Source organism: Pyrgilauda ruficollis, unplaced genomic scaffold (assembly GCF_017590135.1).
Source record: "Pyrgilauda ruficollis isolate IOZ18807 unplaced genomic scaffold, ASM1759013v1 scaffold51, whole genome shotgun sequence".
NCBI classification, from domain to species: domain Eukaryota; kingdom Metazoa; phylum Chordata; class Aves; order Passeriformes; family Passeridae; genus Pyrgilauda; species Pyrgilauda ruficollis.
Genome location: NW_024526711.1, coordinates 4,498,183 through 4,642,361, shown reverse-complemented (window position 1 = coordinate 4,642,361; position 144,179 = coordinate 4,498,183). Strand labels below are relative to the sequence as shown.

Here is a 144,179-nt window from a genome sequence, read left to right as displayed (position 1 = left end):
GCTCCCACGGCTGTGGATAGTGATGATAGTCCATAAAGCATTCAAGCTGCACAAAAGAGCACCAGGAGAAATTAAAGCTCTTCAGGCTGGAGCTGCTGTTACAGAATATAACTGACCCATCCAACCCTGGCTGCTGCTTTCCAGCCTTTGGAGATTTCCGCATGTGTAGTGGGACAGGGATTTCAGAAATTGAAGTAGACTGTAGGTATGAACTGAACCAGCACATTCTCAATCCAGTCTTAGCTCAGTTTAAACTGGGACTAAAATCCTTCCAGCTTGGATCCAAGTTCAAGCCCATAAGTAAAATGATTGGGCCCAACAATCTCTCAGAGCATTTAACAGTGAAAAATGCTGCATTAAAAAAATAGGAATGTGACAAAGGCATGTGGCAAAGGTCAAAAAAAAAAGCATCCAGGCCAAGCACAGCCACAGGGATAACCCCTGCTCCCCCAGCAGCACAGACACTCTTCACACTTGTAGCACAATGCCACAGGGTCCTCTTACTACTCACATCTGACTTGAGAGGATGGAGAGGTGCTGAAGAGCTGTGTGGGTGATGCTGCACTGTAGAAATCAAGAAGATTGAGAAAAAATATAAGCTCTCTGATACCTATACACACACCCCAGATGTACAGAAACTCATATATATTTCTACAGTGATGAACCCCACTGGACTTCCAAGGTTCAAAAGATATATAAAGGGCTCTGCTGTATAAAAGTATGTTGTTCCCTGTTGTAAAACAAAGAAGACCAAAAGAATAGAGCCAAGTGGGCACAAGAAGTCCCTGAATTGATAAGTACCCAACTACCAAGCATAATGTCCTTGACTTATGGTGCTGAAATGAGGGCTTTTTCTGCCCACAACAGGGCTGGGGAGAGGCAGAGGAGGGTTAAGAGTAGGAGAGGCTCTACATGATGCGGCCTTATATACCCCTAGAAAGTTTAGAGAGCTCCTGTGCTCAATAGCACCCCAGCAGGGATGTTCCTTTATGGTCAACTCAGCATTTTGAAGTGGTAACTGTTTTCTGGTTCATTCCCAAACTGACTATAATGATTTTAAAGTTTTGTGTCTGCCTCTGTCTCAGAAAAAAAACAAAAAAAAAAAAAACCAAGATTTGAACCAGTTATATGCTTAGAATTAGTGCTAGGTTTAGTTGATTGTGAAGAAATGAGGGGATAAATGCACCCACATATGGAAAATTGCATTTTTCTTCAGAATTAACAAATTATACCTGATTGTCTTTGTCCAGAGACAGAAAAAATAACTGGGTCTTCAAAAGTACTGGTGTTGCTGCTACTATCAGAAAGGCTGTTGGTGAGCACACTTCATCAAAGGACATTTCATGTCTGCTTCCACACCCTTCACATTCTGCTGGCAAAGCAATGTCAGCCTGGGTCATATGCCTTCAAGGCAACTTTAACTTGGGAACATTTCTTCAAAAGACACTAAAAATGATTTACATTTTTCCTTACTAAATCAGCATTTTTTGTATTATTTGTGTCAGTGCCAACTTCCTCTCATTCTTCACCTGTGTTCTGGTCTCCCTTTCCCCTCCCTTGTGTGCTCCTGAACACCACTTGCATGCCAAGAAGCCCATACTGATGAATGCAAACTTTTTTGGCTTATTAGAGAAAACTATATTATGCAGCCTCCTATGCAACCTACACTACATTGGCTTACATCTTTCATGAATAGGAATAATTTTTCTGAATATGATACTTCCTTTACAAAAGGCAAATACCACAAAATTGGACTTTTTTTTCGTTACATTTTTTGACTTAAGCAGTTAATGCCAAGACGACAGAAAGTGGCACACTGTGACCTCTATCCTGCCAGGAGGAGGCTGAGACTTGATGCAGAATTTTGGGCTTGGAACAAGCATTCAGATACTGTGGTGATCATTTCACACTGATTACTGTTCTTTACTGCTGATATTTTCCCTGACTGGTTGACTTTTCCCATCCATATAAACTTTTCCTCTTCCATCAAGGTAAATTATTAAAGAATTAATTTAGTTTTCATGAGGGCTGTTGGTTTGGTTTGGGGTTGTTTTCCCTTTCCTAGAAACACATTTAAGTTACCTTGCAGGAGTGTGCAGCAGAAATCACTGTGCAATTTCAGGAGGAATTAATGGCAAGAATTGCGCACTATTCATATCTCACAGAACTTGATAATAAGTTATTATTCCTCACCCTCAAAGGGAAAACTGAGCCATGAGAAGTGATTGCTGAGATATCCCAGTGCTTTTGCAGGCACAATGGTGTGAATGTTTTCCAGTCTGGCTCAGCATACTGTCTTCACTTACATTTACTGCCAATGCCAAGCACACAACATGAGGGCACTGAAGTCCTTTCAGATGTTGATGACTCACACTATTTAAATACGTCACATGCCCCGACAAATCCACCTTCCCATAGAAGGCACCAAATGCCATTAGATGAAGCAGATGTTTCTAGGCAACCTGACCATGACCGTGAAATGACCCTCATCTATTTTGGACTTATCAAATCATCAAAGACTCCTGCTCCTGCCAATAAGACTTGGGACAGGCAACTCAAAGAGGTCATTATATAATGACCAGCTGCCTGAGCCAAGTGAGGCAGAAAATACTGACTACAGGGGATTGGGGCTCTTCCTGAGGGAAGAGGAGCCCCCAGGAGCCAAGGGGACACAGAACAGCCAGTGTCTTCTTCTACCAGGGTGCTGACCCACCACATCTGAGACGAGGGAGCCTGGTGACTGTGGCAGCTATCAACCAGCCAGGGACCACCATCAGGCAAAGTGAATGAGTCAGACCTGGAGTCTGTGCAGGAAGACCTTTCTGGGAGCAGGCAGAGATCTGACTGCAGCACAGATCTGAGATCCCTCCAGAAAATCCCATCAGGAAGTCAAGACAGAAAGACTCTGAGCAACCTTCAACATTTCTGGGTCAGAAGTGGGGACCTGTTCTGAAATGGAACTCCTTATCCATAGGCAGGGCATGCATGGGTGATAATGGCAACAGAGGCATTTGGGTGCTCTTGTGGCCCTGAGAGCATCCTTCCCCTTTTAAAGGGCAGTAAGGTTAACCATAGCCAGCTTCCACAACACTTTCTTATTGTACACACACCAGAACACAGATAATCACAAACATCTGGAGGGCAGCAGCTCCAGTCAGCCACCTAACACATCATACTAAGTCAGATACCAGGTCTCAACCACAGTGTCAAAAACAGACATTAAAGGACAAAAAGCACTCAGCCTTTGCAATTTCATTCCCCAAAAATCTTGGATCTCCAAGATCTAGAAAATACAGCATTTTACCATATAAAATCCATAGCTCACTTACTAAGCAAAGATCCCCGAGCTGCAACCATGTAAGTACTGATAATGTCAAAATGGCAATGAGGAATACAGAATGGGTAGAACTCCCAGACATTTACTTAGTATTCTACCAGGAGTGTTATGTATGAATTATGTTGTGAAACAAGAGGTTGCCGGTGAAACAAACTAGCTGATAAAGAAGCATTGTAGCAGGTTATTAGAAATGTGGGCTGCATCAAGCCCCTTATTGTAATTACAAATGGATTGGCTTCTATAGCTATAAGGGAGAAATGAAAGCAGATGACTGAACAAGAAAGACTCTTTATGGAGTGCTCAGGCACTAAGAACTTCTCAGCTAACAGTCTTTTTCTGCTTGAATGCTATTTTCAAGTCCTTTATATTTTGTTCTCAGAGACTTACACAATCAAAACCTGGAGTTAAGATGATGGTTCCACATCAGGCAAGCAGCTAAAAGCAGTTTTCAATGCCTGTATTAGGCACATTCTTTTTCAAAATGTATTAAGCTTCTTGTTTACCAGATATCCACCACAAACAACTCCAAACTATCAGTAGGGAGGAAAATCTTTTGATAGCTAACATATCTTCTTGCCTTTGAGAATTTTATAGTGCTATGGTACCTTACCAATTCTGGTGTATACAGGGACAGCACGAAAAAAAAAAGGTGCAAAATCAGCAATTAACTTGGGCAACAGATGCTGAAAAGTGTAAATTTCCTATAAAATGAGGACTGCTACTGTCACTGTGGAGGAAGAGTGAGGCTGCCTGGAGCCTCCACAGGCTCAGCTGCTCCCCAGGCTCTGGTCTGTATCTCTCCCTGCTTCCTTGCCCTCCCTTCCCCATCCTCCCTCTCTCTCTCTCTCTCTCTCTCTCTCTCTCTCTCTCTCTCTTCAGAAGCCACGTGTCCTCCCAGGGGCAAATCCTGCTGTGGCTGATGCTGCCCAGAAGACCAGAGCAGGTTCTTGGAGTGACAGGCAAGAACCACTATGCTGAGTTTGGTGGAAATCTGCTGATGCAAAAGCAGCCTTCAGTGATGCCATGCAGCATGCTGCTGTAGCCCCAGTAATAACTGACTTGGCAAAATTCTTTTCCAGACAATCTAGCTCAAAAATGGCAAACAGACTCTCTTTCTGTGTTGTTTACCTGCTAGGGAGCAGGGAATAAATGAAGCATGCATGTGCATGTGCACAACTTTTGTATATTGGGAAAGTTACCTGTCCTTCACTTTCTCATTTATTAAACTCTTACTTTGACAGGTTCTTCCACACATGCTTGGACAATTTTTAGAAGTATCATCAATCTAAGTACAGCTGAGTTGCTCTCTCACCTCCCTATCCAGACTTTGACTGAACAGTTTCTTTTAATAAATGAGTGATATGGCTGGGTGTTATCAACCTACTGTAACATTTAATAGATATTCATAACATATATTAATCATGAGCAAGTTTACAAAGGATTCAATCCTGAAAGGTGTGCAGAACACTCGATTCTCCTTGAAGTCAGTGAAAGCAGAAAGGTTGAGATTTTTGTCCTTCCAGGTTCTGCATTAAAAATGCCAGTCCTCCTTCTGGACATTAAAAACGTAAGCACAGATTTCTGAAGAAAAGCATGTGCCATTCAGTTTTTTTACAAGTACCCTGTTCATTGTGGACAGAAAATCTATTTTTGTTTTTAAATATTTTACTACAAAAAAAAAAAAAAGCCTTCCATCAAATTTATCCCAGGTACAGAAGTCAGCTCTTTAGCAGAACTTTCTGCATTTTCCCTGCTTGCTTTGAATCATAGAAATCCTGCTTGGCCTATAAACACCCATATAGAAAGTGGTAGTGTTCACATTACTTTCCACATGCAGAACTCAGAAAAACGTCATCAATTAAAAACCAATCAAGTACATAAGAACAATAACACAGCTTCCTAAAGTCTAGCAACCTATTAAAGTGAAATACAGAATTACAATTAAGATTAATGGGAGACAACCAGAATGAATTTCAATCAGTTCTATTTCAAATGCATACGGGATCCTGTTCATCATTTATAAGAAATTATCAAATCTAACCTCATTACTGTTATTTCTTCCCTACATTGGAACTTTAAAAATAAAGTTCCAATTCCTAACATAAAATAGTAGGGAAAGATAATAAGAATGTTTAATTCTAATAAAATACTCTTTGTTGAGATTGTTATTCATAACAGGAAGATGGCACAGCTGCAATACACATAACTCTGTTCACCAGATATCCACCAATTTGTCTGGTTTGTTTACAGACATATTCTTGCCCTGACAGCTGTTCGACCACTTCTTGACGTTGTATTATAATGTTAGATATTCCACAAAAGATTACAAAATATGCCACCCAAATTATTTATACCACAAGAGATTATGTTCTTTTCCCCCAAACAGTATCCCAGTTCTGTAGTTCATTTCCATATTGAAAAATGTGATTTTCAGTACCATCTGCAGACTTGTGGCTTGGGTGTGGTACTCTGCTTCTTCACTTTCAAACTGAAGAGGTTACAGGTAAGGTCTTATATATCTGCAGATCATATTGATCAACAAACCTTTTATTTGAGAGGATGTCTTGACTAGTGAGCACCTTCATCATAAGCAGTACTGAGTCATAAGCAGTCAGAAAATCTAAGTTATTTTCCAGTGACTTCATTCTCCTGAAAATTTCTGAAATAATTTAAACATAATAAGAAGTATATACTTTCTCTTACATCACCAGAGTTAGTGAAAAATCACTGGAAAGCAATTGTTGTGTCTTAGGAACAGCGTTCCCAAATTTAGTACCTTCCCCATCCCCCAGACAAGAATTTCTCAATGCAGACACCACTTGCTTGCTCCCCACCCCATGCCCTCCCCCTTCCCACTCAGGGGATGGAGTTCAGAACTGGAGGCACAAAAGGGTGAAATTTACAGGCTGAGATAGGAACAATTTACAGGAAACAGCAATGAGATAAGATAATGAACAGTACCACCAACAACATTCATAATGAAAGGTATATGACAAAGAAACAATTTACACAGAAAAATCTCAACAAAATACCAACCTTCCCCCCCCAAAATGCTGGTCCCTTACTTCTGCCCCTCGCAAGTACAAGATAGTATCATATAATATTATGCCCCTCCTGGTTACTACTAAATTATTAACCCTGTCCTGCCCAAAACTAATTCACCAACACAGCTGTTTACTTTTCCAGACAGCATAAGGCTGAACTTCAAACTAGGGACAAGCCTAGGAATGGAATACTTGGGCAGCTGAAGGAGGTTACACTGCAGCCCCTGACCAGTGTGACTAATTATATTAAAAAATATTTTACTTTTGCTTTTTCTGAAGTTATGCTTTGGGCTCATTTGTTTGCAATGTTCTATGTTATAATTATGTTTTGCCTCCACAGCACATGATGAAATGTCAAATTAGATGATACTGTAAACCAGCAGAAAATTTAACAGCCATAAAGAAGATTTTCTTCACCCTCTTCTGGCTTCTATATGTAAATGTCTCCTTGTCTCCTTCAACACAATCTAGGCTATTTTAGGGGTTCTTTACCTCTGGACATGCTTTCAAATCTCATTATGTAAATCCAGTGTGTGACATATAAGCAAATATATATATATATATATATATATATATATATATATTCAAGTTATTAAATGCAAAACCTGAATTCTTTTCAAATAGGAGTTAGATACCCAGTAACAGAAATTAGATCTGTTAACTGAGAATCAATTTTCCAGCCATCAGTTTAGCAAACAATGAAAGTTTTTTAATCAACTCAGTTGGCTACCTGATGTTTCTTTCAACAAGAGGCATTCTTCCCATGACAGGTTATTGGGAGGAGGCATGACAAACCCCATATACATGAGTAGAATGCCTGTAACGGGAGACATCCTGCTAGCAACAGCCTCTGGAAGATCCCAGCTCTGACGCCCTGCAAAGAGGTCAAGCAGGAAGTAGAAGGTATCCAGTGCTGAGTGAGAAGAGAAAATGAGGGAACTGTAGTCACAGTGAGCAGAAAAAAACAGATGGTGCCAGTAGGCTGTAGGATTGTTGATTTTGGTTTGTAATTACAACTGGCAATCATTTTGAACCACTGCTGCTTTTTTTAATTATTCCACTTTGATTGCAATTACCAGCCAAAATCAACAATCCTAGTAATAGAGCTCAGAGTTTTCTGATGAAATGGTTAAACACCCAAGATTTTGCACCTAGACCTTACAAACCTGCAATTTAACAGGAAAACATATTAACAAGAAAACTTTTTGGATCATAAGTTGTATGCCAATGTATTCATAGCCTAGAACCATGAGAGTAAGAAGATTACAGTGAGGACAGTTCAAACTTTCTTTTGGAAGTTGAATTACAGTCAGCAAAGGCAACACTGACCAAAGTGCAAACAATTTCATGCACTGTTTTGCTGTAGAACATAGTTTAAGGCAAATGAGTGTCTCAAGATGAACCAAAGCCTGAGGTTTTCCAAAGCAGTAACATTTTTTTGAAAATACCATGTTGACTTCTATCTCATTGGAAACTGTGCTGTGTATACAATAAAACTCATCAAATTTCTTAAGCATTTGCAAGCAGGGCAGGGGTATTTTGAAGTCTACATGCTAGGCTCAGCCAGCACCACAGGCTCACACAGGATGCAAAAAATCCATTTTGAGCACATGAGAGGTGATCAAGAGCATGTAAGTGGAAATCAAGTCAAATTATTCTCTTTTTTCTGCTAAATAATATCTTTCACCTCACAGTTGCTCTTGAGAAGGAATCTCATCTTGAAAGGAAAACAAGAACAGACTCAGAAAAAAGTTATAGAAAACCATACTGAAATGACCTCAAGAGTACATCTAATCCTTCTCCTCACTGAACTATACTCAAGCCATGCCTGACAGACAAGCTCTTCACGTGGAGATTCCACAATCTTTCACAGATTGTGCTAAAGCTTTCCTGTCTTTGTTCCCATTATATTATTCCTAACTTTCAGCAGGAATCCTCATTACACCAGTTAAAGCCTGTTATTTCTCATTCTATCAGTAGAATGTGAAAGGAACAGTTTTCCTCCCTCCTTTGAGTTGTGCAAAGACTGTTATTTTTCCTGCTAGTGTTTTTCTTTCTTTACTTAACCATCACAATTTCTTAACCCTTTCTTCATAAATCACATTTTCTGCTCCTACAATTGTTGTTTTCAGCAATCTCTCCAGTTGAGCCAGGTATTTGTTAAAAGTTAGTGCTCAAAACTGGAAATAATATTCTAAATAAACTTTTACCAAAACTTTATAGACCAGAAGATTATTTCAAATACCCTACAGGTAATACTCCTGTGTAACTAACCTATTAACTAACAACAAAATTATTTTTTTCTTATCCTGTTCAGTAGGTGATTCACTGTGATGGGAGATTCAGCCTAACCTCTTATTCTCCAGTGAGGAGGATACTCAATTATCCAGCTTCTTATTCTCTCTCACTGTGGGTGTAAGAAGATTATTCCTGTCCAAGCATAATATTTTGAAATTCTTCTTGTTGAACTGCTGCCTTAGACTGCATCTTTAATGTGTAAAACTCTTTCTCAAGACTAATCCTGTCCTACAGTATGCTCCTTAAATGTTGATATCTTATGAAAGTTCACAAAAAAATACTGAAAAGTGATAGTGAGCTTTTAAAAACTTTTATAAATGCAGTTTTCCAAAGAGAGCGCAACTAGTCTTATTATAATCTGTAGAGTGCTTTCTCAGCTAGTTTATGAAATGTCATGAGAGATAAAATCAGAATTTGTCAGGAGAAAGCAGCATGACATAGCCTGTTTCTTTCTTATCTATAAGGGTAGTTATTATTTAGTTCCAGAAGGAAATTAGACAACTGACATAACCTGATTTCGGAAAATCTATAATGGCTGTTAATTCATCTCCTCATCATCCTCCAGATCTTTAAAGATATTTTGAATATTTCTTCCAGTATTACTGCAGAAACTAAAGCCTAGCAGACTAAAGCATTGATTCAAACAGCTGGTGTAAGAAGTACATGGTACATCATGGTACAATTCTGGTCAGCTGGAGTGAGTATGTGCACAGCAGTCTGACTTGCAGCAGCCACTGGCATTTCGGGGTTGTAGTGGAACTCGTGGCTGTAAGTATTCACAAGTGGAATGAGAGCTGGGATCATGTTACATGCCAAGAAGAGCCACCATCAAAGACATCAGAAGAGCAGACAGCACTCCAGTGTATGTCACAGCATCTCCCTTCTTCTCTTCATGTGCACATTGGAGGTCAAATGTAGACTGAAAAGTGGGGTAATGATGCATTTGGTGGCACTCTGCACCTTGTGGGACATCCCACCCTGTGGTGCCTACCTACAGCTGCCCTTGCTGCACCAGCTGATGGCTGTCAGCCTGCCTTTGCCCAAAGCCCCAGGCAGACCTAAAGGTGGACCAAATGGCTCCTTTGCTCTCTATTTTCTTCTCAGTTCCTCGTTCTGTAAATAATGAAATCTCTCTCTCCAATATGCCTCTCCCCTTCTCTGAGCAATGCAATTGGAGCTGTGTCAGGGCAACTAGTCCTTTCTTTGCTCTGACTGAATAATAATGAAAGGATGGGAAACAAAGACTAGCAGCTTTTGAGATTAATCCGCCTTCTGTTCTCAGCTGTCAGACTTACTTATTTTTTCCTTTTTTCAGCTAAATCAGGTCATTATACTACAAATCTTTACTCTGAATGAAAGATTAAACTCAGGTATTTTATTTTCATCAGGGCACAATATTCAGCACAGAATAATTGGCTAGAGTTTCATCTGGATATTTGTATGGGGCCTCCTATCAAATTCCACTAAAACCTTACTGACTCTTTCCATTTTTTTTAAATTCCTTAGGATCTTACTGTAGTAGACTCCTGGCAAATGAAATCTTTCACTCAATTATACCTATCTCTACATCTGAGATGTCATGTTTTCATGAAGCCTCTTTAAAAAATCAAGAAAATGAAAAGGTCTTCAGGGTTACCTTGTAATAAAAACAGTAATAGAAAAAAAAAATCTATAAACTGTTTGTCCTTGACATAGTTTTTTGGAGTTTTTTTTTACAATGAGAATGAAAAAAAGAGGAAGAGGAAAAAAAAGAAGCCGTAAAGAAGAAAAGGCTTTCAGACTACATTTAACTGCTTTGAAGCCAACAATAAACTTACCACAGTTAAACAAGAAGGCCAACAAGGCATAAGGTCATCAAAACCAAGGCTGATTGAGCCAGTGCATTTGGATAGATTCCATTTCCACTTTGTCAGTATGAAGAGTGCTATATTGAACAGAGAGAACAGAGCTCATGCTGTCATAAAATTAGAACCAAAAAACATCAGGTCTATTGTGGTGATCTCATGAGGAGCAGGCAAGTTTGCTATGCATTAGTAAACTCTCTGGTGTGACTATTGAATCTACCTTGATGTTTTTTAGTTTACTGATTACTTTATTGATAATGTCTTTTTAAAAAAGACATTATCACACAGGGAATGTATTTTCTCAACTGAGAAAAACTGGTTTTATGCCACTTCTGCTCTACCCAAAATCGACCCAACAGTAGCTTTGGGATTTAATTTAAACAGAGAGAGACAAAGCATGACAAAAGCATAGGGCATAACATGAGCCTCTGCTAACAGACAAATTTTTGCTGCTGCAACAAATCAGAATATTTCTAGACTTTGTCTTAGACTTAGTCTTTCTGTTCATGTTTTGCTTTTTTTTTCTCTTAAAAAAACATTCTCAACTTTGAAGTAAAATACTACTATAACATTTTCCTCCAAAGTTAATAAAAGACAACAGGACTGACTGATGTTTGGAGCCCTTGAAAAGTTATGCCTTATATTAATGCCTAAAAATATTTATGAAGCATTTCAGGTTATTTCTCCCAGAGGTATCAGATTTTCATGATATACAGGTCATGAGAAGAGTTCATATCAGAATAGGTCCTGCAAAGGCTATTTTGTTGATTCCTTTGCTCTTACGAATGCATAGCATTTTAGACTCATTTTTAGTATATGTAGTGCAAAGCTAAGTTTAGTCCTTGTGCTCTGTGATACAGGCAGTCCATTGACTTTGGGCAGGAGAATCCTAATGAGAATTTCCAGAAATACTGCTTGGATCAGCAGTGGCACTAACAAGTTTGAAAGGTACAAGGCAAGCAGTGTCCTCTGAACGTGGAAATTTATAACTCACCTCTTCTTCAGGTTACTCATGTCTTGTCTGATTAATATCCTTCTGGGGTGTTTTTCAGTTTCCTCCTTTGTTTGAGCTTAGTTTCTCTTGCTTGTATCACTGCTGGGAAACAAAACATTCTATCACGAGAAACATGCAACTAGGAAATACAACAAGTATGATGTTCCAGTGACAGCTGTGGCAAAGGTTTGCTCAAAGGATGATGCTGAGCAGGGGCTGGAGAGTCAACCATGGTCCCTCAAAGCCACTGCTCAGGTAGGACTGGGGAAAGCCTTCCACACAGTCTACCAGCAGGCATGATCCTAAAAAGACAAAACAGATTTTACATCCAAAGAAATGGAGGCCTTTATCACCAGTGAGTGAGTGAACCACAGAGGGGAATAAGTGAGGAAGCCAGGATGGGTTCCTGAGCAACAGAGTCTAGTGAAAGGTGTCCCTGCCCGTGGCAAGGGGATTGGAACAAGACGATCTTTAAGGTCCCTTTCAAGGCAAATTATTCTATGATTTTGTATTACTTCGAGCAGGCTAAAAGCCACCCAAGATATCCTGAACCTGAATAAGCCCTCTTTGGTTAGAGCTAGAGCAGGTTGCCCTGTTTACATCCTGTAGGCATGTCTAGGGACAGTTCTGACACATCTCAATGCAATTGCAATTTCAAATGTACCCTAGAGAGCACTAGATTGCAGTGATATTAACAAACAGCCCACCAAGCTCTGAAATCTTATAGAAACCTGTGGGATGTGTGGATCTAACAAACTTCCTTGTCTTTGAACATCTCAGGCAGGCAGGCAAACACCATGCCACTATCAAAAATGCCGAATCAAATTTAAACACTACTGAAAACTTCATAAAAGTCAGTGAAGAAATCTTTCTTCTGTTTACTATTAATGATTGCAAGATAACCTTTATTTATAGTGCCTTGGGGACTTATTCAATAGGATGTAGTGACACTGATGAGAAGGATTATTTATTGTTTATACAGTCGCTTAAAGATGAAGGCTCTGCATAAATACTCTGGAAAGTATAATTCTATGAAAAAAGCTTTTCATAATGCATCAAAATACTTCCTGCATTAAAGTTATTCTGGACTCACTCTTTGCATCACAAGCCACATTTGCAATGCTCAGAAGGCCTGACTTCCTTTATCACACAGCATCTAATATGCAGTCAGTGTAAGAAAATCATAGTTTCTATCTGATATTCATGTAGTGCCAATAATCTGCAAGGCATATTGACATCTTTTGAAAAACCAAGGAAACTGTGGGCTTGTTTGAAAGAATTTAAAAGAGAAAGTTTCAAAAAATACATTAATGGGCCATAGAACTTGCATTCAGAAGTGATAAAATGGTATTATAAGGACTACATGAGCAACAAAAACCTTCCCATTTTGTGTAAGCACATTAAAATATACCATGTTATTATTAGGTTGTGCATAAGCTCAGAAATATCTTAAGTAATGAAAGACACATTTTTGTTCATAATTTCCAAAACAAATGTAAAAAGAAATTTTATGCACCCAAGAGGCAGGTCAGACAATACAAAACACAGTACAAAACCTCTGATTATCACCTTCAGCTCTTACTCTTTCATTCTTGTCACTAGCACCCCAAACAAATACATTGATCACAGAATAGTTTCCACCACTTCTGTCCTCACTTTACACCAAGACCACCAACAATAATGATTTAGTGATCAGTTAGACTCATATGACCTGTAACACAACAATTCACACCAGAAACCACTCACATTGGAAGGACCTGCTGTTTGGTCCATGAGCCCTTTTGTCTTGTGTTCTGTGAATGGAGCTTCTGTGAAAATATGACTTATTTAATTCCTTTATGTCTACTGAATATGAATTTTTATACATTTGAAGACTGTTATACCAAACACAACTGAAATAATTCTCCATCATGTTTCTTTTTCCTCTAAGCTCCAGGTCCCATAGTCCAACTTTTCCCAGAGGTAATGTGCTGTCTAAGCTAGTTTTCAATTAATCAGTAACCTCTAATCAATAGAGCATCTCTAGGAGTTGATTTTAAGCACTTAAAATAAATCTAAATGGGTGTCTCAGGTGGCACCCATTCCTCTGTGTACACTGTAGAGCTGACCACTCAGACCAGGCACTGACTTCTGGTGTCCAGCATGAGGGAAACTGTGTCACCATCTCTGGGCTCAGCTGAACTAAGCTACAGCAGTACTTAGCCCATAACCTATTACCATTGCAGAAACTAAAATTTTGTGAAGGTGAAATGCTATCTTTCTGAAGCCAGTAAATTAATCATAAAATCATGGAATGTTTAGGAGTTGCTACGGTTTTAAAGATCATCTAGTCCCAACCTCGCTGCCATGTGCAGGGACATTTCCCACTTGATCAGGTTGCTTAAGGCTTTATCCAACCTGGCTTTGAACACCACCAGGGCTGGGGCATCTGCAACCTCTCTGGGTTCAGAGAGGTTTAGACCTGTTCCACTGTCTGAACACACCTCACAGTGAAAATTTTTATCTTGTTTTTAATGGAGGATTGGGAGAAAAAATGTCTTTATCTTGTGGGAGTCATGGGAACAGAACAAAGAGCCTTTTTGGCTTTTTCTGCAGAAAGAAATCCTCAGTGATATAACTCCTCAGAAATTTTTTGTATTCTGAAAAGGATTTTCCTTTAAACTTTTCTGGGCAAATCCATCTGGGGTGTATTAAGACAAATCTAGTTATACTGATCTATTACTTCTGTCTGAGCACTTAGTTTTCTTCAATTTAAAAACAACATAAGGGAGTAGGAAAATCTTTGAGCAATGAGACATGACATACTATACCATGCTGTACTGTTGATTAATGTGTATCCCAGGTGGATGGGGAGTAAGATAAGTGCTTATACCATATGTGGTGAGTGCATTAATCAATATTTACGTGCATTAACAGGTACAGAGAGAGGGTACTGAAGAAGAGCTGGTTTTGGAGCACAATCCTGCTGTGATGGCAATGGGGGATTGAATCTTGTTGACACGAGGAGTCAGCCTGACCTCTGAGACTGTGATCTTAGAAAAGCACGTGCATTTGACGGACTCCACACCACAGGATGTTGCAGAAGCTGAAAGCTTACATGGATCCAAGGAGAGGCACGGCAAGTTCATGGATCAGAAATTTTTTCAGGCTGTAAATTCAAAGAAATATCTCCAGTTCAGGAAGCCTCTGAGCTGTAAATGATTGGAAGCAGAGGGAGTGCTTAAGGAAGTATCACATACTGTTCACCCTGGTTTTATCCTCTTTCCTAGATACCTCCTTATGATGGCCATCAGGGACTGGGCAAAGAGCTAGAGAGCCATGTGATACAACCTTATTCAGTGCTCTTATAGCCTGGTGGTTTATGTCCTAAATTTACAGCATACAGTGAGTTCTCATTAAATCTGTGCAAGCTGTTGGATGTTCAGATCGGAGCAGTGTGTGCAGCTGCATGCACACCTCCACTGATCCACTGAACAGCATCAAGACTCAGGTAACTGCCTCACTGCAAGCACTGGCAGGAATTCAGCATGGTCTTCTACTGCAGAGACCTGGAGCCACCAAATATGTGCTGCCAGTGATGCAGCATCTCCAGCGTCAAAGCTCTAGTGAGGCACCAAGCCTTGAGAGATACTGCCTGCCTGAAGGTAGAAAATCAGCCAAGAGACAGAAGTCAGTGCAGTACAGGACACTTTAGGAACCCCACAGCACCACTGCTCCACACACAGGAGAGGACTGGGATTTTCAGGAACGAGGCAATATCTCTTGCTCTCTGTTAAGTTCAGAAACATCCCTATTTTCCACCCTGCCAGACAGAGACCTTAAAACACAACTGCCGCATTAGGGAAACCAAAGAAATAGCAATAATATATTGCTTATTGGAGCATATTAACATGCCCCACAGCAGTCTCATTATGACTGTTAAACTTTTACCTAAGATACTGAATTAAAAGCCTTTTTTATTTATGGCCTCCTCTCTAGACTCTCTGTTACTTCCAGCTCTTCCTACCAGCACAGGAACCAGAGTGGTTCAACAGCACAACAGCCAAACAGTGCTGTCAACTCCCTGCTTTCAAATTAAATTAAGCTTCTCTAATGTTTCTAATTTAATGTATTAATGTACATGACAAAAGCAAAGATTTTAGGTTGGTTTTTGTCTGATTCGTGTAGTCCTGTGTTTCAAAATCTTTTTTGAGATGCTGAAGTGGTATTTAAATTATAATTTCAACTCATCAGTTAGCTAACATATGTGAATGCTGATCCTTTTCCATCACTATAATTTTGAATTTAAAGAACCTTCTATTTTAAAGGTGAAGAACTCTAAAAATTGCACATGGCAGTTAAACATCTCAGCTATGTTTCATCCTTTGTCCCCTTTCTAGGCAATATGAGGGAGCATCTGTAGCTTGTATCCAGCTATTAGGATCTGTCCCTGTGTTGATCAATAAAGACCTCACGACTTTACTCTACACTTCAGTTCCAAGCCTCAACTACTCAGTAGACAGGCTGTAATTTCAGAAAGGGAAGAGAGCGCCTGCAGGTGTTGAATTAATGCACCATGAAAGCAGAACTCTGCTGTGTTGCAATGGAGTTAAAATCAGGCTTCTCTGCTATTGCTGGCAGTATTCATCTCCCAGTATATTTCTGACTTTGGATACATAGGCTACCCAGTAATTTTGTCACATCTTGAAAATAGAGCAGAGATAAAAATCCATTAGAGTCTTACAGCCATAAGTCATATTTACCATTTGCTAACAGGCTATTGTGTCGTGAGAGGAAACTGCTTCTCCAGTCCCACCACAGAAAGTTTCTTTTGTCTCACTAAAACTCTCAGAAAGAAACTCAAACCAAAAAAAAATCACCGATTTCTTAGGAAAATAATGTAAATTGTGATGTTAACCAGAAAAAGATCCTCAATAAAAGTCAAATTTTGGAAAAAAATGTATTTTGAAAGAAAGGTGTTTTAATTATAATTTTTTGTTAATTTTAAAATCAAAGCTGAAACATTGTACCAAGTGTTTTCAATGCCACTGCTCCCACTAACTTTGGATGAGAAAATTAACACAGGCAGTGAAGAAAAGCCATCATCAACGCAGCTGTTTTTGAAGCAGACACCTGCTCAGCTATGCCTCTGTGGGTCACATCTAGTTGCCAGTCCATATGTGTGACATTTCTGAGGCCAGATTGCAGCTTCATCTCCCAGTACCTCAGTAAAGCTGAGGAAATTTAGATGTCTCACTAAGGCCATGTTGACACCTGTCTCTGCTCCTAACCTGTACCACTGAGCCACCCCATGGGGAGAAAGAGGAAAACCTTCAGTACTGAGGTGGAGATGAAGACGTCTGCTCAGTATTTTGAGTACAGCTGCTCTGTTCCCCAGAGCAAGTTTCCAAGTCCTGAGTAGTGCCAGTCATCAAGGTGAGGCGATGTAGGCAGCTGCCTCAGGCAGCAGGCTGCCAGGTGGAAATCAGCCTTTGCTGTGACTAAAGCTGGAAACATGAAGGGCAGTAGCTACTTCTGGGTGGAATGAGGAGACTTATTCAAGAAACAACTACCATTCCCCTCTTCCTCTCATTAATGATAAATCAGGCTCCCCAAGGGTCTCCCTCTATTTTCTCCATCTTAGTTTTACTTCTCTCAATGCTAAGAAATCTTAAATACAAAGAAACAGACTCTCCCCAGGTAACTGCTACAGATTTTGATGTCCCAGTGAGTGATTCAGCTTATGCTACTTGTGACCTTCTGCAAAGCCAGGCCAGGCCAAATGTTCTAGTTAACAAATCTACTCATTGTGTCAGTCCCCTAATATGCACTGGATTTCACAGCCTTCTACAGTCAGAACAGTGCAGATTGGAAGGGATCTCCCAAGGTCACCTTGTTCAACAACCCACTTGAAGCAGGGCCACCACAAGCGCTAGTCCAGCTTTGCACACTTCAGGCAAATATCCAACACCAGAGATCACACAATCTTTCTAAGCAACCTGTTCCAGTGTGGCACATATGGCACAAGCTTTTTCCTGATGGCAAACACTAACGCAGTCTCTCCCTGCTGCCCCTGGTTGTATGACCTGCCACCATTGTCAAGCACTGCAGTTGTATCGTCCTTGTGACTGGCCTCCAACCAATCTACCTTGGTCTAGGTGCAACATCACCAGCATGGACTGGGGAGGAGTTATTTTCCTTAGTCTACCCACCACATTCCTCCCAACATACTCTGCATGATGTGCCTCCCTTCCAGTGAGGCTGCATTGTCACCTCCTATTCATTTTGCTATCCACCCAGTCCTTTTCAGCAATTACCACTTGGCCAGTCAGCTCAGTATTATTGGTGAGCTTATTTTAAGCAGAGGAGCAGATCAGGAATAAAAATATGCAAAACACTTCCATAGGAGTTCAAAAATAACATGTTCAGTTCCCATTATCCACTTGTTCTCCCTTCTGTACTCACACTGCCCACACTAGGCTCTGCCCCATGTTATTATTAAATTCAGCTGTCGGAACTGCCAGTACCAAAGCATTCACAGACACTTTTAAAAACAGGCTTAAAATCATGATGTTCCAAATGTAAATGGAACAACTACTATTGGTTTGATCATTATTTATACATGTTCATATGGCCAGAATATATGTAGGCAGGACAGGGTAAAGAGTCCTCAGTATATTTCTCTGCTATGTCCACACAACCAAGAAGTGCAGCCCAATAAAGAGGGATTTTTTGAGTGAAACAGTGCTGAAGACTCAGTCTACAGTTTACCAGAATTTCAGGGCATTTTATTTCTGACTAGCTCCAGTCTATTCCTATGGATTTGATCAGCCATGAACCAAGTGAATTAGATATGAAGTGAGAGCACATCTTTCATTTTACTTTCATGTACTCCAAGATGTCTCTATAATGTGAACCTTTATTGTAAACTGTAAAGATTATGATTTGTGCTCCAGAGGTACTCTCTTGATTTCAACTAAAATGCTAATACAGAGATACATGAGTTTCTTCTTTGTGCACTTCCTGACCCTACTCCTTGTGTCTCAATAGCAAGAAAAATACAATCATTTAGACTGGAAAACACCTTAAGATCACAGAGTCCAACCTTTAACCTATCACTACCAAGTCCACCACTAAACCATGTCCTGAAGTGCCACATCTACACATCTTTTAAATTCTTCCAGGGATGGTTACTCCACCACAGGGCAGCCTGTTAAGGGAAAGGAGAAGGGCAGGTATTGCATGAAAAATACTTGTGGTAGAAAACAGGCATTCTGACTGAAAATAATATCTCGTTTCTATCAATGTGTGTTTCATTTTACTTTTTCTGATGAGCTTTTTTTGAGCTCAATTATTAATTTTGCATCATTCAAACAGAAACAAAACAGATAAGAATGTTAAATATTATATAAAATCCCTTACTCTGAAGTCCTAAAAATCACTGTTATTACAAGAAAATTTCAGATGTTCAATACCATTTTCTTTACCTCATGCCTTCAGTTGAAGAAGGACCATTATTTCCTTCTCTGCCTCACATCTTTCATTGTCCCTTTTTTGCAGCGTGTATCAGTGCCAAGTTATATCCTTGAAGCATTTGAAGGTTGCTCAGTTTATTTACATCCAGTAGTACATTAATACTTTCCACTGTGCAATATGAGGTCTTAGCTAATCCTTGGACACTAATTTAGTTGAATAGGATAGTTATAACCCTCTGTCATTGCTAAAGTTAATGATCTGATACTTTACAAGACAAGAGACATTTCAAATGAAATTGATTGTATTAATAGTTTTATTGAGCAATATTAACAGAAGTGTGTTGTTCCATAGTGTCCCCAAGCAAAGCCTTTATTGGCACATTAATGGTGACATAATGCCCAAATCCGTAGTAAGAGACACATTTTATTTCTATAAAATACAATTATGGATAGCCTAAAATTCTACATTAGAAACAGAACCATCCCACTCTGCTTGAAAGCCCTGTCTTCTGTGGGAATGTATGGATAACTGCTGCATGCAAATCACCCCATTGTACTGACAGATTCTCTGTGTTTCCAGCTGTCTGTGCAAAAGAAGAAGAATATCTGGTGGAAATGGATGAATTAATTTGCTCCTGAGGTACTGAAGTATCTGGGATCCCATTCGATATTAGGAAGAGGGGAAGGTAGCCAGCATGTTGAAAAATAAGAGTTTTTCAAAGCAGTGATATTAGAGCATTTCAGGTCCATGTGATGTGTGTTGAAGAACACCTGGTGAGGAAGGTAAGAGGGAAGGGAACTGAGAAGAGCAGGTATACTCTACTTGAGAGAGTCAAAATAGGCCAGTTTCACAGTCATAATCTAAAGCTGTTGAAAAGCAACTCACACTTTACTTACTATTTCAGTCTCTGGACCTAAAAGAACTTATTCAAGCCAAAGGTTTTCTCAGCTAGAGGAATGCTGCACTGGCCCTCATGCATATCAAAGGATCAGTTTCTCATACAGGTCATAGCCCAAATTCAAAACCAATGAATTGGTTTCTTTTCTTTTCTTCTCACAATGGCCATATCATTTAGGTCAAGTTGAATGCCAAGCATCATTGTAAAATTACAGAATTTTCAATTTTAAAATTTTGTCCATGTCAAACTGCCAAGTGATCCAACCTGTGTTTCCAACTCATATATACAGGCACCCTTTGTGAAGCCGCATATCATTATAAACAGCTATGGTCAATTAACTAATGCCATATAATTTGCAGCACATGCAATAGGGTTGTCTGGCGCAGTTAAAGGTGTACTGACAATGAGAGAGCATTTTTGCTACATTACTTTAACAACCCAAACAACAGAAAGCAGAAGACAGTACAGTTCAACAAAATTTTTCATCTCCATCTGCCCTCAGCATTGGGTGTATTTTCCTATGGTGACACATCCAGGGAAGAAAACTAAGGTCATGTATGATGTAATAAAATAATGAATTCTGCCTGCAAAGTGCTATGCCACACCAGCACTCAGAGGGTTCTGCCTAAGGTGCTGTGATTGTTTTTCTCTGCCAATGGCATTAGTTTATCTCTACTGACAGCAACCTGAATTGCACATCACTCCCTCAGTGTTAGACACCATAGTAGTCACAAGTTGTGTAAGAGGCAAACACGCCAAGCAGTCTGATTACCACAGAAGCATAGTGTTGGGCTTGGGTTGGAAGGTAATATTGAACTTCATCTATGTCCAATCTCCTTGCCATGGGACACTTTCCAGTTGACCAGGTTGCTCAAAGTCCCATCCAGTCTGGTCTTGAACACTTTGGGAAGGGGGTTTCCACAAATCTGGGCAACATGTTCCAGTGTCTCTCTACCCTCACAATAAAGAATCTCTTCCTAACATCTAATATACATTTACTCTATCACTCCAAAGAGATATTTTAGATGAGCTTTGAACCTTGTGGCAATGGTCAAAACTGTGGCTTGCAAGGGCTTGAAATGTTCAGCTTGTCGTCTTTTATATTTTTTTTCAAACAAAAGTGTCAGCCAGTCTGTGGGATGTGGAGAGTGTGCCCATAACCCACTGAAGCAAAAGGCTTGTGGGGCATTGCCTTGGAGGAGTAGGACTCCATGAGATCATCTCAGCAGCCTTTAGTTACATAGAGTTCTGGCACCCTGCTAGATCAACAAATAGAAAAGGCAATAAAGACCAACCCAACTAACAGAGTAAAGAAGCCTACATGGCAAACACTTCTGCCGTTTTGCTGCTTTCTCCCCAGGTACAAATGATTTCCTGTGCCTACAATTTTCAAGAGAGAGCATTGGAAACTGTGTATGATGCAGCAAAGCTTGACAGCAATCCAGCAAGGTGGGCAGCTAGAAAAGGAGGCAGAGGCAATCAGGGGAGAACTGCAGACAATTGTTCCACAGCAGAATTGTAAGCCTGCGCCTGTGAACTAAAAAAATCTATCTCAGATAATTGACATTTATTTGATTGAAACAGCAGGGTGCCCTCCATCAGAAAGGGAGGAGACCATATGGAACAACAGTATGAGTGGAGATAATGTTTGTCTGCTGAGTGTGTCAATGTGTTTAGAGATTATTCATCGGGCTCTAGGGATTCCAGTATGGTAATGTTTCAGCTAAATTAGAATCAGATTAATTGCTCTAATCTAATGGAAAGACAATGTTTATCAAATTATTGCTTCTTCACCACATGATATTGTGGTGTCATTACTCTTTGAGTTAAAAAAAAAAATAAAATAAAAAGGCTCTCTTGTATCACATCTGCTCATGAGCTCCTTAACAGTGTTGATTACTGCACAAGAGAGACAGAGGCTGTTTATAACTCTATAAAGAAATTAATGAATTAGAGTGAAAGTTTGGTAGAAAACAAATTCTCCATACTGTGGGTAGACCTGAAACAACATTAATTGGAATGACTTTGCTTTGTTTGGGACTTGGGCTTTTTTTGGAGGGACTTAATTTTTTTTTTTAATTTTGATACATTTTTGCCTCTTTTAAATTTTATTTTAGTGGAATGACCTTGGTTTTTTCATAGTAAGTAGCAATAAACTGAACCATACAGTAAAAAAGTTAATGTTTTCCTCATTTTCTTTCATCTTCTTTAAGTGGCATCTGAAAATTGCAATGAAATTATTTAAAAAATTGAGTGTGCAGATAGGATGACTAAAACCCTTCAGATATACTTGCTATTATTTAATGCTTAGGGTCATTTTAGATCGCCTGTCAAATGCCAACCCAGAGGAGACACAGAGCTTTTCAGCTACTTTAAAACAAAATGGAAATCTGCAGTTCTGGTAGCACTACACTGCAAGTGCTGAGTACCTCATAAAGTAAGATACCCCTTTAGTCTTTCTGCAGCCTGAATGGTGCAATAGCCTCCAAAGATGTCTTTTAAAAGCTGGTTCCAGGCTTTTTACCCTTGGCATTTTAGAACACTTTCAGTATATGTTATACATGCTAAAACACAACGTTAAAATATTAGCCCTTTTAAAACTTTATCTACTAAGCACAATCCTCAAAAGGGGTAGAAGCATGACCTCTTCTCAAAAGTGCTAATAAACCCACCAGGAATACCCCCCTCCACTTTGATTTTCCACTGTTGCCCATGACTTGATGCCACTGAAAAGTGCTGGGACTTTTTCACAGGACTTCGTGTATCACACCAGAACAATAGAAGACAGTCAGGCACTTTGTCTCAGCTTAATTTATAATGGTGACATGGTGTTTGTGAGGCATTCAGGCTACATGCTTAAGAGAGCACTGAACAAATATTTTGTAGGCTTCTATAGTAACTAATAGTTTTTCCTGCCTTAAAAGGGTCATATATCCTCTCAAAACATATTTCACTGAAATTCTATTTAAATAAAAGTGAATACCTTTGTTAGTCAAGTGTTCATAATGCTTATTAAAACACATAGTTTATAAAAGTGGGCTAAACGCAACTGCAAAAGTGATTGAACACTGAGCAGAAAGCATTGCTTATTCATTCTCTCCCTGGTAACTTTCTCTCCCAGGTACAATTTGGCACAAAGATGCCAAGTTTTTAAGGCCAGGACCTGTGCTGGCAGGATATTTGTTGTGCTTGTATTCTAGGATTCAGTATTTCCATAACACATTTCCCTCCACATGCATTTTTCTCAGACATATGCAGCTAAGTTTTCTGGCCTTCTGGAGAGACAAACTCTCCTTCAATCTTTTTTATTTGTGAGACACTAGAAGTTCATGGCACTCTCCCACATAAAGCTTTGAGTTTTAAGCCTTATTTTATAAAACATAGATCAAAGGTGTAATGACATATGCAACGCAAATTGGGCTGCATAAACCAGATTCACTCCGAAGCCATGATGACAAAGCCCTAGGCACTTGCTCTTTTCCGAGTTTCAATACAAAGCTGGTTTTAAACCCTTTTGGATACCCAGTTTTTATATATCTGTTTGAAACTAACAGAGAATCTGCCCTCTTTCCCAGAGTCTTCCAACTACTTTTGAAGTGAGTAAGGCTCCAGAACGAGCCATGGTGGATGGCAGACAGACACTTACTCTGTCATCAGTTGGTGCTTGGATCTCACTTCATCCCTTTTGTTCTGAGAGCTCCAGCAATAGCTTCCCCATTGTTTGCCCTGCTGTAAGAGCTGTGAACTTCCAGCCCAGCCACTCCCTGCTGGGCTCCTGAGCTCTGTACAGCATAAAGATCCACAGTCACGTCGTGCTGGGCATGGAAACACACTTCTCACAGATATATATAACTTAAGGATGATGCAGCTTGCTGAGGAATACAGTGACTCACTGAATAACCCACATCATGAAAACACTATTCAGGAACAATATACTAGTTTAGTATGGATCTATAAGCTTTGAAATACAGATGGCTAATCTAAATGCTTAATTTAAATAAATGACTTATTCATGATCTTTAAATTATCAACTACCGTTATTTGGAAATGATTTAAAGTAGCTGTAGTCCCTCATGGGAGAAATGGTGACATGCTGTCGGGAAACCTTTGTTGGTAAAATATATGGATTTATCTGTTTTGAAGCAAAAAAATGTTGTACACATAGGACACTCCATGTGGTAATGAATTAGAAGATTTGCAAACTAGCAGCAGGGGATAGTGTTTCTGAAGAAAAGTCCTTTACTAGAATCGGCAGGGTACTTCAAAATTGCTATTATTACTATCTATTAAAAATCGCAGTGTTAAAAATGCATAGAATGCTCTACAAAAAGATTAATGTTATGGTTTATTCCTTGCTCCAAAGAATTTAAAACACAGTTCTGCCTCTGGAGACATTGTTGCCATACTCACAGAAGCCTGAAGGACCAAACAAAGTCAACAGAAGTTGCAGCCTATGATAAAGTGCATGGCTGGGCATTGATTTAATATAGGCAAAACAAGAAAAAAATGCAAGAAAAGCAAGATATTCAGATCTGAGAATTTTGACCCCGACTCTTCTTATAGTCTGGTTTAATTGCACGGTATGAAATTATGCTTTCACTGGGAGTCAATAAAAGTTTTATCATCTATTTAAATGCAAATTCAATTTCAAATTCAAATTCAAATGCAACTTCAAGGAGGTTTCCCCAGTTTAGTTTGCGTGTGCATATATATATATATATATGCATATATTTTAAACAAAAAACATGAGCAATTTTGGAAAACAGAATTGTTTACTTTTTTGATTTTGGCAGTAACGTTTTCCTGCACCCAATCTTTGCCCAAACAGGTATGCACTAAGAAATTACACAACTTATACCTCTTTGGTTTATATACCCAAGCAACAATATAGGAGGAAGATTCCCAGATAACTAATTTTGATTACAGTTTTTTCCAAGTTGTCATTCACACATGCATAAATATAATGCATAAAAATACACGATCATCTCTATAGAAAGTCAGAGATAGCTTTAGACCTAAGAATGACTGCAGTGAGAGAAGAATGAGGACTACCATCCTACTTACTTTCCTTTAGTATTTCTTTAGTACCAGCAGAGAAGCCTGTGCTGGCATGACTTGGTAAATATCTCACAACTTCAGTATTCAACCATAGCATCTGCAGAGCCATCACAAACTGTTGCATCAACATATATGAGGACATACATTTTCAATTACATACAATTTTTTTCATATCTGACATAGATATGTAAAGTACTAAGGGAACTGATTATATTTATGCTATACAGGCAGCAGAGTAGTTTTAAAGCACAAGGGCAACTATTCACTGTTCAATAACTCAATTTTCATCTAATTATTTCAAATTATAACACAATTTCTGAGCCAACAACTTTGTTGTAACTGATTTTCTGCATGAGCTGTACAAACACTAAAATACACCTGAAACTGGCAAGCTCATGTGTATAATTGGAAAAAAAAAAAACCAGTTTCTGGTAAACAAAATGTGCCAAGGTTTTTCACCTGGAGCAAATTATTACAGGTGTTAATAAAACCTATTTAAATAGCTTTCCTAATACACGAGAAACTTCTTATAAAGCTCTGGATACGGCTCTTTAGTTTTGTTTTATGGGAGCCTAGTAATTGCAGTAGAAATAAAGTGACCATAGAATTCAGTATTGCAGGATTGATGGCTCCTGTAAAGGGATAAACATTGCTGTTTGTCACAGTAGCAGACTTTAAAGACTCACTTGTACTTCTCATCTATGTCTCAAAAAAAACCCAAAAACCAAAAACTAAAAAGAGCCCACAACACTTCTTCAATTGATTTGCCCTTTGTCACTGTCACAGACATGTTTTCCCTATTTTGACATGTAGTTGTAATTCTATTAGCAGCTCATTGACTGCCTTGTGAAATCGATCTGTGTTGGGCTAGCTGGGTCTTCTTAAACTAGGTGATTTATTGCTTCTGCCTGCTAAAAAAAAAATAAAATTAAAAATAAGAATAAGGAAAAAAAAGAAGAAGGTCTTTTGCCTCCATGGTGAACCAAGTATCAAAATAGTGTCTGAAAATGAATAATTATTAGTTTGGCTGCTGGCTGTCCCAGTGGCCAGACAAGCTCTAGGCTCTTGCCAGCAGCTTTACTGAGATGCCTCCTGTTGCTGGCATGTAAAAATGATTGTCAATTTCCCTTTTTCATTTACCTCAGCGCCTCATATATAAACTAGATCTCATTCACCCGAAATGTCCTCAGCATCAATCTATCGTGTTTACCTAATTTTGTGATTTCTCACTGGGCTGCCCCACTGCCTGACACTGGAGAACCACTTGAAACCTATTCAATGCCTATTCAGTGCTGCAGACAGAAAACTGGGGCACACAGGTGCATTTACCACTGTTGCCATTCTAGTTTAGGTCTGAGAAAGAGGTTAGCATCATACTCAGCATATGCAGTGGCATCTGATCTACAATTTATCAGGGTCTAAAATGATGTCCTGGAACTTTAGATTATGTCCTGATATCTGCCTTGATTGTACTAATTCTTTCCTCTAGATCAGAAAAATATATTACTTTTCTACTGTCCAAAAAGCAAATTTATGTTGTTTCAGGCTGTTTTGTGGAGCTTTTGTATTATCTGAAAATGTGAATTTTGATTGTGGATACAAAGAGATGAATACTTTAATGCACTTGGTTATCTTAACCAAAAGTCAGTTTCTAGCTGCGTTTTCTCATAGGCTGTGTAACCAAGCAGAGATTTAAAGAGAAGTACCTTTTTTTCCAAATTTAGTACCCCTGCTTTTAACATCTTGATAGTCATTCCTTTTTTCATCAGCATGTGCAATTTGTTAATGAATACTGAACTGTTTTTATCGAGTACTAGAAAGGGTTACAAAAATACAGCTGTATTGCAGGTGGTCATCCGGAAGAAAGGTGACCCACCCAAAATGTTGCAGTAGTGAATTTTTTTTGTCTCAGTCTTTTTTCCTTCTGACTCATTTTAAGATCCATTATGGATCTAAGAGAGCATCTTAATGCTGACTCAAAAGGCTCAAGGGGTAAAAAAAAAAGTAACCCAGCAGCTGTGTGACTTCAAAAAAGAAGAAAGATGCCTAGAAGAAAGTACACAAGTATGTACTGAAGATAAAGGAAGAAAATTCAATAATATCCACTTGAAATGGTGCTAAATAATACTGCTGGAGGTGGTTATTGTAGTTGATACACTACATTTAGTAAAGAAAGAATATACCAAATAAAAGATTGAGATGAGTAGGGAAAGAAGAAGCTATCTTGCAACATCTACATCAGAAAAAAGATCTTGGACATCTGGGCTTTATTTAGTCCTTTCAAATATTAAAGCCTGAAGAAAAACACAGACCATTGCTCAACATAACACACTTCAGAAAGATACTGGCAGAAAGAATTTGAACAAACTAGCAGAAATTTCTCAGGTAAGATTCCAGTGAAAGATCTCAGGACACAGTGATTGTAGTAATCATAGGTAAAAGAAACTTTACATTTCATTTTCAAAGAAACATTACTTGAAAAAAGCAGAGCCTGAAAGCCAGCAATAGGTACAAAGGGGTACATTCAGGGCAGGTTTTGGACAGGACCACATCATGGACCTTCATGCCACAGACACAAAGCTCCCTGTTGGCAAAACACCCCCAAAGGCCTCAGACTGCATGGTAAAGCAAACCCCTGAATAGAGATGACTATGGGATCAAGACTAGATGACCTCCCACTTTTCTGGTCTATTCACTCCTGCCATAGTTCTCTGTGGGTGTGACCCAGGCTTTTGTCAAAAGACATTTCCCAGCAGGACCTGGGGCTGAGGTGAGGGCCCTCAAAAAGTCTTCAAAACCCTACTTATTTTAAAACTAAGCATTGACTTTCTTCCTTGAATTTTATATTGCCAGATGTAGCAGTAATTTTGTTACAGAACATGTTGACTGCCAGAGAACAGTTAGTGAGATGTTCTGGATGAAAATGAATTATCACAGGAGAAGCTGTCCTTTTGAGAATCTATGGAATCCATTATTACTTGCAGAGCAGACCTTCTGTAGTACTGATAAATGTCAACCATGCATGGAAGTCTCCACAGAAAACAAGGACTTGCTAGCCCTGGCAGTTGCCCAGTATGGCATTTTACACTGACTTTGGCTGAGTATAAATATAGAATAGTGTATAAAGGACATTGGCCTCTCACACAAGGAGACTTTGAGTTTAATTTAGTTATACAAAAAACAGGTTCTAAGGGAGACTGTGTAGCACAAAAAATTCTCCTTCCTTCGTTCTCTTTTCCCAAAAGATGGCACCATCAAGCAAAACCGTGTTTTTTCCTGTCTTGGAGGTGTATGTAAAGATGGTAGACTGGAGAAATGTAGTGAAGAAAACACAAATGTGAAGATACCAGCAGGGTTTGTCGGCCTAAGGGATGGAAGAAAACCATAAAGTATCAACTTTACAGAACTAAAAGAGGCAGCAGGTTCAAAATGAGTAAAAGGGTGGGTGAAAAGAGCAGAAAATTCTACCAATACTTGAGACACATGAGGCAGTTACACATATCCCTGAATGACAGGCTCCTCTTGTAATGGTGAAGTTTAAAGAGCAATTCTACCTAACTTGTGTATCTGACTTTCACCTATATTTTCCACACCAAAATGGCATTCATGTCATACACAGGTCTACATAGCAGACATGAGTACATCTGAGTTTATCAGAGGAGTTCAGAAAGCAACTTTTTTGGCCTGCTTTTGGTCAGATGAATGAACTCCACTGATGATCCTGATTAGACCATCAGTGACCACAGCAGCAAACTTGACACCTACTCAGTGGTGGACATTCCCACCTAAAATCAGACAAATTAGTCATGCAGTTCTCTGAAATAAAGTTTCTCTGAAATAAAGCTCACCAAGTAGGGGAGACATGTCCTCTTAAGGGATTTTAAATTTAATTTAGGAGTCCTAGAGAAAAAAACTTGTTAGGATTGGTAAGGAAAAAATGCAGAAAGTGATTAATGGGGAGCTTGATTTGTTTTGCAAGACAGAACAAATCCTCAAGTTAGAACTGCAGTAAACCTCATCCAGCTTTTGAAGGGAATACAGTCTGTTTGTCTTCAGTGAACTGAATCCTCAACATACAACAGCTAATTAAAGACTCCAAAAGTCTGTGAATACTTTGACAAATATTGATATATAAGCCTGCAGTGCTCACTTGGCTAGTTGGCCAAGTCCTGCCTCATTTACTTCAGTGATGCTGCAAATGACTGTGATGATCTCATCATCTGAAACTCCTAATAAAACAGCTACTCCAACATGTATGAAGAGGATCTTTCTGATATAAAAACTAAAGACATTACTTTGATAAACAAGAAAAAATGGAATCACAATACATGCCTACTGCTGCTAGGTATCTGGGAAGAATATTTCTCAAAAACCTTTTCATTAAAATGAACAATAAAAAAAATTATCCAATTCAGAGCTGAGTTACAGCAGAGAAATGTTATCAAAAATTGGACTCTGCCAGAGTCAAACTATTTACACCACTTAGACCAATCTGGCCTAAAATACTTAAAACATGGTTAGTTGGATGCTTACAGTCTCATGCCTCACATTATAATGTAAGATTTACATCCTGAGGAATATTTTTTTCTATGTCTTTTCCTAATTCACAGTGCCACTGGCAGCAAATATCTAGATAACAATTTTTCAAATTACACCTTAAGTCTAACAATGGTATCAATTTTTATTATTTTCCTATCCACCTGTTAGGTTTACACAAAGGTTATAAACATAACACAAGTCAGCAAGCAAAGGTACATAATTAAGATGCATCCAAAATACCCCATGCAGCAAGTAAATATTTTCTTTTTAATTATATTATTACCTGGGTTTATGTTACTAAATTGCTACACAATTTCATATATAATTGATTATCCAAGAAAAGTATTACTGAAGTGATTCTGTAGTTCAAAACAGCATGAACCTAATAATATACAAACAACTTCTATCTCACAGCCTATAGCGGTGCATGGTATTTGTCTGCTGAAAAAAAAACATTCCTTCATATTAACAGTAATTTTGAATGCAACATAAAAACTCAATTACTTTTTTTCTCATTTTTTATGTTAAGAAAAATATTAACAGTGCCTCATGTGAGGATATATTCTGTAGGTTCTTTTACAGATTATGAAAATAGTTGTGAGGAAATATTTGGATAAAGGAAGACAAAGCTCCATGTAGCAATAGATTTCATACTGAGTTGATAAATGCAATTAGGGATCAGAAGGATGAACAATTACTTCAGGGGACTTTTGATACCAGAATACAATATCAGATGATTAGAAAACTGGAAAAATATCATCTTTTCCCTATTGCAGATACATCCAGCAGCCTCAGCACAAGTGAGAAAACCATTGTGCTATAGCAGTGGATATTGCAGGCCCTGAAGTGTTCACAGGCCCAGTAATCAAATATGAGCCTAAAGGAATACCTGCCAGATCTTGAGAAACTAAAAAGCTAACATTACCCCAGCACAATGCAAGGAGTACTGTGAAGAGTTAAAAGGAAGAAAATTTGAGGGATACCCTCCTCAGCTCAGAGAGTTTGAGATGGGTGAAAACATTTCCCCCCATGCAGGAGAAGAGTGCGAATGCAGATGACACCACTACAGTTCTGATGAAAGGTAGATGCACTTCACAGCCACTTTTAATGAAGGAACTATGAATGAACCAATGTTAATATCTTGCCAAACCAATTACAGCAATATCACAGGGTTTATGTTACTAATTGCCAATATTTCTTGTCTAATTGATTCTCTGAGAGCAATATTGCCGGCAGCATTCCACCACTGCTGTGAGATGCTGAGCACCTGGGCACTGCCAACTGCCTGAGTTCCTGCCACTTACAGAGGATGCTCAGCCTCCACCAGACTGTGAGGCATGGAATGGGTCCCAAGAGTCCTCCAGAGCTGAAGCTTTTATTTTTGAAGAAAAATTAAACTGAACATGGTAACGGTAACTTAGCCTCTGATTTGGTCTCTTACAACTTGAAGAAAAAAAATGAACAAGATAATAAAACCTGTGCTGATTAGGTAAGCAACACTAACTCAGTTTTTTTTTTTTCTATTATATGGCTAATAGTCTCTTCTGAACAGGTTTGATTCTTGTATCTGTTTGCATTAGAGTCAATTTGTGGTATGAGATTGCTATTTTTTGTTGAATGCTAGACCCAGTTACAAAGTTAAAACTATGAAAATCTTCTGTAAATTTAATTACACTACTGTGAGACACAGTCTTGTATAGATGCTATAAATTAAGTTTAGCAAGTATGATTGGTGTGGTGAATGGTTAAATGGAGGTACCAGATCCTTGAAGTTTCTCAGTCATTTCAAAAACTTTGTGGACTGCTGTTTTGATCTGCGTTGACCAGACATTTTGAACTTGCTTATTTTATGCAGGTATGCATTCAAAATCAAGTCAACTTTACCTAAATGTGTAAGGGTAATCTAAGCCTGAATATGTTAAGACTTGGAGGCATGTTAGTATTCAGTATCACTGAGCAATGTGATTGCATGTTGGTGACTCTTTAATACATTTGATGCTGCAGAATTTTTTTTTCATTACTAAAAATACTTAGTATTCCAAAAGGCAGAATAAATTTGATAGCAACAAACATTAGCAACTTTTTCTATTTTGTCTAAACCTTTCTGCTCTAAGTGCTACAGACAGTTTCTCTCTTCTTGTTCCAGTATGTAATTGACAGCTCAGCCCAATGTCCTTCTCTACCTCTTGATTTTTCCCTGGCTGCTAATAGCATACACCATTTTATACAGCCTCAGTCTATTAACCAAGTGTCTGACCTTGTGGGATGCTGAACACCTGCTGGAATACACTCAGTGCCTGTAATTCTCATTGATTTCATTAGGAGGAGAGAGAACTTGGCCTCTCCCAGATCATTTAGGCTTACCTCACTCATAAAGACAGAGCTTATGGTGAATCCTGCTGTTCCAGAAAGTCAGACCAACATCAGAGGTAGCTGCTTTCAGAGCACCCCACTTGGAACTGATGCCAAACAACGTTAATTGTCAGGAAATAGAAATTAGGAGCACAGCTCCTCTTCATTCCTTATGCAGTCAGTGGAGGGAAATGTTAAGTGCCCCACTGGGTCTCACCAGTAATCCATTTACCCCACTATCATGCTGCTGACTTGCACAAGAAGAGAGATACTACTAAGGAAAACACACAAGCCAGGCTGCTTCTACTGCCTTTTCTTTACATAGCCCAAACAGCGATGGCTGTTGCTGTAGGTGTGTCAGAAGTAATGCTCCTACCTCTGATACTGTCCTCTAGATCCAGCAGGGGAGGGTTTGGTGAATAGCAGCAGTTCTGTCTTTATCTTATCTAGTACCCTGGTGACTTCAGAAGCCTCAGTCTTACCCATCAGCCTTTTCCTCTCCAGCTGAAGTATTCCACATCTTCTAACCCCTCCTCATCAGGCAGCTGCCCCTGACTATTAATTATTCTACTCACCCTTGTCTACATTGCCCCTAGCCCCGCTGTGTCTTGAAACTGGGTCAGAAGTGCTTACAGTGGTCAAAAATGTAGCACACAAATGGTACAAAAGCAAAATGGTGCCTTCTGCTTATTCTGAGTGATGGAGGATGTGATCTGCAAAGCTTCATGTTTATAAGCCAGTGACCTGCAGCAGCCATGTACATCCAAGCCAGTCACCTCAACCTCCTTTCAGGAAGTAAGTCCCTTCAGGCATGAGTTATCTGATTTAAATTTTCATCTATTTTAAGATTAAATAAACAGTTCCTTCTAGGTGCCTGCTCCTTTCTGCTGCCTACACAGATAAGGCAGTTATGCATGCCTGGGCTATGGCTGTGTTCTGTTGGCTATAAGAACCTCTTCTGGGGTGCTTCTAATTTCCACAGCCACTCCCTGCCTCCTTGCACTGTGATATGGGGAGAAGCAATCTAAGGGATGGAGTCCTGAAGCATTGTCATGTGTGCCAGAGTCAATCCATGACAAGCATCCTGCAGTGAATTAAAACTTGCTTTGACCCAGGCAGGTGTCAGAGAAAAATGGGGGATGTTCATGTAGGCTACAGGTTTTCTTGGTCAGGCTTGGTTAAAAGGCAGGGGTTTTGGAAAACAAACAAGCAAACAAACAAACAAAGCCCCATATTTGAAGCAATAAGTTTGCAGAGTGATGTGAATGAGAATATAGTGATAAAGGAATACTGAAATATGCTCTAATGAAGGCTGCTACTAAGAACAATGAAAGGGGAAAAGACAGATAAATAACATTTTCTTTTGCTTTGCCCTTTTCTGGAGAGCATGTTTTTGGTTTCAGGAATACAACTAGTTTATAATAAAGTGTAGGAAGTGCCAGAGAGAAGAAAAGGTTGAATGCTAACTGCTATACCACCACTTATTTTAAGTTCCATTCACTACTGCAAGATTGACTCTTCCTGCTTTAGTTTACATAAATTTAGCACTACTCAAGAAAATAATTTTAAGGGTTCAGTTTAAAAAGAAAAAGAAGCAAGAATTAGTGTATGAAAAGGTAAAAAACTACCACTACACTCCAGCCCAGCCTTGTTTAAGTATCCTTTAAGCCTGAACAGTGATTAACCTCCAGCAAGACACTTCATGTGTGATTTATTAGGCACCTTGCTTTGGTTTTAGTGAACTTTCCTGTGAGGGAGCACATTATCATCAACTCTGGAACACAGAGTTAGTCACAACCTCTAACTATGGAGACACAAGCATCCCTTCATAATATTTACTTACTGGGTTATTTATTTGCAATTCTCAAGGTAGTAAACTAATAAGCTCTCAGGAGGCCACTGAAAATGATAATATTCTTTCACCAGCATCACTAAATCATGTAATAATTAACTACAAAATTTTTTAAAGATAGGAATTGCAAAGATGAAAGGTGTACATATTAAGAAGTACATATTAGAAATAACAACTGATGACCCCAGAATGAAAAAAAACATGAAACACAAAGAGTTTGTAGTTTGTGACTTATGAGACACCTTCCAGAGAAGTAATTCTTGAATACTTGTATTCACTATGTAGTCATCATTTGTACCAAATTCTTTACATAAATTATATCAAATTCTAATAGTAAAAAATATTTGAAAATTTATTTTTTGAAATTTAAGATGTAGTTACTAGAACCTATTTGTTCTCCACCATGTGGTTTGTTAGCTGTGAACCTGTAAAACAGCATTCACCTCGTGATACAATAGCACATGTACCAGTGTTCAACCCCAAATTCAGTGGTGACACCTAAGCTGTACAGTACTCCTCCTTATCAGGTCCAGCAGATATGAAATAAGAAATGAAGAATGGATAACAATATGGCTTATGCCAACTGCTTATGGTCTCTTCTCTTCCCACTTGTAATTGAATGAGTGAAACCAAAAGTCAATAAAAACAGTACAGCTGTCTACATGCTTTTCTGTTCCTTTGTTTTTTGCGGGGGTTCTGCCCTGGCTCTAGGGAGGATTAGGTTGGAACATTATGCCACAAAGAAATGTATTGGCTCACTGAGCACCTGTGACTAGAAGTTATCTCCAGTAAACTTCAAGGATTTCCAAGGCTTGTTCATCACAGCAGTATATTTCCAGATATGTCTGGAAAGTTGATATCTCCTATAAGGACAAGGGCTACTGATTCAGATTTTCCTAATTGTCTATAGAACCATCAGTGATTTCATTCTGGCTGGGAGATCAGTAGTAGGCACCCACTACAACATTTTCTTTGTTTTCCACCTCTATAGTCCTCACACAGAGCCCCTATCATCACTAACTGTAAGGACTGTGCAGTCAAACCTCTCACATGTAGTGCAAAACTTGCTATTACTCCTATTACTCCTGAACAACCTGTAGCACTCCATCCCAGCATTCCAGTCACAGGACTCATTCCGCCAAGTGATATCACTAACACCAGTGATATCATAGCTCAGATAGCTGACAAATGCCTCCAGATCATCATCCTTGTTCCTCAAATGCACTTCTAAAAATTCATGTCATGACAGCATTACTGCTTTTTCCCATCTTTTTGACTGATGAACAAATATTTTAGGGAGTCTCCTCTTCAAACTGTAGCAAAGCTGATGTGGACAGTATACAATTATTGTGGAAGAACTGAGTGATTGCTATCAATCTGTCCTTCAGTCTATAAACAATTAGAGTAGTGAGAGAAGCTGCTGAATCTGCTAATCATATGGTATGTATTCACATTTTCTCTTCTCTTGTTTTCATGGGGTTTTTTTCATGCAATTGTTACCTGAAATCAATAGGATTTTTCCACTGACAATTGAAAATACTCCCTGAAATGTCCCGAGCTTCTATGCAGAAATTTCTTGCTATAGAGAAAGAAGAGAAATGCCAAGCTGAGTAAAGAAACTCATTTTGTTCAGGCAAGGAACAAAGTGCACTTTTTCTTTCCCTAAACAAAGCATTTTTAAGAGCAGGATAGAGGACATTTAAATCAATAACCATTAAGAAGCACAAAGCTGCTAAAAGAATGTATCTTTGGAGAAAGAAATTATCAGGCTCGGCACAGAAATTACTAGGTGAAATTCTGTTTATGCAGGAGGGATCCAAATTAGATGATCCTAATAGGCCTTTTTGGCATTGCAGTCTGAAAAACTGTGAAACATGAGAACAAAATAAACACTGCTCATCCCTGCCACAGCTTTTACAGAACGTTTCCCCAGTGACAAAAATACTTCACTCATTCGCTTACTGCACTGAATTTATTGTTTTTTCTACATATAGTTTATTAGATTAAGTTTTTCAAATTGTCAGATCCATGGTTTTGATGACTTAAATTCCAAGTCCTTCTCGTCTTTTCAAAGTGAAATATAGAAGAAAGTAAACACAACATCCACACCAACTGACAGCTTTATCAAGAGCCTGAGACAGAGAGGATATAGGTGCAGGATGGGTAAATAACACTACTAGGAGTAAAGGATGTTCAATAGACAGTAGAGTAACCACAAGAGCCTGGAAGCTTCCTCACAGGAAAAGGAGATCCACAATCAACTGAGAGTGCCCAAAGCCCGGGAGGCAACAATCTGATCCGGCAGAGGCCCTTGGGAGTTTTGTTGTTCATTGAGGTGAGCTTTATAGTTTTAAATACTGAATAGTACTTTAATTGCCACATGAAAAGTGTTAAAACATGAAACTAGATCCTGTCTAGGTCAGTACTGGAAGACTTATATGGTCAAGAAAATATGCAGTCTCAACCATCTGGAAATCTCACTCTCTGTCCATTAATGATTTGATTTCCAAGGTCTTAAAAAAAAATCCTATTTTCCTGTAAAGGATGGAGGGACCACCCCCTGCTACCCCTCTGTGGAAAGACAGCATTTCTTTCTGCTCAGTGTGGGTTCTCTCGAGCTGCTAGAAGAAGATGGGCTATGACATCCCACAGCCTGGCCTGTAAAAGAAGGTAAAACATAAATGGCCTCTGTCGTGGCTGTAAACAGCTCATTCCTCCCCCTGTTCCCACCCTAGTGGGCTACCATGCACTTGCCTCTAGAGCTAAGCAAATACTTGCAGGCCTACCTCAGGAAAGGGCATTTCACTTCCTATGGACAATCCCCAGAGGATGCAGAAACATTCCATATTTTCACGGGAACTGCTCAGAAGAGTTAAGTTTTCCAGGAAATGCTCTCAGTGTTGTGCTTCTGTGTAGCTGACCACGCATCAGGAGACTTATATCAATGTACAGATATCAGTTTAGCTTCTCTAAGTGCCTCTGCTCTTAGGGTTAAGAGCAGTATGACATAAGCCTCACATTTCTTCTTAAATTCCATAAAGGATATCTAAATACATGTAATCCCTCCAGAACATGATGACACAAAAGATATTGCTGTGCTCAGGGCCTAAGAATATATTGCTTCTCTTCACTGGTAATACATCACAATCTTTAGAATTAGAAATAAATGCCCACTTTTTTTTCTTTTCCTTCTTATTTTAGGCAATGGTTTACTTGCAAAACAAAAACCATGTATTGATCATTTGGACAGGGGGAGTGCACCGTTCTGGGACACAGCATTTTCATGCCACAAATTGCATTTCAGAGCAAATGAAGATTGAGATTTCCTCACAAGTAAGAGCACTGTGATGTGAATGAGTTCATCACAGATACGGGCTAGTTCAAGAACTTGAAGAAATAATTTTTAGTGTAAAATTGACTATTGGAATTTCATTAAGCTTAAAATTAACACAATTTATTTCCAAGTAGTATCAATCATAATTACTGTAGTTCTGCTTCTGATTGCTCTGATACATTCATCACCCATTTGGAACCTAAATAGAAGCTTAGCATACTCACCAATTGTTTGTTGTCAATTGACAAAGATGTTACTGAAACAAAACAAAAATTAAGTTGTAGCTTGGAATGATAAAAATGGTGCAGTCAATATTCCAGCCATGGTTAAAAAATCTGATGACATAAAGGTATATTATGAGAGTGGAATTAGAGGCATGGGGAGAAAAAGCAGCATTTAATCCCTCTGTTAAGCAACTACAATAAACTTCACTGTAGTTATACCACTGCCAGGATTAGCCAACAAACTTTGAATTAAGGTATGAACAACATTATTGTATTTTTTTTTAATCCTTGATGAGAGAAAGAAATTGTATAAACTCCAGGAGCACAAAAATAATTGTTACATTTATGATTCTCCAATTATGGCTTAGAGGGACTCCTTCTTAGCCATCTCTTTGGTTTTGTGAAGGTTTTATAACAAGGTTTTTGAATAAAACAAGTGTTTTCAATAGCACTAGTAAAATAATCACATAATTTTGTAAAAGAGGAATTTTCATTTTGCTTTGATTCATGTTACAACTTATAGAGAATCAACCTTCTATTTGTTCAGATAGCTTAATCCTCACTTATGTTCTTAGTTTAAGTGGATACAAAGAAAAAACCCTCCTAGGACTGGTCTTTTCTATTTCCACTTCTCCCTATAACATTGTTGGAAAGAGGACACACTTTAGAAGGAATGAAATCTTAAAGAGAGAAGAAATGCAAATCCTGCTCAGCCTGAACTACTCTCATAGGGGTCCAGGCTAGAAAAATATCTTCTTTACATCTCAATATAGACTGAGACAGTCAACCCTGAACCCAGTCACAAGTTACCATATGTCAGCTGACCTCTTGGTCAGGTCAGAAGGAAGGATTGCTAAGGGTTCCTACACCCATTTGCTTTACAGTTGATGCTGACTCTTTCAGAAAAGCAGAAAAATTAGTAGCTCACAAATTTCCCTAAGGAGTGTTGCTGATTCTCTGCCTGATATAATAGACTATTCTGCATGAAGATTCCATACCCAAACACAGATAAAAACAGGAATCAAAATACAGAACTGGCCAAGATTACATAATTTATTCATAAATTACACTATTATTAATAAATCATAGATTATATTCTATATGATATGATGAGTTAATCTCATCATTTCCCCAACAGAACTTTAACAGCAGATTCCTATACCAAGTCTATAATGTCTCAGTGAGCTATAGCCCATATCTGAGAAAAAAATTCACCATTGATTCAAAGAATCAGGCAGTTGAAAAGATCATATTCCAAATTAAGTAGTTTCATGGATTAATCACCCTCAACACTTAAACAACTCATCTTGTATGTTAGTCTTATCTTCTGTCTGTTGGATCCCACTATGCCTTTCCACTGCATTAAAGACCTATCTCTACAAATACCTTCCTTACATAAGTGTAAATAATAATCAATTCATTCTTAATATCCTCTTTGGAGAATCAAGATACACACAGTTTCTTGCATCTCTAAATTTATGACTTGAAACTTTTTTTGTTAAATCTTCACGACAGATTTGTGACAAGGGCCCTAAGATTTCCCTGGTTTTCAGTAACCTTCTTGAAGGTATTCCAGCCTGATTTATTAGTAGTCCCATAAATATCTCCCCAACACTGAACAATGTGGGACACTAGTTTCCTGTTTGTGCTTGATATTTCTTCCTTTCACACCTAAACATTGTGTTTGCCCTCTGTCCTTAGCACTTCCCAGTGAGCTCCCCATTCAGTGTTTAAGCATACCATTACCCTTTGTTCAGCCACACATATTTTAGGATATAACACTTGATTTTTTTATCTTTTTTTACCACAATTGGCCCAATTTTGCTAACACATGAGTTGTTCTGATGAAACTCTGCTATTAAAGAGGCACAACTCAAAGAGCCAGATCCCAACCAGCATCAGTGTACAGAGCTCCTTGCCAACTCATGGTGTGACATCAGCTGACACAAATGAAAAATCTGGCCTCCTGCATTCAACACAAGACATTCTTAAAGTAATTTCTCCCACAATCCTTCACATCCTTTTCTATTAGTTAGGACAGAAATAGGGCAAGAGTTTCACTGGTGTCCCCCCAAACACATCTGGAATATAGGTAGATGACCTGCTTGTCATGGTGACAATAATCATGGAGACCTGACCTGCTGAAATGGAGGCTCAGTTAATTGCTAGGAAAAAAGGATACTGCAGATTTCTGTATATTAGTGGAGCTAAACTCATTGATTCTGCCTAGCACTTCATCCATCATGCAGAAAAAATACTAAGAAAAAAAAATCTAAACTTATGTCATACTTATATTTGTGCACCCCAGTGCACAATGACAGGGTGTGGGGTTTTGTTATCCTAACAGTTACTTTGAGTTTTAACAAAAACAAATTTTTGTAACATGCCCCTTTCTAACCTGGTAAGTTTTTCAGCTCTGGAAATCCTTTTGGTTGATAAGGGTCATCAGCAGGGACTAAAGGACAAAGAGGGTTTTTTATGTGAAATCAGAGACAGCAATGAGAAGCAAGACACTTGAGAAGTCTGCCAATGTTCGTGCCATAGAAAATAGTGGACCTACATTTAAAAATTATAGGCCTATTAAAGCACGGAGATATTGCACTAAAGGTGTTAAAATAACCAATTAAACATGCAGTTTTACTCTTGCAAAAATACAGAGCATTTCTGTGGAAAAAATACCACTGTCAAGAATTCACCATGACTGCTAGAAATCAAAATAAATAAATAGCTTTAATTGGAAAAAGAATGTTTGAAACCACAGTGCAGTTTTGTGGGCAAAGCAAATATGTTAGCCAGTCTTTTAATAAGTCCACATTGTACTGGATTCAATTTAGCTTTTCTGTGAACATGGACATAACCTGTTAATAATTTAACACACCTCTGGTAAAGCAGGAATGCAGTAAATAAAAGTAAACTAATAAAACAAAAGCAGTGCTTTGTTTTTGCAACTAGATGGTAAACTAATGGAAAAGATTGCTATCACAGCACAAATTCTGAAAATGTTACACACACAAAAATCACAAGATCAAAATTGTATGATTCCAAGAGAGGTATTAGCTTTATCATGTCGCATAGCACAAATTACATGCTTTTCTTCTGGAATGGTTTTTATGTAAACTGTGTGCTCTCAGTTCAGCTCAGCAGTGTTGCTGTGGGAATTTCATTTTTTGAAATTCTTCACTGCATTTCACAATTCTTTCTCTACATTTATTCTTTTCTCTAGACAGAAGCAGTGCATATATGATACATGTCCTGAACACATGACTCAGGAACGTGAATACAAGGTCAAACCAGAGCTTTCATACACTCTGTTGTAAGTATTGCATGTTAGTGCAACAAAATTTAATGTATTTATCTGACTGAAGAATGAGGGATAGCTCATAATTGCATCGGGGTGAAAAAGCACTTTTGGTTAGTCAATCTACCTTGGTATGTTACACTTGCTGATTATTCCAAGCTTTGCACTGAGTGAAGGTGATGGAGGCTATGGAGCACCAGCCCACAGAGGCATGAATAGCCAGCTGCCAGGGTCACTCACTGCCCCCCTAAATTTCTGTCTGAGCAGGCTCCTAGGGCTAACCCAGGCCACAACACTGGCAACCTGCACTGAACACGCTGCATTAGCAAGAGCAGCGGAGCCCTTTGGGTCAATGCCACCTGGTGAGGGACACACAGTGTGTCTGCTGACTGAGCTGTGGGCAGCTGCACACACCTTCCCTTCCAAGGCTCCTGGGGGGCTCTCCCTGAAGGCAGCAGGACACCAAATCTGCTCCCTCCTGACCCCTCAGGGCAGCAAGTCCCACCTGAGTCAGCCCAACAAGCCTAGACACTGACTGGCCCCTTTCCTGGAGATGAGACAGCCTCCCTGGGCTTCATCTGTTCCCAGCATCCAGACAGCCTGGGCACCTTCTTCACCTGAAGTTCCCCCCACGTTATTTCCTTTGCCCTTCAATATCACTCTTCTCTGTCTAGAAGCTTACAGGCACAGGGAGGTTCCAGCTGCCAGCACATTTCTGGCTGCATTTGTCACACTCCTGTAGCACTGTGGGTCTGCAGACAGACTCCTTTTGAACAATCCCAGAGGCCAGTGCTGCTCCAGCTCAAAGGAAAGGCAGTCTGAGGAGCACAGCCATCCTCTATGGGATAATTCCCCTATTTGTCAAGCTCTCGTTACCTTCCTCCCATAAATCTTTCCAGTTTCCTTTCCACACACAGTGGAAATTTAAACTGGGCCTGCCTCCACTGTTAAACTTCCACTGAAGGCAAAACTTTGAGTTTAATATATTCTGCCACTCGAGAAAAGCAAGGATTTGAATACTAAATAGAGCTCCATAATCCATAGCCATGTAATTGCATGTTACGCCAGTAACTTCTGTTAACAACGGAATTCAGGCAGAGGCACCAAGCTGACATGGAGACAGAGGCTGCTGCTGGGAAAATCGGGGGGAAAAGGATGTTTAAGAGGAAAGGGGGAGGGAGGAGAGAGGAATGTCACTGAGAAATGCATGAGTCCTGGAAAAGCAGTAACAGAGAGCTGCTGGGAAAGTAAGAGGCAAAGACAGACTGGTCAAGGAGGATTTGTGACAATATTGTGATGGGAATCCTGGAAGAGCCTGCTGGAGTAGGTGGCTGATGGCACCCAGAGAGACCTCAGAAGGCAAACACAAAGACTGGAGCACTCTTTTGGTAGCTCCCCTGAAAGTCTTACCTATACTCAGAGGGAATCTAGGAAGTTGAAAAAATCACGCAAGTGTATAATATCTTTTTTGTGTGATGCACATCTCCAGCAAATGTGGAAGAGTTTTAGACAACTGGTAGTGCAGGGGTACATGGTAGGAGAAAGGCAGATGAAGCCTTTGGTGAGGAACTTCAACAGAGGCAGAAATTAACTTGAGAGCTGCTGCCTTCTAACCTGTCCAGCATGGAGTAACTACATAGGGCTGTGATGTGTTCACTCACACCAGGATGCAGGTGCTGTGGGAAGGTGGTGGGGCCAGATGTGAAGACCCAGCAGAAAAGGCAGAATTTTCTTGCAGAGTTGTGAGCCTTGCCAGGCATTTGGGCTGAGCTTTGCTAGAGGGTTGCAGATTCTGTGTTTCCCGTTTGGTGATAAGCTCACACAAGCAGCAGTGAAGGCACTGGAATATGTCTGCTTTTCTTATTTCCCTTATACTATATGTCCCTTCTCATTAGACATGAGAGGATCACATTTCCAGTTTAGGATGCATGAGTGAGAACAAGGACAGAAAGATAAGAGAATTGTGCAAAGCCTCATCCCTCTGCTTTTTATTACACTTGTCATCTATCAAGAGACTGACTGCTTCTCTTGCTTTTGCTTTTTTTCCTTTTTTTTTCCTCCAGCATATTTGTAAATGTTATTTACTTATTGTCACTAGCTCCTCCGGGCTGTCTACTTTAATTTTATATCACAAATTGTGACCGGCAGCATTTTGTTGCTGCTGCTTTCTTTATTAATTTGTATCTTACTACTCCAGCAACAATAAACAGTCTTCAGCCCTCACATAATTTGGGCTCCATTTTGGATCAAAATGTCACAGTATTGATAGAATTCCAAGCCTAGCAGGGCTGGGAAGGTACCGTGAGCATTGCTATGGCATTCCCACACTTTTGATTCAATTCTGTGCCCTTTAACACAGAGGAAAATATTATACAACAGTATCATTATCAGCATTATCACATTTCTCTTCACATCACTAAGCATCATCATTGGCATATTTTAAAAAAAATTTTCTAGCATTTAGAGCTTCCATAGTTCAAGTATATTATATAGACCTACAAATAATGCCTTACCCTTTAAGCACTTTGGACAGAAAATCTTTTCTGAGTCTTGAGCAGTTCAGAAAATCTTCCTTCAACCAATTTTTACAATGCAGGGTTTATGCCATCAGAATTATTATGCTCATGTGATTGGCCTTGCCAAGTTTCTCTAGAGTCAACATGTCCATGTTTATGTACCACTGAATTGACTATCTTTTATCTGTGAATACGGTAATGGGATTAGAAGCTTGACTCTTTCCCTATTTATTACTGTGTTTCTGACAGTTCTCATTCCTAATTCTCTTAATCTGGACCATCACATTATCTACAACTAGCCTTTAAACCTGAATGCAATGGTCTGATTACTAAAAATTACTGAAATCATCTTCTCTTTCTACACTTGATCTTCTTTAAATACCCATGTCTCGCCACAAATAAAATTTGTAAGAGCAATTCTTAGTCCTGTTTTTGTGCAGTAGTGCTAATAAAGGCAATAAAAAACATAGTTTTTGTCATTAAAAACTTATTTGTGTGTGCAGAGTAGGTATTTATATTATGGGATGTTTATTCATGTATCTTACCAGCAATAACGAAGAAGCTGTATCTATGAAGGGAAGTTCTCCAGACACATTTGCTACAGGGATCCCCAGAAGGCACACAGTAGTGCAGCAGCTCTGGATTTCTATTCTTTCTCACTAGGCTGAATTGAAACTACAGCCCCTACAGCACAATATATTACATTAAAACATAAAACATATATAGCTGACGGGAATAAGAGGAAGGAAGAAAGGCCAGAAAGCTGTGATATTAACCCAAAAGAATTAACTTGTTTTCAAATGTGTTTAATTCCTATAGGCTTGAGTTACCATCTTTTGAAGATCCACTCTTTTTCTTAGAGGTATTAGTCAGGGTACAGGAGCTGTAAGATAAAAATAAGATTGGATAAATGTGCCTGTGGCTCAGATCAACACCCAATAAGCAAAAATCTGCCTATCATTATGCCTGCTTTGTATGCCATCACTGTTGATCCCTGAGTGCAAGGATTCATGGCATTATCACAGCTTCTTTCTCTAGAACTAAATGCTGGCTTCACCACCATTTGTTTTTTTTATTATTATATAGTAGGAAAATTGGAAGACTCACACTGCCCACACACACTGGCTGATGCATTTGTACTCAGCAGTCAGAGCCAAAGGTTGTCTAAATGATACACAGAGTGATGCTTTGAAAATTCACGACAAAATGAGATCCCCCTCTCATTTCTAAATTGCTGTTCTTCCTACTTGCAAATGCGTAAGAGGCATCCACACTAGGAAACAAGCTTTTTTGCTATGCCAGGGCTGACCATTCAAATGAGGACTTTTTTTTTTCCCATCACATCATCAATTTAAAAAGAAAAAAACCCTCTCTGTAGGATTTGTTGCACTAGAAATATATAGTGAAAACATCATAAAAAGGCTATTAATGACTATTAATTCTTCAGGGTTTTAAATTAATTTCTGTAAAACACTATTATACTTTTATTGAACTTGTTCAGGTTTTTTAATAGATTTTAAGGCTAGAAGGGACTACGGAACCATTTATTCTGACCTTCTGTATTACTCATAAAATAGCATCCAGTTAGTCCTGTCTTGAGCCCATTGCATTTGCCTGAGTCACACACCTTTTGGTTTCAGCTCATTCATTCAGAGGGATCCCTGTGTAGAATTGTCTTTTCAAAATATGGATGGAAGTTACATATGAATTGGAAAGAAAGGAATCCTGTCACTGCTTATTTTCTAGGGAAAAAAAAAAAAAAAAAAAAAAAAAAGGACAGAAATTATGAGAAATACAATTCCTGTAAAGCATTTGAAAACATGGATATATTGATTACCAGGATTCCTCTTAACAAGTAAAGCTATAAATTATCTGTTGTCCCCTAAGCCTTAACAGTCTTTCCCATGGCCTGAACTAATTATAGTGATCTAATTAGGTCACAGTTTTTGAAACTAGCAAGTCATAAGACCTCTTGTATTTTTTGAGGTGTCTCCTCTGGTGTGAAACAAATTGCATCCCAGAAGTGCCTAGTTTTCTTCATTAATTAATGAAGAAAGACAATTAGCTCAGTTACAGACAGCTGTGCTTGGGCAGATGAGTCTTATTCACAATGACTCTGTATTTAGCTGTCAAAAGGAACAAAATTAGAAGACCATTACATAGTATTTCTCTGCTTCACATAAAGCTCAGGGACAGTACAGTGCATATGAGAACCTGGGATAAACTGCAAATTTAACTTGTTAAAAGGTCTGACAGGTATTGCTGTCCTGCCTAGAAGAAAAAGTCATGAGGAACAGGCTAAAATGTTGCTTATTCAGGGTTAGAAGCACCTAACAAGTACCAATGAGGAAAATGCTTATCCTGCAACAGAATTCTTAAAAGCCAGGGCTCTGCAGGAAATAATCCTCTCTCAAGCCTTTGTTAGCATCTATGTGCAGCCATGAAATGGTTGGATCAGACAATACAGGCAATAATCCAGCAGTGACACACAGCACAGTGCAGCCTTCGCTATCCACCACTCTTGCTCAAATCATGGCTGCACCTTTGTGGTGGCTGAGCCCACCGATAGCAAGCCCAAACTGCTAATGGTTCACACACCACTGTAAAGTGGGAAAGATGCCACAAGTGGCCATATCTCTGTTATTGTTATGGGAAATGCTGGGGAATGGGGGAAGGCAAATATACTGGCCTCTCACCCCCAGAAGCCAAATATAACTATTTGAAAAGTGACTGGACAACCTGAAGCCTGTGAGACATGGAGGATTATGCTGGAGGCTCTGCCGCAGACTTCAAAAAGTTTTAGTTACAATGCAATAACCTTTCTTTGACACTGCATGCCCACAGTATTTCATTTAGGCTTGGATTTCTCACTCACACCAAGCTCCCAAGGAGCCATATCCATCGATAATGCTTTCTTTTATCTCTGATTGGTTTAAAAACTCCATCCTAAGCAAGTCCAGATTAGTTATATATGCCATCATCAATTCCCATCTGGATTGTACCAGTGCATTTTATTTGAACATGAAGTAATCAGACCTTCAGAGATACCTACTAGCTGATTACAGTGAACAAATTATATACATTCTCCACTGACTCCACAAAATATTGAATTAAGCTCGAGATTGCAGTGTTTATATTCAAAGTACTCCCGGGACCTCACAAAGTTCTGTCACAATGAAGCCTTATGGAGTAAGAAGAAAAGTAATTTGCCTGAAAAAGAACTGCTTTGTGGTCCAATTTGCAGCTCCTGAATTCCACCAAGCATCCCACAACTTCCTCCAAAGTGTATTTTATACTTACCTAAAAATATAAAGATTCTACAAAAAACAAAGTTCATGAACATTCATCCCTTTTTCCCAGGGGTCAACTGGGAGAACAAATGTTATTTGTGGCAGTAAATACTTCAGGATTTTGATGACAGTAAAACTGCTACCACAGTGAACACGTTCTAGATGTTGCCATCTCTGATAAAAATTATCATCTTCAGATGAATTAATAATCATAGAAATTACAGTAATTCTTCTTTGGTATTTATTATTCAGCTACTCTTTTCCTGACTTATTGCAGTTAGAGTTCTGGAACGGACCAGAGAAAGTACCTGCAAATAATCTCTTGTATTTACAATGAAATGAAATGGCAATATATACTGTGAATAACTTGCTTCTATCAGAAGTCAGAATTTCCCAGGCAGACACACGAAGGACAGATTTTCCCCAGTTTACTTCTGCTTAGGAAAGACTCACTTGTCCCCCTTCTCCACCAGACCACTCCTGAGGTTTATTACTAGCTGAAAGATTGTATCTGTAATAACATTATTTTCCTACAAGGTAGTGCCCACCAGGAATAACAGATTAAATCGTGTTTCAGCTTAGACAACTGTTAGCACACACCACAAGAATTCGTTCCTGCCAGTTTTAATGATTCTGTCCAAGTGTTTACAGAGCCTGTTTCACAAAAGTGCTAACTTGCTTTGCAAACCTTTTGCACATAAGAAACTGGGGAAGGGGGGAAAGAGAGAGAAAGAGAAAAAACAATTTTCCACACGGAGAACAAAGATGCAGAAATTTTACTGTCAGTAAGGGAAATACTGGAACTAGTTGTGCACAGGGATTTTGGGAAATTTTCAAGGATCATCTCCCCCAAAACAGATTCCATGCTTTCCTCTTGTTTTTCAATTACCTTTAGGAGAGTGTTAGCTCCAAAGGCTGGATTTCAAATTGTCCAGTGATGAGGGGCAAGGCAGAGTGACTCTCTGGTGGGGAGGACTGTAAGAGAGGGACTTGGCAGCCATCAGAGCACAATAGCCATTAACAGCTCTTCCTCAACAGCCAAGGCAGGGGAACAGCAAGCATTGTTCCTGAAAACAAATTCATCAATGTCAGTGTCGTCCTTGCTAGCTCAGATGCACAGCTTTCAGCTGGCATATTTATTATTAATTATTATTAAATTTATTTATTTAAGTGTGCTTTGCATAGATAGACACATTGTCAGTCACCAAGGACTTAATATCTAAATTAGTTAGGACAAACAAACACAAGATGAAACAACACTGTAACAAAGAGCATGTGAGGGGATTACTAATGAAGAGAGAAAGAGAGAACTGTTTGAAGTGGTGAGTTGAGTCTTTAAAGAAGAGCCCACAGATTTTAAAACCAGTGATTATTATAATTAAAATAACCTAGGACAACCATTTTATATGATGCTGAAAACAGTCTGTAATGTCAAAATGGACATTCACTTAAATATTTCAGCCTAGGTCTTGAACCCACCTCACAGGAGCAATTCAATTCCATGTCTAGTCACCTCTTTCTGGGATTATTGTGCTTCCTGAAGAATAGAAAAAAAAAATACTCAGAAGATGAGGACAAAAATATTTTCCTGATATTGGAAAAAGGATCCAAATTCTAAAGAGCAATGAGAATAAAAAAGAAGGGAAGGGAATAAATGGAGCAAGTGGATTTAGAAGGAACCAGAGTATGCCTGCTCAAGTGAGAAACACACAGAGTGATCATAGGGTAATTAGCCTTATAGGGTTTTAAAGAGCTAAGTGTTACAAGGGCTGGAGATAGAAAGACAGCACAGAATTAATATTATATGTTTAGAGTAGCTGAGAAGGATAACTGTATCAGCAAAACACCACTAGATAAAACAACAAGGAATGAGTAGGACATGAAAGCCAAATGAGATCTAAAATTTCTTTGGCTCCTTAATAAAGAAAGGCTTTTATCTGAGGTCTTTTCCATTTCCAGATAGAACAGACCAGCAATTTCTATCATTTATTAGATAAACCAGAATCCATTCTTCAGTGAGTGACTAGACAAATGTTTGAATTCTTCCAACAAATGATAAAAGCAGAAGAGAAAAGTACAAGGACTCCCAGGCTTTGAAGGTCAGCTACTTCACCCTGGAGTATCCTAGACTTGGTTAAAGCAATGACAAATGACAGGAGAATAAGAGACTTTCCAAAGGTAATTTTATTGGATCTATTCCCTCTTAAGTACATTATTAAAAGATTTCTTTTCATCTGGATCCTGCTGTCCCCTTCAGTGGTCATCTCCAATTGGCAGCCCTTCAATTTCTTTCCATAACAGGAAAGCTGTGCTTTAGTAGAGGTTCTCTAAAGCCCAAAATGGCTCATAAAACATGGGGTTTCTGGTTGCTTTACATCAGAGTCTGCAGATGTTTCAGAGTGCATGTGAGCTGAGTCTGGCTTGTGCAGGTGTGAGTCCAGCTTAATAGTTTTCTTAGGCTTCAGAAAAGGACTATTTAGGAATAGAAACCAAAACTGGAAGCCAGAGGGCAAATATTTTCAACATCTGCTACTCTTTGTGTGATATTCCTCTGCTTTCAGAAGTAGGATTCTTAGAATTGTTTTGTATGGCTTTGATTCAATCTCTGAAGTGCATTTCTGTAACAAAGAAATACTGTTACTGGGATCTAGTGTCATGGGAAACAAGATTCTCAGATTATAGGGCATAGGCACGCCTCCCTTCCCTGCTTGTAGCTATGTAGCTCACTTTTCCCCATGCAAAGATGACTTGTGGCACTGACAGCAAATTCTGACATAGAAAAATGATGTCGAAGAAGCATTTAATCTCTTTTCACCTGTTCTTTATGAACTCTAAGTCCTGGAAACAAGAACCATACCCATGGTATTAAATATCCCTACCAGCAATCCTATCTATGTACTACTGCCGAACCACTTCAGTGCGATTCCTTCGAGCATATTTTTCCTATCCTGTAGTCTCAAGAGCCTGGCTAAGACACATGCTTATTCCTGTTAGATCTCATTCAAGCACATTTGAGACATTGCTACCAGGTCCAGAACACTTTTCTTAGGACACTGGATATATTTTTTCTCTCATGAAGAACTAATATTATTATCTCCATCAAGAAAAAAAAAATGAAAATCTAAAAAAAGCTCATAGAAAGTGTTATTTTAAGCATTCACATTTGCAGGAAAGTCCCAGAATTCAGAGAACTTCTTTGTGATAAGGGAAAATAGTAGGAAGAAAGAAGCCTTTATCAACAATAATACATGGAGATTGCCCAAAAGCAGACCCAAAAGCTGAAAATGCTGATAGGTCATTTTCCAAGTAGTGTGTGCAGACATTTAATAGACCATAACTTCATGCTTTTAGAAGATATAATCATAGAGAAATTCTTTGCTTGGGATCTGATGCCTAAAGAAAGGGTGCCATTTGTGCAGAATGTCTGAGCAGAAGTGCTTTGTGTACCTCTTCCTATCCTGCTCTCATGTTACCTCTGGCACCATAACATTACCATAATACTGGTAACAGATCCCACAGATCTGTTTTGCAAGCACTACTTGCCAGGAGACCAAGGTCCTTTCAGTTCTTCTAGCCCCTATCTTGTCTCCCCTTATCTATGTCTCCCATGCCCTCATCTCAGTGTTGGAAAGCCACGTATTCCAAAAAGAGGAGTATCTCCTGCCGTGTTTCCACCTTAGCAGGAAAAATTCTATCCTCTGACCTAGAGGCCATGAAGGGCAAGCTGTTAACATTGACAAGTCCTGTTTGTGGATTCAAGGTATTCACTCTGCCTCCAGACAGGTTGGATGGTGCCACATGGTTGCACCCCCTTAATTTGGGATTTGTTTGGGGTCTCTCACTTTCCTAAACCACATTGTTGTCCCTGGCCTGCCATGAAGCACAAGAACTTGGAGTGGGATGCTGTTTGAAGGGAAGGTTTGAAAGGAATAGCAACACTCAGCTCTTCAATTTATTTCTTCCACTCATGAAGAATATATAGAAAACCCAGAGAAAACTAAATAACTTATTCTTAGAAAACACTTAGATATCACTAAATAAGGCACAGACCATTGAGCATTTTCTTAATAATAGTTAAATGTGAGTCTCCATTTGTATTAATTTTTTATTATTTTTTATATAGCTGAAGCCCACTTTTATGTTCCTTTCCTGCTTTTAAGTATAGATTGTTCATGACACTTGATAACTTGTACAACCAGCATCTGTAGGGTAACTGCTTTATCAAGCTGCCTATGGTATACCCGTGCACAGGGGGTGAATAGAAACAGCCACACAGAGAAACACAATGGATGAAAGGCTGGGCCATAAAAACAGCAATTTGTGTTTCTGAAATTGAGCAAAAACCTACTTGAGTCCATCCTTAGCTTTGAGCATAAGAATTATTCACTGTATCCCAGTGGCTACATTGATACAGATGAATGTAATGGACCAAGGCCTGTCCTCTGCTCTTGAGACCAATAATCCCTGCACAGCACATATCAATACAGCTGAACTCTCTTCCATGTAAAGTACAGGCTACAGCCAAACCCTGATAAGCTCTGTCTGGGGAGTCCTTAGCCCTGCCAAGGACTATGCTGACCATTTAGCAGCATGCAGACCCCCAAACCTGGGCCAGGGCTCAGGTCTCCCCTAGCCTTATTCCACTTTCTAATATAAACTACAAACTACAAACTACAGTAGTACAGAAGTATAGGCATGACCACAGAAAAGTTATCAAATGCAATGGTGGGGTGCAAACACATAGAACTGTGCACAGTAGATCCTACAGACCTCTGCAAGGAACTGGAAGAACCCCATGTACTGCCAGAGAGATGGATTAAAACTATTAATTATGTTTTGTTCCTATACTTGACAGTGGTTAGTTCTGTTTTCAGGAGAGGAAAAAAAAACTGCATTATCCTAAATAATTAATGTTTATAAATTTTTTTACATCTGTAATTAATTGTAGGTACCTCTTTACTTATGTGTAACTAAAGGGGGACAAAAAGAGATTAATTTCTGAACAAACTTACAACAGCTATTAGTTAGAAAACAGTATTTTTTTAATGCAATAAAAGGTGAAAAAATCTAAACAAAAATAATGGAGGTTTTTCTGACAATCACAACTTGCAATAAAATTTACTTTTAATGACAAAAAAGTTGGAAAAAAGCACATTAAAAAAAGAGTCTTAAGAACATTGTGCAATGACATTTGATTTTAACACTGAAGTTTTCTTCTTTGCAAACAAAAATCTGTCTTTAAAATGTGCAGAAGGGAGTACAGATACAAATCAACTACAGCCAAAACAAGAGGTGTATAATCAGTACCACAGTACCACCTTGTGGGGAAATAAAAATGGCTTCAGAATTGCCTTCTTCCACTGCAGTTTCAGGAAATACTCATCATATAAACACAAAATTATAACTAAGACAAATGAAACAGACCCAGACATCAGCAATGTATCTGATGCATGATTTCTTCCAGTGTCAAATTACTCTTTTTGAAGAATCCATGTTCCAGATGAAATCTTTCAGAAGTCTACTGTAAAATTTCCTGGAAGAAAAATGTCTCCTTTTACATTTGCTTGCATTCTTTACTTGACTTCCATTTGCTTCAAATTTATTTCTCTAGTTACACTGAATCAAGAGAACAATTGCATCAGGCATGTCAAATTCCACCCACACAAAATGCTTCATAAAGTTAAAGGCTATGACACAAATAAACTAATGCCAGGATCTTTGCGATGACTTTTTTATTGCTTTTCTGCAACTGATGTAGATATTAGAGACAGTAATATTCCTGACTACATCTGAAGAAATAAGGTTATCAAATCCTCAGATCCCCAAAGGGAATTTTCATCTGCTTTTCTCCACTTCTTTCACATAGTGAAAGAAATTTGTATGATTAAGTAATTGCTGGTTGTCAGAAGAAGTAGTTGCCCAGCCATCATATTTTAAGAGCTGTATTAAATGCAATTTTCACCCTTTCAAATATAACTTCTTATAGGCATCTCTGAGTTTAATGTCCCTAATAAAGCAGAACAACTAGTTCTTTCTTTCCCAAGTTGTTTGGATGTTGACCAATGGGGTGGAGGGGAGATGGGGAAGGGAGTATTCTTTTGGGGATTTTGTTGGTCTATTTCATATTTTCCTCCAATATATAAACAAAGTTTAAACTTGATTTTCTTCTTGCTGTGGAGAACATGCCATTGATGGAAACAGTGCAGAAACCAATTCACAAGAAATTAACAAAATTGTATTCAGGTTTTCTCTTCACACAGAGCTAGGTTGTGACATTTAGACCTCTAGAGTTTGAGGACTCATCCACATACAGCTATTCTACTAAGACTGATACTGGCTTTAGCTGGGCTGGGGTCAGATCCCAATAGTAGGATTCCCTTCACCTTACTTTCAGTAAGAAATTGGGTAAGCAGCCCAACTGCCCATACATTCCTATCTAACATCATCTCAGATTCCTCAGAATATGCTTCCTGGACCTTCAGCTCACGACCTAAGCATCACATTTACCAGCCCCAAGCAGAAGTCACAGAATCCTTGGGGGTCTTTAAAGTCACTAAATGGCTACTAGCAGGAAGCTGAACCAAACCCTAGAAGTCTAACTGAAGTTTGTCACAGGGGCTTGCAGTAGAGAAAAAGACATCTCCAGAGAGTAATTTGGGAAGAAATGCCCTCTGAAGACACCTGTCTCTCCTTACTGATCAAAGACGTCACTTTGAAACCATCTGACTTTCAGGGAATCATATTTTGATGAGATTAAACTGAAAGTTAATGTATTACAGTTTATAGACTTTCTCTCTATTTTCGCATGCTGACAATATTAGCATTGTAGGTTGTTGTTTGGGTTGCATGTCGTACATATGATTTGTACAATGTGATCTGGCCTATAATACATACATTATTCCAGAATACCAGTCAGCTCAGATGCCATTAGTGGTGGCAGTACCAGCAACTGAGGTCTGATTGTCAGGGACAATTCATATGCATGAACAATTCCTATTCAGTGCCTCTGCCCCAAATGCTCTTTTACAATCACATGCTCTCTTCCCAGTGAAGGCAGTACCCCTCTTCTCCAAATATGCATTTAATTTGCCAGAAAGACAGAAAAAAAAAGATGCCTTCCTCTCAACATGTTCTCCACAAACCAACACCCTAAAATCATGGCATCACACAAATTCCCCAAGTTCAATCTCCACATTCCCAGTCTCCATCACAGTGGATCTGGCACACATCCCAGAAGTAGATGACTTTCTAGAAGATGCCACCACCAGGCACATGAAACTTGGAGGGCCTGCCATGCCACTAGCCACGTATCCCAGACTCCCCACAGTCTGGGAGACTCACAGACACTCTCAGATAAAAAGCATGCAAGTCCTGAAGTTAACATTTCCGAGTAGCTTTAAGTTTTGAGTTTTCCACCACAAAACCATGAGATCTATGTATATATATATATTTTTACTAAAATTCATTTTCCTTCCTCTTCATGGTAGAGACCAATGAACACAGATTAAGATTCCCAAGAGGGCACATGCCGCCAGGTCTCATCAAGGTAAATTAATTAGACAGTGAAATGCTGAGATTATGCCAAAAATTAGGTCTTAGCAAGTTAACTGGCTCATCACATCTATTACATTGATCTGTTGAAGCAACAGGTACAGTAATGGCGTGAAGAAGGCTGCCTTTATGAAACAGAACTAGAGCCTTCTAGTCTAGAACAAGAAGTTCTTTCCTTTCTAGAGGAAACACAAAAAATTTTGGTGATTTATCACTTCCATATTTACTGTGACTTTTGAATATGGTCTCATTTAACTGGGACCATCACGTATAAAACAGAAGACAATGACCGTATTTCACTAGCAAACAAGTGATACAATGATATAAACTGTTTACTTCCTTCTCCTATAATTTTATTTGCTTTATTCTTCCACTGATAGAAATGTGTTGTCTTGATTACAGATTATTTTTACTGATAATTTTTAAAGATACCTTCTAGAAAGAAATACTGTTCTAACGATGCATGGCAAAGCATGTTAACAAGTACCTCTTTAAAAGAACCAGATCTTTTTGATGTTTATTTTACATTACAGAACACTGACTTACAGCACACATAACATCTGACTCACATATCAATTAGAAATATGACTATCTGGTGGCATCTTTGGATCTTCCATGTCCATTCATAGGCTGTTTTCCAAACGCATCCACAAACAACAAGAAAGCAGAGCCACACAGAGGACATGCCTGTGCATCCAACCAAGCCAACCAGGCTGGAGCTGCAGGTCCATGTCCCACACTTGTTGCACTGGTTATTGCAAACCATACAAGAATCAGGGCACCTTCTGTGAGATGTTTCCAGCTTGCTAGCATATCCTTAGGAACATAGTACAGCCAAGGCTGGAAGGAACCTTGAAAGATTATCTGGTCCAGACTTGTGCAGGAAAGGGAGGATAGATGAGATTATCTAGCACCCTGTTCAGTTGTGTCTTGAAAACATCCAGTGAAGGCAACTTCACTATGAACCTGGATGTTGTTCTAGACAATGGTTATTCTCACTGTAAAAAAATTCTCTCTTGCATCAGGATGAAACCTGGCAAAACCAGCACCCATTGCACCTTTTCTTCCCTTTGAAGAGAGGGACTCCATCCTTTCTGGAGAAGCCCTTTAAGTACTAGAATACTTGTGATGAGATTCTCTTGAGCCTTCTCAGGGAGAAAACGACTAACTGTTTCAGACCTTCCTCATAGGCAAGTTCTCCATTTGACCGAGAGCTCCATATGTTCCTCATTTCTGTCAGCTCTAGATCATATGAAACCAGGTAGTAAGAGCTTCTATTACTGTTTCTCATTTAAATAGCAGAACAGCTCTTCTAGAAGAAAAACTTTGAACGTAAGTTCCTCATACACAGGAGCCTTAGTGGATGCACTCTCAGACTATATGTCTTATCCCCATTATGTGATCATGAACAGTTTCCCCTCTTATTTCCAGTCCACTGCTCCCATGCTTTTTGATACTCCATCCACTTTTGTGTCTTGTATAAAACACATAAGGCTGTAAAATCCCTTTCCCAATATTGTTTAAAAATCACACCTGCACCAATTCCTTTCACATGCTCTGAATCATTAATTGGAAGCTTTAAAATATGAAAGATAATGATATTACTTCCCCAAGAAATAAAATACCAAAATTTTCTCCTACTTCCAAGTTCACTTCCTTCTTTAGAATACCGCCTTATTCACACAATTCAATGCAATACTTACTTAATCTTAAGAACATACAGTTCATTTCAATCTATACTCAAGTAAAGAAATATCACTATAAGAAATTTCTCCTACTTCCAATTTCACTTCCTTCTTTAGAATACCGCCTTATTCACACAATTCAATGCAACACTTACTAAATCTTAGGAACATGCAGTTCATTTCAATCTATACTCAAGTAAAAAAATACCACTATAAGAATTTATTACATTATTTACACTTTTAACAGCACATTTTTATTCAACATATGATTAGAAGATAGCTCCTTAGGAAATTAATACAATACTTTGCTGTCACAGATAGTTATGACAAATAAATGATTTCATTAATCAGGACCATCCAGTGAAGTGACTTGCCCCAATTGCAAGGAATATTTACAGGTCTCCAATCTGCATGCATTAACAGGGTTCTTGTGCAAAAAGGAGTTTCCTTTTACTTTAATATCACTTTCCATCAGTACTGTTTATCTCCAGAATGTCTTTATCTTTCCAATCTCTTTAAACAGAGGCAACATATATCCTCTCTGTCTTTGTTTTGCAAGATTAAACATACCAAGTTGTTTTATATTCCCTTCTGTGGTACATCCTCTCTTATCTTGACCACCTTTGTAGCTTTTCTCTGCAACTAGTTAGGTCTCAATTCATTTTTCTTGGAAAGCAGGTACCAACACAGTAGAGCCTTTCAGATGAGGTCTACATAAGCTTTTATCGTTTTATTGGATATATCTGATGGGATATATAAGCTTGCACATTTTCTAGGTGCATTACCTACAAGATTCACAGCCCTCCTAAAAGGAGTTAAAACATGCAAGTTGTAATCTTCTTCACCTCTTCTTCGTAAGTCTTTCACAGGATAACAAGATGTCATGAGTTCTCAAATTAATTAATGAATATGTATTCTAATATTTTAAATACTAGCCACTTTATTTCTCTTATCCTTGGAGTCATCTAATTTCTCCCATTTGATATTCTTATCCTTCTCTCCATTAACTATGCTGTCTAAACTTGTGTCTTCAGAATCACTGTCATACTCCTAATTCTCTTATCAACACTGTTAATGAAATTACTAAGAAGCTTTCTCTCAAAATTCAATCCTGAAAAAAAGATTTGACTAGTAACTTCATTCCAATACTTCCCTTTTGATAGTCTCTACTGTCTCTTAACAACTCCCCTACTTTCTTTACCCACTTTCAGTTCTTCTAATGATTCTTATCATGTCCAGCTTAATTAACGATTTCCCACAAGACAATATATCAAATACATTTAAGATAGAATAGTTCTACCCATTCTCCTTGCCTAAAAATATCACTGAATATATAAAAAATGATCTTTTGTTAATCCGAGATAATTGACCTTTGATTAAAAAGATGTGACATTTCATTCCATTTACCTCCATGCTCTTTATTACTCTCTCCATTACATTTTATTTCAAAGCCTACTGAGAGCACAGCAAAAGATACTTAGATGTCTGGATCTGTTTTTGCATATTTCTAAAATACCTTTGCTACTTTATAGCTACCTACATTTATGCCTCTGTCTAACACATCTTCTATCAGCAATTTCATGTACCATATCTTTCAGACCTCTCAGTTCAAGATCAGCCAGTCTACAGCCATCTATCTCCTTCTTCTCTGTGCTAAATTTACTATCTTTCTCCCCCTGGCCACTTAGCCAAGCCCAGCTGCTGACAGCTGCACCAGAGAAAATGTATTTGTTTGGTTGCAGGACTGAATCTAGATAGTCTCTCACCTTTACTTTGCCCTTACTGCACAGTGGCTGCATTACTTGATTTTCCAGGCTCTCTTGGTGGTTTAGACTGCTGGAAAATTCTGGGAGATCTAACATGCCCCAGACTAGGAGGCAAAATAAGGTTCAGAAACAAATCTGATCATTTGAGTTTCTGTAATACTCATACAATAAAACTTTTCCTTTTACTAAGGCAAATACAATTCCTTGCATACAATCGAGTTTGCTATTTAGCAAAGCAGCTCATGCATTTATTTTGCAAGGATTTTTTAGGGTTTTTTTTTTAATATATGCATTTCATCACAAATAATAGGGAACACCACCACTGAAGAAATTAATAGATATTTAGAAGATTTTACATACTATGGGGAAGTCTTCCCAGAATGCAAAAAAAGCAATAAAAATACCTGAAGCATGCTGGGGGTGCTATCTCAGTGTATTTGGCAGAAGACACCCTTGTGCTGTTTCCCAAGACTTTGTAAACCATTAATGCAGGACACAATTGAAGAAATCACTGAAATTCAAAGTGGAATCTGACACACACACACACTATTGCAACCTGCTATTGGGAAGTATTAATGTACAAGCCAAAGGAGTTGCACGAGAAGAGTGGATTAGGCAACAACTCGGCCATGCAGAGAAACAGGAATCTCTCAATATCATCACAATGATTTGTCCTCATGAGATATTTCCACTGTACCTGCACTGGAACAAGCAGCAGGCTCCTCTGGGGTGCCTCCCAGCTGGGACATGAATTTGTGAGGCACATGTGTTTCATAGCGTTCTCCATACTACTGTCACCAGAAACCTGCTCTTTCATCACAGAGGGTTCCCACAAACTGAAATAACATCACTTCATATTTACAGGACAATATTTAACAGGGATAAAATAGAGTCAGACTTGGCAGAAACATAATCCTGAGCTTAATCTAGAAGGGAACCTTTTTTCTTGTAGGCATTCCATTTGCAGATACCACCCAATATGTTCCACCACTGTTTTCTAGTTTCAATCGTCAATCACCTCAAGTGAAACATTTTAACCCATTTTTTAAAAAAATGCACACACTGAAAAAACAACACAAGTTAAAGTCTTTTGGAAGAAGAAATCACTTCACTTTTTTCTAAATTTAGTGGAAAATAATGCTTGTTCACCCCTTTTTAAAAATTGTTAGAGCAATTTTAAGGGAGATGGACAAAGGGTAGCCAGGATAATGTATCTGTGCCTTTGTCTGTATTCACGAAAATGTGTCCAAATTCTAAGCTGTACAATTCCATCTTACATTGGATAAATTTTCATTAGGATCTGCAGACACTAAGGCTAAACCTCAGGTCTGTTAAGCTGTCCAGGTGGATTTTGTTTATATCTTGTATCAGACTTACTGCTGTCTCTTTTGCAAAAACACAGCCCTACACTCTAGGACAGGTGTGACAAAAAGCTCCACAGCAGCTGTCTCAGGCTGGAGTATTTGTGCACAATCTGGCCATGGTACCCAGACGTTTCCAACAATCTTTAAGCAACCTTCTAGGCAATGCAACCACTTTCCAATGTTAGAGAGAGGCTACTGAGAGCCAGAATGTGGACTTCCCAGGTTTTAGGTTTTTGTTCTAAACACAAGAGTAGTTTTTTCTCCAAGATAACCACAGCAGGTGCAGCTTTTATTTTCCTTTTTCTCCTGTATCTGTTGAATAAATATTTTGGGGCTGTACAAGCAATACCCAGCCCACAAAATAGCTAATCATAACTAATTAAGACTGTATCAGTCAGGAAAGAAGAAAAAAAAAAAAAGTAATATCAAAATTACCACATCCTTAAAACCCCTCCTGATCTTCACAGCAGTGACATTTTGATAATGACGATGACTCTGCCTTCACAAAGAAAGAGCTCATTATTTTTGAGATACATATTTCCACATCAATTTCTGAAAGGAAATGAACCTTACAATCAACTATAATTGGAATGCTCTCTTCTGCTGTCTTAATACCGATCAACAAAATATAACAAAGGTAACAGAAAAATCTCTCCACTGAAAAATAGAAGACTGCAACTGCCATTTGCTTGATACATACCCTCAACAGAGGTCTGTGAAACATAACAAAAAGCCAAATATTCAGTTACATTTACCAGAGATCACCAACTGACACCCCCTAAAGCACAACCACCCACTTGGCCATCTTTCTAATAAGTACTGATGTACTTCACCTTTTCCGATGCATGCGCACTCAAAAAAATAAATAAAATGTTAAGCTTTTGGCCTGAGATCATGCTCATGATTGCAACTAAGTATCAAGACAATGGATTTCAAGTATCCAGTGATGGATTTTCACACCTCCCTTTCTTTTCATTCACACTTTTTCCTGGGCTTCAGTTGACTTCAGGGGTTCCTTGTCTTCATCTACAAGTGTTTAGAGAACTGAAGCAATTCATCCAGCAGTATGAAGCCAGTATTAACCAGACTGAAAGGAGTCTGGTTTTCATTGGACTTGCAGTTTTCTCAATACCTCAGTAATCCACATTCTTCTTCCTCCAATAATCAATATATTTCACACTCTAGCAGCTGAGATAGCAACAGCTGCTTACACAAAGCGATACACTTTCCTGTAGGGAGCTGTGAGGTCCAGGTATAAACATGGTTCTTTATGACTGTGTTACAGTATGACCAAGATGAGCACTAATAGTGGCTTTTGAGAAAATGAAAATCAAATGCTTCACTGGGTATAAGGGGGTGCCAGGGTCAGTATGAATATCCAAACCTATAAACAACCTGAGAGAATAGGGGGTCTGAATAACCCCACTGCTGGATGAAGCCAATACTAGCCAGATTTTGTGGTACTTGGACTAACAGAAGATTCTTTAGATCTTTCTACACCAAACCATATCAGAAAATCAAAAAGCAACAGCAGAAACTCAGCACATTCAGCATATGAGTCTGCTCCCCACGCACACACAGATTGCTTGGGCAATGTCATTGCACCAACCCAACCAGCCCTGCATACGAGTTTCATCTTGCATGCAACAGAGTCAGCATGTACTGTGACTGCTTGCCTGGGATTTCTGGATTGGTGTACATCTGAAAATCCTGGACAAATTACAAAAGCTGACAGGAAAATACAAGAGGGGATTAAACAACTCTTAATGGCAACCTGCCACATAGTGCAGCAGCTCTGATAGAGGTACCTTCACCTTGGCTTTTTTAACAACAGCTGAGCCACTATATGATTTGGTCACTTCCCATATTCATCCTTGATTTTTTTTTTTCCTAGTTAACTGTTTAAGTGGCTTTCTCAGAGCAGCTTTGTAAATCAGATCTCTCTACATTTATGAGACTTCCTTGTGAGGTACAGACATTCCCTAACATGCTAGCAGAGGAAGATCTAGGAAAGCTTACTAGATCTACTAAAATTACTTACTATTAATAGTATTGTACAATAACATAACTTTTTATATATAGCCCGAAGGCTAAACATATCAAAATGAAGCACAGCTGTTTCAGGGGAACACAGCAGCTCTATTCACTCATCTCGGCACTGACTTCACACCATGGACTGCCCTGAAGCGTCAGTCTGAGACATTTACCACTGAAACATTAATGGGACGGATGCTCCAGCCAAAAGCAGAAGCAGGAGACAGCCCTGTCAAAGAGTGGGTCAAGACTCCCTTGGAGAGGGAGCAGTTAAAGTAGACTTTCATTTCTATGAAAAGCCTTTATTACTATGTGTTTACATCAACCGCTCCATTACCGTCCACTGCACAGCCGCCTTCCTACACACAAGTTTCCTCTGAGAAAGAACCGCTGAAGAGCACAAGGCCTGCCCTCGTCCCAAGACCCCGTAAAACTTCCTGCCCTGGAGAAATATCAACACATATGCAGGGAAAAGGCATGTGCATATATACACATGTGTAGGGGAAAGGCCTGCGCTCCGCACTCGCATGGCGGTAACAAGCAGCCCCGGGATGGGGCCGTGCCCGGCAGCCGCCGGGAACCGGGGGAGTCCCGCCGGACTCTGCCCTCCAGCCCCAGCAGAGAGGCGCGGCAGGGCCCTTCCCGCCGCTCCAAGCCCCGCCAGCAGCTCCCGGCGGGCAGCAGGAACAGGAAGCGGGGCCGGGCAGGGATCGCGGCTGCTCCCCCTGGCGGCAGCGGGCGGCGGGGCGGGGCGGNCGGGGCGGGGCGGGGCGGGGTGGAGCGGGGGCGGTGCCGGCGCCAGGCCGTGGCCCCGCCGCGGCCGCCCGAGAGGCCGCTGCTGTCGGCGCTTCCCCGCCCGCCCCCGCCTGGCGCTCCCTCCCTCCCTTCCTTACTCTTTGACTCCGTCCCTCCCTCCTCGGCTGGGGCAGCAGGAAGCGGCTCTGATGTCAGCGGCGGCGGCCGCGGCGCGGCTCTGAGCGGCTCCCCCACCCCCGCCGCGGCCCCCTCTCCCGCTGCCGCCGCTGGGGCTGGCGGAGGAGCCCGGCTGCGGCCCCGGGGGCGCCGCCTTCTCTCGCCCGGGGACGCGCGGCCGAGGCGGTCCCGAGCTGCGCAGAGGCCGCGGCCTAGGGGAGTCGGCGCGGCGCCCCGCGGGGGTGCGGGGGGGCGCGGGATGCGCAGCGGCGGCGCCGGGGCCTGTGCCCGCCGCCAGTGAGGCCCGAGGCCGCCGCGGATGCGGCCCCGGCGGCGCCTCGGCCAGGCCCGCCCCGACCTGCGCCAGGAACCGCCGCCGAGCCCCGCGTAGCCCCGGCTCCGGCCCTCGGCTGCCCGGTGCCGGACCCTCGCGTAGCCCCAGCCGCCTCTCCTCCCTGCGGTGAAAGAGGAGGCATGTCCGCTGCCGCCTCCGCTGAAATGATTGAAACCCCCCCGGTCCTCAACTTCGAAGAAATCGACTACAAAGAGATCGAGGTGGAAGAGGTGAGTGAGGGTCCCGCCGTCCCCCCTCGCTCCCCGGGCGCGGCCAGCCTGGCCCCCGCCACGCAGACCCCGAGCGCCGCCGGGGCTCTCCTCCCGCCGCCGGCCCTCCGCTGCGGAGGGGTCCGCGGAGGCTTCGCGGGTGCTCCGGGATGCCGCGACCCCCCCCGGTGTACCTGACCGGGGGTTCCGTGCTCCCGTGGATGCTACAGCGGCTGGCACCAGCGAACAAAGGCGGTCTGGCTGGGAGCGGAGGTGCCAGCTTGCTTCTGCCGGCCCTGCTGCTGGATGCCGTACTATGGAGTTTTATTTAAAAGCGATAGATTTATTCAGGACTTTAAAAGTTTCGCCGCCCATTTTGCCACCCACTTTAGTATGGGTGGCAAGCATAGTTGTCAAGAGGGAACTGTTAATTGTAATATTTGTTTTAGATCTCTATTTCTGTATGCCCCTGCTTTCACCTTCTGCCACCAAACTGAGCCATTGTATATATAAGGATCATACCACTCTTAATGATTTGCTAAATTTACTGCTCTGTGAGCTGTAAGGATAAACAGGTGTTTTTTCTTAACATAAGCTAGTGATGTTGCGCTCATAGATATTTAACATTTCTTTTGTGACCTGTGCCTGTTACACAGGAAGTGACATTCAGTTATTGTATAACAAAATTGGAAGGAAGTTTTTCTTATGTGAAATTCACGTAGTGAAATTATTTCAGGTGTACCTTTCATCTGTCTGGAGTTCCTGTGAAAGTATCTAGGTGTGATCTAGGGGAGCTTGTGTGCTTTAATAACAGGCTCAGTAGTCTCTATATACTACAGTGTTGTTTGACTTCCAGAATTACACAAAAATATTTCTGCTGTTTTTTCCTTTGTCACCTGCTAAATTCTCTACAGGCATGAAGTTTCTTCATGTAGATCCATAACAAATTTGATGAGGCCAGCTTGTAGAGTCTGGACCTAACAGGCATCCAACACTGCTGAAACGGTCCCCGTGCTTTTATTTGTAGATTAACATCTTTCTCTTAAAGTAATAATTACCCTGTTTTCCTTTAAAAAGTTTGTGTGGAGATGGAGTTTTGTGTAGTAGCTTTTATAGGTATGACAACCTGCATCTCGGGTTTTTAGAGTAGTTTGCTAGATACTGGTTTGTTCATAATTATCCTACTGGGCTTACATCTCCTGGTTCAGGGACCTTAAAATTTACCGTGGAGCACCAGAGCACCTTCTGCTGTTTTCAGGTAGTGTTGTGGGAACTTTGGCTTTCACCATAGCAGGCACTGGGCACTGGAAATTTTCAGAAGACAGTATATTTCAAAAGATTGCCTTTCTCTCTTTCTGTGAATTTGGCAACCATAAAGATTTTTGTATCTGTAAATCTAGTTGTTCCACCTCCCTTTATGCATTTAACTGTTCTGAAGGTATTTTTTGTTGGTTTTGCAACATTTACGAATAGCTGGGGATCAAATCACATGTTTTGGGAGAAATAGTGCTTCTCACCCAATGAAGAAATTTTAAGCATGTTATCCATTGTAAGAAGGCGCCCAGTGATGGCTCACAGAAGTGAGTACCACATCTGCTGTGTTAGACATAACCCTTTGAATTAATAAAGTGCTATACAAATCTTTAATCCTCACAACACCCTTGGGGAGGTATTAGCAAGGATTGTATTGATGTTTGACGTATAGGAAATGTGGAGCTGCATAGTGTGTAGTTGGTGTAACTAGAGTTTAACATTCTAAGGTTTAGCGCTCAGAGCTTGACTGTGTCCCACACATGTGCCTGGTGCTGGCAGAAACAGGACTGTCAGTACAAAAACATATCTAGAGACAGTGCTGAAGTAGAAATTTGTTTAATGCAGTTGTTGCATTATTCTCACACAGTATCTTCATAGAGATACCAAACTCATGTGGTATAAGCAAGAGAACTCTGATAGTATTGTCTCCATGAAAAAATCTGGTCACAGGTGGCACAGCATTTTGAGTGTACCTGTCCTCCCAGAAGTTATTATAGGCAAAGGGAATACTCTAGTGTTGAACACAGTCTAAATGACATTGCACAGAGGAAGAAATAAGACCTACTTTACAAGAAAACAGATTGATTGGAGATCATACTTAGACCTTGCTTTTCTGAGCTGTGGGTGTTGACCTCTTACTCATGATGCAGTTTCAGCACAGTCAACTTTGTAGTCATAACAAAAAGCACATCCTTACTGAGGATTTTCTGTGCTCTCTCTTTAGACACAGAGGTTTTCAAGGATTTTAAGTGGCTGTAAGATCTCAAAATGGTCATATTTATGCTTGGCAGACTTCAAATGTTTCAAAATGGAGTGTTAAGAGATCTACACTGGAAACTCAACTGCTTTTATAATCATAGCTTTGCTGTTGTATTATCAAGGCTGTCTTGTCAACAGATAGCAGTCCCACTCTGCCACTGGTTTATTAATAGATATTGAAGTTCTGGAATACTTGCAGGCCCAGAGACCTTGCTAATAAATGTGAAATCTATAAGTACACTTTCATTTAGGTTTGTCTGAACTCTACTAAGATAAAAACAAGAATATACCATATTTTGCTTTAGCTGCCATGCACATGACTAACTGTAGTGTTACTTTTCACCAGTCAACCACATCTTCAGAATGCCTTTTTGTTATTTCAGGTGCTTAAAATGAAGTAAACCATAGAGACAATTATTATGAAAGAGTTGGAGTCAAATCAAAATTGATGTGACACAGCAGGAGCATCTTCAAAACTAGAAGGGGAAAAACAACACAAAGCTTTTGTTCAACAGAAGTTGAACAAAAAGCTCTCTATTTCACTATGCAAGTTTTCGATGGTAAAAATGGCTATTTAATTTTTTAGTATTGTATAGAAAAATCATTAGAAACTGAAAAAATAAAATCTAATATAACTGAAATCAAGTCAATAATAAAAAGCCTAATAGCCTTGTTTTAAAATCTCATATTTAAATCTAGAACAACACTCTGGTTGTTTCTTCCCAGGGGAGTTTCCACATCTAAGCTACAAACAGACTTTGGTTTTTAATTGTTCTGGCAGCCTACTCCCTGCCACTCTTTCCTGAAAATTCCACAGGCTTTCTACAGATAACTGGGTAACAGTCCCATACATGACCAAAACACAGACCTCTTCATCACATGATGTGTGTATGCTTGGATTGCACAGCCAGAGGTACATGTCTGGTCATGTATACTGCAACCCTGCCCAGTCACTGCCTGATGTAGACAAGTTAAAAAACTAATGCCATATTTGCATAGTTGCAAGTTACTTTTGGATGGTCTAAATGTAAATTATTTGAAATCTGTTGTTTAATGCTCTACTGGTATATTGTAGTTTACAATAAAGTTTCTTTTCAATGATCTCTTTGGGCAGTAGTTAATTCTAAGAGAATTAGGGTAATGTTTTCTTTGAGATGAAGAGGTAAGCTTTACAAATATTTATTTTAGAAAATTTACTTAAGGTCCCAGCAACTAAGGAGATGCGATTTATAGTATATACACCTATCTTAGATATTTTTGAAATAGTTGATTAATTTCATTAACTGAGTAGTGTGCTGAGAACTACATGTGTTCCTTCAGTTCTGGAGCAAAGCAGTTCAGAGGCAAGAGAATGAGCAATTGAAGTTGCCAGCAAGGCAACTGGGTTTTGCTCCCCTTTATATAGTTAACTTTTAAAAAGTTAGTGCGATACAGTGTCTGATTATGTCCATTACAAGGTAAAGCAGATTTGTGTGAGCTGCTGTTGTACATGGAGCTGTTACTACCTCCATTGTTTCTGTGTCCTGGGGATCATCCCCACTTGTAGAGTACCAGCCTGAAAAATTGGAAGAAATTTGGAGAAGAACAAGGTGTGATTTGAGATCTGAACAGCGTTATTGGATATCTGACATAAGTACAGAAGGATTGATTCTCAAGAACCAAGGGTGGTAGTTAGAAATTAATTTGAACTCAGTCAAATTTCTCAGCCTTTTTCAGTAAGACTTCAAGGTGCAAAGCTGGATATTCAAAAACAAAGGCAAAAAATAAGTACATGGTGAAAACATATGCCAGTGTTTTCTCTGATTTTACTCTAAATACATTTCTGGATTAATTCAAATAACTACTTAAATGTAGTTTAGTTGCACCAATAGAAGATTCTCTTCATTCATTTATATAAGAAAATAGCCAAAATATCAGCTGGGGTGTGAATTTATAACAGAAATTATGCAACATCTATTCCATGTGGATGAAATTTACTGTGCAGTGAGTTAGGAGATAGCTAATAAGCTAGTTAAATTCTTAATGTGGCCCTTTACACTCATTTCTTGCAGATTTACACTCATTGCATGCAGATACGTGCAGTGAATCAGTTTGTGTCCTATAAAAGAGACTCATACTTCATAAAGAATATATGGGAAAGAAACCTCACAGATCTTCTTGTTCCAGTGATGAAACCAAGATCCATATTTATGAGATAATAATGCAGTTCTAGGTCTAATACTTTTCCCTAAGAACAAAACTAAAACAACAGACTAAGTTTCATGTGTCCCTTATTTGTTCCACCCAGTGGATTGTTACCAGTGTTTTACTAATTGCAGAATACTTGTTTGTTTTCAGGTTTTTTTTTTCCAAAGACCAGTAATTCTAGACAGTGCCAGCCCAGAGAGCTCATGTTAGAGTCCTGCACTCTAAGTGCCTCCTTATCCAACATCTTGTTTCTAAAACAATAATTCACTCTCTGGGCTGCTCTAACAGAACAAATTGATTCATACTAGAGCATCAGACAGTTGTTTTGTTAATGTTTTTTAATTGCCATTAATTAAAATTAGTTCAGTTCTCGAGACAGATGTATGAAATAAAATGAAATGAATGAAATGTATGAAAAAGGTTTTCAATATGTGATAATCCGGAATGAATGTATAACTTGATAAACTGTTATCTTTGAGATGCATGCGTTTCTTGGAATGACTTGAGCTGTCAAAATGCAGGGAGGGTTGGTTGCATGTTCAGAGCAAAGGAAGAATTTCTGGAAACAGTTTTCAAGAGCAGGCTGGATGGGATTCTGAGTAACCTGGTCTAGTGGAAGGTGTCCCTGCCCATGATGAGGGGTTGGAACTAGATTTTGTTTGAGGTCCCTTCCAACCCAAACCATTTTATGATTCTATAATTTCATGAACATGTATGATGATACTTTGATTCTTCATAAATGTGTTCTAAAGAAGCTGAAAAGATAATTAGTTCTTAGAACTAAATTCAGACAGACAAGCCACTGAATGAAAACTGTACAGTGTTATACAGCTCTAACAGATGAAACCCTAGATAGGGACCAACTATATGAGTTTGTCAAACAGAACTTGCCTATATTAAGAATCTAAGTTGATTTTAATAACCAGTTTCTTTCAGGAAGAAATATTTTTTTCCTACAGTGTTTTGCATGACTTCTAAGTTCAAACTTGGAAACTAAATCTAAACTAAATTACTTAGTTTACTTCAAATTAGTAGGATTGCTTCCAGGGGTTTTTGGGGTGGGGGAGTGGAGAGGATTTGGAGGTTTCTTCGTTGCTGTAGGAATCCCAGAAAGGAAAAGCAACATTTAGAGTTGTGCTGACAGTAGTACAAATAAACTTAACCAGTCAAAGAACATAGCTGTAAGAATTAGCAGATAGATCTGAACTCCTTCCTAAAAGTGCTACCAGGGTATTGGCCACAGTCATTCGTGGCACGGGGCCGATTTGCTTCAACCTACTTAATAAAGCATAGCACACACAGAGGAACCAAAGCTGGAATTTGACGCTGGTTGAATGAATGATAGAAAGTGTAGGAATATAATTTTAGAAGCTCTAAACTGTTGTTCATGGCTTCTTTGGCACTTTTTTTTTTTAAATTTATGCAGCATGTGCCATACATTTCACATATGTGAAAAATGGAAAATATTAGTATACTTTATTGGTGCTGCTGGAGCTCTGGTAGGCAGAGAGAATAGAAGCAACTGGATTTTAAAATGTGAATCTATCTTTTTTGTGTTTTTTAGAACACATTATAGAACATTTATTTTACTCTATCTCCTGTAGTCTCTGGAGCTTGAGAGATCCAAACATTCAGTTTTTGTACATCCCATTTCATTAGCAAATATACCAGTAAACAAAGCAATATAGATATTAAAGATAACTTAAAGCCTTTTGTCATTTTGGAAGCACGGGTTTTGTTGGGTTTCTGTTGTTGGATTTTTGTAACTGCTTGTCTTGTTTCCCAAAATCGTAAATGAGCATGTCATGCAGTAGATACTGCAAATTACGAAGTCAGTTCTCTAAAGAATACTACCTCTGATAACCAGGGAGCTATTATATTTTATTGCTGTCTTATATATCCAGCAAGTTTTTTTTTAGAAAGAAAAGCACTAGGTATCCAGCATGCAGAGCTACCTTACATGGAAACTTTATGGGCAAAGAGAAAAACTTTGCATTTTTATGGTTTTGAGTTAACAGAAAACTTGTGGAGTTAATGCAAAGTTGAAATTAATTCTTCCAAAGTTTTGACATTTGCTAGGGAATTGTGGTGCATCTGAATAAATAGAGATGCATTTTTCTTTTTTTACTGGGGGAGGGGAAATTTTTGGTCACATCCCTTAGGACAAAATACATCCTTAAGCTCTTAGCATATCTGCAGTCTCTATTTCCTGCATGATTTCTAGTCTACATAACTTACCAGTCAGTATAGTCTACATACTTACAAGTCAGTATCATGTATCTTTGTTTATGTACAGCATTTGATACTATTTGTACACAGAGACAGAGGTAATGCTTGTTCCAGGGTTCTTGTATGGTTCATATTCTTTAAATAAGACTCTAAATACATTATCTGGAAAACATGCAAGTGGCACTGTCCTTCACCATGTCACTTTGTCACATGTATGTCACAAAATGTAACTTTTTACTGGTATGTATTTTGCTGGTAGAATAATAAATTTTAATACAGTTTTAAATCTTTGAACCTCTTTAAGTATTACTTCCAGTTTAAAATGGTTTTGTGCCATGTACCAAGTGGTTTTTGACAAACTTAATTCTCTTCTGTGATAAAGGTAGAAGCAGACATGTCCTTACTCTATTTCTAAATGTTTCATCTACCCTATATCTCCCTTTTTTCTCCTAGAAGATATTTAAAGGAACAGAATCTTTTACCAAAAGAATGTGTTTATTTTTAGATCATTTTCCAAATAAACACAGTGCTACGGTTCAACTGCTGTTTATTGATTTGTTGTGTCAATAGTTCCATTAACTGTGCTTCATATAATTCTGAATATGCGCTATTGCCCAAACATATGGTGTGGCAGCAGCAGCAGGGGACAAGAAGGAATGAGCATGAAGAAACTAAAGTTCAGGCAGTGCCTCCCTCCTGTGGTATTAAGTTACTTAGTTCCAGCACGAGGTGCTGAAGGAAACTACATAGTGTTTAAACAGTTCTGACAATATCTAAGGCTTACTCCCTTAAAGAATAAATTTAAGGGAAGAAAATTATATGTAAATGGACTCCACCACAAGCTGCATTCTGTTGATTATAAAGGGGTTTTTGCTATGAGTAAAGTACTTTTTCCAGATTAAGTAGGAAAAACACACTTGAGTTTTCACACATGGGAAGCTTCAATTTGTATTTGATCCGTCATTGTTTCTGATGGTTGCTCCTTTCATGTGCCATCCAAGAGCCTGAGCTGCTTTAATGGAGGATCAGCTCTTCTGTTTTCCCTGTATCCTAGGTAAATATTCACTGCATTCATGTCCTCTTCTCAAGTTCAACCTTCTGCCTAAGCAGGCACCAAGTCACTGATAAATTGTTATGAAACCTTGACTGCATAACCATTTATCAAGCTATTTTCACCAATAATAATTACCTGATGGTCTCACAGCTTTCTATTACGTAATTAGGATTTAGATTGCCTGGTAAACTCTTCCTCTTGGTGCGCAACACTGATTTTATTTTTTTTTTTCCCCAGTCATCAGTGGGACTTCTTAAAGTACATCTAATTCTTGGAATTTATTCCACTTTTCAGCTAAAACCCGAATATTGTGATATTCATGGCTCAGTGTAAAACACTACATGGGGCAGTATACTTGTTTCTGTGAATTTCTTCATTCAGTAGAAACATTGTTAAAAAACACAACAGCATTAAAAAATAGCGATTTCTTTAGTATATTGAAAGTACACATACCAGTTCTCAGGATGAAACATGCAAATAGTCATGAATTTATCTGCAGGGGATGCAGGGGAGCAGTATGCATTTATATTGACTTATGAGAATAATTTAACCATGTGGAATCACATGGAAGAGATACATGGGCTTTCTTTTTTTTTGTTATACATCTCAAAAATAAAAATATATAATGTATAAAAATATATGTAGTATGTATTGCTTATTCATAATAGCAAAATCATATACATAATACATATAGTGTATTTGTACATATGGACATACACAAGTCTTTTCAGCACGGAAAGATACGACTAGAAAAAAAGTAAGCCTGACCCATCACAAACTGTTGTGATTCAGGCTAAGTGGAAAAAAAAGTCAAATTACTTCATTAATTTTTGAGACCCATCTTTTAACTTACATATATGCACTGTTTTCAAATCACTCTTTTTGTTTCTGTCACTGGATTAAATGTAACAAAGTTGTAGTTGAAAACTCTGAAAACATGTGAGAAAATGTATATTAAGAAAAGGAACCTTCTAAAAGGTGTCTCACAGGGGCTTGAACCATAAGACCAATTGTATCCACCTAGGAGAATTCATTATATGCCCATCTCCTTTTTCCTAAGCCGAAAGGGAGAGTTCTTCCCTCTCACTTGGGCAACCCTGTTTGGATTCCTTCACAGTGTAGGGGAGCAGCAGATGTGGAACTGTATTGCTGCTGCTAATACTCTTCGTCCTTCACAAGCTGCTCTGTAGTATCCTTCTCTCATTAAGGATATGTCCTTAGTATTTCCCAGGTGCTTGCACAGTGCATTTTTATGTGATCATTAATCACCATTTCTGTGAAATGCAGGCTTAGAGCACACACACCAACTGATGAGATTTTCCTTATTCTGTAGGTCTGGTCATGTGCCATACAAGGTGGGTAAGGGCTTTGTAATGGACAGCTTTTGCAGCAGTAGAAGGCAGGGGGGCTGCCAACCCATAGAAAATGAGCAATTTTATTCAAAACATGGTCTGAAAGAAAAGGAAATAACAAGGAAGACTGTTCAGGACTTCTATGTCTTTCAGTGACTCATTGTTTCCAATTTGTTTATATGTACTATTTTTGTAGGCTGCTCATCTATCATTCATGGCTTGGTGTTTCCAACCTCACGTGTGGAATACAAGAAAATAGTGTGTGTCACATCAGGACAAGATGTAACAAGGCAACACAAAGCACAAGGCACTTTGGCTGGGGGATGAGGTTGCAATCAACAGGTTCTGTTCTTTAATGGAGCATAATTGGACATGTTCTGTGCATGTCCTGTGCATGTCTTACCACAGACTCAGTCTGTGAACCACTGTTGTGGAAAGTAAACATGAGATAGCAGGAACTCCTGGAAGGCTAAGTGCATGCTGTAATGTAAAAGAGAGAAATATTTCTTACATAATAAGGAAACCAGAAGAAGAAAGTGCCATTGATCACCATGGCTGTTAGGGACTGTCTCTTATATCCACATGAAACTTCTAAGAAATATTAAGCATAATTTCCCTTTTTTGATCTTCCTTAATGCAAGATCTTGATGGGGTTTTCTTAACTTATATTTTTCATCTCTTCAAATTGAGGCCTTGATTGCAGACGTTCTCATATCCATCATGACAGTTTAGCAGGTCTTGAGTTGTGCATCTGTAGCCCTTTCCATCCCATTCCCAGGGGAAATCAGTTGTATTATTTATTTATTTGGAAAGCATATATTAAGAACCTAACCTAAGGATTACGTAAATGTTAGCCCCTTGTTTCTCCACCATCTTCCCTGTCTTGCATTTTTTGGATTTGGAGGAGCTCCTTTTCCTTTTGTGCCTGTGTGTGCCTTAGGTTTCCTCCTCCTCATTTTCTTTTGAGCATATGAGTAACAAAGCACTTGTCTGTGCTTTCCTGTAGTGGCTGCAGTCACTGTTTTGGCACCACCTTCATTTCAATTTTGCATCTCACATACATATTTTGTCATTATTCCTATATGTTGCCATTTTTCCTCTGAAGAACAATTAAAATAAGTGGATTTTCAGTTAAACATCATGTGTACACCAGTAGCTGCAAGTGACCTTCTTTCGATCCTGCTTACATTCCTATGCTTGGTTTCAAAGAGCTGCTCTAAATAATGCTGGTGTTAGAACTTCTTCACAGAAAATGTTAAGGATTACTTGAACACTGTAGAATGCAGAAGCAGCTACTACTGCTTTTGCAAAGTTACAGTGAAGAGTTATGACTCTTGTCTGGGGTTGTTTTTTTCCATAGTTTTAGGCAATGTTAATTCCAAATAAGCTAGAAAGCAGACTTCGACAGAAATAGGGAAAACTTCCTTCATAGACACTTTTTTTGAGGACTTGAAAGATAATTTACTGGTATCACACTCTTGAGTCATCTGTGAGAAAATGAACTGGTGACGTTGAGCACACGGAACATCTCATCCCATTTCATCATGGTCCTGTGCAGTTGTGTATGCATTTAAATTTCAGAAGTCCTAATTCCTGTTTTTTAGCAAGAATAAACAAATACAGCAGATAGATGTGATTTCAGGGGTGAAACCTAAAAATAAAATTAAAAATTGGTTTCATTCCTCTGATTTTCTTCTGAGCAAATCTTGTTCTAAATAATGGAGTTTATACTTTTCTGAGATACTGTCACTGCACATTAATAATAAAATTTTTTGTATGTATTTTCCCATTCTTGTCTAAATGATCTCTTGAGCAAGCTTAGCTAAGACCAGTTATGCTTTGGTGGCATAGTATTCAATTCCTCTTGCAAAACTCGAGCCTGGGCATCTTCAGTTTTCTAAATTAAATTTCTTTTCTGCTTGTGAAGTTCTACACAGTGAATAAAACTGTTTCAGATTTTAACTCCAGTGTTTTATATTTTGTTCTAGGTTGTTGGAAGAGGAGCCTTTGGTGTGGTCTGCAAGGCAAAATGGCGAGCTAAAGATGTAGCCATTAAACAGATAGAAAGTGAATCTGAAAGAAAAGCCTTCATTGTAGAGGTACAGTACGTTTGATGGAAAATATGGAGTTTGGTAGAGCTTTTTTCCTGAAATTCATGGGTGCACTCAGTGTACTAAAAGCTATGTCTTTATCACAAGATAAATGCTGCCTGCGGTACCCAGTTCAGGCCTGGACCCTTGTCTTGCAGAACAGGAGACCTGTCAAAGCACATTGCAGCTCCTTTAGTTTGCTTCTCATAAAATCTGAAAAGCAAGAGTGTGGGAGAGACAAGGGCACACAAGTAGGGAAATAACAGTTCTTAGATTCTGTCCCAGTGTGAAGTCAGGGTACAGCTGGAATACCCACCAAAGCCTTGAAGCAGATTAACACTTCCAGGGGCCACAGCATAGGTTCTCCAGTACAATCGGGTTGATATTTGAAACTGCTTCTGAGTTTTTTCAGCAGTTCTAATAATTTGATTAATTTTTTTTCTTCTATGCAAGTACATTGCTACCTTAAAGGCAATCACTGTTTTCATTCAATGTCTGCTTATTTAAAAAATGTCTTGAGTAGTTCAGATATATTGATAAACTTCCCAAGATACATAATATTTTCTAGAATCAAAAGCTTAATTTAAATTACATATATTGTGACATGCTGCTTAGTATTTATTCAGTTATAGCTTAGAATGTTCAGGATACACAAAATATGTTAAAAATAAAACTCTTTAAATTTAGAACTAACTCTAATAAAATGTGACACACTAAAGGGCTGAAAAAAACCATGTTTGTAGTAGGCCTTTCTGTAAATATTTATATGTTGTTCATTATGATGGAAAGTTTTTAAGGTTATTAATCTGGGTCTGGTTTAACACTGAGTAAATCTCATCAGTCTCCTGGGATTTTTGTGTTCGAAAGAGATTTGAGTAGATAATCCCAGAAATGCTTCAGTAATTACTGCTATTTGGGAAACCCTGCTCAGTGTAAGCATCAGTTGAAATATTTCATTCTGATTTTTTAGATCTTCTGAAGTGTATAGAAAAAATAGCATTTGCTCCAAAGACAGCATAAAGTACTTCAGCAGTCTATGTACAGGGGAAAAAATTCCTTCTTGCTTGCTTCTACTGTGTACTAGTGAAAAAATCCTAATGCAAAAAAGTGCAATTGTCAGTACAAATAGGTTCTTGGAACTATGTAATTCTAATATTAAATTATTTTATGGGGTTGTGGGCTTGGGGACTTTAGAACTTTTGTCCTCTATATTGTCAAAACAGACAGTATGATTCTGATTCTTTTAATTTAATCAGACAATTTTTATGTAGTCCCAAAATTGAAGGCTTCAGGAAGAGCACCAAATCTATAGACGTCATAGTTGCACAGTGCTTGTGTCTTGAGTGACTTTACTATAGCCTGACAAAAATACTTTCTTTAAAGATAATTTCACTAAACTTTCTTTTAAAATACATGTCCAGTTTGACACAAACCTGATTACATAAATTAAATTGCAAAGAGTGACATGAATCTTGTAATTCGTAAAATCACCATCTGGAGTTATGCAGACATAGAAAACTGTACTTGCTGTTGTGGTGTATTATTTTTAGCTATGAAAACAAAGCATCAGCCTTTTTTTCCTGTGGTTTGGAACTGTGTGATTTGTATTGCAGCTTCGACAACTGTCACGGGTAAACCATCCCAATATTGTCAAGTTGTATGGAGCCTGCCTAAACCCAGTAAGTTACAGCTTATGTCAGTATGACAAAAGGTAACTAGCTTAACATATGCAAGCACCAATGCACAGAACATGTATTTTATGTGAAAAATGTATATTTTATATATTTTTCATGTTTTAGCCATAATAAGGAAATATACAGATATGTAGGTTGGTTGATATTTTCAGGTATTTGTTTTTCCTTTCTACTGCTATAAAAAATTAATTCTTTCAAGAACACCCCAAATCTCTTTCTCAACACCAGTTATACTTCAGTTTGTCAAAATGGCATCTAGTGTATTACATAATGTAATTACATTCATATCTGCAGACCTGTTAATTGCAAATCAATACAAAAAGAAATACAGTGTTAAGACATGATTGTGTCTTGTAAATCAGCTCCTATTTTCATACATGTAATTTTCAGGATTTTCTTGATTTATGCCACAGCTGCAAAAAGTCTCACAAATTCTCTAAGCAGGAAAGAGGGTACTGTGACAGAACAGATGTATCCTTAGCTAATTCTTGTATGGACTATTTAATTGTTTAAAATAATGCTGCACCCCTTTTCTTTCTTTGTACTAGTGAAATTCTTCTGGCATAATATTTAACAAAATTTTTTTTGTAAACCACTAAAGGAATAAAGTAAAGGACAATGAATTGCAGTTGGAAGACAGTATTTGCTTTTTAAGTCTGAGGAGGAGGGAGGTCTTTCTTTTATTTTCTAACTTCCAGTGACAACTAAGTGTAAAACTGATTTTTCTTACATGCAAATACATACATTTCAAACTGACTGATGTATTTTCCATTAGCTTAGGTATGGAGGCTTTGCAGTTGCTCTCAAAGAACTTCCCTTTCAGTTTACAAGAGCAATTTTCTGCCTCTGCATTGAAAATATGTCTATTTTTTGTCCCCTTCCCCCCAAAGGTGTGTCTTGTTATGGAGTATGCTGAAGGAGGTTCTCTATACAATGGTGAGTATCATTTCAACTTCCTGGAGTTAAAGTGCTAGTATTAGGGCAAACATGTAAACTACAAGTTGTTTCATAAATATGTCTCCATTCTTGGAGCTATTCAGAAGCCACCTGAACACGGTCCAGGGCAAACAGCTGGAGGTGGCCTGCTTGACCTGCTTGGTGAACTTGCAGAGGTCTCTTCCAACTATTATGTGGTTCTTTGAAATTCTTTAAAAATTTTAAAGAGAAGGGAGTGTGCCTTTTAAAACCTCTTTTCGGTTCACTGGTTTGTTCTTGATAGCAGTTTCTTGTATTTTATACAAGTAGTGTAAGGCTTTCCAGTGGAACATCTGAAAACATTCTTCCTTAGTTTGTAAATTCCCTGGGCATTTGTTTAACACAGACTTTACCAGGGATAGCTGAGAACAAGCAACACTTTTCATATTGGATTTTAACATAAATGATTATGGAAAATGTACTTTAAAAATGGGAAGTATTTTGACATTTCTGTTATTTTAACAGTCTGCAGAAAGGTATTTTTAGTTGCAGTAATGAGGTGTTGGTGATTATTTAGATTCCATAGAGCTTTCTGGCTGGTATTTTGTTAACTCCATTGTATCTGTTGTAATATGCAATAAAGTTCTTTTTAGTTTGTGCCTTTGTTTTGCAGTGTTGCATGGTGCTGAACCTCTGCCTCATTATACTGCTGCACATGCCATGAGTTGGTGTTTACAGTGTTCCCAAGGAGTGGCATATCTCCACAGTATGAAACCAAAGGCTCTAATTCACAGAGACCTGAAACCACCAAAGTAGGTTTAGAGTTCATTTTTCATATTTTATTACAAATGGTATTTAAGATCATTTACAATAATTTTATTGCATTTAAAATAAATATCTTTAATTGGTACTAACTTTTAGATGTACTGTATTCCAAGTGAAAGCTGTGCATTTGAAACTTCAGTTGCAGAATGATGATTTATGATACAGAAAATTAACTGTATTCAGTTACTTTCTGTTCAGCTAGAAAAATACCCTGCTCCTGCCCTGCATCATGGAAGAGGATTTTATTAGGAATAAAATGCTTCTTATCAGAGGCATTTAAAATCTTCCAGTTTTGGAATGATTGTGGTGTTCAGTAAGAGAACATTGATGGGGGGTTGATTGGTTGTAATGTCATATTTAATCTGTTGCATTAGAGCTCTTTAGCCACATGGCCATCCTACTTTATCCCCTCCTTCTGCCCGTTCCAATACCCCTGCCAGAAGCTCCCATCACTTTCCGCCAAAACAAAATCTAATAGTTTCCTACCCAGTCAGTTTGTTATCCAGCTCATTTTACAGCTTCAGATCTGGCTCCACAGATTAGATAGAAACAGATATCTGAGGATCAGCAGAATCATCCCTTTTTGGTGGTAATCTGCAGAAATTACCAGGTAAAATATAACATGAAGCCGCAATTTAAATCTTTAGTTCTTTCTTGTATTCCCCAGTTTTGATTTAGAGGGTTCACATGTAACTTCAAGTGCTTCCATTTAAATAAATACCTTGACTGACATTGGTGGGAGTCTTGATTGCTCTTCTTTTGGTAAAATTGTTACAGCACTTGTTGGTTTTCAGCCCCTGGCATCTGAAAGTCTACTTTTGTCAGTATATGCTTAGTGGTTTACTGTAGCTAAAGATATTTATTTAAGATCTAGCATGTAGAAATATTAATAAATTACATAATATATTGGGTTACTTTAAAATATGTAATATGTTCACATTAGACACAAATGACCTTCTGTATTTCCTAGATTATAAAACAAAGCCCTGAAATACAAAGCCTAAGATATTCTCCTGTATTAGAATAATAGTTGTTGGGACTTAAAAAAAAAAAGTGGTTTAACATCCTTTTTCTTCTTTGACAGTTTGCTCTTGGTAGCTGGGGGGACAGTTCTAAAAATCTGTGACTTTGGTACAGCCTGTGATATTCAAACACACATGACCAACAACAAAGGAAGTGCTGCTTGGATGGCACCTGAAGTTTTTGAAGGTAATAAAAATTCAGTGTTAATATTACATTTTTTTATAAGGATGCAACTGTTAATTAATGTAGTGTAAGAATAAGAGCATCGTGTAGTCTTCAAAATAAAGTTTACTAAGGTTGCGGTAACAACTGAAAGAGTTTTGGCAGAAGTCTAACATTTTCTTAAAAATCTCTACAAGTGTATATTGTCAAATAATTGTACAGAGGTTTGAAGAACAGCACTGACCCAATTCTCTCATGTTATTATTAGATATTTAATTACGTGAAGATGTAGAACCTTTATTTGTCATTGCTGAGATTTGCATAAGGAGTACCTTTAGACAGCTGCAGTTCCTTATTTTGTAAGTCAGTAAAATACAGCCAGAGGGCTCTTTCCCCACAGTTTTGCTGTTTCTAAGATTCTTAAATAATTTCAAACTCTTCTGTCATTTAAATACACTGTCACTACTTTCACTCCCTACTCTGATTAGCTTTTAACTTTAGAATTTCCCTGTTAGAGTCTCTAAATTGAAGATAATTGCTTTCTTTTTTCATCCCCCACTTTCTTGTAACTCCCATCTTCATCTGCTTTTTGTGTAATCTAGAGATTTGATGTACTTCCTCTTTCCTACATACTGAGGAACTTGTTAATAGCAGTTAATTTGGTTAAGTAGAAAAACAAGCTATTTCTTGGAGTGTAATTGGGGAAGACTGATGATACTTGATAATTAGATACCTATAATTGCTGCATGATTATCAAAGAAATAAACACATAGATATTAAATTGTAGATTAAACACCTTTTAATCTGTCTGTACCTTAATTATCAATGCAATTTAGCAATGGTCTGGAAAAGTCATCCTCCTGTTTTAGGAAGCAGGTGTCCTTGATTTGATATATTTGGCAAGTGCCTGTGTGCAGCAGTGGTTTCTCAGATTCTGGATCCAGGTGGCCTCTTTTCTTTTTACTGTCCTTATTCCAGAGACTGTCCATATACAGTTTTAGAATTCCTCCCAAACATCACCTTTGGAACTTTTGTTCTGAAGGTACCATTTTCTTCCACATATTACTTAGAGTACTAGCTGAAGGATTATTTGTTTCACTCTGATTCCTGAAAATTTTCCATTATGTCATTTTATATTCAGGCACTTCCTATTTTTTTAGCCAGGACTGCTTCTTTTCTTAACACATCCTATTAAATGAAATTGTATAAATAGGAGATTTTTTTTTTTCTTTTAGAAATAAGCAAGTGAACAATCAGTGTTAAAGACAGATTTTTTTAGTGAAAAATCTTAATATAAAATGGATATAAATAAGTGTATTGTAGTAGGGATTTATAGTTCGTATCCTAGTTCCTCTAGTATATGAATCCAGCAAGGTAGAAAGAAACCGTGTATTGCAGTTATTGTTGGGCAGCGCAAGAAGCCTTCAGTGTACAGTTGTTTTTATGTGCTTTTAACTTAAAGCATTTACTGATAAATAGACAAATCATTATAAAAACACAAGTATCAAAGAGAGGAAACAATCTACTATGATGCATCTTCTACAATGCAGCATATCAAATTACTCTTGAAAAAGTCATTAAACTACTAAAAATAACCACTTTAAATGGCAAAATTGTTAAAAGTTTCTTTGCTTGTGTTACTGAATCAGAATTCAACAATGAAATAAAGGCTAATATTAATTTGGTGCTGTTCTAGTACTAAGGTTTCTTGGTGAGAACAATAAAGGCATGAAAAGCATCTGTTGCAAAACGTGGTGCTTAGTGAACTAGTTACTGTAATATTAGGAATTTTCCCCCCATTTTAAACCTAACCCCCTACCTTTGTACAGATCAAACAATGGAAATGAAAATAATATGATATAGATCAGGATGAAGTAAAAGAGAGCAACTTCAATATAAGAATTCCCATTTGAAGAAACTGTTAAAGAAAAAATTAAATTGCTTTGGGATAATAAGGAAACAATACAGAATACTTTCTCACTTCTTTTGGACTCTCACTTTCCAGAATTAATCCAAGATTTCTCAGCAATAAAGTAGAATTCCATTGCTCAAAAAGGGGAATGGTACTACTTTAGTTTTATAGGCTGTGTGTTACAGAAGTTCTGTGACTGCATGGATGAGTCTGTTTTGCTTAGTTATCTGCCTTTGTTTACATTACTTTTTTTTTCCCCAGCGTCTTTGAAATAAGCTGACTGATAAAGCTGACTTTTTCTTCTTCGTACCTTTTGAACTCATTAGCCACATTCAGCTACTTTGATGCAGATGTAAAGAGTTTTTGAGATCCACATTCTTAGAGAATTTTGTAAAGTCCAAATTAGTGCCTTCACTTAAAGAGGGTTCATGCTGCAGCCTGTTTCTTGTGTTTGCTTTGCAAACTGGCTGGACTGGAAGAACTGACCGGAGAACAGGCTGCCTTGCAGTTTGTCAGAGGTGTGGGAGCAGAGGAAGTTGGCTCATAGATAGTGGATGGAGCCTGTTGCAACTATTGCTACATGGTGGATATTCACATGGAACTAGACATCTTTAATTCCACTGTTGCTGAAATGATTTGTCTAAATAATGCTTTCTGATTAGGTATAAACAAAAAAAATCTCTTGGCCACTATATGGCAATTTTAATCCTTGTTTGAAGATAGGTGAGCAAATCTCCTATAATTCATATTTGCACATTTATTCACGTGTCATTAACCATTCACATTTCTTATTAGCATTTACATGAGTTATGGTTACAAAGCATACATTCTTTCTTTGTAGCCTCTGAATATTTTTATTTATTATTCTATATCTCCAACCTGTCTTCAGCACTTTAGGAGTCTTAGAAATATTGAACTTATGGTCAAAGAATTTTAATTAATTTAATGACATTACAAAAATAATAATAATAATAAACAAGGAGGAAATAAGGTGGTGAAGAATTGAGGACTCTCCTGTTTTGTTCATGTGGTAGCTTGGTAGTTCTTCTGAAGACCTGTAATGGACTTAATTAAGAGTAATGGATATGACAGATGTCATTGGCTGGCATATTGTGACTAAGGTTGGAAGAAATTAATTGAAAAATATTTAGAGGAAGCAAACATAATCAATTGAATCCTGAATGCAAGATATTTTTAAAACCTAATAAATTGCAGTTTCTATTATATAAGAAAAGTGATGCATTTTATCATTTCAAGATGACTCCAAATGAAAAGGATTGATTCCCAGAGAGGGGCATTCTTAACAGTCATACTGTCAAGTGATTTCAGGCTTAAGTTAGCATGAATCAGCCAGCTTTAGAAAACTGTTTTTTCTCAGCAAAAGAAATGTGAAGTGAAAGTAAGTATGTAAAGCTATTTATTTATTGGAGCAAGCTGCACAGGAGAGTGGTGGAGTCACCATCCCTGGAAGCATTGAAGAAGTGACTCAGCATGACACTTAGTGCCGTGGTTTAGTTGACATTATGGTGTTTAGTGAAAGGTTGGATTCAGTGACCTTGGAACTCTTTTACAACCTGATTCTGTGATCTGCTCAAACCCTATTTCTTTTTGACCTGTTACATAGAAAAGAGTCAAATTATATTGATGGCTTTCTTCCAGGTAGCAATTACAGTGAAAAATGTGACGTTTTCAGTTGGGGTATTATTCTCTGGGAGGTAATCACCCGTAGGAAACCTTTTGATGAGATTGGTGGCCCAGCTTTCCGAATAATGTGGGCAGTTCACAATGGTGAGTTGAAAATACTTTATTGCATTTGAAGTTGTGTATATGACCTATAAATGTGCTGAAAACTCTTAACTGTACAGCTTTATATTATTAGTGTTTCAATTTTGTGCTTCATTGAATATGCATTTTAGTCATGAAGACTAAACAGTTAGACACTGCCACTTTGTGTCAGTGTGGCTTTTGAGTTACTTGGCTGCTACAGCGTTTGCTACCTAACAAAGAAGGATAAAGAGTGATGTCATCGTTGTTACAACACTTCCCTTTAAAAGTGATCTGATAAAAATCTCTTATCTGGCTGAATTATGGTTTTATTAGCTACATTGTCTTTCTTTTACCTTTTTTTTTCTTAATTGGACATCTACAAGAAATGTGTAACTTTAAGTAACTTAACCTGTGTTTAGAAATCTTAGAAACTATGAAACCTCCTCCAGGACCATTAGGTGTTAAAGATGTTACTTTTGTTTTTCTTCTGTGGTGTTTTGGGGTTTGTTTTTTTTTTATTCTGCTGTTTGAATGGTTTTACCTTTATGTCTAGGTACCTGCACTCATGGAGCAGCACTCTGCTGTGCTAGGTGCTATGCAGAACAGATTTTCAGGAGCTTAGACTATCCTAGAACAGGACACAGTAGTGTTGTTCAAATGGACTGCTTTCTTTAAAGCAGTAGTGTAACATTGGCCAGTGTAGTAGAGTAGGCTGTAGTATCTTTATGCTAGAGGTGTAACTTTTTTACTGCTGTGTTTTTAGGTACCATGGCAAAACAATTTTTTGAATAATAAAGTAATGATAGTGAAGTAGTTCAGTGAATGTCTGCAAAGAGTTTCTGCCATTTGTGAGAGACAACATCAAGGCAAGCGCAAACTTTTTGGAAGAAAAAATTAACAAACAAGCAATGAAGGCTGGTACTCTCCCCAAGTGTCATTGCTTCAGTAGTAAATGATAGAAGCATAAGGTGAGCACAGGCATATCCTATTCAAAGAAGAGAATGGGGCAGATAGAGATAGAATCAATTAATATTATAGTCTTAATAATACATATAGAGAGAAGTTTGCAAATGCCATTTTTGAATGAAGAATGAGATTCTCCAGTTTTTCAAGGACACTGGACATTGAGAATAGGAGTAATACTTGCCTTGCATAAAAGCATGTACTGTAAAACTAAGTGTAAATCTAGTTCTAAATTAGGAAGTCTCAGTAAGGTGTGGGAGTATACTTTAAAATTCACTATCTGTACCTACTTTTGCTTTAAAATTTTATCTTCTTTTTCTTTTTCCAATTTCTTTTTCCTTTTTCTTAAGAACAAAGTGTTAGTGCACTTCATCTCACTTAAAACTATTGTAGCATTCTTACTTCATGTATTGCTTGTTCTGTTTAATATATTCTTAAATACTACTGCTTTCTTTGCAAACCATCACTGTGTCTCATATATCCAGCACAACTGGTTGTCCATTAATTGTTCTCATTGAAATTGTAATAAGAGGAGGAACTTGAAGCAAAAAAAGAGCTGAATTGTTATACAATAGTTGAAGTAAAATGTTATTAAAATTAGTATAGACCATGAAAAAGTCACACAAAATTGGTAGTTCCAGGGCCTGATAATTTTTCAGGATGTTCTTAGGAGCAAAATCAGCTTTCAAAAATGCTTTAAGTCCATTGGGTTTTTCTGTTTGTTTGGTTGGTTGGTTGGTTGGTTGGTTTTCTTGGGGTTTTTTGTTTTGTTTTTTGTTTGTTTGGGGGACTTTTTGTTTTGACTTTTTTTTTTCTTGTGAATACAGCATTAGGAAACAAAGACTGTTATTACTTGCTTCCTAGTTTGGCCTAGAACTTTATTATTCAGAAAGAAGTATCATTTAATTAGCCTTTGTAATATGCTGTATTTGGTCAGTCAGTGAATGTATTCAAACCTGTACTGAAGGAAAAGTTTAATTTTTTTCTACTGCTGCTGTGTAGTGCAAAGGAACTTTTCTTGTCAGTTTTTGTTTGTAGGAGAGAAAATTAAGCACGAGCCAGTTCATCCAGATTACAATTAATTCTGCATTTTCCTTTATTTATTTAGCAGAATACTGGAGAGAGATCAGACACTTTCAGCTGTTTTAGAGTCTGTTTAAAAAGTTTAAAGGTGTTTTCTAATTTCAATTGCAGGTACTCGGCCACCACTGATCAAAAATTTACCTAAACCAATTGAAAGTTTAATGACCCGTTGTTGGTCCAAGGATCCCTCACAACGGCCATCCATGGAGGAAATTGTTAAAATAATGACACACTTGATGCGGGTATAAAAATTTATTTAAATATTTTAATCATTTCTTAAAATATTAAGCTGGAAAATTCATGTACAAAAGGTATGCCTTTCATCCCACTCCAAAGATGGGTTTACATGTTTACTTTTGCCTCTCTCTTTTTGACAAAAATTATCAAATTATTGGAGGGAAAAAATTTGTCTTATATGTATATATATATTCCCTCTTTGAAGGGGTATAGTAACTCATAATAGATTTGAGAAAATAAACAAAGTCATAGGTGTATCCAGTGTATTACATTATTAAAAATAATTGCATTCATTTATCTTCTAAATAAATTATTATAAATGTAATATATAATTTACACTTATGAATTATGAGGTACTGTTTAAATAATTTTAAAACAATTGTAATTACTTTTTTATTAAGTAATTACTGTTTTTTCACAGTACTTTCCAGGAGCTGATGAACCTCTGCAGTATCCTTGCCAGTATTCAGATGAAGGCCAAAGCAACTCTGCCACTAGCACAGGTATATTTGTGTAAGTTAGAGAAAAAGAACAGCAACATAAAATGATGCAGATAGATTATAAAGCACATTCTTACATTGATTCTGAACTCAAAATGGAAAATACTTCCAAAATATTAAGCATCAGCAGACACCCCATTTATTTTGTTAATACCTCATACCACATCATATTTAGTGTTCTCAGTCAAATGATTTTGCTGAAGTGTACTGGTAATGAAGAAAAAGCTTATAATAAAAGCGGTCTCCAAGTTCGATATCTCCGTTTTATCTCCATGAATTTTGCTAGCAATTGACACTGTTTTTACTCATTATGTAGTGTTTAGGAGTTGTCAATTTAAAATGTTTCACTATTCTTGATAGCTGTACCTGGTTTAAGTTGCAATTTCCACAATTTAAACTTGCATTTGTTTTATGATAAATTGCAGTAAATACAGTAATTTAAAATAAGTGCAAGAAAAATCACTAGAAATTTCTGTGGATGGAACAAAATGTGAGCTAGACTTTCAGGTAGTTTTGCCCTCAAAGAAATCCTTTTAATAATAACAAAAACAAAAAATATTTAGTTTCCTCATTGTTTAGAGGAAACATTTAGAGGACATTTTTTTCCACTTAAGTAGTTTTTTCATTTTACATGTCTTCAGCTTCCTCTACTTGGTTGAATTATTTTCTAGCACCAAAGAAATTGCTGCTATTTTGGATAAAGATTCACTGACTACTTTGCAGCTTATTCATCTTTATATTAAAAAAGTCTTAGCAGCTTTAGCATTTCACTGACTTTACTAGTTTTTCTCCACCTCTCAGCGTATGATTTTAAGCGAATTTGTCACGTCCAACTATAAATAGATATTGGCTGATATTTTTCAGGTATTTGTGCTGCTCTGTGATTAATGATGGTCTTTGTCATTAATTTTGAAGGAGGTTGCTGTTGTGTTGTTAATGTAACAGCTACCCTAAAAATTTCAAAGTGAGGTTAAGATTGACTTCAGAATGTTATCATAGTATTTAGATATATATTCTTTTTTCACTCCTCTTGCTTCTTATACTAATTGATCTGTAGCAGTCTTGCTACTTGTCTTTCATTAAAAGTTTTCAAAAGTGTTGCTTTAAAGGCAAGTAAGACATCTGAGAGCTTTGCTGTCAAGTGATGCACTTCAGTATTTTTAGTGGACTTTTTCAAATGTTTTTCCTTGTTACTGGTTTCTAGGTTCATTTATGGACATTACTTCTACAAACACAAGTAACAAGAGCGATGCTAACATGGAGCCAAGTGACTTCCAAGGAGCTTCTACCAATGACACTATTAAACGTTTAGAATCAAAATTGGCACAGCAAATCAAAAATACAGCCAAGCAGCCGGTAAGCCAACGGGTGCATTTTTGAACCATAGTAACAAAATGGACACGGGTAGACATAAGTGTTGTGTCTGCTCTGAAACTTGTGTCCTCATTCAAAATAGTGCAAAATTGGATCCATTTAGTAATAGGAGAAGAATATAGAAGAAAAGGGACAGAAAAATATTGTATGACCCCCAAAAGGTAAACTGGAAGGCTCTAATTTTAATCTAATAAACCCCTTTAAATACATCTCCAAGGGATTAAACATTTTAGGTGAATTTTGAAGTAGAATTCAAGTAGAATGCAAAAATACAAAGATTCTCTTATGACAATATTGGCCTAGTTCTGCTGATTTTTTATTGGTGTGAAGTTAGATTGATTATTTTCAAAGCTGCAGATACTTCATTTGTATATACCAATAATAGTTAAATTATTGCCATTTATTGTGTTAGGAATTTTAAATCTTGTCCCTTTAAAAATGCATATTGTAGAAACATACTGGTGTGTAATATGGAGGGGCTTGTGCAGAATTTTCTTTTCACAAAGTGTGACTGTTAAACAGGGTGACCCTGGCCGCTTGAGTTTGCCCCCATCTCGTGGGAGCAGTGTTGAGAGCTTGTCAGATGTTCGCGCACGACCACCGTCAGCCCTTGTTTCTGGAGAAGCCAAAAGGATGAGCGCTGACATGTCGGAAATAGAAGCAAGAATAGCTTCCATCACAGGTAAAATTTAATGATGTTTGGGGAGTAGACTAAAGAACTGGAAAGAAATAAAGGAGGAAGGAAAATGTAAAACATGCATAGTCTTAAAGAAAGTTGCCAACAGTAGCTATATGAAAATACTTAAGCTTTTCCTTAGTCTTGATTGTCCTTTATTAATTGTGGGGGGAAATGCCTTTATTTATGGATATCGACTCAGCAAGACTGAGTATTTTAATTGAATATTTTAAAGGTTTTAGAGATTTTGTTGGATTAGATTTTTACCTTTTTAAAAAATGCATTATGAGACTTCTAAATTTATCAGTCCTATTCCAAATGCACAACTTTCTCCTTTTTATCTGAAATAGTGTTATTGCATCTCTGCCAGCTTAATTATTTACATGATAACATTTTCTTCAGGGTTGTCTCTATAATACTTTTGAAATTAAGAGGTAGGTTTAAAGTTCATGTTCCCATATAAGTTTAAAAACCCACTGTGACAGATTTCAGAATGAGAAACATAATTAGATTTCATTCACCAGGTTAAGAAAGCATTGTCTTTTGTTAAAAAAAAGCTACAGGTGTTTTGCCAGGTTTCCTTCAGATATAAACTGTCATCTCTAAACCTTAAATCTTTGAGAGAATTAGAATTTATCTGTAAGTATAAATACGTGATTTTATAGTGAAAGCTATCTTGATTCATCCCAGAAGAATGAATTAATAAAAATGTGTATACTTGGCAAACACTTTCTTGTCTCTTTTCTTCATCAAAGATACTGTTTGTTAATATATGTAAATTTCAGGTTTTAAGTTCTGTATGTGAAAGTTTTTTGTGTTATGATATATACCAACAGATTTAATTAAACAAAATTACTTTGGTTAGTTCAGGGTTATTTAGCTCTTTGAGTATTTTTATACCAATATGAAAATTAGGGTAGTCGAGTAGCTGCAATTAATAAGGAATTACACATCCAAATTCTGGCTTTCTTGTGCACCATGGCTATTTCATTTTTGTTCTTCATTGTGTTATGATTACTCCAGGATCTTGTTTTATTAAATACTGAGGTACTGAAATAATATTTATCTTGCCCTAAATTCTTTTTACTTTAATATTTTTATTTTAAAGCCTTATTCCAAAATCTGTCTTGTGTATTGTCAGTCTTTGACTGGATGACTGTGTAGCAAGTCTCACCCTGAATATCTATAAAGGTTTCTTAACACAGAAGGCAACTGTGTACTTACTTGGTAATAACACTGTGCTGGTTTTATTTTAAACATGTCAGGACTCACTTTGGTCACTGACATTCTTAATGTAACTTTTTGACATTATCAGAGGTAGCCTGGCCCTCCTCTGTACGAGTTTTTAATTTTCCTAGTTTGTCTTCTTTAAGTATATTGCTCTGAAATAATAATTACTATTCTGAATAATCTAAGGGCTTTTCGGTGGTTTTTTGCTATGACTGTAGGGTTTCTTTTTCTTGAAATAGAAGTATATATTGAACATATTGTTTTTGGTTTGGGGTTCTTTGGATATTTTTTTGTGAAATCACTTCATGCAGTAGTGGACTATGAGAAATGAGGTCAAGCACACCTGACCACAGCTTTTTCAAAAAGAGGTGAAACAGCACTGTATTGTTTTATTTTTTTAGTCTTGTTAACTGTGACAGAAATAATATGCTGTGAACCTGAAAAAAAAATTGCGTGGCTGGGTGAGGATTGGGCTGTTGTTAAATCAAGTTGAAAATTATTTAATCTTGTTCCATCGTCCTCTGGATTAATTGTAAAAGTAAATCATGTAATGCACATCACATTACTTACTGAGATGAGTATGCTACAATGGTCTACTTTTAGGAGTTGCATTCAGATTTTTCTCTAAATAGGAACTATTTATCTTAAACTACAGAAGCGGTAAAATAAAAAAAATGTATTATTAGATTTTATTTCAAGGTGTATAATGTTTCTTGAACATTATTCAGAAATTAAAAATCTGGTAGTTATATCCATCTTTCAAAAAATCTTCACTGGCAGGGCAAAAGAGTAACTGGCAGGAATGATTGTCAAATGCAGTAAAAGTAAATATTTTTTTCAGAGATAGAGGAGATTTGCTTTGAAAGGAGGTGATTTAAAGAAGCAGAAGTACCTAGCTATTAGACTTTTAAATAAAATAGTTTGTACCTAACACTAAAGAGAAAATGTTAGTTAAGTTCAGGCAATCAAGTTTTTTGGTTTTTTTTAGTGAATGTATAGGTGAATTGAAATAATTTAATTTGTTTTCTGTTTGGATAATTACATTTGGTTTTCCCTTCTGTGTTGCCATGCTGCTTTCTGTGTTTGACTTTTGTGTTGCTAACTATAACTAATTACACCGTGTTGTAATGATGGCTAGTTCTGCATTTTTTGCTTTTTAACAGTTGCTTTACTATGTGTAAGCATGAGTGGAAAGCAATGCAGTTTATTCTGCATGACACATTTTTGCATGAACTCTAGTTTAACCAAATATATGAAAAATGCAGTATTAGGAATTTAATAATTTTGCTCTTGCCATTTTAGTGTTTTGCATGTGTATTGTATATGTGTATTTTTTCAGCCTATTCCAAGCCTAAACGAGGCCATCGTAAAACTGCTTCATTTGGCAACATTCTGGATGTCCCTGAGATCATCATACCAGGTATCGCAGACCAGGTGAACGGGTCAATTGGTTAAGATGCCGGAATAATGATCAGACTGCTAAAATACTTCTTGCTCCAGTTGCTTTAGGACAGGCCCAGAAATTATCCCACTAAATTTTTCCTAATGCTTCAGTAATCAGGAGCATGATATTTCATTACAAACTTACTTTTATCAGTAAATTCTTCAATCTTCAAATCAAATTTACTTCTACTGATAAAGGACTTCTTCCCTTAAAATCTTGATGTTCAGAGTCTTCTTACAGAGGAAAACTATATATGCAGTCTTCTATTACAGTACCTCATTTGGTGAAAATGGAACTAAGTTGAAAAATTCCTGTCCAGGTAATTGTTTTGCCCTGATCTTTGTTGTGTTTAGGCTCCCATTTTTAATCAGATCATAGTAGAAAAAAAAAAAACAAAAAAACAAAGATAAATTGTGTACAGAACTTTAAATCTATGATATTTGTGATTAAAACATTAACACTTAGTCTGTGTAATTCTTATACTTGAGTGCACTTTTCTAGGGCTAAAATGTGTGTGCATGAGGTATTGCTGTTGTGTTTAAGTTAATGCAAACTAAAATTACTAGGAGAGGCTTTTGATAGGAAAAGAATTAATATAATCAGGCACCATGGATGGGAATATCATTTGGGAATTTAATGAATAATTCTCATATATCACAAGTCTTTTTTTAGTTAGTAGAATGACATTTTTCTTTCTTTCATTTCATACTTCTCAAAGCCTAAAAATAAGTATAATCAATCCCAAACTGTGATAGGCATACCATTAACAGTATGCAAGTCACTTCAGAGTGATATGTCAGGAGCAGAAAATGAGGAAATGTGAGTGAAAGTATCTAGGAATCCACTAAAAACTGTGGCCTCCTTTTCTAAATTTCTGTCATCTGAGGAAGTTTCTTTGTAGATCTTGATATTGTTAGATATTAAAAAGTTGAATGCAAAAGATAATTTTGTACAAATGTTTCTTTCAAATAACTTTATTAAAGGTTACAGTAAAAATACAGAATATGAGAAAGTAGATTCCAAAGAGCAATGGCACCCATAAAAAAGCAAACCTCTTTGGTGCTGAAGCTAACAAATTGGCAAAGAAGTTTACTAGAGTAGCTTTCCACTGTAACTTTGAAGCAGTCCTGGCCTGCACTGACATAAATGAAATCCTGAGAAAGCAAGGAAAGCGAAAGTGAAGACATCTGTCCGGTTTCAGTGTTAGCTCGTGATAAGAGCCTGGTGAATAAGCTCTAGAAGCTAATGAGTGCCTCTTGTCTCTATACCCTGTCTGTCCATGAAAACATTGAGGCTTCCAAGAAACCTTGAAACTTTGGGCAATAATAAAGAAGGTGGTGAAATAAAATACAATGTTGTTTTCACAAAACAGATTGTATTGTACCAGTCTATTGGTTTCTTCGTTAGGCAGAGACAGTCATTAAAAATTCTTCACCTGCTCTATTTTAATCGAACTTGACAGGATGGGAATTTCAAGAATTTGCAATACATATGAAAGAAATGGAAACCTGTAGAAATAAAAAAAAGTATAGGTTTGGAGCAAGCATATTAAGGAGTTTTCTCAAAATTTATTCCTAAAGTATTTAAGTGAAATGAGTTTGAGTTAATGTTTCATCAGAAGCAACTATTCATTAAGTGGAGGATTAGAATATCACATAGGGAGAATTTTGCTGTGACTGAATAGAAATAGGGTAAAATCCAGGGTCATGCACTAACAACAATTTCTATTTATAAGACGACATGGAATCATAGCACATGCATGCAGATTAATACCAAGTAGTATGAGCCACAGATCTAATCTAGTTGTGAAAAACCGTGAAATCTTAAGGTTCATTTCCAGGAAAGATAAAGAAGCACCAGCACTATTACTGGCCCTTGTTGAGTTTGAATCAGGAATTGAACATACTGTCTGGTCAGCCATATAAAGGAAACATACATGCACTCAAGTAATGTGAAGAAGAGTTACTAGGATATGAGGGGTATAGACAGTATAAAAACAAATCTGAAAGCATGGCTTTTTTTAGCTCACAAAGTGAAAGCTGAGAATGAATAATTATTTTCTGTAGATGAATCTGCTGCTAAAATCTAGGAAGAGGTAACTACCTAAGCTAAAAGACAATATTGGCACTACAGAAAAAAATATGTAAATTGTCTGCAAATAAATCTGGGCTTTATATTGAAAGTTTTCCGGTTGTCAGAACAGCTTTCCAGTAATAATCCCAAAGCCAGAAAATAATGAGATTAATCATTACATGGCAGAACATGATCATCTGCCCAGTAAACTAATTATATTCATCTGTATATTTCTCATTTCTTTCCTTTCTTTACTCTTTCAGCACAAGGCTCTCAGTTCTGGCCTCTGACCACACTTTTCCCTTTCTAGAGCCCTAAGCTTCCAAGACCCCCAAACTGTCACCACCATCTCAGTCCCACCCAGTTAAGTTCTATACTACTTCAGGCACAGACCCGCTCCTCCAGACTTCCCTGGGTATGTCCCTCGGTGGGGCGAGCAGCTCATCCCTGTCCTTGCAGCCGCACAAGTGCCGGTCTGTGCTGCTGCCTGGAGTTGTGCTGAGCACATGGTAGAGCAGCTGCTGCCCGGAGAGGGGAAGCACCAGGCAGGCATGTTACCGTGAGTCAGCTGCTTTGGGCAGGGCTATTTTGGAAGTATGAGTGCTACATCTGCTATCATTGGGGGTTTTCGTAATGCGTTGCCTCAACTGCATTTCGTCCCTGAACTGATTATGCTTCCAAGGTCGTAAAATACATACTTTATCAATTAAAGGTAAAATATTTTCAGAAGGGGAAGTTTTTAGAATATATTTGCTCTTCTTTCTAAGTACTATAAGAATGAAGAGAGCTATTTGTTCATTTAAGATGGTATTTTGTGTTACTAGCTTACAAAACTTAAAAAATTCCTCCTTTGTATAACAGCTTAGCAAATGAGTTTGCAGTGGTGGTATCCTGTAACCAGATAGCCTAGTGATGTATCAGTTCTTTTTTTTTTTTCATTTGCAATATGTATAGCACAGGTTATAAGCACTGACTTTATTTTTATATACATATTTATATATAAAAAATGAAAACCCTAATAAGTACAAAAGGTTTAGGTATCTTTATGTTTAAAGAAACAAAATCTGAATAATAGTTTGTATACTTTTCTGGTAGAAACCATTCAAGGAGCATCTAGCAAATATACCTACAAGTACAACCTTCTCTTCACTGGCAATGTTAGACATCTCGTGCATTTAGCATGTGTGCATTTGGCTTTGTAATTTTGTCATCTGAAACTGTGCCACAGTGTTACAATTTTTATAGCATTGACACTGCATAAATGATTACTCAAGACAGACACATTTTGTAGAGAGTCTTTAGAAGGTGGATAGGAATTATGGATGCTGTAGGTCTGTACAGTTAAAATCAATGTATGCCAGAAATCCTACCCTTATCTTGCCAGATCGCTTAATTCTTCTGGAATTCAGGTCACTGTTTTAAGTTCTTCAGAATGTCTTATAGCAGTGTTGCAGTCACTAATCATCCTGCACTGTGAGAGAGGCTTGAGCCCTGTAGGTGTGTAAGGAAGAGAGAGGACTGTGAGTAAATAAGAAAGTGTAAAAGGAGATGCAAATATCTGCTAAAGGGCAGGGAGAAGAGGTCATAGCTGGTCTGGATATTTGGAGGCTGGGTGGGGGTGGTGATCAAAAGCTTAATAAGTTGTACAATTTATTTTTGCCTACAGTATGTGGGGCAGGACGTGATGGAAGTTTCCTGTTCCTTTAGAATTTAATTTTAGAAAATAAACAACACTATGTGAAATGGGTTGTTCTGAGGCCATGAAGTATATTTGTGACATTTGCTTTATAATCTTAAAATCCTGTAAACCACCAAAAGCCTGACACTGTGCATTAAGTTACTGAGGATTGACTTCTGTCCGTGTACAAATCTCTTAGTTTTATAATGAGGGAAAAATATTTTTGAATGGACATAGAGGTAAGAACAAGATCAAAACCGGGAGAGAAAAACATAAAGTACCCATTATCTTTTCAAATAAATATTTTTTGTTGTGTTGTATAGCATATTTTTCAACTGAAATTTGTCTTGAATCTGGAGCAATAAGTATTTGTTGATTCGTAGTCTGTTTCTGCCTTGTTGAAGCTATTTGCCAGATGTCTGCAGTATTATACTAATTAAAATGGCATTGCCTAGTTGAGCTTGCTCTTCCCTCATGCTACTAACTTGAAGATATTTCAGTTAAAGGTGTTCATTTTTTACAACAGTAGTTTTGGCCCCTCTTTCCCCCCCACCCCTTCACTTCCCGCAAGGCATTTTCTTTTCTTTCTTGCACCCCACCCTGATTATTTTAACATTTTGGCAGCCATGTTCTAATATTTCAGCAACACATGCGCTGGGTTCTTTAAATTCACAAATGTTGCTAATCTGAAATGAGAATTTCAGATATTTTTGCAAGCCTATTTCAGCTGAGCTAATTTTATAACAATGTTGTTGAATGAAATGTGCACATAATTTTGTATCGGTCGTGGGTGGATTGCACATATGTTGCATATTGAGATGAGCTGTGGCAGCCAGATGAAGTATCCACAGCACAGAATTCTATTAAATGTATAATCTTGTTTCTTAAACAATTGCATAGAGAAAAAGTTCACTGCAAATGAACAAGTTTAGACATTTTGACATAGATTTGTAATTCACAAGATCCCCATATGAAAGTACTAAAGAAACTTAGCCATTGTTGCTTAGGTAAGTATATACTTTCCCTGAATTTCAGAAGCAAAATACCAAGACCACAGAACAGTTGCAATTCAAATGCATTTGTAGTCAGAGCAAAAAGTATATTCCTGTTTTAAAATCCTGCTTGACTTTCTTATATGCTCGTTTCTCAAAGTACCTTCTATAAATTTTAAATCATCATGACAAATTGATAAAGTCACACTAAGCATTTTGTATTGCTGTTTTGTGGTTGTGTGTTCCTATGTGTAATAATACATATATTTAAAAACTTAAAGGCTTATTAAATATATTAGTCAATATTAAATAGTCTTACATTTTTGTAGTAACTGTTGCAATTCAAAACACGTGTCAGGGTAGGCTTGGAGTCGTGGGAATTATGCTGAATGAGAAGTATCTAAAAGGTCAGCAATGTGATGCCTTTTGCAGGGCTTTGAGTGAGCTGTGTTGGTGGCTGAGTGTGGGGCTGCTGGGCGAGGGGCTGCCATGGCTGCAGTACATGTTTCAGATGCTCTCCTCCAGTAGCAGAGTTACGTAATGCAGAGCTAAGAGCAAGAATTTTGAGCATTGTCAGCTGTTACTCGGGACATTTTGGTGTTTCCTTTTGGACAGCTGACCTGCTCTCAAGAGATAATATAAACAATCACTGTAATAAAAATCAAAGTAGTCAGGGAGATTCTGTTGCATAATCTCCTTTTATTTTTAAGGAGATTTTGTTTCCTGAAAATGCCTTTGATTGCTTGTCAGTGCTAAAATTTAAACTGTTTTATGTAGCTGTCACTGGTGGATAATTGCGAACAGGTGGAAGGAGAAGAGGAAAAGATTACAGCATTGTGCTTCGTAGGTTGATGGTGAGATGTGATTTAGCTGAACGGTCCCCTTTTCACACTACTCAGAGCATGAGAACAGGACATAGTTTCATTCCCCTGAAGGAGACAGGAGACCAGAAGGAAGCGTTTTCGCTTCTTACTTTTCTTGAGGGGAGCGTCACGCAGGCAGAAGTCCTTGCTGTGTTCCTTGAGCAAGCCAAAGAGCAACAGGTTAAAGCTGGCAGCCTGTTATCTTTGTGGTTTAGCTTTTAGAAATCCCCATAACGTAACGCACTTGAAATAGATGTCGTCATCAGCTCCTGCCCCAAGTACTAAGCCTGACCAAATACATGTGACAGAAGATGGTGGAGTAGAGTGCAGCAGCTATTCATGTGGTAGGAGTGGTTATTGTATTAGGGTATACTTTTTGTTGACAGGCCAGCATGTTTTGAGTTAAAATTCTGCAGCTGTCTCTCCCCCTCTCTCACTTTGTCTCTGTGGATTTGTACAAATTCCAAGCTCCTCTGCAACAGTCGCACCCTTCTTATTTTGTTCTGAATATATTTCACTGGTTTGTTTTTGTTTTGTTTTTTTCCCAGCAGGAAACGGACAGCAGAGGCGCAGATCCATTCAAGATCTTAGTGTTGCTGGAACAGAGTCCAGTCAGGTAATGTCCTTCTTATCTCTTCTTTGCCTTTCAGTAAAGTCAGCACCAAATCTGTACTGGGGAACCGATCTCGAAATCTTCACCTTTGATGCTTTCATAGAAATGATGTGGAAGCTTGGCAGACTGTAGTGTTGTTTGTATTGCGTTGAAATGAGATTCCATGAGGGTAACTATGAATGAGCTCTAGATGAGAAGCATTTTCTGTATAGCTTATGCAGTATTTATCACTTTATGTACACGATTTTTGTGTACTGCTTAATTTGGCTGAGGGCACATGTTACACAGGAAAGCCTTTTCATCATTCTGTATGTAGGAAACAATTATAATTACTACTTATTGTGTAAAACAGTTATATATAGCCTCACTTTCTGCATGAAAATAAAAAGCATGTGCATCACTATAATAAATGTTATTTATTATCAATCTCTGAATTCTGAATAGTAAATTGCAGAGATATCTCTCTATTTCTTGTAAAAGATATACAGCAGGGTGTTGTCAAAAAGTTTTGTTTAAAAAACCCACTATTTCAAAAAGGTATTTTATAATAACATCGCTATTTGTCTGGTATTGTAAATGTCATGGTAACAGAGACAGTGGTATGCTACATAACATGCTCCTAGTTTCATTTCAGTTTAAATGAGAAAAGTATAGCTAATGCTTCATTCAGATGCGGTTATTTTGTGTTTTTAATTGCTGCAACAATTCACAGAGACTATTTGATCCTTAGTGTGAACTGGCAATTTTGAGATCCCTGTTATTATTTGCGTGTGGGATACTGGTGCTTAGCATATTGATCAGGTTAATCAAGTTTCCTTATTAAACAGCCTACTGCAATAATCTAAAATAGGTGGTAATTCTTGGCGGGTATAATTATCAGGAAGATAACCTTTGATTTTTCTTTAATTCCATGGAGTGTGATAGCCACAGAAACCTCATCAGTCCTGTAGGTATTAGTAAATTTACTGTGCACATCTACCAGAAAATAACAAGTCTACATAATATATTTTAATATCTTCAGAGAAGACAGGTTTGATAGAAAGAAATCAATCTGCAAAATTTAGGAACTAATTTACCCTATTCATTTAATTGTAGAATTAAAATTATGCAAGACTTGAGGGAAAAAATTAAGTGACAATGCATCAGTTATATCAAATTGTGCTGATTGATGTATGAATATATTTAATTATAGCTTTTTAATTTAAAAGTTTTCATTCTGTTCATTTTAATGAATGGTTGATATTTCAGATTTTCATCATTTGCTTTATATCTTAATAACTATTATAATAATCTTTCTTTGAAAGCTGTTCTACTTCTTGTATGGGTTTTCTAGCTAAATTGTCCTTGTGAACAGAAGGACACAGAAATTTCATTTTATGTTTACCTCACCAATATCTCCTGTGGGTCTAGAGAAGTGCCAGAGTCATAATTTACTTTCTTGCTTCTGATAGTGTACGTATTGGAAATGTAAGTGGAAGAATTACAATTGTCTGTTGCTATCCTGCAGTTTCTTTGGAAACATGGTAAAGTCTGGAAAATAATATTTTAACACACATTTTATATTTTATAATATTTTATAATATTTATAATAATATTTAACACACATTTTAATGAAAAATGCAGTTTCAAAGATATTTTGAAATACATATGTCCATGTAAACAAATAATGAATTTTTATCCCCTTTTTGATGTGAGGAGAGATAGAGGAGTCTGCTAAAACTAATGCTAACTTTTGATGTACACATGCTTATGTATATTAAAAAAAATTGGAAAACTATGAAGAAACAGAGCACAATATGATTATGGCTAAAGGCTTAATATTAATCTTTATGGGTTTCTATACATCTGGACCTCAGTGCCTTGATTTTTTATTAGAAATTTTGAGGTGCTATCCATATAAGCAATCTACAAGCCAAAGCACAAAAAACATCTGAGTGGCATAGCTCTGGTGAGTTTATCCAATCTCTCTGTATGTACCACACCATATCTAGGGTATCCTTTCTAAAGTGAAAATCTCCTTCCCCCTCTCCCCCTTCATTGCAAACATCCTTCTTCCCCCCATTCCATTCTCCCTTACACCCACTCTGTGGCACAGCCCTCTTCACCAAGCAGCCATGGCCCCTCTGCTTCTTCACCCAGGCCATGGAAGGTCCTATCCCACTCAAAATTGAAGGATTGCCATGGTGCCTCTTCCCTGGCTTTTAGCTATTTGACACAATAAAGCTGATCAGAAATATTTTTATTGAATGTATTTTTCCTGGAAAATGGAATCATTCCTAGAAAATGATTCTGTCACTACTACTGTTTTTTAATTAGAAAGGTTTTTCCAATTCAGAATGGAATTTTTCTTAAGGTGAAGGAAAATAGCAGGCTTGTATGTAAATAATCAAATATATGTAATATTAATGAATATAGTATATGTGTATATGTAGAATAAATGTTTAATAATACATATACCAAAGTTTGGGTGCTTACCTGAAAGGGGTAGTCCAAGACTCTTGGTCCTGTGTACCTGCTTGCCTGTTTTCATTTGACCACCTTGTATGTTTCATGATTGTATGTCTATTTTACGTCTGTGTGCTCTTGGAAGATTTTTTTGTGTGGCTTGTATGGCTGACAGTTACTGTGTTTATGTTGTTGAGACACTTAAGGTGCTTAGCAGTATTGCTCTTACTGGTGTTCTCAACAGCAGACAGTAATAGTGCTTTGCAGAGGGTTTTACTACTCAGCATCAACAGTTTAGATAAGAAATTTGCTAGGTCAAGGGTTTTCCATCTTTGGATGTTAGAGTGATTTGGTGTTGAGAACATGTGTTCAGGTCTGAATTTTCACAGATTTTAACACTTGGTGATCTTAGACTGGTCCTTGCTCCAAGTGACGTAAGCAGCACTGATGCAACTGTCCCTTCTAAAATCAAATGCTACATTTTTGTTTGTTTCTGTCTATATACCGTGATGCTCTGTTAATTTCTCCCTTTTTTTGGAACGGAATAGTTTTTTCTTCCTATTTCCCTGTACGTGCACTTCAAAACATTTTAGTGTGTCATCTGTCTGTTGTTATTGCTCTTGCCTAAACGCCTTTCCAACATAGAAACATGCAACTGCTAATGTTTTTGGGGATTTGAAGGAACACAGCAAATTGCTGTTTGTACTGCATGCAATCTTAATAAAATTTCATGTTTTATATGGATACTGAGAAACATATCTGGCATAATGACCCAAGATCTGCAGGTTGTGATCTGATGCTGTGTGGTATCCATCTCCTTGCCTGTGTGTCTTTTATTGGTTTGGTTGTTTTGTACTCATCTTTTACAGTACTATCATAAATACAAAAACTACCTACTTCCTCATTTAAACTTTTTTTTGTTTTGTTTTGGGGGAGAGGAGGTGTCATAACTGTTGCTGGGCCTTCATAACTTTTGCAGGTTACTTTGAAGTGAAAAAAATTACTGTATTAAAGAAAGTCATGTACTGATATGAACAGTTGAGAAGCAAGGTCAGAATGTACATGCCCATATGCATGCAAGCTAAGTGGGATAATTTGGGGATCTGATATTACACAGATGAATCATTCTGTCCATGAGATTGTGAGATCTGTCACAGATGCACATTTGGGTTTTATTCTCCCCTTTCACAGCAAGATAAAATTCACAGATGAGATGAAGAAACAGGACTAGTAAGGATGATTTCTTTAAATCATGTTGCCTGTTTAATTTAAGCTTCAGGGAAGATTATTACTCAGAGCATGCCAGCTTTTTTCAAGACTGTAAGTCTTTGAGAAATGGAAGCTAAGAATGCCATGTGGATTTGACCACCTGGCAAAGATGATTTGATAGTAACCTGCTAGCAAGTCTGGAGGAAGCAAGGATGAAGGGGTAGCAGAAACTGATTGCTAAAGTCCAGCCAATGAACTTTACCTGTCAGAGGGGCTGCCATCCAGGTGGCCTAAAGCATCTCACTCAACACACACTCAAACACTGTAATCTAACCAGTGTTCACTTTCAGAAACTTCCCTTCAGCTTCGTAGTGGTTTTTAGTTATGCTTCAGATGTGATTCCTTCATTTCTATATCTACTGAATTTCATGTAAATAAAGGTATCAAAGAAATGTGGTTTTGTTTGGTGGACCAAAACAAACTGGTAAAGCACTGAGAAGTTACTGTAACTAGAGTATTTCTCAGGTGCTCTTCACTATCCTCTATAGATACTCAACAAATCTCTTTTTGCTTAAAGAACTTTTATGCTGTTACAAGTGCTTTCTCTATCTTCTGATCTTTTACATCAGCAGAGTGTTTATCATTCATATCTGAGGACACTAACAGTAAGCTCAGCAACTAAACCTTACCTAATGTCAAAGACTCCAACACAAAAGATTTTTCAAAATGTCTGATGCCATCATCTTGATAATATCCATCAGATTATTTCTACAGTTTATTGTCTTGTTGCTAGATATTAACATAAAACACAAAATGCTTAATAAACACCACAGAAGGACTATGCATTTGAAATAATGGATGTTTCAGTGTGTATAATCTTGTTATTCTTTGGATCATTACTGGGCCAGAATACTGAATTTTAAAACTTAAATTAAAGTAGGATATTTGGAAATAAAGTCATGAAGAAATATAGTTTCTAGTTAATGTATATTTGAGTGCTTGTTTTGAAAAATTGAGTCATTTAATGAATCATTTCATGATAAATACACCATCTTGAAAATAGCTGTATTTTGATAGCATCTTTCCTTTTACTTCATTTTTTTCTGAGAAACTTGCTGGGGCTTATAGTCTTAAATCCTTTACTGTGTTAATTTAATGTCACTGAAGGGGTATGTGAAATAGAAATGTATATATTGTAAATGACATTTCTGAAAAAGCAGCTTAGCAGAATAATGAAATCTGTATTATGTTTTTGTGCTTTGGTAAACAAAAAGATTGGAGTCAAAGAGTACATGAAAAAACAACCTTCAGAATCTTGGTTTAGTTCTTAATTTCCTTCATGAGGGAGAATGTACTCATTTTCTGATTGATGTGCTTCAATTGAGTGATCCTTTTTGATTCGGCTCTTTTTCACATTTTCTGAAGATTAATCGTGTAACCTCTGAGTTAACAAAAGAACCAGAAGAAAACTGTAGATTAATACATGGTAGTCTAGTGCAGCTACTTAGCTGTATTCCTTTTATTGAATGTAGTTCCATTCATTGATTAAACGTTGGAAAGAAACTTTATTTCCTCTTTATGTTACAGAGGTGCTAGATTTCACTGAACGATGGTGCAAAAATCACCAAACATATTGTCATGATTTTCTGTAAAGATCTTAAACACAATGTTCAGCATTGCTTTTTGTTATGCTGAATAGCAAAATTGTATCAATTTCTTTTACACAGTAAAGAAGAAATGGGGATGAAATTATCCCTGCAATGCTTGTAAAATTGACCAAACCATCAGGAGAGCATTCAGGGTAAAAGCTTGGGGAGGGAAAGTATTTTTAAGGAGGGTTATAGGTTCATATTTCTTTAATTTATTTTTTTTTTCTTTTTAATGAACTTCTCAAAGAATCTTCTGTTAACTTGTTGTTTTGTTTTGTCATTTCAGGAGAGTAGAAACAGCAGTAGATCGTCTAGTCCTAGTGTGAGAATGATCACTACCTCGGGACCAACCTCTGAAAAGCCAACACGTAATCCGTGGACACCAGATGATGCAGGTAATCCTTTGTTTATTGTGTATTTTTTTTTGTATGTAAAAAATGTAAATATTAATTTGTTTGTGGTATGGGGTGTGTGCTCAGACATTAATAAAAGTAAGCAATGAAGATCATGATTTTTTTAAGTTCTGCTTAAATCCAGTCATTACATTACTGCCTTGTTTTTCACATACACTGTAAGAATACTTATTTATAGATTGCTAAATTACATAAACTTGTAAATATTTTGCTTGTAAGAAGGTGCTGTAAATTGCAGTGATAATAATACTTAATGAGCATCTTGTTAGCAGTCTTTTTTACTATAGTGTGGTTTTGGAGCATTAGGGGAATAGACATCTTAGAACATTTCAGTCTTGTTCATTTGTATTTTGAGTGCACATTTAAAGATTTCATTGCCCTCACATCTGGAATTAAATGTTATGTAGGTGAGTATCATCTTGAGTAGGTTACTCCTGTTTACCATCCTAGTTGTAATTTTGCTTATGCAGAATGTAGATGTGCACACAAAATTGCTGGTTTTAAATGCACTAACACGTGTCTGTAGAAACATTGTAAATGCTTCTACAGTAGCATCACTGTTCTTTTGTTATGAAATAGGATTAAGCATGAGGATAAGTGAATAGTTCAGTTTTAAAAGTCATAATGCATTCTGTTATGAGAAGAACCAGTACTGGAATGCAGGAAAAAATGGATCCCCACAAATTCAGTTTTAGAGTGTAAATAAAAATTACATTTTTGATGCCAAAATGTACATGTTGAATCTTAAATTTAGTCTCAAGATGGTACTTCAGAGTGCCTCAAATGCTGTAATCTTTTTCTTGTGATCTTTTCATCTGGATGATCAGACTCTTCCTGTAACCAACTGCAAAATGAAAACTCATGTGGTGACTGACTCTTGCACAAGCATATGTATATATACATAAGTATGTATGTATATTTGCTCACTTGCATTTTACCAAATATAAGGTGATTATGTAAGATGTACTTTTTTTTCCCCTGTGTTAGTGGGAGAACAACATATTCTTGTGTTTTGCTTCCCTATTTTCTTCTTTCTTTCCTTTGCTACTTTGCCTGACCACAAGTCAGTGCCTTGTCACTCATAACTTTCCCAAGCCCTTTCCCACTGCTGCAGCCCACCCTTGGCCCTCTTGTGCAGCATGGACCCCAAGATGCTTTAGGCAGTGAGCACTAACGGGAATTGCTGCCTCACATTGGAAGCAAACTCTTACCCAGTCAAGATCTCATTGGGAACTGAAAGCTGCAAATCGTAAGCCAGTGCAACAAAAGTTTGTGCCGAGTTTTTGGTCTTAAATGCAGCACAGCACTGGAGCTAAAAGTCAGGTTTGTTTTCTGGCCCACAGAAATTGGTCACCTTATACTCAGGTAAATACAGAATGTGCCATAAGTATATTTTTTCTTGCTAGGTTTATGTAGGCCATGCACAAAGAATTGTTCAAATTTCTGAGGACAGAAATAATTCTGTGTTTCTGTAAAAGATGCTATGGTTTTAATTTAATGAAGCAAAGTGACAAAACAAGGATGCAGCCGTATCTGGTCAATCAAGGAGAATTTGCAGTTCTGTGACACAGTGCTGAAACACTCGGGAATGTCACCTGAAGCATTTACGTGTATTGATGTATTTTTGAAGCATTGCACTCATTGTCACAATATCCGTATATGGCAATAGCCTAATGTAGGGAAGGACTTCTCATGTTGATTGCATTTAAGATACCATGGTGATTAAGTCTCTGGTTTTAGGGTTGTTTTCTTTTTCTTTTTTCTTCTTGTTTTTACCACCTTCCAGTTTCCTTACAAGCATACCCTTAACAACTTTTTCTCCATTCCCACCCTCTTATTTCTGTTTCCTTTTGAAGCTGCTCTTGGAAATAGCATAGTCTTTGAGGGCAACACCTTAGTTTCTCTACCACGACTACTCTGTGGCAGGTGCTTTTGGGGTATGGGTAAGCAGCCCCTTTTTTTTCCCACCTACCCTCCTCCATATAATCCTCTAGTAGCAATTATGCAGCTGTAAAACCAGTAGTTTCTCCATGTGTCTTTACTCCTGTGTCTCTTAAAGCTTAACAGTAACCTTATGATCCCCAGATTGTGGGCTACTGAAAGATAAGAATGCAGAAACATACTAAATCTGGAATGAAAGCTCTAGAGAAACCCAGAGCAACTGCAGCGTAAGAAGAGAGCAGCCATGCCCAGGAGACAGACCAATTATTGGGTTCCTTGCTACCCACAAAATATCTATATGGAGCAGAGAAGATGCCCTAGAGCATGTAGTGAGGAAGATACTTAGAGACCTCACTGGGAGCAGGTTTCAAAACTGAGCAGGAGGCTGTGCTTATTTTATTTTGGCAGAGCTGATTTGCACAGCTTCTAATTTTAAAGTCATTAGATGCATGGGCTGGCTGGCTCATCCTTCATAAACAAGAATGAAATGGCAAATTTTTTATAAACAGAAATGATTGCAAACTGTACAAAAGTGGTATTTTTAAAATCTGTGTGCTGTTACATGGCTTCTAGAAATGTAGGTTGATAACCATAATTTTTTTTTCTTGATGTGATAGACCATACTTTTTGATGTTCTTAACTATCAGAAAAACAAAATGATTCATCTGCCTTGGGATTGGAACGCTGCTATTTCCATCTGCTTATCCACATTCAGATTGTGTATTGTGTAATTACTTAGACTTCTTGTTTTTGTCCTGTAAGAACAGAATTAACTCTTTTTAAATACATTAAAGTTTTCTTGGTATTTTTACAGAGACCAATGGGTCAGATAACTCCATCCCAATGGCGTATCTCACATTAGATCATCAGTTACAGGTAATAAATATACAGTTTATTAGATTCTCAAGTTTGCATTTCATTCTAGCACGTGACTTTGGGGCTGCAAAATATAGTGCCACATATTTACCTGGGTTTATGTTCTGTCTAATTTTTGACCAAGGCTAAAAAAATATATTATGTAATCTGAGCTTGGTTGACTCAGGTTTGATCAAGCTATTAAAAACAAGCCCTGGGAAACATGATCCCTAAAACCAAATGTAAGCTGAGTTTGACTGTCAAAATAAGACATTATTTGCTTGAGTGTTACTGACTCAAATCATTGTATACACTTTATTTTTTGTGTGTGGGATTAAACACTGCTTTGATTTTTGTGACAAGTGTCAGATTAAAAACTTCAAATTGGAGTAAACTTTGACATCGGTGCTGTAATATTTTCCAGGGGATGGTTTAACACTTATTTTTAAAGGCTTACTGGTTTTTAAAAGACTGTTATAAATACACTGCAGAGACATTCTAACACACTATTTACTAAGATATCAGTTCATTAGTCTTTTACATGTCTGATTTATTTTCAGCCTCTAGCACCATGCCCAAACTCCAAAGAATCTATGGCTGTGTTTGAACAGCACTGCAAAATGGCACAAGAATATATGAAAGTTCAGACAGAAATCGCATTGCTGTTGCAGAGGAAGTAAGTGAAATGCATTTAAACTTTTCTGTCCTTCTATGTCTTTTCTATACGCAAAGTCTGTGTATAATAATAAAAATACATAATAAAAAGTAAATAATATTTCTGGCTTTATGAAGTAACATTTCATAGGCCATAATTATTTTCCAACCTTAAACTCAGGAATACTGAGCTTCTCAGTACAGATGAAATATTTAGAACAGGTAATTGAAAGGTCTTATCAATATCAAGACTCTTCTTCTGGACAAGTCCTACATAAGGTCGTGGCAAATCTCTGTATGTTACAAACTGGTAATGTTTGATTTTATCATCTCAAATGAAACATCTGAACTGTTAAAGAACCTTGGAATTTAATTTGCTACACTGTCCATTAAAGTATTTTCAGTTGTAATTTATAGATAATTGTTAACCAATTATAGAATTTTGGGTAATATGTCAGTGTTAGTCATTTTGCTGTTAGTTTTAATCATATCTCTGACTTTTGTCAAGCACTGCATTTACAACAATATTATCAACACTCATCTTAGATTTTTCTGCCATGGCTTGAGGACCTGATGCTTAAAAGCTGTTATGTGCCTTTTCCTTGTGTGTTGGAAATAAGCTCTTTCCTCTTGCATTGTTTACATGTATAAGTAAAGCAGCTGCACATATTGTTGTATTAGGTAAAAAATGATTGCTGATTCAGAATTTGAGTTCATAACAAGTTCTGTTGTGTTCTGTTTCCTGATGCTGGGGACCAGTCCAGAGGTCATAGTTGCACACTAGACCAAATAATCAGCTTGTGACCCACCAGTGTCTGAGCCACTGGCAGCTGTTAATAGGGATCTTGCCTTGGTATTTGTGGATTAGCTAATGAGAAAAATGTGTGTGTAAACCTTTTGTACAGTAGAAATAACATACAGAATGGGGGGGAAATGTTACTGTAAGATTGAACTCCTATCACATATTCACGTTGGGCGTAGTATTCTGTGACCAATTTGGTTTTTTCACATGTAACTAGGATTTTTAGATTTGATGAGGAGATAATGATGCTAGAGTTAATATCTTAATTTTGATTTTATTGATGTTGTCTCCAATGGTCAATAAATTATTTAAAATATACTTGTTTCAAAACTGTTATTCTCTACTTTTAGATTCCTACTGGGTTTTTTCCTAGGAAGTTTGTGTTCACATTTCTTCCAAACTGTTTTTTTCTTAGTCAGACTGTAATTGTCCACAGGCATTAAAACTAAAAAATATGTTGTGATGGATTAATTTAATGCTAGTTAAGGTAGTTATTAGTTCAGCCCTAATATAATTACTAAATTTTCTTTCACTGTAATTAAAAACTGTATGGCAACAATTAATTAACTTTCTCCTTTGCTATTTTGTTGCAAAAATATTGCTGGCAGCTTGCCTTCTTGTCACCTCATAACAAAATAGTAAAACAAACTGCCACATCAGTTTTGCAGAATAAATTATAGCAAGATTATCAGTATGTTTGGGTCCCTAAAATCTTTGCTAAAAAAACACGTTGAATACTTACAGCATAAATAATGGGAAATGCCAGTTACAGACGTAATTTCCTTGATTCTACTTTTCCACTGCTTCAATAAGTTCAAGTCCAGATAGAAAATAGCATTTCACTAAAAAGTTACAAAAATTACTGCAGTTTTGTATTTGAAGTTGCCTTTTAGAGATTTAAAATGTACATATAGATGTCTAAAACTGGAATTGAATATATTTATGAAATTTTGTGCTGCTCCTTAGGTATTTTACTGTGACCTGTAAAACTACTTCTGAAAGAAATTATCTAAAGGACAGTTTTAGAGACTGAGGCTCAGTCCTCAGCTGTTTTAGAGTTTAAATGTGGATTTGATTTGGAAGGGAATTTTTCCTCAGACTACATTAAAGAATAACATTCTTTTGTCAACTTCTTTTGCACAGAATATCACCAGCTGTGAGTTCAGATTGATAATCAAATACTGATTTGAAACATATGAAGTCAGCTACACATAAATGATATCACCAGCTGTGAGTTCAGATTGATAATCAAATACTGATTTGAAACATATGAAGTCAGCTACACACAAATGAAAATAGAATATAAATAGCATATAAATGAAAATAGAATATATAGACAATGACTTTTTTTTTTCCATTTCAGACAAGAACTAATAGCAGAACTGGACCAGGATGAAAAAGACCAGCAAAACACATCCCGTCTAGTACAAGAACATAAAAAGCTGTTAGATGAAAATAAAAGTCTCTCAACATACTATCAGCAATGCAAAAAACAATTAGAGGTCATCAGAAATCAGCAACAGAAGCGGCCAGGCACATCATGATTTCCTGGGACCTTTTAAATGAAAAATATGCACAGAAAAGACTGGTTTTTTTATTGTTATTATTATCCCGTATTATGACAGCTCATGAGTGTTAGCTTCTTGGTGTGATCTGTACATGTCTGCTACACTTAACATCATTTAATTTTCTTTTTCCTAGGTGAAATCCAGTTCAACAGGTTAATTGAATAGGGTGAAAAAACAGTGACTTGAATTAACCAACAGCCCTCAATTTAAAGCAAGAAGAGTGGCTGTTTGCATGCTCCTTGTGTGAAGGCTAGCCTAACCAGTGTTGAGGAGGCTGCTAAATTGTGAAAACTTATTTTTAGTTTTTGGTGTTGCCTCAGTAAGAGCAAAAAAAAAAGACTTTCCTGTTTAAGAATGGTTTTTTTCCAGTGTCTCATCTCAAACTATTGTTATGATGATTATTTTCATAATAAACTGAAACATGCACCAAGCTGCAGAGGTGGTGTGGGCTGACCAGAGTAATTCATGATGCATTAGTGATGCTTTTTACCTTTAGACATAGTGTATTTTTCCACATGCAAAATGGTAGGCAAGCTGATGCCAACATTCTCGGTTCAGTGCTTGATAGCCCTGCATTTTGACTAATATATTTCTTGTAATCTTGCATTCATAAAATATTTGAAGTAAAAGGCTGTATTTTGTTTACTTTCTTGGGGTGAATGACATCCAGTTTCATTTAAATACTGGCCAAAAGTTGGGAAGGTGATCGCTGGACAGAATTGGTCCCTTATATAAAAGAGATATCATCAAAAATATGTAAAAGTGTGTTCCAGACCTTTAAAACTTTTGTCCCTGTAGGATCTTTGGAAGAAAATTCAGAAAGAAAATTAATACAGTACTTGAAATACTTGCACTCTTTATGTTTTTGCTCCATTGTTGATTTTGTTTCAGGAGTTTTTTTTCTTAAAACTTATTTGATGAAAAGCAATTACCATAAATGTAAATAAGTTTGTTTTAGATAGAGAAGAGTTTGGGGAAATAACTTTATTTTAAATAGCAAATTCTAAAATGGAGTTGAGTATGCAAATAGTGGAAACTATTAAGAAAATGAGGGAAATAGCTTAGATCGCTGTCAGGAATCTCAGTTATTCCACTCATTTGAACATAGCTTAAAGGAAGTTCATCACAGAATGCCTGCTGCCTTTGTGACTGAAGAATTGCATTTAATGAACTTGAGTGGAATATGTAATGCTCAGTGTTGATATTTACCATTATTACATAGGAGAAAATAATTACTTGTTTACATTGCAGATTGATTATTTGGATTATGAATTAACTTTAACTGGTACAAAAATGAGACACTTCTATATACAATGATAAATTACTCCTTACATACATACATAAGTTATTGATGTTCTCCGTTACAGGCAGGGTTTTAATAACGCTTGTTTGCAAAATTAAAATAGGAAATAGAAGTTTAGTTGCTGAGCCCTATAAATAAAAGAGAAGTGATCTGAAATTTGAAGTACACTTATTTCAAATAAATAGTTACTCATACCCATGAGCAGAACTTGGAAAAACTTTAAGGGGAAAAACCTCGTACTATTTTCTCTTTCTCTTCCTGCCTACTTGATAAAAACCATTACTACAGTTGTGCTTATCTGTGAACAGCAAAGAGGACGAACAACTTACTGAACATCCTGTCTTGAAAATAAATCCATTGTTGGCAAAGCTTTGGGAGTTAGAAACCTTTCCCTCATTTTATTTAAATAAAGGAAGGGTTCTCATTCCCAAAACCTTAAGAGATAATTTGATTAGTTAGCTGAAACTGATATTGGGATCAACTTAAGGGCACACATATTTATAGCAAAATGTAATTGAGGGAGAAAATAACTCTAGTATTAGGAATAGCACAAGTTATCCAAAGCATTGCTGTTCACATACATCTGTCTATCTACCAAAATGGAGACACTCAGTGATCAGCAGCTAACTTAACATATGCTGAAGCATGAAATAGAGCAGCATAAATACTGATGCTCAGCTTCAGAGGCATTGAGAGTTACATACACAAAATCATTTCTCAGGACAGTTTTTACATTTTTGCTGTGTAGTCAAAGAGATATGCTTAAGGTAAATCTGTTGTATGTGAAAAGTCACTTTATGGCAAGGTTTGAATAATGAAAGCGAATGCAGTGATAAATTAATGGTACATAATACAAAATTAATTTCTGGCAGTTGTTTATGATTTTCCAGGGTTTACATTAAAAAGGATCTCAGATTATAAATAAGTGCTGTGCTACCATACACTGTTGACTTCAATCAGTAGTTTGGTTTTATCACTCTTTTAATTTTCAAAAGGAAACTGGAGTTTGACATTTTGCCTTCAAATTGTCCTTTTCTTAATTTTACCAAAAATTTTTAAAATACTTGCCCAGATTTCTCACAGAGGTTTTCCATATGAAAAAAATTTTCATCATAAAAAAAACGATATGGGTAAAACACGGCAGCTTGGGATAAGAAGAGTTTAGCAGCTTAACTTTCAGTGACCTTTATTGTTTTCATAAGGCTCGTGTTTTAAAGTTGTTTACAAATGTACTTTTATTTTTCTGTTAAACTGTTTAGACTGTTCAGGAAGTCTTTTCACGTACTCTTCTGTTCAGTTAAAGCTGTTCCTCTAATAATGGAGGTGAAACATCTAGTTTGGGCTGGGCACTGCCTTCTCAGAAAAGGTAACAGGCTCTGCTTTTTGTTACAGTCTGTGTTCTGTAAGATATTTTGTAATTGAAGTATGCTTCTGTATACTATGCAGTTCTTCCAAAAATGCTTTTTTAGGCTTTTTGGTTTGTTATTTTTTCTGATGAGGAGTTGAAGATTGTAATTCATAACTTGTACATAAAATGGTGAATGATTTCATATGATTCAGGAATGAGCAGTGTGGCTTTCTGTTACAGGGTTTTACTGCTTTGTCAGGAGTCTAATTAATAAAAGCTGAGAGACTTCCACAAACATGTAGTAATGCCCCAACACTTGCCAGAGCATCCGTAATCTCTCATGGAATCCCACACTGGTTGGAAGATAATCATCTTGCAGTTGTTCCCACTGCTGAAAAAAATTCTTCTGCTATGAGCTTGTTCCTTCCTGTATGCAGAACTGGGGTGTAGGATGAATGGTCTTACTCATAACTGAGTATAAAGATATTTTAAGAATGCCACATCTACCTTGTGGATGTAGTGCAAAGAGATAAGTGCTTGTCTTCTGTTTTAAGGTCAGAAAAATTCCATTCCCTGTAACTTGTCTGTTTTGTTCATAATGTATGTTACAACTTGAGAGGTTCCATTGTCATACCAGAGACAGAGATGACCCCCGAAAGTGTCTCATTGCCTGTGAAGATCACAAAATTGTGCTTCAGATCTCTTCTGAAGTGTTCTGAACAGCTTGATCCTGTCAGGTGCCCTGCTGTAACTTGCCGGGAAAGTTTGAAAAAACAAGGGGAAAGAAAAACGGTGTGGCACACCCGACCCCACAGAATAGAGATATCCCTGCTGAGCTGGTTGATAAGCAGGATGTTAGAAAAGCAATCCTGTGTAGATGTGTATGCAAATAGAAACACGGTGTTACGTACTCACGGGTTCTTACCTGCCTGAAAGGAGGATGCAGCCAGGTGGGGGTCTGCCTCTGCTCACAGGCAACCAGCAACAGGACAGGGGACACAGCCTTAAGATATGCCAGGGGAGATTTAGGTTGGACATTAGGAGGAGTTTTTTCACAGAAGAGCTGTTTAGGCTTTGGAATGGGCTGCCCAGGGACATGGTAGATTCACTGTCCCTGAAGATGCCTAAGGAAAGACTGAAGGTGACACTTGGTGCCATGGTCTGGTTGATGTGGTGGTTTCAGTCATAGGTTGGACTTGACGATCTCAGAAGTCTTTTCCAACTTCATTGATTCTATAGAGAACTGCATATATAAAATCAGAATTGATAGATATCTTTTTCTTACTCCAAAATCAGAGCTTTCTTTAGTTTTTATTTACTTCAGTAATGTCACTAGATGGGTGATATTCTATGCCTGTGAAGATCACATTCTTTAGAGGCAGATAAGCAGAGGTGTGAGAGTGCATCAGTTATTTTTTGTGCCCGTGTAGCAGTTTCCTGCTTCTTGCAGGGACAATTCACATCCTTCACTGAACTTGGAGAGGTTTGCTGCACATGTTTAACTTTGAACCTACATCTGTCTGGTTATGAAATAGTACTTAATGAAAGGGCAAAAAGGAATTTAGACTAAGTAGTTTTAATTTTTAATTATTAATAAAATACTGTCTTAAAATACTTAGAGCTCTGCTAATCCTAGGGCTTTAGCCTAAACAATCATTAATGAAGAAAATATTTTTTTATAGCTGTGTGCTTTACACTAAGTAGCTAAAAATTTGAAATACTCCAAAGGATACAACAGGCTTGTGTCTGCATAATTCCACATAGTTTATCAGTATTCCCCTTCTAATTTGAATAAAGGCAGCCATGCACTTGGGAACCATTTCTTTTTACAGGTGGATGGAGAGGAGCACATCATCGAATCACAGAATCATTAAGGTTGGGAAAGACGTGGTGGACAACAAGCTGCCTGTGAGCCAGCAATGCCCTTGTGGCCAAGGAGGCACGTGGTGTCCTGGGGTGACAGGAAAAGCATTGCAAGTTTATGGAAGTGGTTCTTCCTCTGTGCTCAGTCCTGGTGAGGTGCTGTGTCCAGTTCTGGGCTCCTAGCACAGAAGAGACATGGAGCTACTGGAGCAGGTCCAGTGGAGGGCAGTGAAGATGATGATGGGACTGGAGCATCTCTCTCATGAGGGAAGGCTGAGATAGCTGGACCTATTGAGCCTGGAGAAAAGGTGACTGAGAATGGATCTCATCAGTGTGTATTGGTATCTGAAGGAAGGTGACAAGAGGGTGTTTCCAGCCTCTTCTTGGTGGTGCCAAGCAATGGGAGAAGAGACAATGGACAGAAACTGATGCACAGGAAGTCCCACCTGAACATGAGGAAGAACTTTACTGTGTGACTGACTGAGCACTGGAACAGACTGCCCAGAGAGAATGCGGGGTCTCCTTCACTGGAGATATTCAAAACATGTTTGAATACAATCATGAGTAGCATGGTCTAGGAGACCTTTGGAGCCTGGACCAGGTGACCCACTGTCATCCCTTCCAGCCTTACCCATTCTGTAAATCATTTAACACTGATGTGCAGCCTGGTGGAAATGCATTGGTCTTTCCTTTGCCTGGTCATGCTTTTCAGTCTCACTGATACTGAACAGGAAAAGTGATGGAGCAACTGCACACAGACTGCTCTCCTGTGGTAATTAGGCAAAAGACTGAGTGGTGACTTGCATTCATATAATCTATGGCCTTAGCATGTGCTGTGGAACAACATTTTAGTTTATACCAGAAAATTAGGAAAAAAAAAATCCTATCTGTAGGCAGCTTGGAGATTATATAATCTTTACATTTACTCTGCTCAGAGGGTGGTGAGGCACTGGAGCAGGTTGCCCAGAGAAGTTGTGGATGCCCCATTCCTGGCAGTGGTCGAGGCCAGGCTGGATGGAGCTCTAAGCAACCTAGTCTAGTGAAAGGTGTCCCTGCCCATGGCAAGGGGGTTGCAACTTCGTGATCTTTAAAGCCCCTTCCAATGCAAACCATTCTGTGATGAGGTAGATATGTGAAGATCTCTGTCTGGGTCTATTCCCCTTCCTGCTCATTAAGAGTAGCAGTGTAGATGTCAAGCTGTGGCCACCTTTGAGTGATGTGCAAAGCCACATGACTGACCTGGTAGCTCCTGCATTGTGGAAAGAGGGGTGGCCGAAAAGATGCTTAAGAAATGGAGAACACTTCGTGCAGCTTTGCTACTGTATCTGTACAAAAGATGCTTCAAACTACTCAGACTCCCTTCCAAAAACAGGCAAAGTTACAAAGATTAGGCTAAAGAGGGAGTAAATCATCCTGTCATGTGGGGATATCCATATTTGCAAAGCCACCACATGTGAATCAGATTCTTACTCACATTCCTTACATCACCTTCATCATTAGCAAATTCCTGGCCAGGAATTGTTCATGAAGTAGGAGGTGTACATAATTCAGCTCATCCTCTGAGGGCTGTCTGAGGCTTGCAGGGCTGCTGGGAACAAACTGCCTCTGTCAGGGAAGGGCTCAGATGGGACCTTACAAGAAGAGTCAGCACCAGGAGCCCCTTTGGTCGGTGCTGCTGTGCTTTGCACCAGAGCACAGTGCTATGGCTGAGGTTACAGGGCTGGTGATGAGAGCAGGGCTGCTGCTTTTCTTCAGCAGCCTCTAGCCACCCCTCTGGGTGTCCTTGAGTGCTGGCAGACACCAAAGCTGCTGTGAAGTGTGAGATTTAGGGTGACAGTTGTGTGCTTATCAAAAACCCTAGTTCCAAAGAGATGGCTAAGGAGGGATTTTGTTTATTTGTTTTGGGATAGAAAAAAAAATTTGGGGTGAGGGTCATTGAGAGCACTGTATCCCACATCTCTGGAACAGGGAAGTATGCTTGTAGCCTTGGCACAAGCCCTTTTCTGAGTGTGCTACCAAAAGAACCATGTGGTGAAACAAGTGGTAAAGGCTTTCATGGTTGCTTCTCTGAGGGCTCTGAGTTCTCAGACTTGAAAGGAAGAAGAGGGAAAAAAAGGAAAATCCATAACAACACAGCTAGGGAGATGAATGTGGCTGGTTTATTAATAATTTTGCATATTATGCCATGGTCTCCCCAAAAAGTGCTAGAGGTGAAACTGAGTTTTCAATCTCAGCTGCTTTAATTCAGTGGGTTTAGCACCATGTAATCTGCACCTCCTGGATAAACCTCAGCCTTCACCTGGCCTTCACAGCTGAATTTGCCCCTCCATGAAGTGGAAGTTTTTATCTAAATATTTCTGGAGCAGGACCTCAGGTAAAGATATCTTTTTAATAAAATCCTATTGTGGTAAATCACAAAAGGTACAAAAAGTTATGAACATTAAGAATCTAACTTGGTTTTAATCATCTGGAAACTCAGACTTTGGTGATTTTTCTTTCGTTCCCTGGGGCCCAGTCCCAGAGTAAGAAAAGATGCAAATATAACCAATTGCACACAGCTTTTCTGTGCTATATCCAGCTCCTACAAGTTTACTTTCTGTCAGTGAGGTTCAGTGAGGGATCTGGAGCACAAGTCCTGTGAGGAGCAGCTGAGGGAGCTGCAAGTGCTTAGCCTGGAGAAAAGGAGGCTCGTGGAGAACCTTGTCACTCTCTACAGCTCCCTGAAAAGGAAGGTGTAGCCAGGTGGGGTTCAGCCTCTTCTCACAAGTACTGAGAGGAAATGCCCTCCAGTTTTGCCAGGGAGGTTTAGATTGGAAATTTCTTCACCAAAAAAGCTGCCTAGCGTTGAACAGGCTGCCCAGAAAAGTGGCTGGGTCCCCATCCCTGAAGGTATTTAAAAGCTGTGTAGATGTGGCATTTAGGGACATGGTTTAGTGTTGCACTTCGCAGTGCTGGGTTAGTGGTTGGTCTTGATCTTTGAAGTCTTTTCCAATTTAAATTATTCTATGATTCTGTGATTCTATGTACAGACTTGAGATTGTTGCTAAGGAAAGTAGCAAAATATAATTTTAAAGAAGAAGATTCTACTGAGGTTTAGCCCTTACTTGATTTATTTGGGGGCAGATTTCACAAGAAGTGGGTGATTTTCAGAATATCTTTATCAGGTAGAACACCAGTCTCATGGCTGATGTTGATATTACAATTTTTAACCAGCACTGTGGCTTCCCTGGCCTGAACAGTTACTTCTAGTCTGGATATTGAAATTATCTGCTGGGGAAAAGCAGAGCTTTGGAATCACAAAGAGTAAACTTAGTTAGTTCATTTCTGAAATCAAACAAAATGTTGAAGTCTCGAAAACTGACAAGAAAAACAGAAGAAAATGCCAATGAGGAAAATGAATTTGCAGTCATTCTGGCATGTTAATCCAGATGTCTAAAACTGGCTGGCAAGGAAGTAAATTACGTATTACCCTCACACCTGTACAGAGAGATAGCATTCTGAAAAATTTGCTTTTGTTCTGCTCCGTCAGTTGGTCTGAGATATTGTTACTCTCCCGGAGAACCAGGGCTGGTTCCTTTCACAAGACTCTTTCACTGTCACAGAAGGATGGTGCTGTCTCTACTCAGTATGTGGCCAGTCTTCCCATACCAACCATTTTCTCAGAGCTCAGCCTTGGAACAGGTAGCTGGAGGGCTGGTAGAAGTATTCACAAAGATACTTCCTCCCACTTGCTTCAGTCAAGGGAGACACGTATTCCTCCATGGTAAATCAAGCTGCGGGCCTAATTCAGAGTACTGAAACGGATGGTGCAGAAAATAACTCTCCCTGCTTTACAAGTGAGGCTACACAGGTGGATACAGGAGAGATTACTCTCAGATGCCTTTAGCATTTGTGAAAACCTCAAGAACTCCCCAGTCATCGGCATCTGCCAGTGAGGAAAATCAGAGATGATACCTACACTCATTTTGACCCATCTCTTGTGTTTCTGCTGCTGAACATTATTTTGGACTTTAAAATCTTCTAATAGCCAAATATGTAATTGACTAACACTTCTCATAGTATGAGTGCTTGGCATAACTTGCCCTCTTATTTGGACCAAGGCTAATGTTTGATGTATAATAGCCATCTTTATCGAATTACCCCTAGAATTAGTATTATCAAGAGCAGCACAGGCCATGCATATCCTTTGTGCATCTGCAGGCAGGCTGCAGGAGGACCTGTGACACAAGGAGAAGTCTGAGAGTCACCACAACTCCTCACCTCAAAGAGCAGCAGGGCTGTTAACTCGTGGCACTGATTTTGCAAGGTTTATGCCTTCAATCCCGACTAACGTCACTAATTCACTCTGGGGTTGCCACTCAGCAGACAAATTAATGGCGTGAGTCATTGTCAACTCCTACTAAATAAACCAGTGAACTAAAGATGAAAGGCTCTGTATCCAAGTTGTTTTCATTAATTGCACTGTGGGGCAAGGGTAGATTTAATTTCAAGGACGGGAATATTAACCTCAATTCCTTTTCCTTAATTGAGTGTGGAGAAACAAGAGGCGTAAGCAAGGGAAGTGGAGAACAAGGACATGGGTCATTAGCACTGTCATGTGGTCTCACAGGCAGCAGTGCCTTGTAAAAAATGTCATTGCAGCAACCAGGAGGCAAAAGCTTGTTTGGCAATGCATGGAGCATAAGTGATAAGGAAATTTACATTGATGATTGAATTGTCACCAGTATTTAGATGTACAGGTCTCAGCACAGGCTTATGACGTTAAACTAGTAACTGGAGTCCATCTTGCAATGACTCCTAGGGTAAAAACACCTGCAAAATCCTGCAGAACCCTCTCCATGGCTGATGCTGCTCCATGGGAATCCTTTAAGGAAAAAGATGTGGTCATTAGGCCTATTTTATTACTGATATATAACACTTGCAGAGCATTTCTCACCTGAAGGCTTCAAATCACTTTCCAAAATGTGTGATTACAGGAAAATAGAGGCCCAAAAGAGCACAGCTGACCTTCCAGAAAGAAGTAAGAATTTTGGAATAAGATTCATGTTTCCTGCCTATCATTCCATTAACGTATGTGGTGGGCTCCAGTGATTCTGTCGCTGAATAATTATCAGTTAAGCAGCAGAGCTCAGGAGAAGTTCCCTGGATCTAGCTTAGCTAGATCCAGGAAACATCCTTTTAGCTAGTGAGGGTTTGGTACATTTTTAATTTCTCAACTGTCTGAGTTGATTAAGCTGATGCGAATGGAAATAATATATATAACATACCAGGTCAGCTGTCGTTGTGAAAGTGAGATGGCAGTGAATGAATGGGTACATCTTTTGGGTATGCATAGCAGGGTGGCTCATGAAATTACATCTTAGTATGAGATAAGGTGTCTCCTACATATAAAAGGCTTTTATTAAAGACCATGAATTTTGGGCTTGCTGCAAACTAGCTGACTGTGCCTAATCTTGTTCAGGATCATAACTGTTAATGAAATAAAAAACCTAAGAGAGAGCTTTTTGGTAATGCCTCAAAGAACTTCATAATTCAAGGAGAGAGTAAAATATTCTAAACCAAACACATTATTACTTGTTAAAAAATCTGCAAAATAATTTTAAAATTAAGGTATCATTTTTTGTTGATGGAAGAGGTTAACAGAGATCTATTTATGTTACACACTTCATGATGTTGGTTGGTACAAGTGACTGTGCTTAATTACATTTAAATGCTGTGCAGTTAGGAAAGAATGTGCCTAAAGCTGTATCTCTGCATGCAGTGCTCATAAGAAGAAAGAATTTCTCACCAAGCTCAAATTCTATCTTCTCTGCTATTTAGAACAGAGGAAACATAAGATCTTATTTCTTTTACGAATCTAGCAGTGATTGCAAAGCTGTAAATAAAAATGCAATTATTTCTTGTGATGCCTGTGAGTGAGCAAATCAGAATTAAATAAATAAATGTTTCCCTTACATTGGCAGAAAATCTTTAGGGCTCTATGGAACAGTAAATTGTGGGAGCCTCTTGACTTAGCTCAGTTACACTTGTTTCCATGGAGGCCCATCATTTTGAAAGAACTGTGGCCTACTTGGCTTGAGAAACCAGGCCAAACTCCCTTTACTTGGAAAAAAGTAAAAATAAAATATTAATGCATTTCTTGCAATAATCCAAAGCACACACTACAGAATGGCACTGTTCTGTGCTTACTCTCAGAGTATCATTGCTGTGTTAGTGAAGATCTGATTTATCATCTCTTGCCAGGAGAGCAGACCTCTTCTGGAGAGCCTCTTTGAGTCCTGCAGAAATTTCTGTGTGTGCTCAGCTTGGGGCTCTCTTACCCATCCTTGGTCCTCCTGGCCGGAGAGCCAGCCAAGGCCGATGTCTGTCCAGAGGAACGTGCCCACAGCCTGTGCCACCTGTACCCTCCACTGTCATTGAAAGGATCAGCCAATTTTTTGATCAACGTCTTCTTCGTGCCCAGCCCTGGTTTCTTTCTCCCATATTCTTCTATCATTGAAGCTTAGATGAGTACAGAGGCCTCAGGTCACCCTCTACCTGTAATCCATGTTGTGAGACTGGATATGGGCACACATGAGTTTTAAACTACCTAATCATTGACCTTATTTGCCAATACACAGAGATAAATATATGATAGACTCATGTTAACCTTTCAATTCAGGCAAAGTGGAAAAGAAAAATGTGCTATTCCTTTTTAACTGAGCACACTAGTACACAAAAGCAGTATTTTTTCACTATGTAAGTGATCATAAGTGCAAGTAGTTTTTCTGCAAAATACCTCGGTGTCAGCTTTGCAGCAGCCAAGACACAGCATTTATGCTGGATCTGCAAGAAACTGCAATAAATTTGAAAAAAATAATAAAACAATACTGAGGCTGCCAGCAGGGGCTAAATTACGTCATGCTATAACCTGGATTTCCTGGAGGTGAGAGACTTCTGCAGGAGAGCTGAGCAGCAGGACAAAGCCCTTTTTCTGGGCTATACTGCTCACAGAGCCCTTCAAACCATGGCATTCTGCTCTGTTAGAGCGATGAGACCCTGAGGAATGGCCTGGGGACCGAGAAATAGTGCCAAATAGCCTCATAATCTCTTTTGTGCAAGGCAATTTTTCCCTTGCATTAACATGCCAGAGCACTGAGGACTTCATATTTATTAAGAGTTTTTGTCTTGCAATTTCCCAAAGAGCAGTGAATTTTGTACTACTGAAAACTGTGATCATGCAAAAATAGGGCTGTTTTTTCTCCCCCTTGCCCCTGGAGGAATATCACTGCTTCTGAAGAAGCAGCTTTGCTCTGCAAAGAGAACCCAGCAGGCTTGGTAACTTAAAAATTTGATTGCCAATGAGCAAGTCTTCAGTTGTGTGCACATTTCATTTCAAGGCAGTGGCCTGGGAACGTTCTCGAGCTAATTAAAATGCAGTGAGTAGTCAGCTGGTGGTGCTGAGAGCTGTTTTACCACTTGGAAATGGGAATTGCAGTGGTTTCCTCCTTATGGCCTGGAATTGTTGGGAAGAAACGTGACATGGAGAGCCTAGTCAATGCACAAAACATCTCTCATGGGTGCAAAATGGTTTGGGGTTTTTTTGTGTCTAAAATCAGACATTGTTAATAATGTAAGAACAAGGAAAATGCTCTCTTGGGGAGAGGCTGGGCTTTGCAGCTACTACCAAGAGCCTACTTACAATCTAGGCTGATCTTGATTGTAGCTGGACAGGCTTGAACTCAAAAAAAAGTTGGATTATAGCCATTAAGAAGCATTAATCTCAGAGGTATCTGAAATTAACCTGTATTTATTTTCATAAATACCTTTTGTGTTTCTTTTGGTTTAGAAAATTCCACATTTAAACAAACCCAACCAAACCACAGCACGGTACCTAAGGCCCAAAGATGAATCACTGGAGCAGCCTTTGAAATGACCAGAGGATGCTTGCAGTATTTGCAGCAGCTGCCAAAGAGCAGCAGGACAAGTGCAGGGCTCTTCTGTTCTGTCATAAGCCCTGGTGTAAGCCTCCATATCCGTAGTGGCTGCTTACCTTTAACCCTGAGATGATCAAAAAGCACTTGCTCAAGTCCAGCTTCTGTTTCAGCAGTGGGCAGGGCTCTTTAGAGGAAAGAAGTGGGACTTTTGCACCACTCTCATCCTCCTACCTGGCATAAAAGATGCAGATGAATCACTTGGAGGTGAAGCATCTTTGCATTTAACTACTTGCTGCCTCTGACTACCTTTTTGCAGCACTGCAACCTTTTTAAACTTACCAGTGATTTACTGGAGCGTGACAGAGAGGAAAATGAGGTGTGTTTTTACATTTCCTTCTGCCAAATGAGCACACAGTCTCACAGTCACCTACGGAAAACTGGAAGGGTGGAAAAGTGAATTTTCCTTTTCTCGTTGCAATTTAAAGAAAGTATATGGAAACCAGTTTGGTGGATCTGCAATCTGTATCTTATTTAAAATTAAAATTGTCCATTGAATAAATTTCCATTTACTCTAGCAGAGCTCTGGTGATTTACATCAGTTAAGAATCAGCTCATCATTTCCTTTAAAGCTACTTATATCAATTTCTGTGGTTATGAGCACTCTACAGAACATTTAGGCTGCATTTTTAAAGAGTATAAACCTTTGGCAAGCTTCCTCTTGTAAATACAAGTTTGAAGTGATATTTCACCATGAAAACATGGTTAATTTCCCTCTTCCAGAGATCTTAGTGAGGTTTAGTGCTATTTTACATAGAGTGATCTATTTAATAACATGGAAGTGTTCCATCCTGTTGGTCCCTGTGTCAGTGTTTGTTCTTTACATTATGTTTTAGAAAAAAAGTATTATGAGAAACTATTTTATTTAAACTCAGCATGTTAAACAAGGCTTTCCTGAAGTTCTGATGTAATATCAAATATTTAATAAGCATGGAGCTTACAACTTAGCTAAAGGTTATCATCTATAATAGATACATCTGCTTGTGTTTTCCTCAAAGCCGTGCATTTTGACCTTTTTGCTATACAAAAGAAACTGTTTCTCTGTCTGTACAAACTATGATGACACTGTGGTTTTCCCTCTAGAGTTTGCACTGCTTGTTTTACATGATTTTGAATTTAAAGAAAAATAAAATTGCAGCAGCATATTTGTGCCAGAAAATAAATACAAACACTGCTGTACTGTCTTGAACATTGTCGCTATGATGTAAAGCTTTATATTAAAACCAATTTTGCACACTGCCAGACTGCACCCCAATACTTTCCTCAGGACAATGTTCCTGTCAAAGCAATTCAACTTTTCTAGCAAATGAGACCATTTCTAACGAGATAACACTTTCTCAAAAAACTGAATGACTTAGAGATCTGAGCTCCATGCTCAGCAGAGCGTTTGGCACCTACATTTCACTGAAGTGGATAGGACTTGCATTCCTGAAGGATCAAGCTACTTTTGAAGATGAGTGCCAGTTGGCCAAACCATTTTTATCTGGAGTAACAATCCCATTTAAAAAATTCAGGTCTTTTGGCAGATGTATCAGCAAAGCCAAGGCCTCATTATTATTACTTCTTCTGTGGTCATTGGTGCCCTGGGCCTTGGGGTGACACAGACCACAGGAATTTGACACCTAACTTTCCGGATACAAGAGTGGGCATTGCTGAAAAGCAGTCCAGTGATCTCACAGCCAGGCACTGGGGAATGGGCCCCAGTCACCATCAGAGGCCAGAGGGATCAGTCTTCCAAGTGCATGCATTTATTCTTTTTAAATGTGACAAAGGCTCTTAAATCGTTGGGTGTATGTAAAATTTTTTGCCTGGTCCTACCAGAATTACAATTTCAAGGACACATGGAGGAGTTGTATGTTTGTAATGATAATCCAGAGCTGCTTCATTTTAGTATTTGGGGGTATTTTTATTCTCAACCCACCCCTCTTTCGTAACATGATAAGGAAACCTCCCCACAGGGAAGAACATTTCCTAACCTAGTGCTCAGTACTGTGGTATTTTGGAGTTAGATTTTGCATGCAGTCAGCTGAGATGTTTCTTTGATTTACTCCTAAAGGAAGATATAGCCAAGGCTTCATGGGAGAACTCTCTTTGTTCCTTCCATGAACCTGTACTGAAGCAGGTAGGTAGGCAATCTATTCTTTTTAAAGAAAGATTGTTTAAACCAGAATGCCTGGAAGCACCTTAACTCTAGATGACTGGAAATCATTTTCTAAAGCCTCTTATTCACTAAGAATCATTTAATTCCTCAAAATCTAGTCCATTTTCAAGTAATTTTCTACAACAAATGGGACCAGCTCAATCTGTTCTTCACATTTTAGTAATTTAAAAGGACATAACTGAATTTTATTTTAATGGTAATTGCAAACTCATGCAGAAAATGTAAATGCATACTTCGCGATTAGCTTGCAGCATAAACCACGGCTTCTATTAATGTATTCCAATTTGTAATTCTTTGCACAGTATGAGATTTGAAAGCTGTGATTAAAATTAATTAGGTTAAGTAAAGTTTATCCCCCCTGAGCACTGCTATTTGAAGAAAGAAATAGTAAAACACTAGCTACATCTGGCACTGCAGGAGGCTAAAGCATCACGAGGTGTAGCAGCATTGCTTGTTCAGAAGAGTTGCTTATGCTGCTTCTCTTGGTGAGCCTTAAGCACAGTTCTTCCTCCTCTAAAAGCCAATGTGGAGCTGTTGAGTTACTCCTTGCCCTTTAAATGCTCTGGAGCTACAACATCTGTATGAGCATCTGACAAACCAATTTTTGTAATACAGTGGTTGATGCTAATTTGCAAGTGGCATCATCCCTACCCAGCTAGCTATTATGGTGCTGCCCCACTGCCATGGGAAGCAAGCCTCACAAATTCAAGAAGCAGTAGAAATGCTGTCCTGAGGGAGGTCCCGAAGTTTCTGCTTGCTGGTGTATTGTTCTTGGATGGGCTTTTGCCAAATAGTTTTTGAAGTATTTTCCTCCAGAGAAGGAGTATTTGGATAAAAAGGAGCATAAGTGTTGGGAACATGGAGCTTGCTGGGATGGAAAGACCTTTTTGAAAGAAAAGACAGTCATACCAGATCCCCCCCATTCTGGTTCAGAAACAAGTGCACTGGTTAGAAACAGTCTGACTTTTCTGTGTACATCCATTTTACACTCTGCTTTTTGTCACTCCAGAAGTGGCAGCCAATACCTCAAAATCTGGTCTTTTGCCACTCTCTGTCCCTTCAGAGCAACTCATTAACTAATAGAGCAATTCTTCATCAAGTGAAGCCTTTTGCAATCAGCATGTGCCACAGCCAAACTCCTGCATTAGTTACTGGGTATTGAATGTGCTTGACCTAATAACCAGGGCTGTGCCAGTAGCAGGAAGGTATTTTTGGAGACTGATGCCATTGGTGACTCAAGATGAAGCCTTCATGCCTCTCTGATGAAGACAGGCTGTTCCCATCAGGGGAAGGTAAGGGCACTGTGCCAGATGACAACTCCTGAAAATGTTTTGCCCTGCCAGCCAGTGCTCCCTTTGCCTTCTCTTCCAGATGGATCTCATTATAAGCTGTACCAGTGGAGCACTTCCAGCTCCTGTGAGCCATATTCCCATGCCTGGAGTCCCTCTGTGTTTGTGTGTTAACCAGGATGCAGCTCAGAAATTCAGTCAGATGGGAGAGTGAGGAGTGACAGGAGATGCATCCCTGCAGAGGGAGAAGCACGGTGGGATTAGCCCACGGCACCCACCAGGCATCCCAGCAGAGAGCAGAGGGACATATTGGCACAGGGATGTCTCCCAAGTTAAGCCAGTACAAAACTGGAAAGAAATTTTAGAAAAATTAAAACATTGAAATATAAAGCCCACTCCAGGGCAGCAGTGAAGTCTGAGAGGAAACTTTCACATAACTATCTCTGATTCTGCTATAGCACCTGATTAGGAAAGAAATGGAAATTAATTTTGCTGTTGCTACCCTTGTTTTAGTCCAATATTAAAAATGACTGCAATAACAAAAGCTGTGTCTTTCTCACCCAAACAACTTCACTCTCTCACATATTTCATTGCCTGCGGTCAGGCACTGTGCAGAGAATTCAGTCCTGGTGGAATCCTAAGGCCAAGCTGCCACACGTGATGGAGAAGCCACCATAGGGTAGCACCCAAGGAAAAATTGTCTGTTTCTGTTACTTTGATGTGAGAGTTGAAAAAGAAGAAATGGGAAATCCCATTAAAATCAAAATGCATTACATTGCCTCTGTGACAGTCATTTCTGAGCAAGAATTTCTTACTCTCCATGGTGTTTCTGGGTCAGAAAGAAAGACCAGAGAATACACAGATGTGTAACCCTTTAGCTATGCAGCTGCCCAAGATGGTGAAAGCACGGCCACTGGGGTTGTAAACAAAAGGGGCTGAAAAAAAGACAGCTTTGCAATACTGTGTAAAGCCACGGGCTCCACAAGGCAATTCATGGTTTCCCAGGCTCACAAGGAAGATCTGCAATCCCCAGGTCTATCATCCTTTCAACTCAGGCCAGGGAGTTACACCCAGTAATTTTTGGTGCAGGCCTGTAATTTACCTGAGCTACTGCTCTGTGCTTTAGCCAAAATGGCATGGGGAATGGAGGGAGTATTGTTAGCCTTGGCACAGCAGTAATTCTGTACTGAGGAGATGTCAGGAGGCTGCGGGGTCCATCAGATGTGGTGCCTCTGGGATGGGTGGGATGGTGAGGCAGCTCAGGAGGGCTGTAGCTGACCCAGGTCTGCCATGTCCCCTTTGAAGGATGTCCATTCTACTGGGCACTGAGGGTCTTGTTGCACCCTCCTGTCCTTGGGGCTGCTGCCACAGGCATGGAGCAGGTCTGAGTCTGGCATTCAGTCACCTGCAAGGAAGAGACCATACAAAAACCAGAAGCCACTTGATTTGCTAGGGCCAAAGTTCTACTTTCAATTTTCATCCCACTCCTTCTAGCTGTCCCTTTATCGTCCTTTATCTCTCTCCTTGGCCCACCACTGGTACCACAATGACTCTTCTCTTCCTGCCTTCTGTTCCTTCCCCCCACTGCAGCTAACACGAGCTGAGCAGCTTGGGTTTTCTGGTTTATTGGAGGAGTCTGAGAGCAGGGGGAGGAAAAGGCATGGTCATTACAGAAAAAGGAAATAAACAGGACATGACACTTACTGTGTCATGTCACCTACAGTATTGGCAGCACATAGGTAAGTGGGACCGGGAGCAATGCACAATGATGAATAACAACTGGAAAAGGAGAAGCATTACACTTACATGGGACTTCAGCAGCTGTGAAAGATTCACAAAAGTACAAAAAAGTGAAAGCTAGAATGGTGAGAGGGGTGTCTGCTCCCTAGCATTCATTCTCCTGTTCATTTTAGGGAGCATGAGAATGGCCAGTCTGGGCCAGTACAATGGTCTCCCAACCCTTCCAGCCTTTGATGGATGAAATCTTTGATAGATGCTTAGAGAAACAGGGCACAGATTATGAGATCTTTCTTCTGGCAGGATGTCCCAGGCCCATGTGAGCAGCTTGTGCTTCCCTTGGGCTGGAGGTTGCAATGTAAATCACCATGTTCCACGAACCTTCACAGCTGCTGAAGTACAAGATGTAACCAGCAGCAAAGCATCTGGAAACCAAGGTCTTTCCATATGACACCCTAGAGGGCTCCCTCTTGCTATGTACCTAAAGGAAGAAGGCATGTTGTCAAGAATCAGGTAGAAAAGGCTTGTGAGAATTTTCCTATTCCTCTGTAGGGCAATATTGTTTTGACAATTACATGTTTCCTGTGAGGAGGATCCCTTCATTCACTCCCAGTGCAGAGCTGGCTTTACAAAGCTAGATCATGAGTTGCTGAGATGACCACTAACCTGCTGCCTTATCCAGTGCTCTTGTGTGGGCTTCTGCTGTGAGCACTACAGAAATTCTGGGGAGTTGTTGGTTTGTTGGGGTTTTTTGCTGAATGCCAGAATGGTGTATTCTGGGGACAAGCTCATCCTCCAGATAAGAGACCAGAAGAAAGGACGTGACCAGCTGCCATACAGTAGCAGCATAAACTCTCACTGACCTGCATGATGTCATGGTCCCAAAGTGCTGGATTTGAGAGGTTACTCTGCATGTGGGACTTTGCATAAGGAGAGGTTAATAGGTTTCTGCTGGCCTGGCAAAAAATTCATAACAAATCTGCAATTCTGCTTCAAAGATCACCATAAACAATTCAGTGCTCTCGTTAGTGTCTACACCCTGCAAATGTTTAAACCACAAGAAACCACAAACCACAAGAAACCTGTGAACTGAATAAACAGCTGCTGTTCCAGAGTCCAAATCAAATTTACAATATTCTGCTAATAGACAGGCATTTGCATTGCAAAATCAGATTTCATATTGCCAATATCTATGTCACAATTAAAGTATAGCTGAGCTTTTAGGTGTTGAAATTAATTCATGATAATATACTCAAGAAAATTATGGCTTCCATTAAAAAAAAAAAAGGAAGCTCTAAAATGTCAAAAGATAAAGTGGCACAGGATGTGGATGTATTAACATCTCAGGTAAATGGGACTCATTAGCTACAATATTTCATACTTTACAATATAAGGTATGCACATAAGAAAAAACTCCCTTGGGCTTTTGCAGCACATGAGCTCTCTGAGTGTTTCCCAATGCTGTTGCCTGACTTGTTTTAACATTAACATTTATTGTGTGTAATTCTATCTGTCCTCACGCTAAGGAAAACATCCCCCTTAGTGCTCCTGTCCTTGGACTTGTTTTTGTGGCTGCATACAGGGCAAGCAAAGAGGAGCAGCCATCCAGGACACATCCACACTCGGAGCTTGGCCAGTGTGGGATGCTTGGGGAACCATGCCAGAAACAGAGCAGGTGTGAGGTGATCCTCCTCTCACCTCACAGTCACCTGGCAATCTCTGAAGAAAGAATGAAGGCTCTAAAGCTCCTTGGTGGGTGCTTCTGGCGTGAGTTTATCTCAATGCTTCCCCAGTGTGTGACACCTTTTTGACAGGCATGTCAGGGAAGGGCAGGTCTCGTGGGAGGTGCACAGCCCTTGTTTGCTGAGAGGAAAGGGGCAGAGAGCTATTCAGTGAGGAATTGTTTCATCTGCTGGCTGGTGGGTGAGTCATTCATCACAACAGCAATGATCAGGCTAATTACAGCTACCTTAGTAAATAAAATGTGCCTGAGACTGCTTTCAGAGTCCAACACCCACCCTCTCACAGCACCTGGGAACCATGTCCAATTGTTGCTGTCAGCTAGGAATACTCCTGGAGTATGCCTCAGCTCTGAGGAGTTCTAGTGTGTCAAGACCTTGCTAATTAACCATGCAGAGCATGACATGCCCCTGCTCAAGGCCCTGTTCCCTGGCCTCTGGAGTTTTGTAGCAGAGCCCTGGCTGTTGTGTCTGATCTTCACAGGAGGAGAGCCTGTAATCCCCAGAATATCTGTGTTAGTCAAAGCTGTGCTCGTGTAAAAGGAAGAGTGGGTCAAACAGGAGAGATGGTAGCTCACTGGTTTTCTTAGCAAAACCTGCTGAGCGCTGCAGAAAGGGACAGCAGGAAGTGCCACCGGGGAAGGGATAAGCTTGGGCCAAAGGAGGAGCTGAAATTCCTGGTGTAGGTCTCAGTGCAGGTGGAGAGACCTGCTAGTGCAAAGACAGACAAACCAGAAGAGGAACCTGCACTGGGGAAACTGGGAAAACTCAGCATAACTCTAATATTTCTATTGGTGATGTCCACAGAACTGGAAAGAGACAGACACTGCTGGGGAGCAGGTTGAGAGGGGGATACAGAAATGCCAGGAGCTCTGGGCAGGGAGGAGCTGGCAGGCTGGAGGTCTGAGGAGAGCTGGGGTGACAGGAGCAGGGGAGCTGGGTCAGGGGAAGGCTGCCCTGGAGGCAGAGCCAGCAGACGGCCAAGAGGAGAGGCAGGAGAGTGTCCCCTCCATGTCAGCTGGCTGCCGATGGGGGACAGGAGCAGGAGACAGGCAGTCGGGCCACAGGCATGGAATCACACTGACCTCTCCCTTCCTTCTGTCTTGTGGGAAGATTTCTCCTACAAGATTAGTCTCTTGAGAGCATTTACTGGGTCATTTTATCAGCAGTCTGGCTGTCAGTGTCCTGCTAAGGGTGTTCAGTAGCAGGAGAAGGCACAGCCCATCTCTCACCAAATGCCCTGACTCTGTCCCACTGAGTGGACCCCAGGGATTGTGAGGAGGGGCACAGCCAGAACCTGGCTCACATGCCCTTTAGTAAACCTGTCCATGTGGATTTCCTTTTCCTGACACATTAAAAGTACAGGAAATAGGAACTTGGATCTGAGCTGCCACTAGCTTTCATCAATATGAACCACCCTAAATTTTTGTCTTTTCAGAGTTGTCCTCTGTAATTCTGAAATAAAGTGAAAATCTGAGTCAGGAACTTCACCTATTTTTTTTTTAAGACGTTCTAACCCAACATTCACCCTGAAGTCTGGGACTCCTCTGATTTCAGTGTTGATCTTTGCATTGGTCCATCAGACAATGTTCTAATAAAAAGTGTCAGCACAAGGAAAATGCTGGAAAGTTAATCTTTGACACAAGGGTTGGTGCTGCCAACACCCTTGCAGCCATCCTGGAGAGAGCTCCACAAGCATAATAGCCACTAGGTGCCACTATAAGCACGGCTTTGTATTTAGAAATAAGGTTTAAAAAAAAAAAAAAAAAAGAAAAGAAAAAAAAAGTGAACCATCAAGGTTTTCTGATTGGAAAACAGTGAAAACAGTCCTTTCAGTTTAGTGCATTTCCTTTGTACAGGACAGCTTTGCTTTAGAATTGCCATCTTCCTGGGCAAACTTTCTGTTACCTCTCTCCATCACAGTCACCATCCTCCCATACAACATTAAAAAATGTTCTTGTGTGTAAATGTGAGTACGCCTTTGTGTTTTGCCCTTTCTCGGCCATCCTCCTCAGAAACAGCTAAAGTAGAAATTACCTTTGACATTCTCTCATGCGTCTTTCAAAAGCACTCCTCTGGCCTCCATCAGGGAGACATTCCTGTGTCACCTCAGGCAGAGAAGTGCATTGCAAAATCAGCAATGTGCTTTTCTGCATAGCATCATCAGCCCCACGCTCCTGTGCACACTGACCCCATTTCCTGCAGGACACAGAAGGACCGTGGCTTAATCGGCTTCCACCCTTATGTCCCAAAGAGCTCTGCCCACTGCAAAATGGGGAATGGCCCAGGAGCCTCTGGGTGAAGGAGACTTTACATTATGAAGAGCGGCACATCTGCAGAGAGGGCAGGAGAGGGGGGATGCGCAGGCACTGTGCCAAGATTCCATCACATCCCAGCCATTCCACATGTCCCCTCCAGTATTCTGCAGCGCTGTAGGAGAGGAAGAGCCCTATCCCAGGCTGTGCCTCTCTCCACAGAAAGAGGACTTTGCCCCCTAGGAGTCTCATGCTATCAAGGCATCAACACATGCCCTCTCCAGCCCACTGCAGAGGCCAGACACCCGCCCTCGCCCCAGAGTGCTGAGCAGGCACATCTGATGCTGCCACAAGCAGGACACGCATGATCTGTGTCCTGGTTAACCTCCTTCCTCCACCTCCTCGCACTGGGAGCCAGTGAAAACAGCACTGGTGGTGAGGGGGGAAGCCTTGCCACACGTGCCTCCACCCCAAACCCGTGAGCCTGCGGGAGCAGTCACTGTGCTAATCTCTGTGCCTATGTGGGTCACGGCTGGTCTGGGCCAAGCTACCACTCAAAGTGATCCTGAGGAAAAGAGGTTTTTCTTGCCCGCTGAAAGTGCTGCAAACTGGAGTCTGAAAATTAAGCAACAATCTCTCAACCTCAGTTAGTCAGCTAAGAGACATCTATTCTAAGACCAGACCATCCTCATCATAGATATGGAGTTATCCACCATAATAGGTAGATAAATGAATGTAGATCTTGGGAAAAATGCTTCATCTTTTAAATTTCATCACCGTTTCAGATGTTCACTGTTTAAAGTTGAAAAGCCAAATGGAAACTCCTGCTACTCACTGATAACTCACATCAGGTTTTAGAGCAGTTTTTGAAAAGCAGAAGGGGTATTTGGCCAAGAACTGGTGCTAAATACTAAAGATTTTGATGGGTTTTCCCACTCAATAACTATTTCATTTGAATGCAGAGGAGGTCTGTGGGATTTAGGAAGAAATCCTTACTGGTTTTGTACCTCTGTTTTGTTATCATGTTTCAGTTAGCATAAAAAGAATGGTTTTCTTCTGATCATTTTCTAGTTATTTTTAGAATGGAAAGCAGAGTCTTAAAAATGAGGCACTTAAAAAGTTTTCTCTTCTATTTTTACTTGCACAATTGAATACTTTAAATCCAGACCTTTTTCCAAAAGGGCATTAATAAAAACTGACAAATTCAAAAATGGCTAGGGAGAGCATTGGACATGAGCACTTGTTGGGCAGACATGCAAAAAATGGAAAAAGTATCAATTCTCATGTGAGTCGTCCCCTTTGGGGTGGTTGCAGACACCAGCCATCCTCATCACATATCTGGCAGGATTGGTTGCCTGCTTCACACTCTAGAGATGTGCCTGCTGGAAGACCCAAACCTTCCCAAACCATTTGCAAATGCTTCTAAGTGGAGCAACTATGTCTATTAAAGCAATGAAAACTAAGTTTTTTTCCCCTGCACTCCTGGGATTCTCTCTATTTTGGCTCATATTCAGGAAGGCAATTAAATATGTGCTAACTCTATGCTCATGAATAGTCACATTGAAATTTAAAGAATTACACATGCCTAAGTGCTTTCTTGAATGAAGCCCAAAGTTTGTATCCCAAAGAGAGCTAGAAACACTGTGGCTGAAAGCCACACACTGCTCTGAAGGCCATGTCAAGGGAGCCACAATTCAGCAGACGCTCCCAGAGGGTGTGGGGAGTAAAGGAAGGGAGTCCAGATTTATGTGTGTTGCAAAGGAAAATTCACCATTTTCCATTTGTAGCCACCGCTCTTGAGGAAAGTATATAGTGTTTTTCTTCCATTCCCTGTTTCTTCTTCTCCAACCTGTTAATTAAAGTAAGTAATACCTGATGCTCACTATTTGCAAAGTTTACCTATAGGATCCATCCAGTCCCCAACCTCAATGCCGTGGAGTATATGTGAAGAAGTGCCAACCCCAACCATGCTGATGCAGCCCAGTGGCTTGTATGTGCTTGGGTTGGGCTGAATTAGTCAATAACCTGAGAAAAATGGGGTATCATTAACCTCAGTTGTTAGGTATCAAATATATCCTGACGGTATTACTAAGTGGTTTTCCATGACTTCCCTTTTTTGCTAGATGGTCTGATACCTCCTGCTTTGTGCAAAATACAGCAGAATGTCATTTAGCACAAAAGAGAGGTTTTTTCCCCTGCAAAGTCACTGTGGACACACTCTACCAGGAGCTGATGGATGATAATGTCACTGTGAGGGGACACTCGGGTGACAGCTGATAATTCACATATCATTGAGTTGGCTTCTTGGGGAAGAGTCACTGAAATCATCACACCCCCTCCACAGGTGCCCATGGCTGGCTCACCTGAACGCCACAAATTTCTTGCGTGGCCTCAGACAGTGCACCCGGGCTCCCACCACATCCCTTTTCTCCATTCCTTTTTGTCCTTTCCATCTGCAGTCTCCATCACATCCTGCATACTGGGAGATCAGGCCTGTTCTTTTGTGGAGGTCCAGGCTGCCCAGTGGAAGAGGTCATGAGAGAAGATGTTCCAGACAAACCAATCTCTTCAGCTCTGCCAGTTGTTGCCCTTGATTTGCCAGTTTCAAGTCAAAATGCAAAGGTACAGGATAAAAAGAGCCTAATTTTAATTCTTAAGAGTGTTTTGAACCATCATGTATTATTTTTGTTTGTTTGTTTGTATCTACCCTTTTTAAATGCAAACACTTTAGTTTTCTGTTATGCAGAACATGTTTAGTGGAGTGACTTTTTGTTTCAGTTTAGCTAATGGGTGTGAAAAAGACCACTTTCTTCATTTGGACTCATTCATTCACAGTTAAGAAATCAGTTGGAAGTGGAAGAAGCAGTAAAGCTCATTTCCTCTTCTAGCCTATGACTAGAAGCAGGTGGGCAAGGTCAAGACTTGCTCATTTTAGAAACATAAAGGATGTGGTTGAGACTTTCCAAACTGCAGCTCAAGCAGGTATGGTTCCCACTTCACACAACTGCCACTAATTTCCAGTGAGATGCTTTGGAAAATGCCATAGAGGGCTCACCTCTATATTTAAGGACTTGTGTGTCTTTAAATATCTAGTTCACAGTGATCATTCACTGTCCATTCACTAAGCACAGTTATTACTTCCCTTGTTTAATACATCCATTAGATGTAGGTACAAAACTTGTTTTGATGCTTTGTCTATCCAACCTTCCCAACAAAACACCAGGAATATTTGAAGCAGTTGGGGTTTTGTTTGTTATAGAAAATGTTGGTTAAATGTCTGATTTGCATACTTTTTATTCATTTTCCACTTCTAACCATCAACTCCTTGACACTAATAATGGAACTATTAGTTCTAAGAAATGTTGTCTTTTACCTTTTCCTCACACAACACTTGCGTGTCTACACATACGGTCTTGCCCATGATCAGAGAAATTTGATGTTCACCCTGCTCAATCATCTGGTCCTGTGCCTGAGCGTCACTGAGGGTCTCCTGGTGACCAGCCATCCACTACAACAAGTAAACATTCATGCCCTTTATAACCTGGCTCTGGAGATGGGTCACCCACTCTTCAAAGTTGGGGGTTTTTGGGTCAGTGCAAGAACAAAACTAATTTTTTTGAAACCTCTGCGAAAATAGACCTATGTGGTGTACTGGTACCAAATCTAAAATAACTGCAAATATTTTGTGAAGACTTAGCTGAGTTATGACTTATCCTTTGCTGAAGCTCCCAAATTATTACCTGATCTGTAACCTAAAACTGGTTTCCGTGAGAAATACTTTCAGTTTGGTTCTTCATTGAGGGCTGAAAATAGTGGTCTGGTACAAACGTCCTGCCCATGTTACCAACCACAATTTTTATACATAGCAAGCACTCCTGTGAAATAGATTGATTACAGTTAGCCACCAAGAATTATTTCTACCAGACAGTGAGATCACCTTGCAGGTGTGGAGACTGTTTTGGAGGAGGTTGCTGTTTTAAGCTTGCTTGAGGTGTGCCCACAAGTCTGTTTATTCTCATGTATCTTATGTGGTCAGGGTGGTGGTGCTGGAGATTTTAATTTCTGAGCAATTTCTTTTAGTTTATTAAATTAATTTAGTTTCAAATGGAGTGCTGGGTTTTCGTTTGTGGTGCTGCTTTTCCTGTTACTGTTGTTGTGGTTTACCGTCCATGCTGGGGTATTCAAAAACTGCTCTTCAAACTTCACCAAACTTGTTTTGTGATTTGTGTTTTTGCAGTTTTGAATGTTTCTTATTCCCAGGATGCTGAGCATGGGCTAGGACTCCCTGCAAGAAGAATCACAGTATATACAGTGCTGGAACATCGCTGGGGGCTTTTGGCTTCAGCCAGACTCATTTCAAGTCCTTGTTGGTCAGGAACTGAGGGGATGTAGAGATCCATCCAGACAGGGCTTACAGTAGCAGTAACGTCTTCTTTAATGTATAGATGTTGTTAAGGAGTTGCATTTCCGGATTGGCTTCTTCCCTATATCCAGTACTGCATTTTAATTGCCAAAGCAACTAATGGAGAAGAAAAACAAATAAATAAATAAATAAAGGAGAGATAGCAGAGTCTTTCCCAGGCTTAAGCAATGATTTAGAGGATGCTGTTAGGCAAGTTTTGGTACTAATTTTCCTATTTGTAAGATAGAGATCTTAAGATTAATCACACTGGGCCAGTCCCTCAAGGATGTCATGAAGGTTAACTCCTATTAGAAAGTATTCTGAGCTAATCAAAGAAAAGGTTCTACCCACACGAACATAGTGGGAGGCTTGGCATTTCTCTACTCAGCTACAGTGACGACATTTGAGATCGTGACTCCAGTTCCCAAACATGAGCAATATGGGATTTCAGCTGGGGAGGTAGGAGTGAAACAGTGCAAGAACACATCAGGAAAGGGATAACTGAGGGCACCACCTGCTCAGATCCTCAGCGGCCAGCAGAGCAAGACCTCTGCATTTTCCAGTGCACATTTACATCAGTATATATTTCCGTAGGCTTCAGAAAGATGCAGTTTAAACAGCACAAGAAGCACAGAAAAGCAGAAAGATGCCCCCCTTTCTTTTGACAGCAGCTCTGCTGTCAAAGCTGTGTGCTTGGCAAGGGCAACATATCTGACAAAGTCTGCTCAGACGGTACTTGCAATCATAACAAGGTCTGCTTGAATAACGTCACCTCAAGACTGGGTCTGAGCCTCCCTCAGAGACGCACATCTGCTTCTGCTGGGAATCTCTCCAGTGAGGTGTGCACCATGGGGTCACAGCAGCTGTGGAAAAGCTGCTGTAACCCAGCCACAAATGTCCCCCAGCTGTGCCCTTTTCCTTATTATCACATCATGTCTCTCACAATGGTCCTCTCTGCTCCCAGCTCTGTGTGCTGCCAGTAACCCCATGGCCACACACAAGAATCCTTAGTGTCCCTTCATCACCACTCATCCCAAACCCCTTTATTTCTTGCTTGCTTGAAGATGGACTCATCAGTTTTCTGTAATCACTCCTCTTGCACAGTCCCCCAACTTCTACCACTGTGCCATTTTCTTCACACCCCAGTCATATCTCCGTCAGTTCTCCAGCACTCTCCCACTCCTAAAGACCATTACAAACACAAGTAACTCCCAAACCAACTTTTCCTTTGTTTTTAATAGAGATGGTGATTTTCCTGTGTGGTAACTTCTGCGTGTGCCATCATCATCTCCATCATTCCTCCCAGTATTCAAAAGCCTTTAAGGCTCTCTGTTTTATGCCAAATGAGTTTTGCCATTTAACAAAGGGAGGCAGAACCGTGTCAGTTTTCTCAGCTGAAGTTTGGTGCAAAATAAATATTGGAAACCACCGCATAACCAGTTCTTAATCCTGTGGTAGTCTGCAATATGTTCCAGTGCTCCATGGTCCTTATCATTAGAAAATGTTTCTGATAGCTAAAATAAATCCCCCTCACTGCACATTAAGCTTGTTACACGTTGTGCTATTGCCACTAGATATGGACAACATTTTATCACAGTCTCCATCACAGCTATGTTTTACATATTTGAAGAGTGTTTCCTTCTCTTTTCCAGAGAAGATACAGTCTCATTTTTCAATATTTCCCCGGAGTTCACATTTACTAGACCTCTAATCACTCTTGTTGCTTTTGTCTGAGCTTTCTCCAGCATGTTAGTAGGGCAGCTAAATATATCACTGCTCTTCTTTGAGATTCAAATCGGTCTTTATGCTATGAATTATCCCCAGAGCTCCCATAGGCTTGGTTAGCAGCCTATTCACCTAAATCCTTTGCTAAACCACCACTTTCTAGCATAAAGCCCCTATTCCTGTAGGTAAGCTGCCTTTATTTATCCCTAACTTCATGCTCTTTCATTTGGCTGTCAAAACGTGTACTGTTTAACTGACCTTCCTTTAACAAGTAATCCAGATCAATTTTTCTAGCTGACCTACCCCTAATGCTTCTTCACCGTTGTTTTTTATCTCCAGATTTTCAGCCAGGACCAGAAGGAAAACCTGTGGGACCCTGCAAGGAACAGCCCCCAGGGAAACAAACTCTCATTTACGTGCAACATTTAATCTATTCAGGATGGGCTCTTTTGACTTTGCAGATCTCATTTATTTTCACAGCACTGTGCTCAGTAAAATCACGTCTTACAAAACCCTAAATGTGTTGTGTCATCGCATTTACCCTTACCAAACCTGAGATCTGCTCAGGAAGCAATAGCAAACCTGCTATCTGGAAGGAGCCTACAGCTTTCCTAGGGAGTGGCAGAGAGTTTGAGAAACAAAAGCTGGTGTGTTGCTCGGAAAAGAAAGAGAAATGTAAAGGCAGGAAAACTATTAGACATGGGAGGAGTGTATCTGTACTTATTTCATAAAGATACGAATTAAGTACTGGAACTGACTATCTAAATTGATTGCATCTGGTAAGCATTAACTGAGCACACATTTCTGAACTGTTTGCTGCTTTTTTGATCCCACTGGGTAGCCGGCTTCTGATATTTCCACTGAACCGTGTTTAATCATGTTTAGCAATATTTTAGTGATAAGTGATAGCTCCACTTCCAGCCTTTGATGCATATGATTATATTACCTCCTTCTTCAGTGAATGCAAAAATCCACTGGTAACTGGTACTATTGACGTCTGAGGAAGTCAGGGCTGTTATTGTTTCAGTGTTCAGCACGCTGCTGCTGCTGCACCGCTTTGATCCGTGGCCTTACGTGGCTTTTTAAAGCGGAGGAGGGTGGAGGGAGAAGGGTTACTGGGCTTGTAAACATTTCTATTACATCAGATTGGTTTCCCTGCCATGTACAATCTGCTGGTGTGACTCAGACCTTCACATTTTATAAAGTCAGTTATGTCTACCGGGACTACAGCCATTCTGAGAAATTGTAGATAAATGTGAATTAGTTTTATTCTTATCTTATTACACAATGTACAATTGTACAAAAAAATGCCCTTTTGTTGACTTTTAATGCAGATGTGCAACCACTGGCAGATAATGAGAACAGCATGTTCCCTGTCTCACCAGCTCTTTTATTCTTCGTCTAAAAGTCTTAACCCAGGTTTAGGACTAATCCATGCTCATTCATGGTGTTCTTAGCTGCTCTCCACCCACCTCTCAACTTTTCTTTTTTTCACTGGAGCTTCACCACGGAGACCTGAGATAGAAGCCACTAAATGGCTGGAGTCATGTTTCTCAGAGCAGATCATTCAACCACTTTTACTCTGGGAAATAGGACATGCTTTTTTGCAGTTATAAGATCTGGGCAGGGCAATTTATTTTTGCCCTTGATTTGGCTTAGGACACCACCAGTAGCATGGGAAAAGTGATAGTCATTACCAGCACAAATATTAATATCTCATACTAAATAATCTGGGGCACTACGTGTAACATTTTCCCTTCAGGACATACTGGGCAGGATTTTCAAACACTCCACGACAGTCCAAGTTTACAACTGCTTTGTTATTTCCCACACACTTTCTTGCCAAATGTTTCCACAGTTGTCTGCTGTTCAAATAGTTTCTTACTAGTGGGGTGGTAATTTTCATTGTGTTAGGGAATAGGCAGGGTTAGTGGGTTGTTTGCAGACATCTTTAGCAATGGCTGTGATTTCTTCAGCATTGGGGTAATCAAAGAGTGCTTTTCTTTTCAGACGACCTACCTGCCTGCCTCTCAAAGGCACACCACCATTTCTAACCTTTTTGGCAACTGTAAATAGGACCGATTCACTAGCCCCAGGCAGAGGAAAAAACTGCACTACATCCTTGAAGAAAACATGATGATAATTTGGAGGGAGGCTCCAGAGACTCCCCCAGGGTCCTGCAACGCAACAATGCAGCTCCGCAGCATGGAGAGTCAAAACCTGTTTTTGAAAAGTGCATGGTGGGACTCACAGACAAATAAAGACAGTGACTGAGAAAAAAATTCCGGAGATTGTGAATGATCTTTACCAGTCCTTCACACAGAGTACAAGACGTCATCCTGTAGCTGCTGCTAAGCAAAGAAGACACTAAAAACCATACAAGAAACTATTGAAGATAATCACCAGATCAGCCATCACAGTGAGCTGCAGTTTGGAGGTACCTGCTAGGGCCATGCAGAAGAACCATTGTCACACAGAGCAGAATCCCACAAGGGGATGGGAAACAGGACTGGAATGCAAATCAAGCAAGAAACTTTCATTTCCCTGAATGAGTTTCTTGTTCTTTCTTTCTGCACCTGTATTTATTCCCACTCTCACAGCCAGTTTTGAATGCAAAGCCTCCGGGAGGACAACCCAGGGCACAACCCCCCTTTCCTTCAGGTGACAGGGGACCTTGGTGTGGGTGGGAGTTGAGGCAGGTGCTGACAGCCCTGCAGCCAGTGAAGCCCTTTCACCAGGCTGCCATGGACCAACAGTCTGTGAGACAGGTCAGGAAGATTTTATTATTCAGAGGAGGGTGTCAGTGCAGGATATGAGCCTAAAGATGCTCTATTTGTGGAAAAGTATCTTCTTATTAACTAACCAGTTTTTGACAGGGTTTTTACTGAAACAACAGCCTCCCCCAGGGCAGGTAAATGTGACTGTGGCAGCAGTTAGCATTCCCCGAGGCCTTCCTGCATCTAGGATACAATTAGATCCATTTGTCTGCAAATGCTTTAAATATTTCAGCTGGTATGCCATTAAGGAATAAGAAAGGGTTTTATGTAAAGAGCAGCTCAGAGCACTGCAAGGCAGCCAATATCACAGACAAGGCATAAGAATGATCTGGGATAGATAATGGTTGTGAGTAATGTTATAAATGATCTCATAGATTTTTTATTTTTTTCTTCTGTGAAGTAAATGACCTTCCTTCTCCCACTTAGGGAGCCATGTGGCCATTACAGTGTGAAAAATGTTTCTCTCAGTCAAGACCACTCAGTACATTTTTACTGAGGTCCACTGGATAATTTTAATAATGTCTGCTCATTTTCACTCAGCTCTTTCTTGTGGTTTTGCCAAGACACAGCGATGATGGGAAGGAACAAGGGCTCTCTCACAAGGATGCAGGAGGCTTCTCATCTAGGTCTTCTCTGATGTCTGAAACATCACTTATGCACCTTTTCCTTTTCAAGTCCAGATTCAGGGGTAATGTTCTTATCGACAGCAGCAGGAAGATTTACTCATATTGCAGCTAAATTTATAAGCGTCAATAAGAACCATGGCATAACATGATGAGACACTACACCTCTGCAGCAGCAAAAAAAAAAAGATCCTTCTTTCAAAGATCTGATGGGCAATAACATGAACACAGCAGGCTTGTGAGGATGCAGACAGTGGCGGTGTTCTGTGAGCAGAAGGCCAGAGAAAAGAGGGTGTGACCCACAGCACCGAGGTGATGCTGCCCAGTGGGTTATCAGTGGACATCGCACAGTGTCAGCAGCTGACTCAGGCTTCCTCCTCGCCTTTCCAGGCCATGTCTTGTAGGTGCCACATTGTTCACCCCTGTCACTGCACACATAGTCACAAAGCTGTAGTGTGGAAGTTCTGACTTGTGACATGCCTAGAAGCAGGGCTGCCCCAAGATCCTGTCTTTGCTCTCCTTCTGGTTAAGGCCTTGACAAATAAGTTCCATTCAGAAAAGAATCCCACTCAGGACCCACTTAAAATCTTTCCTCCTTACTTGGTAAAATTTCCTTCTTTCTATCTCTGTGCAAGTGATGTGAAAGCAATTGTACCTCCATTATGCCTTTGTTTTCAGAAGACACTGGCATGGGAGGTCTCATGAAAGGAGGCCTTGTGCCCTGGTCAGGTTTTATTATTCTGGGTGACTAGAAATGGGAGAATAGCTTGCAAAAACCTTGCATACTTTTTATAAGTTTAAGTTTTTGTAATCATTCAAAATTGTTAGACATTGTGGCTAAAAGTTCAACTGAGACATCTTTAGGAAAAGGAAAACCCCGACAAAAAAAATATTTCTGTGATACAAATTATTCAAATCTTTATTAGTCTCACCCATTCTACTAGTCAAAGCCTATCTGAAGGATTCCTGCATGGAACAAGATTCAGCACACATGGTAACAATTGTGCAAATTCTTTTGATTCCCAAATTGCTGTATTTACCACAAAAACTTTGTTTCAGTCAGAGTCCCCTTGCAAATGTGTTTCAACTTAAAATGTCAGTTAAAGCGCTTCACAAAACCTGAAGCCCTGCCTCCTTTCTCATTTAGAATTAGTTCTGGCAAAGCTCCCCTCAAGTCAAGCAGAGACACCACCACCCCGGACAAAAGCTTCACAGTTTGACTCAATAAACTTGTCATCTTCACATAAAGAAATGGATAACGATGCAAACAAGCCATTGTCCTGACATGTCACGTAGCTTTTAGGCAGGATGCTTTGTTCAGCCTCTAGGCGGGCCACCAGAGCAAGGCTGGCACTGATCAGTGCTGCTGAGCTTAAACCTTTAGTTGTGGCAGTCCTGCAGTGACTCTCAGATGGCTCTGCCATAAGCGGCTGTGGTGGCACGCAGGAGCAGGTGACAACCCAGGCCAAGCCTGCAAGCCCTGATGCATTTCTGATGCTCACACCAACGCTGCAATCTCCCGTCCTGCCCCATCTCATGGCGTGGTGGGAGCACACTTAGGTACATCCGCTCTGAACGCTGGAAACCTGCCAGCCATAAGCCCACAAGCACCCGTCACTGCTTCATAGTCTTTCTGCCAGAACATAACAATCGTTTCCCAAGGCTTTCTCTGCTTTCTGTAGGTAAGGTCTGACAGTGCTAGAATGTGGGCTGCATGCTGGTGCCTGGTGAGGGTAGCTCTGGTGCCAGACTATGAGATGTAATTTAGACATGGGCAGGTGACTCCCATATGGTGCAGGCTGACCAGTTGTGTGCAGAGACCTCACACTTGACTAGTAAATTATCACATAATATTTCCAGGGAGAGTAGATGGTGTGCTCATGCTGTATTAGAGCACACTCTGTGCTACATTTAACAAAATATTTCTTTCAAGTTTACCAGTGTTTTTCAGAAACTGTAGACCAACGATCTAATGTAACTCATTTACTTTATTCTCAACATCATCGAATATTGGTCCCTGAAATTTATGGGCATTCAGGGTGACAGATTGCCTGGATTTGAGATAGATGTCATTGTGCAATAAAATGTTCATGTTTGGAGTTGAAAAAGAAAATGATTTAGTAGAATATTGATTTTATAAGGAGAGGGGGAATTACAATTGGTGATTGGAGTCAGTCCAGCTAGAGATGAGTCAAAGCAAATGAGAAGATTCATGCCCTTATGTTAGGAACTTAGTTTCCCTTACTTAGATAATTACTTATCTGTCATTGTAGAAAACCTTAAAAATAAAAATGTAATGTCTCTGTGAGATAGGGAAGAGCTGTTTTCTTCCATTGTGCTCACAACAGAGGCCCAGAACATTAAGGCAACACCCACAGGGTTTGTTGAGGTTTCTCTTGAAGGCCACCACCATGGTCCAAGCTGTTAGTGCACCCCATCTGCCATCAGATCAGGGATATGGCTGACCATGCAACTCAGCTCAAAGGGTCATTCTCACACTACCCCTTCAGCTGACATGTTCACATCCTCTGATCCCAATCCCTGTAAGTATAGACGCATGAGGCATCCAAATCCCTGCAGGCCTCCAGCTTCCCACTGACCACGGTGCTGTGATAAACTGATATGGGTGAGCAGAAAGGAACCTTTTGGAAAAGGGTATAATATCATCATCCATGTTGGGATCAAACACAGAGAGCCCCAGGTAGACTGCCCTCCCCTAGACCAGGAGCTCTGAAAATTTCTAGAGGCTTTTCCCACCACATTCAGACTTGACAAGCTCCGGGCATGACCATGGCCCTCACTTCTTTTTGCACAGAGGAGACAGAAGATAGTGCATGAACTATGAGTTTGCCCAAGGCTCTAATGAACTATGAGTTTGCCCAAGGCTCTAAATCAAACTAATAAGCAAATGTAGAGTACAAAACTGTTCTGCAATTGTCAAAAGCAAATACCTCTGTACTCTAATGTAAGAAAATTGTAATGATGCCCTGCAGAGAGGTTACTGCCAAGGGGTAAACCCAAAACCAGTCCACATTTAATAGCTTTGCACCATTAATGACTAAAAGCATCACTATACTTTTACAAAAGTTCCAGACTTCCTCATTGAGGAATGCACAGATAATAGAGGTATTTTGATATCACTTTTTTTTTTTTAATTTGGGTCAGCTCAGATAAAACACAGACCACACACTAAAAGACTGGTCACTCTCCATTACGACAGCCATCTGGAATCCCCTCAGACTAAATGTGCCCAGGCCATCACTGGTTTATGGCTGGAATAGGCCACTGCAGAAGAACAGAAAGCATGAAATTGTAATGTGACCTAAAGCTTAAAAATAAGTAAGAAATGTAGTCTGCCCTTTCAGCACTTTCTTGGGGTCTGAAGAAGTTCAATAAATAAAGAATGAGAGCCACTAACCCTTTCTGACTTACTATGTCAGGTATCAAATCCAGATTATGAGCTATCCATCTATCTTCTTGGTAGAGTGGATTTGTTTCCATCACCTATGAAAGAAAACAGGTAAGACAGTTTACCCTACCCTACCAAACCAAAAATAAAAAACAAAAAAACCAAAAATCAAATACCCTGGTGATCTTCCTCTGGGTCCTGTTCATATTTTTCATGCTGTCCTTTACCAACCTGGAGAAGAGCTGCTCAGAAGATGAAGTCCCACAGATGGGGCTGCCTGGTAGGAGCCCATGGGCTCACAGTGATAACACCAGCTGCTAACAGCCGTCCTGATGCACAGAGGAGGTCAGGAATAAATGTGGTTTGTGCATGTGTGGTCTTGCACCAGAGTCAAGACCTGGCAGTCACATTCCTCCTGTCAAGCAGCCTCAGGATTACTTGCATTGCCATTCCTCAGGGTCTTCCCTTCTCCTTTCAGTGGTGGCTTTTCCAAAGCAGCAATCCTGTGCTTACTCTTTCAGCATGAAAAGGAGTGCCAGGATTCCAGACAGGACATACACAGGGATACATCTTGTGTCCATGCCACAGTGGTTCTGTGGAGGCCAAATGCGAGAAGGTGCAGCCTTGCCAGCTTTCTCACAACTTCAGGGCTCCACACAGGACTCAGAGCAAACTCCAGAGAGGGTATTGCTGGACACTATCTATCTTTCCAAAAGTGGATGCTGTGGAGGGCAAAGAGAAGGCCAAGTTTATTGCAGATTTCATGCCTAGAGATGTTAACTGAAGTGCCCTCTGCTTTGGCAGCTGGGCACGAGGCAATGAAAAAGATCAGCCTTGAATTTTCCAGCAGGGCCACTTTTGTTAGATTCTGCTGGATAGATGCTGATGATGACTGAGGAGAAGAGCACAGAGTAAGATGCTGAAATGCAGGTCTCTAAACACAGCTGTCGGTCTCATCTGGCTGAACTCATCACTGTGTATCCCCTTATGCAGATGCCTATGCACAAAGCAACCCCTATTTAAAAGAAAACAAAGTAAACTTTTTCTTATCACCGACGGGGCTTTGTACCACATGGCATTGTTTTTCTTCCAAGCACAACAAAGGTCCGTGGCAGGATTTGTCAGCACACCAACAACACTCTTTACTCAGCGCAGGTGAGACAATAAAGAGGTGCCTCCCTGCCTGCCCTCGAGGACCTTGCACAGTGCCTACACAAACATTAGCAATGTGTGTAGCTGCTGCACTGTGCACTTGCAGGGTGGAAGTGTCAATCTGATCTCCTGGAAGGGTATTTTTCATGATGCCTCCTGACATAATAGTCTTGTAGCATCTTTAATTTAAAATAAAAGCTCCTGCAGAGGATTGCTCTCGCAGTCTTCCCGACCCGAAGAACTCAAGTGGGGAGATGGCGTGCAGACAGCAATACCTTAGAGGATTCCACTCGTGGCTCTTTCATTGTTTGTTTGACGGTAATGCAGAAAAGGTGCAATCGAGATCAGCCTCAGTCGTGCTGTGTGTCACCGAGATACACAGAGAGATGTAGATGCAGGTCTGAAAATGTGTAGGCATATTTAAGTAGCTGCTTTTGATCTGTATAGCACCGTGAGGCAACAGCAACTCTCACTAGACGGATGAGCAGAGGCTGAAGGAGCCAGAGGTCAGGTCTGTACAGTGTCATCTGCAGGCACATGCACTGACACTATTAAACAAGGTGGTGTCAAAGAAAAGCTGCCTGATTTGTCAAATCATAGACCTGCCCATGCACTGTATCCATTCTGAGAATGATTTTAAATGGATTTTGGCCTAGTAACTTCAAAAATATGCATTTGTGTCTTTCTTCACACAGAAGAGATGCCTGACCTCATTTACAGTGGGGACACACAAGGAACACTGTCAGCACAGCTATGGGGAAGAATCCCTGCAGTGGGGGAAAAGAGCAGCTGAGGATGAGGTGGAGGTCCCTGCTTTGATATTGACAACAGCACTGGGGTGTCTGCAAAGCTCAGCCTCAGGAGCATCAGGTCTGGGTACCCCCACTGCTGCCAGGCAGCATATGTCCATTCACAGCTGTGTCCACAAGAGGATCAGGGGGAAAGAAGGAGAATTAGAGCACACCAAGAGAGAAAAGATATCATTGGCTGCACAGGAATGCTGGTTTTACTTACTGTCTGCCATTTCTTTGCCTCCTTTTATTCTATTTCTCTGACATTAATAATTTAGAAAATTAATCGATTAAAAATTAATATATGCCATTGTAGAATGTGCATAAAGGCACATTGCAAGAGATTATCCTTTCCCCATTCATAGGGGATTCAAAGGCCCAAAGCTGACCTTTGCTTCCCCACTGGACTCAAATATTTTTATTTTTTCCTTTGTGCATTTTGGATCCAACTGCTCAAGGAAAACTGAACAAAGCTGGGAAATGGAATTACTAGCCTAAAAACAAGACAGATCATGACTGTGACATTTCTACACTGAAAACTGAAAAAATAAAAGCACAGAGAAAAGAAGGACTGACTGAAAGGGTACATGAAGAATTCCCCCTTGGGAACCTGTTTCTGTGTCTTTTGGGATTAATTTAGTCAAGGAGGGGACTGTGGATACATTATAATGCCTGCTATT

General features: G+C 39.0%; 1 protein-coding gene and 1 long non-coding RNA gene across 10 annotated transcripts; one reads left to right on the top strand and one right to left on the bottom strand.

The window, feature by feature from the left end:
- The first annotated feature begins 61,592 nt into the window (after positions 1 to 61,592).
- On the top strand, positions 61,593 to 109,810 carry MAP3K7 (mitogen-activated protein kinase kinase kinase 7). Of its 9 annotated transcripts, XM_041480443.1 has the most exons (19): positions 61,593 to 62,209; positions 73,291 to 73,401; positions 75,006 to 75,071; positions 75,977 to 76,022; positions 76,675 to 76,813; positions 77,911 to 78,035; positions 81,583 to 81,711; positions 83,848 to 83,978; positions 84,395 to 84,476; positions 85,678 to 85,829; positions 86,370 to 86,529; positions 89,093 to 89,173; positions 95,352 to 95,419; positions 101,006 to 101,114; positions 101,501 to 101,539; positions 102,989 to 103,075; positions 103,888 to 103,949; positions 104,489 to 104,604; positions 106,748 to 109,810. In XM_041480443.1, exons 1-19 carry the CDS (start codon positions 62,120 to 62,122, stop codon positions 106,926 to 106,928), a joined length of 1,974 nt encoding a protein of 657 aa, XP_041336377.1. In that variant the 5' UTR covers positions 61,593 to 62,119; the 3' UTR covers positions 106,929 to 109,810. The 9 variants fall into 9 exon arrangements, with proteins under 9 accessions (XP_041336377.1, XP_041336368.1, XP_041336369.1 ...); XM_041480434.1 differs by lacking the exons at positions 101,501 to 101,539; positions 102,989 to 103,075 and adding an exon at positions 88,892 to 88,930 and having other exon boundaries at positions 61,602 to 62,209; XM_041480435.1 differs by lacking the exons at positions 101,501 to 101,539; positions 102,989 to 103,075 and adding an exon at positions 88,892 to 88,930 and having other exon boundaries at positions 61,603 to 62,209; positions 95,355 to 95,419.
- On the bottom strand, positions 90,156 to 91,827 carry LOC121360541. The gene is made up of 2 exons (XR_005956222.1): positions 91,664 to 91,827; positions 90,156 to 90,705 (listed from the first exon to the last, which is right to left on the bottom strand). It is a non-coding gene; the product is annotated as an uncharacterized LOC121360541 (long non-coding RNA).
- Positions 109,811 to 144,179: the final 34,369 nt, after the last annotated feature.

What these genes read in the sequence shown, in the direction of transcription:
- MAP3K7 (XM_041480443.1), top strand. Translation starts at nt 62,120, where the DNA reads ATGTCCGCTGCCGCCTCCGCTGAAATGATTGAAACCCCCCCGGTCCTC. An exon ending in AAAATACAGCCAAGCAGCCG is followed by an intron (nt 85,830 to 86,369) that starts GTAAGCCAACGG and finishes ACTGTTAAACAG; the next exon opens with GGTGACCCTGGCCGCTTGAG. An exon ending in CAGGTGCTTTTGGGGTATGG is followed by an intron (nt 103,076 to 103,887) that starts GTAAGCAGCCCC and finishes GTATTTTTACAG; the next exon opens with AGACCAATGGGTCAGATAAC.